The 140,716-nt window shown below is 49.0% G+C and overlaps 5 protein-coding genes, 1 long non-coding RNA gene and 3 other non-coding genes across 33 annotated transcripts; 3 read left to right on the top strand and 6 right to left on the bottom strand.

Annotated features, from left to right (window-relative positions):
- Window positions 1–6,430: 6,430 nt before the first annotated feature.
- Window positions 6,431–16,701, bottom strand: LOC105473933 (nucleolin). The gene is made up of 14 exons (XM_011728143.2): window positions 16,543–16,701; window positions 15,569–15,685; window positions 13,898–14,378; window positions 13,033–13,230; window positions 12,850–12,936; window positions 12,522–12,663; window positions 11,340–11,464; window positions 10,580–10,703; window positions 9,961–10,118; window positions 8,689–8,812; window positions 8,324–8,457; window positions 7,697–7,823; window positions 7,088–7,311; window positions 6,431–6,940 (listed from the first exon to the last, which is right to left on the bottom strand). Exons 1-14 carry the CDS (start codon window positions 16,558–16,560, stop codon window positions 6,864–6,866), a joined length of 2,136 nt encoding a protein of 711 aa, XP_011726445.1. The 5' UTR covers window positions 16,561–16,701; the 3' UTR covers window positions 6,431–6,863.
- Window positions 7,487–7,623, bottom strand: LOC112425247 (small nucleolar RNA SNORA75). Its single transcript, XR_003016314.1, has one exon. It is a non-coding gene; the product is annotated as a small nucleolar RNA SNORA75 (small nucleolar RNA).
- On the bottom strand, window positions 8,133–8,212 carry LOC112425250 (small nucleolar RNA SNORD20). Its single transcript, XR_003016317.1, has one exon. It is a non-coding gene; the product is annotated as a small nucleolar RNA SNORD20 (small nucleolar RNA).
- LOC112425249 (small nucleolar RNA SNORD82) lies at window positions 12,743–12,812 on the bottom strand. The gene has a single exon (XR_003016316.1). It is a non-coding gene; the product is annotated as a small nucleolar RNA SNORD82 (small nucleolar RNA).
- Window positions 16,702–18,866: 2,165 nt separating the features above from the next.
- On the bottom strand, window positions 18,867–62,412 carry LOC139357236 (uncharacterized). 22 transcript variants are annotated; one of them, XR_011610122.1, is made up of 9 exons: window positions 61,445–62,215; window positions 60,100–60,157; window positions 57,039–57,231; window positions 53,707–53,866; window positions 53,043–53,176; window positions 52,762–52,857; window positions 52,582–52,666; window positions 51,947–52,070; window positions 47,533–49,048 (listed from the first exon to the last, which is right to left on the bottom strand). XR_011610122.1 is itself a non-coding variant. In XM_071073534.1 (8 exons), the coding sequence occupies exons 3-8, from the start codon at window positions 60,100–60,102 to the stop codon at window positions 50,769–50,771; spliced, it is 912 nt and encodes a 303-aa protein (XP_070929635.1). In that variant the 5' UTR covers window positions 60,103–60,157; window positions 61,445–61,546; window positions 61,677–62,215; the 3' UTR covers window positions 49,061–50,768. The 22 variants fall into 22 exon arrangements, 9 of the variants coding, with proteins under 9 accessions (XP_070929637.1, XP_070929638.1, XP_070929636.1 ...); XR_011610123.1 differs by lacking the exon at window positions 47,533–49,048 and adding exons at window positions 18,867–20,929; window positions 31,769–38,831 and having other exon boundaries at window positions 52,582–53,176; XR_011610125.1 differs by lacking the exon at window positions 47,533–49,048 and adding exons at window positions 25,669–30,286; window positions 31,769–38,831 and having other exon boundaries at window positions 52,582–53,176.
- On the top strand, window positions 43,120–61,282 carry LOC139357237 (uncharacterized). Its single transcript, XR_011610129.1, has 4 exons — window positions 43,120–43,206; window positions 45,091–45,163; window positions 60,546–60,652; window positions 61,080–61,282. It is a non-coding gene; the product is annotated as an uncharacterized lncRNA (long non-coding RNA).
- Window positions 62,413–62,503: 91 nt separating the features above from the next.
- On the top strand, window positions 62,504–65,400 carry LOC112425214 (small ribosomal subunit protein eS27-like). Of its 3 annotated transcripts, none has more exons than XM_024790298.2 (2): window positions 62,504–62,718; window positions 65,058–65,400. In XM_024790298.2, the coding sequence occupies exon 2, from the start codon at window positions 65,063–65,065 to the stop codon at window positions 65,336–65,338; it is 276 nt and encodes a 91-aa protein (XP_024646066.2). In that variant the 5' UTR covers window positions 62,504–62,718; window positions 65,058–65,062; the 3' UTR covers window positions 65,339–65,400. The 3 variants fall into 3 exon arrangements, with proteins under 3 accessions (XP_024646066.2, XP_070929639.1, XP_024646065.2); XM_071073538.1 differs by lacking the exon at window positions 62,504–62,718 and adding an exon at window positions 62,846–62,984; XM_024790297.2 differs by lacking the exon at window positions 62,504–62,718 and adding an exon at window positions 62,850–62,987.
- A 6,130-nt stretch (window positions 65,401–71,530) lies between these two features.
- LOC105473931 (neuromedin U receptor 1) lies at window positions 71,531–78,794 on the bottom strand. Of its 2 annotated transcripts, none has more exons than XM_011728141.2 (3): window positions 78,709–78,794; window positions 76,460–77,354; window positions 71,531–73,768 (listed from the first exon to the last, which is right to left on the bottom strand). In XM_011728141.2, exons 1-3 carry the CDS (start codon window positions 78,709–78,711, stop codon window positions 73,386–73,388), a joined length of 1,281 nt encoding a protein of 426 aa, XP_011726443.1. In that variant the 5' UTR covers window positions 78,712–78,794; the 3' UTR covers window positions 71,531–73,385. The 2 variants fall into 2 exon arrangements, with proteins under 2 accessions (XP_011726443.1, XP_070929629.1); XM_071073528.1 differs by having other exon boundaries at window positions 76,460–78,097; window positions 78,709–78,782.
- A 55,372-nt stretch (window positions 78,795–134,166) lies between these two features.
- Window positions 134,167–135,585, top strand: TEX44 (testis expressed 44). The gene has a single exon (XM_011728140.3). It carries the CDS (start codon window positions 134,203–134,205, stop codon window positions 135,439–135,441), a length of 1,239 nt encoding a protein of 412 aa, XP_011726442.2. The 5' UTR covers window positions 134,167–134,202; the 3' UTR covers window positions 135,442–135,585.
- The last annotated feature ends 5,131 nt before the right edge of the window (window positions 135,586–140,716 follow it).

The following is a 140,716-nucleotide window of genomic DNA, read 5'->3' on the forward strand; positions in this document are numbered from 1 at the left end:
ACCATCTTCCCTGGGTTGCTCCAGTTTTCTGTCCGGTATTATTGGAAGACAAATCAACTTTAGACATTGATCTTTAAATATTTTGCCCAGGGCCCGGTGCGATAGCTCATGCCTGTAATCCCAGCACTTTGGGAGGCTGAGGCAGGTGAATCACCTGAGGTCAGGAGTTTGAGACAGCCTCACCGACATGATGAAACCCTGTCTCCACTAAAAGTACAAAAAATTAACCGGGCGTGGTGGCACATGCCTGTAGTCCCAGCTACTCAGGAGGCTGAGGCAGGAGAATCACTTGAACCTGGGCGGTAGAGGTTGCAGTGAGCTGAGATTGTGCCACTGCACTTCAGCCTGGGTGACAGAGAGAGACTCCATCTTCAAAAATAAAAATTAAAAAATTAAAAACTAAAAATAAAAAATACATATTTTACCCAGAGTTTTTTTTTGTTTTTTTTTTTTTTTTTTTTTTTTTTTTTTTTTGAGACGGGCCTCCCTCTGTTGCCCAGGCTGGAGTATAGTGGTTCAATCACAGCTCACTGCAGCCTCAACCTCCCCTGGCTCAGGTGATCCTCGCATCTTCGTCTCCCTAGTAGCTGGGACTACAAGTATGCAACACCATGCCTGGCTAATTTTTTTTGAGACAAGGTCTTGCTCTGTTGCCCAGGCTGGAGTGCAGTGGTGCAATCTAGGCTCACTGGAGTTCAAGCGATTCTCCTGCCTCAGCCTCCCAAGTAACTGGGCCTACAAGCATACGCCACCACGCCTGGTTAATTTTTGTGTTTTTAGTAGAGACGAGGTTTCACCATGTTGACCAGGTTCTTGAACTCCTGACCTCAGGTGATCCACCTGCCTGAAGTACTGGGATTACAGGCGTGAGCCACTGCACCCGGCCCACCTGGCTGATTTTTGTATTTTTTGTAGAGACAGAGTTTCACCATGTTACCCAGGCTGGTATCAAACTCAGGGGCTCAAGCAATCCGCAGATCTTGGCCTCCCAAAGTGATAGGATTACAGGTGTGAGCCACCTGCCTGGCCTGACCAGAGTTTATAATTGTCATCAACAGAAGGATTAGTCTGTTACAAGCCACTTTATCACTACCAGAACCAAACTACCTGTGTTTTCAACGTAAATAAATCTTACCTAATCCATTAATGAACATATCTATAATTCTATCACGTAAGTTGTGCTCAAATATTTTAATAACTAATTTCAGTATAATTGGTCTCCCTTGTATTCCCTTTATATTTTAAAGTGATTTAGAAAACATTATTCTGAAAAGGGTTCAAAGGCTTCACCAGACTCCCAAAATAATCGTTGGTACAAAAACATTAATTTAAAGTGGACGCGGTGGTATGTGCCTGTAGTCAGCTACTGGGGAGGCTAAAGTGGGATCACTTGAGCCCAGGAGTTTGAGGCTGTAGTGTGCTATCATAACACCTTTATATTCTAGCCTGGGCAACAAAGTGAGACCTCATCTCATTTTAAAAAATCATAAAATAAAGTAAAAATAACCTTAAAAATACGTTGGCCAGGTGCAGTGGCTCACACCTGTAATCCTAACACTTGGGGAGGCCAAGATGGGAGGACTGCTTGGGCCCAGGAGTTTGAGACCAGCCTAGGCAATGCAGTTAGGCAGTGCAGTGAGGCACTGTCTTTATAAAACCTTTTTTTTTTTTTTTAATTAGACAGGCATGGTGGTGCACACATGTAATCCCCACCACTAAGCTACTCAAGAGACTGAGGTAGGAGGATTGCTTGAGCTCGGGAGGTCAAGGCTGCAGTGAGCCATGACTGCCACTGCACTCCAGCCTGGGCCAGAGTGAGACCTTATATGTAAAAAAAAAAAAAAAATTTTTAAATAACAAAAATATGTTCAGAACTCCTGGCCTAATGATCCTTTCCTGTTGCTACCTGACCTTACGTTAAGTTGGGGGGAAGGTGTTTCCCCTGGGAAACTTGCGGAGCACCTACTGTGTTAGCCTCTCTTCTAGGCTCGGAACAGCACAGTGAACAAAACCAAGTCCCCCCTGTCAGAGGGAGCATGCATTTCTTTTCATGTTTCCACGTACAGGGATCAGAAATAGGGTAACCCTCTTGGCCTCTTACTCCCCCCATTACTGGGTTGGTGACCTGATCAGTGGAGACAGCCATTGGCTCCCATCTGTGAATTGGATGAACCTGGGCTTTTGAATGGCTGCAGTCCTTGAGGATTTGTTCTTTTCCTTCCTAACCACTTCCACCCTTAGTGTGCCTAATTCTTTTTTTTTTTTTTTTTTTTTTTTTTGAGACAGAGTCTCGCTCTGTCACCCAGGCTGGAGTGCAGTGGCCGGATCTCAGCTCACTGCAAGCTCTCCCTCCCGAGTTTACGCCATTCTCCTGCCTCAGCCTCCTGAGTAGCTGGGACTACAGGCGCCCGCCACCTCGCCCGGCTAGTTTTTTGTATTTTTTAGTAGAGACGGGGTTTCACCGTGTTAGCCAGGATGGTCTCGATCTCCTGACCTCGTGATCTGCCCGTCTCAGCCTCCCAAAGTGCTGGGATTACAGGCTTGAGCCACCGCACCTGGCCGGCCTAAGTTCTTTTTTACTTTTTTTTTTTTTGGTAGAGATATGTGTCCCACTATGTTGCTCAGACTGGTCTCTAACTCCTGAGCTCATGCTGTCTTCCCACCTCTGCCTCCCACAGTGCTAGGCCACGACCTACATTCCTTCTTTTTTTTTTTTTTTTGAGACGGAGTTTCACTCTTGTTGCCCAGGCTGGAGTGCAATGGCGCGATCTCTGCTCACTGCAACCTCCACCTCCCAAGTTCAAGTGATTCTCCTGCCTCAGCCTCCTGAGTAGTTGGAATTATAGGCGCCTGCCACCACACCCAGCTAATTTTTGTATTTTTAGTAGAGACGGGGTTTTGCCATGTTGGTCAGGCTCGTCTCGAACTCCTGACTTCAGGTCATCCACCCGCCTTGGCCTCCCAAAGTGCTGGGATTATAGGCGTGAGCCACCGTGCCTGGCCCTACTGCCTAAATTCTTAATGGTGGAGGAGGAGTTTCGGCAGGAAGGAGGGAGAGTCTGTCAGATGCCGCAGGGAAGAAGGTGAACTGAGGGAAGACTGACCCCTGGCTTTGGCACCTTAATGATCACGATGGAGGAAGGGGGACAGAAGCCACACTTCGAGGAGGCTAGAGTATGCTCATCCTGAAAGTTTGGCAATGAAGAGAAGAGGAGACAACTGTGTGAGGTGGCAGGGTCGGGGGACAGTCTTTTGGAGTGAGAAAAGCTTTAGTTTTTTTTTTTAGGCTGAGGGGAGACAGTGAGACACAAAGATAACAGGGTAACTCTCAGAGAAAGGGCACAGGACATGCCTCCAAAAAATCTTAGCTGTAGGATCCAATTGGCAACTCCTTTTGCAGGGGTTGTGCAGCATCACTCGAGGTGGGGGACTCTCTGGGCCTGTCCACTGGTCCGAAATCTGACGGTGAGTTTGGAGTTAGAGATGCACAGGCCTGCAGCCAGGTCATCACCAGGCCTCCCTCCGGCAGGAGTTTCCAGATCCTTGTGGACTTATGCTGCCACCTGCTGGAAGCATGACAAATGTGGTGACAACCATTTGCAGAAGAAAACTATCACTTTTCTAAAATGGCTCCAAACACCACCGAATCAGAAACTAGGGACAGGCCGGGCGCGGTGGCTCAAGCCTGTAATCCCAGCACTTTGGGAGGCCGAGACGGGCGGATCACGAGGTCAGGAGACCATCCTGGCTAACACGGTGAAACCCCGTCTCTATTAAAAAAAATACAAAAAACTAGCCGGGCGAGGTGGCGGGCGCCTGTAGTCCCAGCTACTCGGGAGGCTGAGGCAGGAGAATGGCGCAAACCCAGGAGGCGGAGCTTGCAGTGAGCTGAGATCCGGCCACTGCACTCCAGCCTGGGCGACAGAGCGAGACTCCATCTCAAAAAAAAAAAAAACAAAAAAAAAACTAGAGACAGGCACCAGGGAAGACTGTGAATTTGACTTCAGTCCCTAATCACAAGCCCCAGTGTCTCTTTCTGGCCCTGCAGGGTAATCTACCTTCCATCCTCTTTTTTTTTTTTTTTTTTTTTTTGAGATAGTGTTTCGCTTTTGTCGAGGGCGGAGGCTCACTGCAGCCTCCGCTCTCCGGGTTCAAGCAATTCTCCTGCCTCAGCCTCTCAAGTAGCTGGAATTACAGGTGCCCCCCTTGCCACGCCCAGCTAATTTTTGTATTTTTAGTAGAGACGGGGTTTCATCATGTTGGCCCAGCTGGTCTCAAACTCCTGACCTCAGCTGATCCACCCACCTCAGTCTCCCAAAGTGCTGGGATTACAGGCCTGAGCCACCGCACCCGGCCCTCATCTTCATTCTTATAGGAAATCAGCACATATGATTAGAACAAGCACTGACAAATCACAGGACTGGACCATCTCTACTTGCCTTAAGGAATAGGAAAGAAAAAGAATCAGGAGATAGGAACCTTAGTGTCCTGCCCTTGTCTTGCCTCACAGCAAGTTAGTAGAGGGGCTGAGGAAAACGCCTAGCTGCTGAGTACACAAACAGCAACTTGATAGCAATGCAAGCCCCACCTTGGGAGCCATGAGCTCTTCCTGCAATTCAAGCCCTCCCTTGCACACAGCAAGGGAACCTACCAAAATCCCACTCCCATAGGCTCTCCAAGTGTTGAAAAAGCAGTGGCTGTGCTGCACCAGAGCCACCAGCAATCCCAACAGATGGCCACACAGCATATAGACTATCACTTACTTTAACCCATGAGCCTCCCAAAGATTGCACAAAGAAACCAGCTGCAGCACATTCTCAACTGGGTGAAGGCTGCAGGGAACCAAGGAGAACCCTGGAGGCATTTCATAGATTCCAGAAGACCTAGACACCAACTTCACAAGGTTTTTCAAACTGTTTCTGTCACCCAGACTGGAGGAATGCAGTGTCGGGATCAAGCAATCCTCCCACCTCAGCTTCCCGAGAACTGCAGGCTTATGCCATCATGACCATCTCTTGTAGAGATGGGAGTCTCACTGTTGTCTAGGCTGGTCTGAAACTTCTGGGCTCAAGCCACCTCCACACCCAAGGTTCCCAAGGTGTTGGGGTTACAGGTATGACCCACGGTGTGGTGCCCGGCCTCACAGGATCTTTCTTGAAAACCACTGTAGATTCTTATGTTCATACTATTTCCCTTGCTGCAATTTGAGACTTAATCCACAACACTCCTGATGGGCTTGTTATCTAAAAGCCTTCAATTCCTTATCTAGAATACAGACTGCAAGGCCTTCCTTTTTTTGTCCTTAGGCTTGCCTCATGGGAGACCCTCCCACTGCTTTTTATCATAGCTACAACCCTCACTGGCCGCCTTCCTCTCTAGAGCGTGAGTCTTGTAACTGGATTGTCACCACCCCTGTCCCCTGGACATGGAACAGGGCTGACAAGCAGTAGGTGATAAGCACAAGGATGTTAAGATTTCAGCAGCCCAACTCAACCAGGGTAAACTTAAACCAGCTAAGGTTCTGCATGTTGCCTTCTAAGCTTATCCAAGTATCATAGTTTGATTTCGCTAGTCTGACTAAAACAAGGTTTTGCACTTGGCTACCTATGTTGATTTTGGGCACTGGGTTTCATCTAAATTCATCACGTTGTTGATAGTCCCACCTCTCATGTGGCCTTCGTCTTTTACTAAAAGTGGAGGTTGAGGTAAGTACTTAAGACCAGAAAGAATAAAGAATATACATAGTACAGAACAAATGGCTTTTTAGGGGTTTACTTGATGTGGTTTCCTCCCCAGCTGCATGGTCCCTGAGTGTCCACTGGTCTATCCACCTAGCATGAGTTCTATTCCAGAACTGTTTTGGAGACTCGCTGTTACCCAGCCTGGAGTATAGTGGTGCCTGCTTAGCTCACTGCAACCTCTGCTTCCCGGGTTCACGTGACTTTCCTGCTTCAGCTTCCTGAGTAGCTGGGACTACAGCAGTACATCACCACGCCCCGTTAATTTTTTTTTTTTAGTAGAGATGCGGTTTTACCACATTGGCAACGCTGGTCTTCAACTCCTGACCTCAGGTGATCTGCCCACCTCGGCCTCCCCAAGTGTTGGGATTACAGGTGTGAGCCACTGCTCTTCCCAGATGCCCTTCCTTGTCCTAGGAGACCTAATGTGTTCCTGCGCCTCTTTCCAGAGTCTTCTACAGGACATAATCCTCAGACCTGCTAAAACTGGGAGAAGCTGCAGCAGCCTTCATCAGCATCAGGGCTGCAGGAGCAGGTCCCCTCACCAGCATTTCAACCAAGTTGGGGGCTGGGATACTGGAAACGCACGCACTACGCCATTTCCATTGGGATGGGTGAAGTGAGTGGCAGAGCTGGCTTTGCCATGCTCTCCAGTGACATTCCAGTGGAAACACTCTTTAGGAAGTAACACGTCTGGCACCAGAGTTGACTTTTAATTTGTCCTAAAGCCGCTGAAGCAAAAACCATAAAACATTCTGCTTTCTTTTCTTTTACAACCCCACGAACGCAAAAAAAAAAAAATAATAACAACAAAAGAAACAACAACAAAACCCAAACTATTTGTAGGAAAAAATGGTTTTGTACATGGGATGAAACAATATAAATTCAAAACTTACAGATAAGGGTTAGCTCTATCACTCAACTCTTTAAAAAGTTTATATGAATATCCAGTCAAAACCAACACGGTATTGCCCTTGAAATGTTAACTAGACGGATTTCCAAGGAGACCACAGGACTGTATACTGTCTTGGAATGTCCTCAGAAGGCTCTGTCATTGATCAGGTAACAGTAAAAACCCCAGAGTCCTTTCTTTCAAATGGAAAAGGGAAAGCCGAGGGACAGAAGCTATTCAAACTTCGTCTTCTTTCCTTGTGGCTTGTGGTCACCTCCTCCTCCTCTGCCTCCTCGGAAACCGCCTCGCCCTACAGGGGGAAGGCAAGACACTGTTAAAAGAATACGTACAAAGTTCCTCCTCCCAGTGATTAGGAACCGTGACAAGGCACGGTCTAAAGAGCATATGCTACATGGTGTCCAGTAGACATTGAAGTCATTATCCCTGTGTGCCTTACCTCCAAAGCCTCCCCGGCCTCTGCCACCAAATCCTCCTCGGCCTCCTCTGCCACCACCTCGTCCTCCAAAGCCGCCTCTGCCTCCACCACGACCCCCAAAGCCACCTTCACCCTTAGGTTTGGCCCAGTCCAAGGTAACTTTATTTCCATCAATTTCACCATCTTCCATGGCCTCCTTGGCAGCTTTGGCATCCTCCTCACTGTTGAAGTCTACAAAACCAAACCTAGAACACCAAATGAAATTGCCCATTATAAAAAGCACCTACTGCACATGTCCCAAGTTAACGGCACACGCTGGGGAGCCATCCCACAGAAAGTAGCCTTGTTTAGTTGGGAGAAGATACCAGTGACAGAGTAGCTCTCTATGGAAAACTAACTGGTGTGACAGCTTGAACCCCAGAATGTCTCACAAAACAGCTAAATATACCTCTGTAAAGACAGAAGGTAAAATAATGCTAGTGCTGTGAATTCTCTCTTCTTCTCGTGCGAATCCATAAACTGCCACTGATAGACAGAAAGGAGCTCAATGAGAAGACACCTTAGACTCAAGGTCTCCACCGAACAAAAACCCCTTCAAGTGAAAGCTGCACTCATGCTTTCTTCCCTTACCCTTTGGAGGACCCAGTTTCCCGGTCAGTGACTATCCTTGCCCGAACAGAGCCGTCAAATGACTCCTTTAATGTCTCTTCAGTGGTATCCTCAGACAGGCCTTTGACAAACAGAGTTTTGGATGGCTCTGGGGAAGAAAAAAAATTGTGACTTTATGTGAAGTCACAGTTCGTAGTAACACTGAATTTGCACAATGCCTGGTATGACTACTGGCCAAGAATGCTTGTCTTAGTGGAAAAGCAGTGAAAAGCAACTAAGCCAACTAGTCCTTAATTAAAGTAAGGCTATTCTGAGTTTACATTTTTTAAATTGCCACTGCATAGTTGATATTCTGCCCCACATCTTCTATGGAAAGTGGGAGAAGAACCCAAGCAGGTACTGCCCACTGGATGGGGCAGGAAATCATGGGCAAACTTGCTGCTCTGAGTTGACACAGCTGGATCAGAACTTGACTATCTAGAGGAATCTTCTTGAGATTTCATCAATTATTTCTCAGGTAATCAGTCATCATATCCAGTTATTGTTCACTCAGTAGCAACAGGAAACACAGAATTTGTGCAAAAAATAAACACCAAAAGCACTGAGAGTGCTACCCCCAACCACAGCATCCAATCCAGGTGAACTTACGGCTTCTGGCATTAGGTGATCCCCTGGGTCCTTGCAACTCCAGCCTGATTGCTCTGCCCTCAATTTCCCTTTTATTACAGGAATTTAAAGCTTCTTTAGCATCTTCGAATGAAGCAAACTCTATAAATGCATACCTGAGGATGAACAGTTAATGCTTAGAGTAAGTTACCAAGCACGTGCTCCTTCACTGTCACAAGATGCTGCCAAGCCTTCTCTCAAGTTGGTACCTAAATGACGCTCTTTTACACTCATTTACGTAGCTAAAATTATTTGGCTTTTCTGACAGGATCACATGACCTTACGTTCCTTTAGACCTGTAAGACATATATAGCCTGTAACTGATATAAAGGTATTAATTATCTTACCCTTTAGATTTGCCATTTTGGTTCTGGGGTACTTTGATAAAAGTTGCTTTCTCAAATACTTCCTGAAGAGTTTCTTCTGTTGCACTGTAGGAGAGGTTGCTTAAAACCAGAGTTTTTGATTCACCTGCAAATAGAGATGCCACATTCCTAAGACTCTGAAACAGTGGTTCCCAGCTTCGGTCAGAGCAGTAATATTTTATTCCTAAGCATTTCAGTGCTTGAAAAAGTTAACACACAAATACTGATGATGTAAGTGAAATCCACTTTTGTTACTCAACATATTAAGTACTTACTACTTAGTACATGTTGCAATGTTCTGGTGGTGGTTCTTTTTTTTTTTTTTTGAGACGGAGTCTCGCTCTGTCACCCAGACTGGAGTGCAGTGGCCGGATCTCAGCTCACTTCAAGCTCCGCCTCCCGGGTTTACGCTATTCTCCTGCCTCAGCCTCCCGAGTAGCTGGGACTACAGGCGCCAGCCACCTCGCCCGGCTAGTTTTTTGTATTTTTTAGTAGAGACGGGGTTTCACAGTGTTAGCCAGGATGGTCTCGATCTCCTGACCTCGTGATCCGCCGTCTCGGCCTCCCAAAGTGCTGGGATTACAGGCTTGAGCCACCGCGCCCGGCCGGTGGTTCTTTATGTATAGGCTGACTACTGGCCTGTTTTCCTAGAACAATAATCTGAGTTCAAAACACACATAGTCGGCCGGGCGCGGTGGCTCAAGCCTGTAATCCCAGCACTTTGGGAGGCCGAGATGGGCGGATCATGAGGTCAGGAGATCGAGACCATCCTGGCTAACACGGTGAAACCCCGTCTCTACTAAAAAATACAAAAAACTAGCCGGGTGAGGTGGCGGGCGCCTGTAGTCCCAGCTACTCGGGAGGCTGAGGCAGGAGAATGGCGTAAGCCCAGGAGGCAGAGCTTGCAGTAAGCTAAGATCCGGCCACTGCACTCCAGCCCCGGCCACAGAGCGAGACTGTTTCAAAAAAAAAAAACAACACACACACACAGTCGAAGTCATTTAAAGTATAAAACATACCTACAAAAAGGAAGCTTGATTTGCCTACTGTATTCCAATGCAAAATGATTTTACAGCTCTCATTCAAGATCGGAAATTACTATTCCAAATAAGAGTATAACTTGGGGTATAATGTCCTTGATCTTCACCTACATTTAAGTAACTTTGATTAAAAAGTATAAACTTATGAAGTACAAAGACACAAAGGAGTTCCCTCCATCAATTCTGGAACCCAGTAACAAGCCTAATTTCTTACCACTCCAAGTGCTATTCTTTCCACCTCTATAGTCTTGATTTTGACCTTTCTCTCCGGTATAGTACAGGGAAATAGATCGCCCATCAATCTCTGTTCCCTGCTTTTCCTCAAAGGTTTTCTCTGCATCAGCTTCTGTCTTAAATTCAATATAAGCAATCCTGCAATGGAGGGAGAAGAACTCATGGTTTTTAAAACCACATTAACACAAATGCTTTTATACCTCAGCAACACAGAACTTGCTTCAGATCTGAATACAATAAATGCCCTTAGTTTTATGCTACTTTTCAATCAAACTTGAGCTTCCCTCTTACTTCCCACTACAGTTTTACAAATACTCAAAATTTTTTCACAGTAACCTCACCTCACTGAACTACTACTCACAAAATATTTGTTGTAAGCTAGGCACATTTCTTGCTCCTTTATATGTATTACCTTGTCTTTTAAAATCACCCTATGAGTACGTTATCCCCATGGTACAGATGGGTAATTGAGGCACAAATTTACAGGTTAAACTGCCCAAAATTACACACCTAAGAAAATCAAACCAACATTTCTTTTATAAAGCAGGAATGTGTATTCATGTTAAGAAAACCCTTACATTTCAATAGACAGAACATACCCTTTACTTTTCCCATCCTTGCTGACTAATCTGATCTCCGCAGCATCTTCAAACACTTCTTTCAATTCATCCTGAGTAACTTTGTAAGGGAGATTTTTAGCCAAAAGCGTTCTCGCATCTCGCTCTAGATTAAAAAAACAAAAATGAGCTCCATGGCCTGAAAAACCAAAGGTGGGGGGCAACAACAAAGAGGGGAAAAAAAAAGACATAGCTCTATTCAACAAATAATTTGAGATCCTATAATGTACAAGGCTCTGTGCCTTGGAGATATAGCAGTGTCAACACACAAGTGGTCCCTCCATGTTGTCACAGCTGATGTCAAACTATCCGCTGGGTACACTAGAGTTCAACCTGGAGTAGATGCCTATTATTTTTAGAAACAAAAAAGGTGAACGTACCAATTTAAAACATTACAACATTACAACTGTATATAGAGAAATAAAGTAAAGGATGCAAACAGTAATTAGGGACCTAATCTAGTTTCAGTGAAGACCCCTTTACATTAATTTAGGTGCATCTAATAATTCGTGTTCTGTATAAAAGTGCTCTTGCTTGCCTAACTCAAGAATTTACACTGTAACACTAGCAAGCAGTGCCAAGTACTCTTGTAAACACCAGCTCATTTAATTCCCACATTAAGAGGAAACCAAGGGGAAAAAAAAATTTAAAGAGAGGAAACCAAGGGAAATGGGTTACAAAGCATTTTCCCTAGCAGTCTAGCTCCTGAATTTATTGCATAATCTCCTAAAGCCTTACATACCCTTCTTACTGTCTTTTCCTTTTGGTTTCTCTAGTTTAATTTCATTGCCAAAGACTTTCAAACCAGTGAGTTCCAAGGCTTTCTCCAGGTCTTCAGCAGATTCAAAATCCACATAACCAAATTTCCTTCAAGGTGGAGAGAAGGGCAAAATTACAACAGATGAAAACACAAAATTGAAATCCACAATACGTATTCTAGACAAATGTGATGATGCAAACAAAGATCACATTTTAAAAAGCACCCCTAATATTAGCAAAACAAAGTCAAGGCTCTGCAAATTGTAGCTACAGAATAAGGTCTCAGTACGGAGACATGACGTGCACATTCACGTTTGAGGTCATCATCATTAGCTAAATTGCTTATAACAATTCACAGTAGCAGCTGACAAAAGAACACCTGTAAGCACTAATACAGGAGAATCCTGCCTGGATAAAAGCATTCACTATGATGACTAGTCAGGTCTAATAGTTTCAGGTACTTCCAAGAAAATAAACATCAAATTATTATTATTTTAAACTGAGACAGAGTCTCGATCTGTTGCCCAGGCGGAGTACAGTGGTGCGAACTTGGCTCACTGCAACCTCCGTCACCCAGGTTCAAGCGATTCTCCTGCCTAACACCAACACTGGTGCCTCAAGACCCCAATTTAGGCTGGGCACAGTGGCTCACGCCTGTAATCCCAGCACTTCGAGAGGCCGAGCTGGGTGGATCACTTGAGGTCAGGAGTTCGAAACCAGCCTGGCCAACATGGTGAAACCCTGTCTCAACTAAAAATACAAAGATTCGCCAGGCGTGGTGACGTGCACCTGTAATCCCAGCTACTCAGGGGGCTTAGGAAGGAGAATCACTTGAACCCGGGAGGCAGAGGTTGCAGTGAGCCAAGACTGCGCCACTGTACTGCAGCCTGAGCGAAAGCCAGAGTCCGTCTCAATAAAAAACAAAACAAAACAAAAAAGACAAAAAAACTTACTAAGATTATTCTGTGCTATACCAAGTTACGACTGACTGGAAATTGCAATCCAGGGACTCTATAGTTTAATTCTAACTTAGTTCACTAATGCTAATCCTTGAAAATGTTTACACTATTCATGTTTAGGAGTGGCAGGCTAAAGTAACTGTGCTAATAAGGGAAGGAAAAGTATTAACAGACCCATGTGTATGTAATGTGCATGAAGCACTTACCTAGTCATACCAATTCTGACATCCACAACAGCAAGATCATTTTTAGCAAAAACATCGCTGATACCAGTTTTTAACTCAGGAGCAGATTTGTTAAAGTTTAGGTTTCCAACAAAGAGATTGAAAGCCGTAGTCGGTTCTGTGCCTATACAAAAAAAGCTGAACTCAGTCTACTTGTGAAGTGTGGTAAAAAGTTAGTTTCCAAAGCAAAATTTCTATACACAGCACATCAGCACACTGCAATGTAACATCATGTTTCAGTATTAAGTCCCTTTGTCATTCATCATTTGTGCTGTTTATCTCCCCCACATCCCCTAATTCTGCAAGTTACCTTCCACTTTCTGTTTCTTGGCTTCAGGAGCTGCTTTCTGTTTGGCCATTTCCTTCTTTCGTTTTCCAGGTGCTTCTTTGACAGGCTCTGGACAAGATGTCAATGTATTACCCATCAATAGCCACAAACACTTAAGTGCCTCCTTTAAACAACTCATGTCAATGTATGTCAGAATCTAATTACCTTCCTCCTCCTCTTCTTCCTCCTCATCTTCATCATCATCATCTTCATCCTCATCATCTTCATCGTCGTCATCATCCTCGTCCTCATCATCCTCTTCTTCATCTTCATCCTCAGCCACGTTCTTGGCTTTCACAGGAACAACTTTTGCAGCTTTCTTTCCTTTGGCTGGTGTAGTCTCCATAGCTTCTTCTTCAGAGTCTGAAAGATAAGCCACCTAAAAATTGCAGCAATCTCCCAAAACCAACATCGGTTTTAAAATCTAATGCAATCCTGTCACCATGTTTAGTTAATAGTCATGGCAAGAAGAGATTACTTGGGGCCAGGAACAGTGGCTCACGCCTGTAATCCTAGCACTTTGGGAGGCCAAGGTGGGTGGATCACCTGAGGTCAAGAGTTCGAGACCAGCCTGGCCAACATGGTGAAACCTCGTTTCTACTAAAAATACAAAAATTAGTAGGGCATAGTGGTGGTCGCCGGTAATCACAGCTACTTGGGAGGCTGAGGCAGAACTGCTTGAACCCTGGAGATGGAGGTTGCAGTGAGCTGAGATAGCGCGCCACTGCACTCCAGCCTAGGAAACAGCAAAAACTCCCATGTCAAAAAAATTAAAAAACAAAAACAAAACAAAAAAGATCACTAAGAAACAAAATCCTACATTATGAAAAACACTCACAGAATGTGCTGTTGAAATTTTCTCAGGAGGGACAAAAATCATTCATGGGTAATTAAGTCTAACACACAACAGCCCAGAGAATTCCCACAAGGACTCTACTCTCATCTCCAGGTTGTTGTGGAATATGTTGATCCCAGAATCTCAAGATATCTTGCAATCAGAAGCCCAGTAACTACCAAGACAACTCCTTACCATCTTCCTCATCGTCATCATCCTCATCCTCATCATCTTCATCATCCTCATCATCCTCATCCTCTGAGGCAGGGGCAGCAGCTGCTGCTTTCATCACTGCTGGTTCAATTTCATCTTCATCCTCATCTTCGTCCTCATCATCCTCATCATCTTCCTCACTGTCATCCTCCTCCTCTTCATCACTGTCTTCCTTCTTGGCATTCTTACCATTCTTTGCCCCCTTGGCTGGGATGGCAGCACCCTTCTTACCAGGGGTTGCTACCAATGCTTTGCCTGGTGTGGCTCCCTTCTTGCCAGGTGTGGCAACTGCTTTGGCTGGTGTAACTGTCTTCTTGGCAGGTGTTGCTGCTGCCTTTTTGCCTGGAGTGACAGCTGCTTTCTTGGCTGGTGTGGCAACTGCAACCTTTTTTGTTGGGGAAACTACCACCTTCTTTGCTGAGGTTGCAGCAGCCTTCTTGCCTTTCTTCTGAGGTATGACAACCTTGAGAATAAATGAAAACCAAACCAGTAAGTCCAGCCCCACACCCAAAAAGATAACCATGGTCCCAGTGAGTGTTAGATTCTGGCAATGCTTCTGGTTCAAGACCACATGCGCTAGACACATGTTAGCATGTTAAACTCCAGGCTTCTGTTATGTTGTCTTAGGTCAGAGCCCTTATTATCAGGTGAATACCCAGCCATAAGGAACCCTTTTGAACACTTAAAATACCTCTGAACCAGACCTCTGAATTCTTGCACCTCATATTTTCCCAAACCCCAACTTTCTCATCTGAAAATGGTAATAGTATCATATTACACGTATAACAATAATGAATTGCTATGCGTAAATTATTCAGAACCTTACACCTAGGAGGCTCCAAGCATTAACGTATTAAATCATTTGGGGCTCCTACGGTGGATGGCAGTACTGAGTCCAGTGAAGCTCAATTCTTGGGACCTGAGATAAAATGAAGATCAAATAGGCTAAACATAACTATCCCTTACAAAACTATCACACATCAAAGAGTGAGCATGTTAGTTTGATAAAAGCCATCGTTTAGCTACATGAAAATCCCATAGTTTTATTAGGCAATGTGTGGAAGAATAAAACTTTTATTCAATTCTCAACGAGAAACCTGAGCACAATTCAGTGCTCAGATGTCTTTACAGTGAGCAAAAAAAGGCCAGGACTGCCAAAGAGTAAAGAGGGTCAATGTTAACACAAAGAGGTGGCAGCCCTCAGTCTACACCAAAGATAACTATAACGCAGTGAGTAGAATTACAAAGTTTATATATAATGGAATGGAGACCAATTAATCTTAATTGGAGGCTAGGAAAGGAATCTGGGAAGGTTATCCTCAGATCTGAATACAATGCCCAGCTCTACATGTCGGGGTGAGGCTAACATGTTGAAACTGGAAAAATTTAATGATTTAACACAACAAATCACACTCCTTGCCCTGCAGAGGCACATGGAAAGGAGATCCCCAGACCTCTTGTCTCAAACTCACATTCAAATACTTAGCCAAATGACACCTTGACATGTCACTGAAGAGCTTGTGAAACCACCACTACAATAGGACATACCTGGATGAATAAAATCTTATTTTAGCCACAGACATCCAATTTCATGTCTTAACTCTCCATTGTTGTAGTTTTAACACAATTCTGCATTAAGCTAGATAAAATTACCTCTTCTCCACTGCTATCATCTTCTTCATCTTCTGACATTTCTTCATCTTCACTATCTTCTTCTACCTCCTTTGGAGGAGGAGCCATTTTCTTGGGGTCACCTTGATTTTTACCTGCCTAAAATGGACACGAGTAGGTCATTACACCTCCACCTCAACATTTCAGGCCATTCCTATTTTGCCATTACTGTTCATAGTAAAACGCCATCATCTCTCCTTTCTCAGATCCATTTCTCATAGTGCCAAACAGCACAACATCAAAACGAGTCCTGATGGCAATGCAAGATGGACTACTCTCAACCGCCCACAATTTTCCTCCCGGGCTTCACAAACAGAAAACCCGCCCGAAGGTAAGAAGTAACTACCTTGGTTTTCTCATGAACATTATGCTTTTCCCAGCCAAGACAACCCCGCCCCTTAAAGAGGCGGCGCGGCCACGTGGGGGTACCTGGTAGGCCACCACGTGCCCGAAACACGGCGCAAAAGGCACGCGGCAGAGCCACCTTCCGGGGCCCACCACGTGTCGGCTTGCCAGGCCAGGACTCCGACTAGGGCCGATACCGCCATTTCCTGGCACAAGGCACCGGTGCCTCTGGAGATTCCAGGACCCACGCGGCGCGGCCCACGTGGCAGGCCGCGCTCCCGGGCACGTGCGTCAGGAGTCGGGTCCCGACTCGTATGCGTCGCAGGAGTTTGGTCTCATCTCCCCACCCCGGGGCCCAGCGCCCCCTCCCCGCGCTCAGTGACTCCGTCTTTCCCGCCGCGTTCGCCGCCCCCAGCACCTGCAGAAGCTCTTCACCTCGCCACCAACTAGCCAGAAGCCGCGAGACCTCCCCACTAATCGCGCGAGACTTCCCGCAGCATGGCGCCCTAGAACGCGCCCGGGACTGCGCGCAGGCCCTCCTCCCCGCGCCGCCGCGCTCGCCCCTCGGAGAGCAGGCCTAGACGTCTGCGCTCGCGCTCAAGGCCGTTTACCTTCGCGAGCTTCACCATGATGGCGGCTTATGGCGGCGGAGTGTGGAGCGGAGAAGTGGCGCAGATGAGTCCAGAGGAAGCCAAGCGACGGCGATGGCGGCCGCGGGTGCTGAAGATCCCGGAGCACGTACACTCGAAGGCCAGCGAGAGCTCGAGACTGAGGCGAAAGACTGAGCCTGCCCAGTAATCGCCTGTGGAAAGGCGACGACGGCGCCCTCGTGACTCCGTGCCGACCAACCAGAGCTCGCGGCAGTCCCCCTGAGCCAATCGCGAGCCTCTAACCGAGAACGGCGCGGGGCGGGGAGTGGGCGGGCCGAGGCGACCACGGGAGGGGGAGGGGCTGGCAGCCGTGCCGTGGGGGCGGGGCTCGCTTTGTGCAAGGCCGGCGCTGATTGGGCCGTGGGCGCGCGGGTCCCGGCCTGCGCCGTGGGACTGGCGTTTTTGGCGCCGGCTGTGAGGGGACCTCGGGGGTGGTGGAATCGGGCGGTCTAGGGATCTCCAATGTGGCTGGCTCCCTAGGCTCGGGCAGCCTTGGAGTTCCTCAAAGACCCCGCGCGCGGCCCCGGCACGCACTCACGCCGGGGCTCCCGGTGGCCCTGGAGAAAGAAGCCCGCCAGCCCCGGAAGTTCAGGGACCGCGGAGTTCCCGTTGGCCCTTTCGGAGGCACAGCTCAGCCCTGCTTGCCCGCGAGCATGGGACTGGAGACACCCCCGGCTGCAGGCAGCCTCCTGAGAGCCGTTAATAAAGGCAGTCGCGGGTCTGTGCGAGGTTTTTCTGTGAGAAATGCACGAACCTCCCCTACCCCACAGAACCTCAGGCGGGAGATATTTCTCGTCATGGGGAACGGCCTCGGAGAAGTAACTTTCTGGCCTCACAGGGCAAGGAGAGGGGCCTGGGCGGGCCGACCGCAAAGCCGGGCCTTTGACCGCCCACAGGTTCCCTGGTGGTTATTTGCGTCGAATGCGCCAATTAAGGTGGTGGCTGCTAAGTCAGTGTCACCAGATGGCTCGGGAGCAGGTCGAGAGCCACCGGCAGGGTTCCCCGGCGGCAGGGCGAAGGAGGCCGGAGTGACTTCCACGGTTAGCTTTGAGGGTGGGCCTCCCTCGATGCCGGGCTTAGCAAACCAGAGCATTTCCCTCCGTCCAGGGCCTGCCTGGGATCCATCCAATCCATGGGTCCAGGTATGGATCCATCCATACCTCATTGTTCCTACAGAACCAGGATACCTGCAGCTACGGCTGTACTTGTTAAAAATCACCTCAGGCGGGGCGCGGTGGCTCAGGCCCGCAGTCCCAGCACTTTGGGAGACCGAGGCGCATGAACCGGGGAGTCGGAGATTGCAGTGAGCCGACATCGCGCCACTGCACTCCAGCCTGGGCGACAGAGCGAGACTCCGTCTCAGAAAGAAAGAAAGAAAAGTGTCTGTTAAGGCCAGGCGCGATGGCTCATGCCTGTAATCCCAGTACTTTGGGAGGCTGATGCAGGAGGATCGCTTGAGTCCAGGAACTTGAGACCGGCCTGGGTAATATAATGCGACCCTGTCTCTACAAAAAAATAATAATTAGCAGGTGTAGTGGCACTCGCCTGGAGCCCCCAGCTACTCGGGAGGCTGAGGTGGGAGGATCGCTTGAGCCCAGGAGGCGGAGGTTGCAGTGAACCGAGATGGCGCCATTGCACTCCAGCCTGGGCAACAAGAGCAAAACCCCATCTCAAAAAAAAAAAGAAAGAAATGAAAATTATTTGTTAAATGAGGAAGTATTTAGGTAGAAGCAGCAGCAGGGAGAGCTGGCATGGCTCAAGTGGCGTTGCTTTGGAGTTAGTCTGGGGCAGCAAAATAGCAATATCTAACACTTTATAATGCTGATTCAGTGCCAGGCGCTCTTCATATATTCATTCACTTACTCTTCAAAATAACCTTTCCAAAAAGTTATCACTGTTTTATAGAAACTGGGGCATAGAGGTAAATTAACTTGGCCAGGGTCACATAGCTAGCAGTGGAGGTGTAGGATATAAGTGAAGACACTGCTGTGTCATCCCAGTTTCTTTTTTTTTTTTTTTTTTTGAGACAGAATCTTACTCTGTCACTCAGGCTAGAGGGCAGTGGCAGGATCATGGCTCACTGCAGCCTTGACATCCCCAGTTTTATCAATCCTCCCGCCTCAGCCTCTCAAAGCACTGGGATTATAGATGTGAGCCACGTCTGGCCTGTTTGTTTGTTTGTTTGTTTGTTTTTGAGACGGAGTCTGGCTCTGTCGCCCAGGCTGGAGTGCAGTGGCTGGATCTCAGCTCACTGCAAGCTCCACCTCCCGGGTTTGCGCCATTCTCCTGCCTCAGCCTCCCGAGTAGCTGGGACTACAGGCGCCCGCCACCTCGCCTGGCTAGTTTTTTGTATTTTTTTAGTAGAGACGGGGTTTCTCCGTGTTAGCCAGGATGGTCTCGATCTCCTGACCTCGTGATCCGCCCGTCTCGGCCTCCCAAAGTGCTGGGATTACAGGCTTGAGCCACCGCGCCCGGCCTGGCCTGTTTGTTTCTAAATGCTTTTTTGTTTTGTTTTGTTTTGAAAACACGAGTTATTTATTGAATTGTAAAGTACACACATAGTGCAAAATTCAAAAGATTCAAACAGATGCACAGTAAAAAGTCTCCCTCCCCTCCCTGTCCCCTAGGCCTCCCAGTCTCAAGGCAGTGCCAGTCTCTTGTATGTCCTTCCAGATTCAGTTGTATGTGCAAATAGACAAGTCTATTTATTATATTTAATACAAACGCTATCATATACACTGTTCTGAACTCTCCTTATTTTGTGTTAACTATATGTGTCTTGTAACTCATCCTACATCAGCACATGTAGAGCTGCCTCATTCTTTTTAATAGCTACATGGCGTTCCTTGTGTGGAAGGATCACAATTTATCTAGTCACCATTGCTGGACATTTAGGGTTGTTTGCTATGTTTGGCCATTACAAACTGCTATAGCAAATATTCTCACTTGCTTTATTTTCCACAAATCATATCTGTAGAACAGCTGGGTCAAGGGTATGGTCTTTTACATTTTCATAGATGTTCTCCCAAGTGCTGTCTTTGGTTGGGGTTTTCCATGGCGGTTCCAGCCAAGAGCGATACCACCTCCTCCAGCCAGGTCAGGTTATCTGTTGCCCCTGAGCTCCAAGGCTGGGAGACAGTGCTCCACGTTTTAGCAGAGGAGGAACTAGATGGTGGGGAGAGGTTTGAGCATGGCTGTAATTCTTGTGGGGAGTGTGACTAGTCTCACATACCAACCCAGATGCTCCAGGGGTACCACTGCCTTGAGTGGCTACTGGCTGCTTCTTCAGGCCTGCATGGACCCAGCCCAACTCTGCCTGCTGCTGTGGCCTGGCTGCTCCCCACGATACCTGTGTAGTGAGGCACCCACTTGGGGCACCCATGGGCACTTCTGGCCCCTGAGACCCATTTGGCCATAGTGGGCCTCATACTTGTGCTAGAGTCTGACAGCCCACTGGAGGGGGTCTGCAGGCTTCCAAGGATTACCTCCACTTCCCAGGACTGGGCTTCTAGGAACTAAGTGTCTCGGTTAGGCTCCAGCTAGCCAAGAAGAATCACATTGGGTATTTTAAAAAGGGGGAGCTTAGCGCAGGGACGTGGTGACATGAGGGATAGAAGTGCTGAGAAGTTGAGGGGACTGAGCAAGAAGCGGCTGCCCTCTACTCCAGGCTCTTCCACTGAAGGCTATGATAAGGGCCCGGGCTGATGCCAGGGAAGCTTCAGAAGGTCAGGAGGTGGGGTCATCCTGTGTCTCCCCTGCTTCTCCCCCTGAGTTGCAGGTGAGGCTGGCCTGACCCAGCCAGCATCCAGCTCACAAAGCCTGCAGGGTGAGTCCCTGCCATGGAGGCCGAGCAGGGCAGGGCTGGACACCCCAGCTGGCCGGGAGGGAGTTCACAGCCTCAGCTTCCAGAGCTTCAGGTCTGCCTGAGTGCGGAGGCCTGGGGTGTCTGCTGTGAAGTTCCTTTTACCAGCCCAGCCTCCTTCTGTCTTTTGGGTTCGCTGAGGCCTTTGGATACTGCCCAGAACTTCCCCAGCACTTTCCCCCAGATGTCAAAGGGGGACCCTAAGTTCTTCCTCCCTTGCCAGGCCTTGCTTGGTGTGTTAGCAAGTCTTCCCCTGCAGGAGGTACCTGTGCCTTGGGGTCCCAGGGGCCAGAGCCAGAGAACCCAGTCTTGTCTTCCTGAGGCAGCCCGAGAAGCTTCACCTGTTCACCCACTGGTAGAGTCAGCCCCTCGCCAACAACCGCAGGCCCCTGAGTCCGCTGGAGGAGGCTGTTATGGGCCCCAGATCATCGCCATTCCAACTTCCCTGCTGCACCTACCAGGCCTCTCCATCCAGGAGGTTGGGCCCTGCTGGAGAGAAATCTGTGATGATGCAGATTTGGGGCCTCCAGATGCCCGGCCCTCCCAGCAGCCACCCTGGTAGCAGCCCCAGCTGCTAGCCCAGATCATCTTCCAGGAGCTCCTGACCGCTCTCATTTCCCTCTCCCCAGCCTCTATGCCAAGCCTCTTCCCTCAGGCACTTCATCTCTCCTTCTCTGCCCTCCCTGTCAACAGAGTTACCCTATCTTCTCCTTCACAGGGAAGGACAGACCTCCCAGAGGGATTCCCACCCTCTGATTTACATACATTCGCAGACAGCCTGAGCTCTCCTGGCCACCACAAGGCCCCAAGGAAACCAGAGTCTTTCTCTGTATCACCCTTTCCCATGTGCCAGCAAACCCCTCCTCACCCCCTCCTGGGGGTCCCACTGCAGTGATCTCCTCAACTGCCACCTGCCTTTTTTTTGTTGTTGTGTATTGGGGTGTGTGTGTGTGTGTGTGTGTGTGTGTATGTGTGTGTGTTTAGACTCACTCTGTTGCCCAGGCTGGAGTGCAGTGGTGTTAACACAGGCTCAAGTGATCCTCCCATCTCAGCCACCCAAGTAGCTAAGACTACAGGCATTTGCTGCCACGCCCAGCTACTTTTTGTATTTTTTGTTTATTTGTTTGTTTTTGAGACAGAGTCTCACGCTGTCGCCCAGGCTGGAGTGTAGTGGCATGATCTCGGCTCACTGCAACCTCCATCTCCTGGGTTCAAGCGATTCTCCTGCCTCAGCCTCCCGAGTAGCTGGGACTACAGGTGTGCCACCATGCCTCACTAATTTTTTTTTTTTTTTTTTTGAGACGGAGTCTTGCTCTGTTGCCCAGGCTGGAGTGCAGTGGCCGGATCTCGGCTCACTGCAAGCTCCGCCTCTCCGGTTTACGCCATTCTCCTGCCTCAGCCTCCTGAGTAGCTGGGACTACAGGCGCCCGCCACCTCGCCTGGCTAGTTTTTTGTATTTTTTAGTAGAGACGGGGTTTCACCGTGTTAGCCAGATAGTCTCAATCTCCTGACCTTGTGATCTCCTGTCTCGGCTTCCCAAAGTGCTGGGATTACAGGTGTGAGCCACCACGCCTGGCCTGCCACCTGCCATTCCAATACCTCCTTCCCTTCCATTGCCTTTTGTAGGAACAAGCTCCTGGGAACAGTTGACAACAGTTGCTCCCAGCTCCACCAGGGACCCCCAAGATCCCAGCCCCTGCAGGTGCCCTCCAACCCTGCCTCCTGCAGACACGCTGTTTGTCGCTAGCCAGAAGGATGCCTTGCAGACCTTATCTCTCATCTCTCTTGACCCTTCTGCAGCTTCTGTCTCTTGACCGCATCCTCCCTTGGAGCTTCCCCTCTGCCTCCCTGACGCTTCTCTCTCCTGGCCTCCTTCCTCTTTGCCTACCTTCTTCCTTTCTCAAAGAGTGTTTCCACCTTTCTCTTCCCTCGACATTCTCTCACTGGTAACACCCTTATCCAGTGGCCTCAGCTACCATATGTGTGTACCCCCCCCCCCACTTGGGGCTGCTCCTCCACAGCGGCTCCACCTTCCCATGGACAACGCCATCTGAAGGTGCCCAAATCAGGGTCTCTTCAGGAGCAACTTTCTTCCTCATTAACCCAGTGGCTTGGCAGACATCTCCCTTCGGTGCCCTATAAAACTTCAGACTCCAAGTAGAGTGTCCCACTCTGAATTCAGCCTCTTCCTCCACCCCTGAACTGCTGTCTTTCCTACCTCAAAAAAGGAGAGACAGCTCCCAGCTTGCCTAGCCAAAAGCCAGGACGTTGTCTTAGTCTGCTGGAACTGCTATAACTTTAGACGGGGTCCTTTATAAACAACAGAAATGTGTTACAGTTCTGGAGGCTGGATGTCCAAGATCAAAGCACTGGCAGATCTGGTGACCGTGAGGGCCTCCCTCCTAGACGGTGCCCTTTTTGCTGCTTCTTCGAAGGCAGAAGGAGCCCACAGGCTCCTGTGAGCCCTTTTTATAAGGACATTAATCCCATTCTCAAGGGCGGAGCCCTCAGGAGCTAATCACTTCCCATAGGCACCACCTCTTCATACTCTTGTCTTGGGGATTAGCTTTCAACATATGAATTTGTAGGGGACACCAGCATTCAGATCGTAGCATTGTCTAGACCCTGGCCTCTCCCTCAGCTCCCAGACACCCTGGCCTGGGCTTTGAGTGTCTTCAGAGTGGGTCCACTCTGCTTTCCACCGCCCCTCTCTTACTGCCCCTGCTCAAGTTCCCGCCTGGATTAACCCAGCCGTTCCCAGTCAGCCACCCTGACCTGTCTTGCTCCATATCTTAACCTACCACGTGGCAGTCACATCAGTTTTCCTCAGCAGCAGATACAAACACGTTCTTTTAATGAAGGGATTTCAGTGACTTCTGACAGCCAGCAGGAGAAAATCCAAGTGCCTCAACCCACACTGAAAACCCCTTCCTGAGGCCGGTGGCTCACTCCTGTAATCCCAGCACTTTGGGAGGCTGAGGCAGGTGGATCACGAGGTCAGGAGTTCAGGGTCAGCCTGGTCAACATAGTGAACCTCCGTCTGTACTAAAAATACAAAAATTAGCCAGGTCTGGTGGCGGGTGCCTATAATCCCAGCTACTCGGGAGGCCAAGGCAGGAGAATCGTTTGAACCTGGGAGGCGGAGGTTGCAGTGAGCCGAAATCGCACCACTGCACGCCAGCCCGGATGACAGAACGAGATTCTGTCTCGAAGAAAACCCTTCCTGCTGCAGAGAGGGGTCTGGGGTGAGGTAAGGCACCTGCCTCAGGCGCAACACTTAAGGGACACCACAAAAATCATCAAAAATAATATTTCAGTGCAATATTATTTAATTACTGGGGAAAATCCATGATGAACAAAAAAGTCAAATTGTATTTATTTTATTATTTTTGAGGCAGAATCTCACTGTGTGGCCCAGGCTGGAGTGCAGTGGTGCCACTGTGGCTCACTGCGATCTCTGCCTCCCGAACTCAAGGGATCCTCCAACCTCAGCCCCGCAAGTAGCTGGGACTACAGGTATGTCCCACCATGCCAGGCTAATCGTTTAATTTTTTGTAGAGATGGGGTCTTGCCATGTTGCTCAGGCTGGTTTCAAACTCCTGGGCTCAAGTCATCCTCCCTCCTCAGCCTCCCAAAGTGCTAGGATTACAGGTGTGAGCCTCCGTGCCCCGTCAAAATCGGAATTTTATTTTATATGCTTTTCCCCCCACTCCGAGACAGAGTCTCACTCTGTTGCCCAGGCTGGAGTGCAGTGGCGTGATCTCAGCTCACTGCAACCTCTGCCTTCCTGGCTCAAGCGATTACCCTGCCTCGGCTTCCCAAGTAGCTGGGACTACAGGCGCCCACCACCATGCCCGGCTAATTTTCTTTTTTTGAGACGGAATCTCACTCCGTCACCCAGGTTGGAGTGCAGTGGTGCAATCACGGCTTACTGCAACCTCCGCCTCCCAGGTTGAAGCGATTCTCCTGCCTCAGCTTCCTGAGTAACTGGGATTACAGGCACCCACCACTGCGCCCGCCACCACGCTTGGCTAATTTTTGTATTTTTAAGAGAGACAGGGTTTCACCATGTTGTCCAGGCTGGTCTTGAACTCCCGACCTCAGGTGATCCACCCACCTCGGCCTCCCAAAGTGCTGGGATTACAGGCATGAACCACCGCGCCCAGCCTAAAGTCAGATTTTTAAATGAACACAGATCACTATCACTGACATTTCTTTTGCCTCAGGCTGTGCTGTGGCTTGCACAGCACTGTCACTGATTGTGTCATTTAAAATTTGATATTTTGTTCATCATGGATTTTCTTGCATTAATTTTTATTTTTAAATATTGCACTAAATATTGATCACTGACTTTTGGGACCTTAAACTCTGTATGCAAGACAACTGCCTCACTTGTCTCACCCTAGCCCTGGTCCTGTGCCCAGACTCCAAGCCAACTGGACTATCCGTCTTCTTCCAGGGGGCCCTCTGGCCTCTGTCCCACCTCCACCTCTTCTTGTACTCCTTCCCCTGCCCGATATGACCCCCTCCATCTCTGGCCTCCTGGTTGTCCTTCAGGACTAAACTACCTTCCTGGGGTCCTCCCTGTAATCCCCAGGCTGGGTCAGGTCCTCCTCTTTGTGCTACTGCACCAGCTGCACAACACTCATGGGTAAGCATGCTCATGCGTGTCTCCCCACTCCACTGTGAGCTGCTGCTTTTTTTTTTTTTTTTTTTTCCAAGAGAGGTGGGGCCAGGTGCAGTGGCTCATGCCTGTAATCCCAGCACTTTGGGAGGCTGAGGCGGGTGTATCACCTGAGGTCAGGAGTTCGAAACCAGCCTGACCAACATGGTGAAACCCCGTCTCTACCAAAAATACAAAAATTAGGCGGGTGTTGTGGCATGCACCTGTAATCCCAGCTACTCAGGAAGCTGAGGCAGGAGAATCACTTGAACCCAGAAGGCGGAGGTTGAGGTGAGCCGAGATCGTACCATTGCACTCCAGCCTGGGCAACAAGAGCGACAGTCTGTCTCAAAAAAAAAAAAAAAAAAGAAGAAGGAGAAGGAAGAAAAGAGAAGAGGAGGAAGACGAAGAAGAGGAAGAAAAGAAGATGAAGAATAAGAAGAGGAAGAAGAGGAAGAAGAAGAAGGAGGAGGAGGAGGAGGAGGAGGAGAAGGAGGAGGAAGAGGAGGAGGAGGAGGAGAAGGAGGAGAGGAGGAGGAGGAGGAGGAGGAGGAGGAGGAGAAGGAGGAGGAGGAGGAGGAGGAGACGACGACGACAGAAAATAACAGTTGTTGGTGAAGATGTGGAGAAATTGGAATCCTTATGCATTGCTGGTAGGACTGTAAAATGGTGCAGCTGCCAGAGAAAACAGTAAGGCAGTGCCTCAAAAAATAAAAATAGAAGGCCAGGCGCAGTGGCTTATGCCTGTAATCCCAGCACTTTGGGAGGCCGATGTGGGTGGATCACTTGAGGTCAGGAGTTTGAGACCAGCCTGGCCAACATGGTGAGACCCCATCTGTACTAAAAATGCAAAAATTAGCTGTGGATGGTGGCGATTGCCTGTAGTCCCAGCTACTCTGGAGGCTGAGGCAGGAGAATCGCTTGAACCCGGGAGGTGGAGGTTGCTGTGAACCGAGATTGTGCCACTGCACTCCAGCCTGGGTGATAGAACGAGACTCAGAAAGAAAGAGATAGAGAGAGAAAGAGAGACAAAATAAAGGAAATCCAATCCAACACACACTACAATGTGAATGAACTTTGAAGACATTGTGCTAAGTGAAATAAGATAGTCATACACACACAAAAAATACTGTATGATCTCACTTAAAGAAGATATCTAGAGTAGTGAAACTCAAAGAAACAGAAAGTAGAATAGTAGTTGCCAAGGGCTGGGGAGATGGGAGGTGTTTAATGGGTACACACTTTCAGGGTTTTTTTTTTTTTTTTTTTTTTTTTTTTGAGACAGTGTCTCACTCTGTCACCCAGGCTGGAGTGCAGTGGTGCAGTCCTGGCTCACTACAGCCTTTATCTCCCAGGCTCAAGTGATCTTCCCACCTCAGCCTCCCAAGTAGCTGGGACTACAGGTCTGCACCACTACGCTCATCTAATTTTTTCTTTCTTTCTTTCTTTCTTCTTTTTTTTGGTAGAGACAAGGTCTCTGTATGTTGCCTAGGCTGGTCTTGAACCCCTGGGGACTCAAGAAATACTCCCGGGCTGGGCATAGTAGCTCACGCTTGTAATCCCAACACTTCAGGAGGCCAAGGCGGATGGATCACTTGAGCTCAGAAGTTTGAGACCAGCCTAGGTAACATAGCAAAACCCCTTCTCTACAAAAATTACAAAAATGTTGCCGGGTGCAGTAGCTCACGCCTGTAATCCCAGCACTTTGGGAGGCTGAGGCGGGTGGATCACCTGAGGTCAGGAGTTCGAGACAAGCCTAACATGGTGAAACCCCATCTCTACTAAAAACACAAAACTTAGCCGGGCGTGGTGGCAGGCACCTGTAATCCCAGCTGCCGGGAAGCTGAGGCAGGAGAATCGCTTGAACGTGGGAGGCAGAGATTGCAGTGAGCTGAGATTGCGCCATTGCACTCTAGCCTGGGCAACAAGAGCAAAACTCCACCTCAAAAAACAAACAAATACAAACATTAGCCAGGTATGGTGGCGCATTCCTGTAGTCCCAGCTACTTGGGAGGCTGAGGTGGGAGGATGGCTTGAGCCCAGGAGACAGAGGTTGCAGTGAACTGAGATGGGGCCACTGCACTCCAGCCTGGGCAACAGAAGGAAAAAAAAAAAAAAAGAAAGAAATCCTCTCACCTTGGCATCCCAAAATGCTGAGATTACAGGCATAAGCCACTGTGCCCAGCCCGAGAGTTGCAATTTTGCAAGATGAAAAAGTTCTAGAAACAGGTTATACAACAATGTGACTATACTTAACACTACTGAACTATACGCTTAAAAATGGTTAAGATAGTACATTTTATTTAATTTTATCAAAATATTTATTTCATGGATACATCTAATACCACATATAAAATTTTTTAAAGATAATTTAGTGGTGGCTCGCTCCTGTAATCCCAGGACTTTGAGAGGCCAAGGTGGGCAGATCACTTGAGGTCAGGAGTTCAAGACCAGCCTGACCAACATGGTGAAACCCCATCTCTACTAAAAATACAAAAATTAGCTGTGTGTGGTGGCTGTAATCCTAGCTACTCAGGAGGCTGAGGCAGGAGAATTGCTTCAACCTAGGAGGCAGAGGTTGTAGTGAGCTGAGATGGCACCACTACACTCCCGCCCGGGTGACAGAGCGAGATTCCATCTCAAAAACAAAACAAAACAAAAATAAGAGTAATTTAATTTTTTGCATAATAAATACATTCAAGAAACCAAAAAGTATAAAAGGTGCCAGGTGCTATGGTGTGCCTATAGTCCCAGCTACTCAGGATGCTGAGGCAGGAGACTAGCTTGAGACCAGGATTTCAAGGCTGTAGTGAGCTAGATCATTCTTTTTTTTTTTTTTTTGAGACAGAGTCTTGCTCTGTCATCTAGGCTGGAGTGCACTGGTGTGACCTCGGCTCACTGCAACCTCTGCCTCTCAGGTTCAAGCAATTCTCCTGTCTCAGCCTCCCGAGTAGCTGGGATTACAGGCATGCACCACCACACCTGGCTAATTTTTGTATTTTTAGTAGAGACGAGCTTTCACCATGTTGGCCAGGCTGGTCTCGAACTCCTGAGCTCACGTGATTTGCCTGCCTCAGCCTCCGAAAGTGCTGGGATTACAGGTGTGAGCTACTATGCCCTGTCAAGCTAGATCATGCCTGTGAATAGCCACTGCATATAGAGATAACTCATCTCAAACTAAAATAAAATAAAATTTAAAAAGACAGTTAAAAGTCTCTCTTGCACTTGTCTCTTCGATTTTCCTGGTTCCTACTCCTCTACCCTGTCCAGGTAACTGCTTTTAAAAATGTGTTAATCAGCTGGGCATGCTGGCTCATGCCTGTAATCTCAGCACTTTGGGAGGCCGAGGTGGGCGGATCACTTGAGGTCAGGAGTTCGAGACCAGCCTGGTCAACATGGTGAAACCCCATTTCCATCCAAAATACAAAAATTAGCCAGGCACAGTGGCATGCAACTGTAGTCCCAGCTCTGTAGGAGGCTGAGGCAGGAGACTCACTTGAACCCGGGAGATGGAGGTTGTAGTGAGCTGAGATTGTGCCACTGCACTCCAGCCTGGATGACGGAATAAGACTCTGTGTCAAAATAAATAAATAAATAAAAATGTGTTAACCATAAAGGACAAAAGGCATATAATTATCTCAATAGATGCAGGAAGAGCTCACAAAAACTGACACCCTTTCATGTTTAATAAAAAGCAAAACACTGGGCTGGGTGCGGTGGCTCACGCCTATAATCCCAGCACTTTGGGAGGCCGAGGCGGGCGGATCACAAAGTCGGGAGATCAAGACCACGGTGAAATCCCGTTTCTGCTAAAAATACAAAAAATTAGCCGGGCATGGTGGCGGGTGCCTGTAGTCCCAGCTACTCAGGAGGCTGAGGCAGGAGAATGGCGTGAACCCGGGAGGCGGAGCTTGCAGTGAGCCGAGAATGAGTGAGTGAGCCCGCTGCACTCCAGCCTGGGCAACAAGCGAGACTCTGTCTCAAAAAAAAAAAAAAAAAAGCAAAACACTGAACAAAACAGTAGACAGGTACTTCCTCAATCTGATAAAGGGCATCTACAAAAACGTGGAACCCAGTGTGAAAGACTGAAAGCTTTAAGATCAGAAACAATGCAAAGGTGTCTGCTCTCATCCCTTCTATTCAGATTGTACTGGGGGTACCATCCAGGGCAATTAGGCAAGAAAAAAAACAAAGAAATAAAACTATCTGTATTTGTAGATAACATGATCTTGTGTATAGAAAATCCAACGGGATACACACACCCACACAAAACTATTAGAGCTAATAAAAAGTTCAGCAAGATACAAAAGATACAAAATCAATATGTAAAAATCAAGGATGTTTCCATCAATAGCAATGAACAATCAAAACTTGAATTTAAAAAAACAATTCAATTTACAACTGCATCAAAAAGAAACGTTACTTATAAATAAAGTTAACAAAAGAAGTGCAAGACAAACATTGAAAACTGCAAAACAACATAGAAATAAAGACCTAATAAATGGAAACACTTCCCATGTTCATGGATCAGAAGATTTAATTTTCTTAGGATGGCAATACTCCCCAAATTAATAAACAGATTCTATACAATTCCTGTCAAATTTCAGGAATTGATTTTTGTGGAAATCAACAAGCTGATCCTAAAAATCAACAAGCTGATCCTAAAATTTATATAAAAGTTTAAGAGACCCTAAATAGCCAAAACAATCTTGAAAAGAATAAAATTGGAAGACACACTTTTCAACTGCAAATCTTAACTGTAAGACTGTGTGGTACTGGCATAAGGATAAACATATAGATAAATGGAATAGAATTGAAAATCTAGAAATAAACACATACGTTTATGGACAATTGATTTTGACAAAGGTGCCAAAATAATTCAATGAGGAAAGAACAGTCTCTTCACCGTACAATGCTGGGGCGACGGAATATCCAATGAAAAAGAATAAAATTGAACCCCTACTTCATACCATATAGAAAAATTAACTCAAAATGGATCAGCAATATAAATATGAGAGGTAAAACTATAAAACTCTTAGATGATATTACATGCATAAATATTCCTTACCTTGGATTAGGCAATGATTTCCTAGATATCACACCAAAAGCATAAGCAACAAAAGAAAACATAAGCACCTTGGACTTCAGGAAATTAAAACACATTTGTGTTGCAAAGGACACTATCAACAAAATAGAAAGATTAACTGGAATAAATGGCAAAGAAAAAAAAATGAAAAGATAATCTACAGAATAGGAGAAAATATTTGAAAATCATATATCTGATAAAGAGTTAATATCCAGAATATAAAGACCTACTATCTGATGACAAGAAAACAAGTAAGCCAATTGTAAAATGGGCAAAGGGCATTTTTCCAAATATATACAAATCGTGAATAAGAACATGAAAAGATGCTCAACATTATTAGCCATCAGGGAAATACAAATCAAAACCACAATAAACTACATCTATCCCAGCTACTCTGGAGGCTAAGGCAGGATTGTTTGAGGCTAGGAGTTCAAGACTAGCCTGGGCAACATAGCAAAACCCCTGTCTCAGAAAAAAAAAAAAAAAAAAGCTACATCTTCACACCCAGTATAATGGCTATAATTAAAAAGTCAGCTAAGGCTGGGCACAGTGGCCCACACCTGTAATCCTAGCACTTTGGGAGGCTGAGATGGGAGAATTGCTTGAGCTGAAGAGTTCGAAACCAGCTTGGGCAACATAGTGAGACCCCATCTCTGCAAAAAGAAAAAGAGTCAGTGAAAAGCAGATATTGGTGAGGATGTAGTAAAACTGGAACTTTCTTTTCTTTTCTTTTCTTTTTTTTTTTTTTTTTGAGACGGAGTCTCGCTCTGTCACCCAGGCTGGAGTGCAGTGGCCGGATCTCAGCTCACTGCAAGCTCCACCTCCCGGGTTTACGCCATTCTCCTGCCTCAGCCTCCCGAGTAGCTGGGACTACAGGCGCCCGCCACCTCACCCAGCTAAGTTTTCGTATTTTTTAGTAGAGATGGGGTTTCACCGTGTCAGCCAGGATGGTCTCGATCTCCTGACCTCATGATCCGCCCGTCTCGGCCTCCCAAAGTGCTGGGATTACAGGCTTGAGCCACCGCGCCCGGCCTGGAACTTTCTTTTCTTTCTTTTTTTTGAGACAGAGTCTTGCTCTGTCGCCCAGGCTGGAGTGGAGTGGCACGATCTTGGCTCACTGCAACCTCTGCCTCCTGCGTTCAAGTGATTCTCCTGCCTCAGCCTCCCGCGTAGCTGGCACTACAGGCACGTGCCACCATGCCTGGCTAATTTTTTGTATTTTTAGTAAAGACAGGGTTTCACTGTGTTAGCCAGAATGGTCTTGATCTCCTGGCGTGGTGATCCACCCACCTTGGCCTCTCAAAGTGCTGGGATTACAGGCGTGAGCCACTGAGCCCGGCCGAAATTGGAACTTTCATGTGCTGCTGATGGCAATGTTAAATAGTGCAGCTGCTTTGGAAAACAGTGTGGCAGTTCCTCAAATGGTTAAACACAGAATATCCAATGAAAAAGAATAAAATTGAACCCCTACTTCACACCATATAGAAAAATTAACTCAAAATGGATCAGCAATATAAATGTAAGAGGTAAAACTATAAAACTCTTAGACGATAATACATGCATAAATATTCCTTACCTTGGATTAGACAATGATTTGCATAAGCAACAAAAGAAAACATAAGCACCTTGGACTTCAGGAAATTAAAACACATTTGTGTTGCAAAGGACACTATCAAGAAAATAGAAAGATTAACTGGAATAAATGACAAAGAAAAAAATGAAAAGATAATCTACAGAATAGGAGAAAATATTACAATCCAGCAAATCTCCTCCTAGGTATATAGCCAAGAGAAATGAAAGCACATGTTCATGCAAAACTTGTCCACAAATGTTCACAGCAACTTTTTTTTTTTTTTTTTCATGAGACAGTCTTGCTCTGTTGCCCAGGCTAGAGTGCAGTGGCTTGATCTCAGCTCACTGCAATCTCTGCCTCCTGGGCTCAAGCGATCCTCCCACCTCAGCCTCCTAAGTAGCTGGGAATACAGGCACTTGCCACCACGCTGTGCTAATTTTTTGTAGAATTGAGGTCTCACTGTTTTACCCACACTGGTGTCAAACTCCTGAGCTCCAGCGATCCTCCCACCTCTGCCTCCCAAAGTGTTGGGATTAGCGGCATAAGCCACCACACCCAGCCCTGCAGCATTATTTGTAATACAGAAAAAGTAAAACAACCTAAATGTCTATCAGCTGATGAACGGATAAACAAATGTGATCTATCCATACGTGGAATGTTACTTAGCAATCAAAAAAAAGTACTGATCTGCAACACAGATAAACTTTGAAAACACGCTAAGTGAAAGAAGCCAGATGCAAATACCAAATATTTTATGATTCCATTTATATAACATATCCAGAATCAGCAAATCTGTAGACAGAGGGCAGATTAGTGGTTGCCGGGGCAGAGGGGAATAGGGAGTGGCTGCTAATGGGTATAGGATCTCTTTTTGAGGTAATGAAAACGTTCTAGAATCAGATAGTTGTGATGGTTGTGCAGCTTTGCGAATATACCAAAAAGCCCCACTTAACTGTACCCTTAAGAGGGTGGCTATTATAGTTATGAATTATATTGCGATAAAAATTTTCATATTAAAAATGTATTAACTTCAAGGAGAAATACAGCTCTCACTGGACCAGGACTGGATTATTTACAGACCTACAGCAGAGGCTGAATGAGAAAGTAGCTTGGCAAACATGCAATGCCAGTCGATTCTACCTCCACAGGAGCTCCAGAATTTTAACCGGTCTCACCACCTCCACGCTACCAGGGCAATTCGATCCACTCCCAACTGCCCCGACTCTCTGCCCTCCAGCCTCACTGGCTATCTTTTAAATCTTCCAATTCACCTAGCCACACTCACGCCCAGCGCCAAGTCTCAATTCTCCCTCTAAGGACATGAGGGTGAGCATTTGCCTCCCACCACCTCTCCGCACCCCATTACCAGCATCTACAATGCTCCCCATGGAGGATTCGGGCCTAGTCTGGTGTCTGGCACAAGGCAGGAGCTCGACAAGCATTTCTGGAGTGAACTTGAGAATTGGGGAGAGCCTTGTAGAGGAAATGCCATTTCAGGTGGGCCTGGAAGGGCAGTGGGATCTGTTAGCCAGGTCGGGGAGAGGAAAGCACTGTAGGCAGCCCGAGAGGACTAGGACCTTCGGAGCCTCAAGGGAGACGGAGGGGCTTGGAGACTGAGGATCCCAATCTTACCCAGGGGAGAGGAAGACGTGGCAAATGGGACTGGAGAGGCAGGTAGGGGTTTGAGGGACTGAAGTCCAGTGGGAGCCACTGAACAGTTTCAGGCCAGAGAGTGACACGATCTTCTATAGCATTTTGAGAAGATCCCTCTGGGTGCTTCATGGAGGCTGGATTAGAGGGTGAGCTTCGGAACAATGAAGTGGCTGTGGCCACTGCCCAGGGGACATGGGAAGTCTAGAAAGAAAAAGCTCCCTTCAGACCCTCCTGTTACAGGAGTCAGCAGGTTCCCTCCAGGAAACACCTCCCTCCATTGCACGTTGTTAAATCCACTTCAGTATTCCCTTTTACCTCCTGTGTCAATCACCACCGTGGAAAGACGCTTAAGTAAACTGATGGTAACAACAGATTTGGTTAGATAGTAAGAAGTGAGCTTTAAAAGATAATAGGCCAGGCATGGTTGCTCATGCCTGTAATCCTAGCGCTTTGGGAGGGGGAAGCTGCAGCAAGCAGAGATCGCGCCACTGCACTCCAGCCTGGGTGACAGAGTGAGACACCGTCTCAAAAAAAAAAAAAAGACAAGAAACAGAAATAGTAATAAAATCAATAGAGGTCATGCAATATAATAGAAACTCTTGGCTGTAATGTCGATAACTGGAAAACTTCCCATATAACATGTGACAAAATGTAACTGGAGGCCAGGCGCAGTGGCTCACGCCTGTAATCCCAGCACTTTGGGAGGCCGAGGCGGGTGGATCATGAGGTCAGGAGATCGAGACCATCCTGGCTAACATGGTGAAACCCCGTCTCTACTAAAAATACAAAAAATTAGCCGGGCGTGGTGGCGGGCCCCTGTAGTCCCAGCTACTTGGGAGGCTGAGGCAGGAGAATGGCGTGAACCCAGGAAGCGGAGCTTGCAGTGAGCCGAGATCGCACCACTGCACTCCAGCCTGGGTGACAGAGGGAGACTCCATTTCAAAAAAAAAAAAAAGATGTAACTGGAAATTGATGGGACAGTGAGGAGGCTGGGGAGATGAAACAAACTTTCATTTTCTTCTTAATAGGGTTAGGGTTTGCATTTGTGACTTTCTTTTTTTTCTTTTTTTTTTTTTTTGAGACAGAGTCTCACTCTGGCTGGAGTGCAGTAGTGCTATCTCGGCTCACTGTAACCTCCACCTCCCGGGTTCAAGCAATTCTCCTGCCTCAGACTCCCAAGTAGCTGGGACTACAGATGTGTGCCACCACACCTGGCTAATTTTTGTATTTTTAGTAGAGACGGGGTTTCACTATGTTGGCCAGGCTGGTCCTGAACTTCTGACCTCATGTGATCTGCTGCCTCGGCTTTCTAAAGTGTTAGGATTACAGGCGTGAGCCATAGCACCCGGCCTAACTATTGTGTTTTTAGTGAAGGTGGGGTTTCATCGTGTTGGTCTTCAACTCCTGACCTCAAGTGATCCGCCCGCCTCGGCTTCGCAAAGTGTTGGGATTACAGGCATGAGCCATTGCACTGGGCCTACATTTGTGATTTATGTAATTTAAACATTTTGGATCAAGTGCAGTGGATCATACCTGTAATACCATCACTTTGCGGAGCTGAGGTAGGCAGATCACTTGAGCCCAGGAGTTTAAGACCAGCCTGGCCAACAAAGCAAGATCCAGTCTCTACAAATAAATTTTTTTTTAAAATGAGCTGGATGTGGTGGTGCACGCCTGTAGTCCCAGCTACTCAGGAGCTGAGTGGGGAGGATCTCTTGAGCCTAGGAGCTCAAAGCTGCAGTGAGCTGTGATTGTGCCACTGCACTCCAGCCTGGGCAACAGGGCAAGACCCTATCTTTAAAAAAAAAAAAAGAGAGAGAGATCGAAATGTTAAATTTATTTATTGGGGATTATTATTGTTGTTGGGTTTTTGTGTCAGTGTTGGAATTTGAGTTGAAACAGTCTGACAACGCTGTTCACTACCTCTGGCAGCCCAGAGTTCAGCAGCTGCCTACTCTGCCTCCAGCTTCCCTCTGGCCCCTCCCCAGGGCTGGGGTGGGGTCCCACAGGGGAGCTCCAGCCCAGTGGTCAGTGGAGGTCAGGAAGAAACCAGAGCTCACCAGCGCCAGGGGTCCAGGGCTGAAGAAAAGCTCTTGGGCTGGGTTCCAAGTGGGCAGGGGGCTCAGCATCTGACTGTTGGGCTGTGTCCCTGTACCCATCAGCCCGCTGGGACCACAGTGCTTTTCCTGCAGGGGCCCAAGTTTCACTCACCAACCTTTTTTTTGGGTGGGGGGTGGGAACGGTGTCTCCCTCTGTCACCCAGGCTGGAGTGCAGTGGTGGAATCTTAGCTCACTGCAACCTCCACCTCCTGGGCTCAAGTGATTCTTCTGCCTCAGACTCCCGAGTAGCTGGGATTATAGGCGACTGCCACTACACCTGGCTTTTATATTTTTAGTAGAGACAGAGTTTCACCATGTTGGCCAGGCTGGTCGCAAGCTTCTGAGCTCAACTGATCCGCCCGCCTCAGCCTCCCAAAGCGTTGGGATTACAGGCATAAGCCAACATGCCCTGCTCACTCACCAACCTCTTCAACACCCAGCTTAGCACTGCTGGTCTCATGAAGAAGCTGCCACGAACACATGGCTCGTTCCCTCCCTTAGGTGGAGACAGGATGACACAGAGGCAGGGGAAAAGTTGGAGGGAAAAGTAGGGGAGGTAGGTGCAAGTGGGCAAAGGACCCCAGCATAGGGGTAAGGTGAAGACAAACTGCCTGTGTCACTATTCTGCACGAAGCTGCATCTGAACCCAAGGCAAGTCCCTGCCCTATTCTCCACCTGTTCTCCTGATGTTTTTCTCAGACAGTAATTAATCTTCCAAGCAGCACGTTATCCGTGGGAGAAAACTGTGGCCTCTGATGTCTTTGGTCCTGGGTCTAACTTGGGAGGCTTTGGGCAAAGTGCCAGGACACCTTTCATCCCAAGTGGCTGGTCAGCATGACTTAAACAGTTCAGGGGGTTCACTGCAAAGTTCAGCCCTGCAGGCCCAGCTTGATCCAGCAGCTCACAGCTGTCACCCTGCAGCCATCTCCCTGTCTTTCTTTCCACTTCTGTGCCAGCGTCATCTCAGGTCAGCTTTCGTCATGGTGGCAGAATGTCTCTTGCTGTGGTTCAAGCAATGAACCTCATGCCTACACATCTTAGAGTCCAGAGGGAGCTAGAAAACATCTTTCCCAGAAGCTGTCTCCCACAAAGGAGCTCCCCAGACTGTCCCTGGATTACAGCCTCTCCCTTGTGCCCAGGCAAGGTAGTAGTTATGGTAATGTCAGTGTGTTCCTGAGCCACCTGCCCCACCCCCAGCCCCAGGGAGTCAGCACTGGAGTAGGGGAGGGGAGACGGGTACCCAGAGAATGATCAGGAGAGAGTTGGAGAACAGAGAAGGGTCATGGGAGGCCGCTCCGTTGCCTCTGCAGCCAGAAAACTCCATTTTTTTTTTTTTTTTTTTTAGACGGAGTCTCACTCTCTCACCCAAGCTGTAGTGCAGTGGTGCGATCTTGGCTCACTGCAACCTCCGCCTCCCGAGTTCAAGCGATTCTCCTGCCTCAGGCTCCTGAGTAGCTGGGATTACAGGTGTCCGCCATCACGCCTGCCTAATTTTTGTTTTGTTTTTAGTAGAGTTGGGGTTTCACCATGTTGGCCAGGTCTCGAACTCCTGACCTTAGGTGATCCGCCCTCCTCAGCCTCCCAGAGTGCTGGGATTACTGGCATGAGCCACCACGCCGGCCAGAAAACTCCAATTCTTAATTCATTTCCTTACCTATAGTGGGGGTCATCATCTCTACCTTGCTGACGTAAGGCACAGGACAGTTTAAGAGCGACAGTAACGTGCTGCCACCGTCACTGGGGTGCTGTAGCCGATGTGAACTCCTGCAGAATGCTCCCTCCCCGCCTCTTTTCTCTTCTGCGAAGGTACACGGTCCGGGTCACCAAGCCGCTTGTCCACTCCACACAAGGTCCTTCTCTCCGAGGGGCGCGGCAGGGGCCCGAGTTGGCCAGCAGGTGGCAGCGCCGCGGCAGTCCGGGTTTGGCACAGCTCGGGAGCGGCCTCCGGGGAAGCAAGGGGTCAGGCCTCTCCAGGCGGCCCCCAGAGCCCCGCGCCTCCCTGGGCGCCCGACTCGCAGATACAGCAGGGCGGGTTCGCGGGGGTGCGGCCTGCACCTGGCGGGGCTCCGGGCTTGGCTGTAAGCTCTGCTGTCGCCATCTTGTCTCTGAGTTACTGCTGTGCAGGAGCCCTACATTTTCATTCTGCGCCAGGCCTCTCAAACTGTGGTCCTGGGTGCCAGGACTCCGGCTGCCTCAGGATCCCTCCACTTTACTTCCCAGAAATGTGTTGAGCCCGTCCCTTTCCTGCCGTTGCTCAGCCTTCCCGGGGCTCCCTGACCATGCTTGTCTCCAGCTCACCGGCCTTCCAGAAGTCTGGAGAGGGCTGGGACCCCACATGGGGAGGGCGGCGAACCCACGCAAGGAAAACGGGGACCCTGCACGGGCAGGGGGCAGCCATGGGGAGGAGGGGGACCACGTGGGGATAATGGGGTCATACGTGGAGAGGAGGGGACCCTACAGAAGGCCTGGGCTGGGCAGTGCTGGGCTCTCGTTGGAGGGTCAGGTGGTGCTGGCGGCCGGCAGGAAGCCCTGGGTAGTGGGTGGCGGGCAGCAGGCCCCGGGCGGTAGGCCCCGTGGAGAGCGGAAGGTGTGTGGCGAGGCCCGGGCGGGAGCCCAAGGCTGGAGTCCCGCCCTGAGAGTGCTTCCCGAGCAGCCCCCGGTGGGAACAGAAGAGGCCAAAGCCTAGGAGCTCCGGGACTTCTCCGCGGTGGCAGAGGAGGGCTGCCATTGTCAAGGCGGCACAGAAGCCTCGGGGGGTTCGGGGACCTTTGCTGGAGGAGCTGGGGTAGGGTAGGGCGGGGGCCGCAGAAGCCTCAAAAGCGAACGGGGAGAGGCCGCGGCACCTGCGGAGCACAGTCCAAGCAGTTTGCCCGGGGCACGGCCTCTCGAGTGTGCCCAGGAAACAGACAGGGTGACACGGGTTCCCTGGGCGGTCTGCAGGCCTCCCAGTGTCCGCTGTGCAGACCTGACGCCACCTGCCACCCGCAGGCGCTGAGACCCCGAGCCCCTCTGCCCCTGGGTTGGCAGCCTCTGGGGTGTGGTTTCCCAGGCTGTCTTTTCAGCGGGTGCACAGATTCCCGCCCTCCCAGTGTCCCTTCCTGTGGTCTGGACGTGGGGGCCTGCAGACCCAGCGTGGGGGCGCTGTGGGTGACAGAAGGTGGCGGGACAGAGGCGGCTGCAGTGTGAACTCAAAAGCATGTGGGGGTGGGGGGTGGGGCAAGAGCAGTTGGGTGGTCTGCGTCTGCTCTGTGACTTCTCAGCTATGCGACCCTGGGAAGTTACCTCACTTCTTTGAGGCTCAGGCTTCCCTCATCTGTAAAATGGAAGAATAGGATCGACAACTTTGCAGGATATCTGTGGGGATTCTTGATATACAAACCATATAAAAGACCTTCCATAAGAGAGGGATGCTTTTCTGCCTAGATATTATAGCCTCTATCCTTGTATTAAAATTGATTATCAAAATGTTTACTGTTTCCCCTGCCCTTAGAAATAAAAGAATCATGGCCGGGCACGGTGACTCACGCCTGTAATCCCAGCACTTTGGGAGGCTGAGGCGGGTGGATCACCTGAGGTCAGGAGTTCCAGGCCAGCCTGGCCAACATGGGTGAAACCTCATCTCTACTAAAAATACAAAAAAAAAAAAAAAAAAATTATCCGGGCATGGTGGCACGCACCTGTAATCCCAGCTACTTGGGATTCCCTCTTGTGAAAGGTGGGAGGGGGAGAAGGGACAGGAGAGGTAACACCTCTCTGAGTCCAACTCACCCTTGAACAACATGGGTTTGAACTGTGAGTCCACATGTGTGCCTTGGCCACCCCTGAGGCAACAAGATCAACCCCTCCTCCTCTTCCTCAGCCTACTCAATGTGAAGATGAGGATGAAACCCTTTATAATAATTCACTTACACTTAATGAATAGTAAATTTTCTCTTCCTTATGATTTTTCTTTTTGAGACGGAGTCTGCTCTGTTGCCCAGGCTGGAGTGCAGTGGCATGATCTTGGCTCACTGCAATCTCCACCTCCTGCGTTCAAGCAATTCTCTCTAACTCAGACTCCTGAGTAGCTGGGACTGCAGGCACCCACCACCATGGCTGGCTAATTTTTTTTTTTTTTTGTATTGTTAGTAGAGATGGGGGTTCGTCATGTTGCCCAGGCTGGTCTCGAACTCCTGACCTCAAGTGATCTGCCCGCCTCAGCCTCGCAAAGTGTTAGGATTACAGGTGTTAGCCACTGTGCCCAGCCTTTCTTAATAATGTTTTCTCTATTGTAAGAATACAGTATGTAATACATATAACATACAAAACGTGTTAATCGACTGTTCGTATTATTGGTAAGGTTCCCAGTCAACAGCAGCCTATCAGTACTTATGTTTTGGGGAATCAAAAGTTATATGTAGATTTTCAACTACATGGGGGGTTGGCACCTCTAACTCCTGCATTGTTCAATAGTCAACAGTACATCTTTGTATAATTACAACTTTTAGAACTATTTCTATGTTTCATAGTAAAAAAAAAAAAATTAAATCAACAAGGAATTGAAGAAGGGTGGTAGAGATGACCCAAAATGGAATACGAACAGAAACAAGTGAACCTGCTATTTTACAAATGAATAACACGCACTCAGGCACCCTCGGGGAGCAGTAACCTATGTAGCTTCAGAAACAGTATTTTGACTATATGCTCTACAATTAGAGGTAAAAAAATTGCACAGTATTGTGCCATTGGTAGAGGAGCACACATCTCACATCGAACTCACATCTCTCTTTTTCACAGAGATGTGAGTTAGAAATCCATGAACTACTTGATGTGGATTCTGGCACTGAGCAAGTCTATATACTGCGGCTAGCAAGAGCCAGATTTCTCACCATCAGGAAAATGGGCTAAAAATAAGGAAAGGGGACAGACGCAGTGGCTTATGTCTGTAATCCCAGCACTTTGAGAAGCTGCAACAGAAGAACTGCTTGAGGTCAGGAATCCAAGACCATCTAGGGCAACATAGCAAGACCCCTATATCTACAAAAAAGATAAAAAATTTAGCCAGGTGTGGTGGTGCACCCCTGTAGTCCCAGCTACTTGGGATGCTGAGGCAGAGGATCACTTGAGCCCAGGAATTCAAGGCCACAGTGAGCTATGATCGCACCACTGCAGTCCAGCCTGAACAACATAGTGAGACCATAGCTCTAAAAAATCAATAATGAGAAGAGTAGGCTAGAATAAACATTATGGTATTGGACTGGAATTGGAGACATCACTGTGAACTCCTGGTTTTTAAAATACATACAGATATAGAAAGCGCTTTAGAAATGCACGTGTGGACATGTATTTCCTAACTCTATCCACTGTTAAGGGCCTAAAAGTACTAACACCTGAGACCAGTGAACTCACCCAGCACCCAGATCTTGTTTTTTGTTGTTGTTGTTTTTTGGTTTTGTTTTGAGATGGAATTTAGCTCTTTCACCCAGGCTGGAGTGAAGTGGCCCAATCTTGGCTCACTGCAACCTCCACCCCCGGGTTCAAACAATTCTCCTGCCTCAGCCTCCTGAGTAGCTGAGATTACAGGTGCACACCACCAGGCCCGGCTAATTTTTGTATTTTTAGTAGAGACGGGGTTTTGCCATGTTGGCCAGGCTGGTCTCAAACTCCTGACCTCAGGTGATACACCTGCCTCGGCCTATCAAAGTACTGGGATTACAGGCATGAGCCACTGCACCCGGCCAGATTTTGGTTTTGAATGCTGTTCTCAATAAAAGGCACCAAGACTCTGGAAGAAATGAGTATTTCCAGGGCTATGGCAAGGAAAGTACAAGCTGAGCTTCCAACATCTTGTGGAGCCAAAAGGCAAAGCCTCTGACAAGCTGTGGGGAAAGGCATCAGAACATCAGCATGGAGAGGACAGTAGAGGGAGGGGACAGCCTTCGAAGCCTTCAGAGAGGAGGGAAATGAGAAGGAGACTTCAAGGGCGAGGAAAGGGTGGTGGTGTCAGATGTTGCTGAGAGTACGATCAGATCTAAAAACCATCTTTCTAGAAGCTTTTGCTGCAGATGTCTCTGGTGTCCTTGAGAAAAGAGTTTTCATGGGGGGGTGAGGAGGCACGACAGGTGTCACAGGTGCACAGAGTAGCTGCAGATGAAGAATGGCAGCCAGGGAATTGGGGGACTATTCCAAGACCTTTGGCTGTGAACGGAAGGAGAGGGCAGGATTGGAAGTGGGCACATGCTCAGGGAGAGTCTTGGTTCTGGATTCTCTTGAGAACATGGCAGCCTCAACAGGAGCCAAGGGCAGTAGAGACAGGCTAGCTGCTCAGTCAACCCATTCCCTCTTCTTCCTGGATGTGTAGCTGCAGCGCCTGCCCAGCATCCTTGGGACTAGAGGTGTGGCACAGGACCATGAGTGGTGAAAACGTATCTAAGCCTGGCCTGCACCAAGTGCTCCCACTTGTTCTCTCCTGTCTACTTGCTGGAGTAGTAATTGACTCAGGGTAGAAATTTCTAGGGAGCAGGTGACAGATGGGCTGGGAAGACCAGAGATTTAGGGATAGTGGCAAGAGTGGTAAGGTGGTCCAAGTGGGATAGGATGCATCCTCCTTGTTCTCTCCTTTCTACTTGCTGAATGAAGATCTTTCCAATGACCCAGAACAGGACAGAGGAGCAAAACAGAGGAAGCCTGGGTCCCCAGATGACCACACAGAAGGCTGCCTGCCCAGGAATACCCCACTCTGAATGTAGCATGAGTGAGAAATAAACACTTACTGTGTTGCACTGCTAAGAATTGGGGTCCATCCACTATAGCAGGTAGAGTTAACCTAATAAACTGGCTAAGGACATTCTTGTACATCCATGCAATGGAGCACTACAGCTATAAAAACAAAGGGAGCAGCTGTTCATTACAGATATAAAATGATCTCCAAAATACTTTCAATGACAAAAAGGCAAGGTATAGAAAAATGTGTTATAGCTTGTTGCTTTGTGTCAAAAATCGGTAGGAGGCCGGGCATGGTGGCTTATGCCTGTAATCCTGGCATTTTGGGAGGCCGGGCCAGGCGGACCACGAGGTCAGGAGATCGAGACCATCCTGGCCAGCACGGTGAAACCCCATCTCCACTAAAAATATAAAAAATTAGCCAGGCGTGGTGGCATGCACCTGTAGTCCCAGCTACTTGGGAGGCTGAGGGAGGAGACTTGTGTGAACCCGGGAGTTGGAGGTTGCAGTGAGCAGAGACTGCACCACTGCACTCCAGCCTGGGTGACAGAGCGAGACTCTGTCTCAAAACAAAACAAAACAAAATCAGTAGGAAAACATAATTCCTTGTCTTAAAGAGTGGAAGACAAGAAGAAGCCAATAATATTGGCTCCTTCTATACAAAGGAGCTGGGTAGCTAGATGATGAGTGGGAGACTTCCATTTGTACCCTGAATTTTGAATAGTGTCAATTTTATACATTTTTAAAAATAGAAATGTAAAGGGAGTGTGCCAGAGATGTCGGCATTTTATTACAAGAGCCAGTAGAAACAAAATTTCTAAAAACACAGAGAGAAAGCAGACAGCGGAAGGAGGGAAGTCCTTGAGCCCTTGAGGGCAGGGGATGTAGACTGCAGTGTAGGGAGAGGGAGCTGCCACAGCCAGGAGGAAGGCCACTGAGGACAGGAGGCAGGACGCCGGAGACGTCAGAGCAGGCAAGCGTGTAGGGTGAGTATACGGGAGCAGGAAGATGGTGGGGAGGTTTCTCTCAAATGGCTTTTATCAGGAGATAAAGTTACCTAATAAAAATGAGATGGCGGCTCTGACTCCAGGGAAGAACAGGAGGACAAGGGAAATAGAAGCTTGTAGGGGAGCACTGCTGGCCCAGATGAGACTGGAGCCACAAGCTTAGAATGAAATCAAGCTGCCCCTGAGGTGGGGTTTCTGCCAGCACCCCAAAATAGGGGAGGAGCATGGGACATATATTAATTGACTCAGGGTAGAAATTTCTAGGGAGCAGGTGACAGAGGGGCTGGGAAGATCAGAGATTTAGAGATAGTGGCAAGAGTGGTAAGTTGGTCCATGTGGGATAGGGTGCATCCGAAAGGAGATTTTGAAGGGGACCGATGGATTTGGGAGAAAGTAGAGAAATCAGAGAGCTGGAGATGTTATTGAGGGGAAAAGAACCTAAGAATAGGGCAAGTAACTGAGTGAGGAGTTCCATTCACATTGTCACGGGAGAAGGAACACTTACAGACTTTTTTTTTTTTTTTTTTTTTTGAGAGAGAGTTTTGCTTTTGTTGCCCAGGCTGGAGTGCAATGGCACGATCTCGGCTCACCACAACCTCCACCTCCCAGGTTCAAGTGATTCTCCTGCCTCAGCCTCCCGAGTAGCTGGGATTGCAGGCATGCACCACTATGCCCAGCTAATTTGTATTTTTAGTAAAGACGGGTTTCTCCATGTTGGCCAGGCTGGTCTCGAACTCCTGATCTCAGGTGATCCACCTGCCTTGGCCTCCCAAAGTGCTGGGATTACAGGTGTGAGCCACTGCACTCAGCTCCACCTATGGACTTCTTAAGGCAGGTAAATACCTGGGACCTGAGTATCCAGGACCAGCTGGGAGGTTGAGGTCCCAGGAGTAGGGATGGAGAGAAGCCTATGAGCCAGGGGTCCAGGCTCTTTAACAAATGCCAGATAGGGGGCCAGGTGCAGTGGCTTATGCCTGTAATCCTATCACTTTGTGAGGCCAAGGCAGGAGGATCACTTGAGTCCAGGAGTTCGAGACCAGACTGGGCAACATAGCCGGACCCCATTTCTACAAAAATTTTTAAAAACTAGCTGTGGAGGCACATACTTGTGGTTACAGCTCCTTGGGAGGCTGAGGTGGGAGGACAGCTTGAACCTGGAAGGTCGAGGCTGCAGTGAGCTGTGATCACACCATTGCACTCCAGCCTGGGCAAGAGTGAGATCCTGTCTCGAAAAAACAAAACAGTCAGATAGGGTTCTAGATGACCACAGTTGAGTGGGGAAGGGTAGGGCCAGATGGCATGAGCCTCCAAGGAGCCAGGAGTCAGACGTGTGAGAGTGCAGCTGTGAGACTGACTGCTTCCACTCCTACAGGGGAATGCAGCTGAAAGCAGAGCTCGGGCCTGTACCTCGCTCACCCAGAGCCGAAAGGCTCAACCATAATGACCTGAAGTTCAGAGGCCCCTTGCCTAGCCAATCTCCCCGTCCTTAATCCCAACTTTGATCTCCATGCCTGGACCCTCTTCCCACTGTCCTGCCTTGTCATCGGCTGCACTGTCGTCCTCAAAGTCACTCTGTGACTTTAGTCACTCATCCTTTCCAAAATAGTCCTCAAGTTTCCTCTGCAGAAGAGCCTGGCCCTGCCCTGCCATCTCACTCATCCTCCAGAGGCCTGTTGTGAGAGCCCCCTTAGTCCTCACCACCACACTCTCACCCACATTTATAGTCAAGTCTCTCTTATTAAGGGAGGGAATCTGAATCTGGGTTTGCCATCTAAGTTGGCTTTCTCAGAGGCTATCAGAGCCATAAGACCTCACTGCCCTGCCCTAAAGCCACTCCGTCTTCATCTCTTTGCTCTGCTGCAGCTGTTGGAACTCAGTCTCACTCATTAGCAGTCTCAAGACTTCTGCACTGAGGCTGTCCTGAGGATCTCCAGAGGTAAGATCTGCCTCTCCTTCCCGGAATAGCTAGGGTTTTTTTCCAGCCTTCCATGAGCCTGGCAGAAAGGAAGAGGGACCCTGCATTGAGAAATCAACTCAGCCATGCTCACGTGTTGCTGAGAGAACTCACCAGCTAGCAAAGCCCATCAGTGCACTCCTTGAGGAATCAAATAAACACAACCTGAGCCTGAAGACTAAGAGCTGTTTAGGGCTTACTGTTGAGTGGGGGAGGGAGGGCAGAGAGCAGGATACACTATGGTCCATCCACAATGCGTTCAACAACATAAAACCACACATTGAAAATTGAAAGAAGGCCAGGCAAGGTGGCTCACACCTGTAATCCCAGCACTTTGGGAGGCCGAGGCGGGCGGATTACCTGAAGTCAAGAGTTCAAGACCAGTCTAGCCAACATGGAGAAACCCTGTCTCTACTAAAAATACAAAATTATCCAGGCGTGGTGGCACATGCCTGTAATCCCAGCTACTCGGGAGGCTGAGGCAGGAGAATCGCTTGAACCCGGGAGGTGGAGGTTGTGGTGAGCCGAGATTGCGCCACTGCACTCTAGCTCAGGCAACAAGAGCGAAACTCTGTCTCAAAAAAGAAAAGAAAATGGAAAGAAAGCATGCCTAAATATTTACAGGACTTTCCTCTGCTGAGATTACAAGTAGTTGCCCAAAATTTTGGGGTTTTTTGTTGTTGTTGTTGTTGTTTTGAGACGGAGTCTTGCTCTGTCGCCAGGCTGGAGTGCAGTGGCGTGATCTCGGCTCATTGCAACCTCCACCTCCCGGGTTCAAGCGATTCTCCTGCCTCAGTCTCCTGAGTGGCTGGGAATACAGGCGTCTGCCACCACGCCCGGCTAATTTTTTGTATTTTTAGTAGAGACGGGGTTTCACTGTGTTAGCCAGGATGGTCTCGATCTCCTGACCTTGTGATCCACCTGCCTTGGCCTCCCAAAGTGCTGGGATTACAGGCATGAGCCACCATGCCTGGCCCAAAATTTCTTTAGAAAAATAGCCAAATATTCTACAATAGTATACACTACTTGCATAATTTTTTTTTTTTTTTTTTTTTTTTGAGACGGACTTTCACTCTTGTCACCCAGGCTGGAGTGCAATGGTGTGATCTCAGCTCACTACAACTTCTGCCACTTGGGTTCAAGCAATTCTCCTGCCTCAGTCTCCTGAGTAGCTAGGACCACAGGCGCCTGCCACCATGCCCAGCTGATTTTCGTATTTTTAGTAGAGACCAGATTTCACCATGTTGGCCAAGCTGGTCTCGAACTCCTGACCTCAGGTGATCTGCCTGTCTCAGCCTCCCAAACTGCCGGGATTACAGGTGTGAGCCACCATGCCTGGCTAGACTAATTTTTTAAGATACGGCTTCTACAGCAGTGAGTAGACATGTCACTATGTCAGTGGAAAAACACTGTTCGAGTCACAGACCTAAGACTCTGCTGGCGGCTACAGGCCTTCTCCCTGAAAAAATGCTCATCTGCTCTTTCACACATCGACACCCCATTGTGCACTACCCTGGGTGCCCCAATGTCAAGGGAACAAGCATCCCTGCCTGTAAGAGGCAGAATGTTTCTGGGCCAGCCACACTGATTATAAGCTGACCAACAACGCTGGAACTTCAAAAGAAATGTGTAAATCCAAATAGAAGCACCACAAAAAAGTCCAGAGGCTAGTAATGGCTCTGACACCCAGCCTGTACAGGGAAGGGGGTTAGTTACCCTGGCCTGAACCCCAAGATGACTGTGGCAGGTCTACTGTGCTTAGGGATAGGGTCACACTAGGTGTCCAAATATTCAATTCATCCAGCTGACTCCTTTGTTCACATCCCAGGCTCACAAGTGCCTTTAAGAAAAATGTGGGCCGGGCGCGGTGGCTCAAGCCTGTAATCCCAGCACTTTGGGAGGCCGAGACGGGCGGATCACGAGGTCAGGAGATCGAGACCATCCTGGCTAACACAGTGAAACCCCGTCTCTACTAAAAATACAAAAACTTAGCCGGGCGAGGTGGCAGGCGCCTGTAGTCCCAGCTACTCGGGAGGCTGAGGCAGGAGAATGGCGTGAACCCGGGAGGCGGAGCTTGCAGTGAGCTGAGATCCGGCCAATGCACTCCAGCCTGGGTGACAGAGCGAGACTCCGTCTCAAAAAAAAAAAAAAAAAAAAAAAGAAAAATGTGGCTTCTTTTAAGGCAGAGGTTTATAAACTTGAATAAAGGCCAGAGAGGCAAGGTGTGAAAAACCACCAAAAGTATAATCCAACCTTATTTTATATGATATAAGATTTAACAAACATATATAATGCCATAGATTGTACTCTAAACTTCATATTGAAAAAATGTAATTTGAAAATAGAAATAATTATCTGAAGTTTCATAATTTATTACTTCTCAGATTTGAAATCCAAAATCTAACATTCCTTTCTTATGGCCCAAGGTGTCAATCAACATCAGGTTGTGAATCTTGTATAGCAACGTGCAGCAGAGAATTCATCTTTCCTTTAACTGGGAGCAATATTTAGTTTTACTTAGTTTCATAAGAGAAAATAGCTGCTCATAAACATAGGTACTTCCAAACATGCACAGAATCTCTGCACAATGTGTTTTATATTTAGGGTAACCATTACCTAGGTATCTGTAGCATTCTGGGATTCCCACATCATCATATTTAGTTTTCAGTATAGTGTTGCACTGCAATTCAATAATTTCCATTTGCAGCTCTTCATTCACATGATTAATACTCATTGAGAAAGGTGAACTGAACAATATCATTTCATTTTCATAAAGTTTGAAATCAGAGAATCTTTTTTGGAATTCAGTCTTCAATTCTTTAATTTTTGGAATATAGTTCAGGCCATCGCTTTCTTTTTCAGAAACTAATTTCAGTTTAGGGAAGTGGGCCAGATTGTTCCTTGTCAAATGAGTTTCCCAAAGACATAATTTTGCTAGGAATTAGTAAATTGAATCATACATTTGTGTAACCACTTGTGAACACCTTTGCAGAGAAATATCCAATGTATTTAGATGTGTTGTCATGTCAATCAAAAAGGCTAAGTCTTTGACCCAATTTTTGCTAGTGAGCTGAGGCACAGATTTTCCTTTAGAAGACATGAAAAAGTCAATTTCTTCCAACAGTTCAAAAAACTGCTTTAGCACCATACCACGACTCAGCCACTTCACTTCCATGTCACAGAACAGGCTTCCATATTGTGCATCTAACTCACTGAACAAAGTGTTGAACTTTCTGTGGTTTGAGCCATGGGAATGTATCCAGGTTATGCTGTAAACTACTGTGTCCATGACGGGATCCATTTTTAACTTTTTAGCACAAAGTGACTCCTGGAGAATGAGGCCATGCACACACTTAAGTTCTGTGCTTTTGCAAAGCCCTGCCACCTTAGATTTCAGTTTTGTACCAAGTTGTTTAACACCAACCATTGCAGAATTACCATCTGTGCTAACACTTACTAATTTTGACCAGTCTACATTAAATTTTTTAAGACTTTTCTCAACACATAAAAATATGTCATTTCCTGATGCTGTGCCTGTTATGAGTACCATATCTAAAAGTTCTTCAGTCACATCAAAAGTTTCATCAAGGCCGGGCATGGTGGCTCACGCCTGTAATCCCAACACTGTGGGAGGCCGAGGCAGGCGGATCACGAGGTCAGGAGATCGAGACCATCCTCGCTAACACGGTGAAACCCCGTCTCTACTAAAAAATACAAAAAACTAGCCGGGCGTGGTGGGGGGTGCCTGTAGTCTCAGCTGCTCAGGAGGCTGAGGCAGGAGAATGGCGTGAACCCGGGAGGCGGAGCTTGCAGTGAGCCGAGATCACGCCACTGCACTCCAGCCTGGGCGACAGAGTGAGACTCCATCTCATAAAAAAAAAAAAAAAAAAAAGTTTCGTCAACACCACGAATGAACACAGACAACCAGGGAGCATTATTTATATCAGTGTTCTCATGAGCTGTGATAGAGAAAGCCACAAATGATTTCACTTTTTCTTGAAACCTGCCCTGTAAGTTTTCAGCCATATCATCAACAGGCTGAGCAACAATATTACCAGTCAGTCTTATATTTGCAAATGCTTGTCTCTGTTAAGGGCACATAATTTCTGCTGCACTCAACAAGCATTCTTTTATGAACTCCCCATCTGTAAAAGGCTTTGATTCCCGGGCAATTTTCTCACTTAATATACAGCTACACTTCATAGCAGCGTCACCTATTTTATTCACATTCAAAAGCAAATCATGTTGAAATCTAAGTCTTTTTCTCAGTTGGTTAAGTTTTTTTGTCACGCATCTTTTCTATATATCCATCGTGGTTCTTGCTATGGTTTGTTTCACAATGGTGTCTTAGGGTATGCTCTTTCAACACAGACTTTGTTTGCATATTAAACATGTAGGAACATTCTTTACCTCCACAAAAAAACAGTCTCTCTCCCATTTTTCTTGAAAAGTGTGGTTGTCTTGTTCTATACTTTCTCTTTCCACTTGTGAAAGAGACAAATGCATAAGAAATATCAAAATGCCATCTTTTTTTCTTTTTCCCCCGAGACAGAGTCTCACTCTGTCGCCCAGGCTGGAGTGCAGTGGTGTGATTTTGGCTCACTGCAACCTCTACCACCCGGGTTCAAGGAATTCTCCTGCCTCAGCCTCCCGAGTAGCTGGGATTACAGGTATGCGCCATCATGCCCAGCTAATTTTTGTATTTTTAATAGAGATGGGGTTTCACCATGTTGGCCAGGCTGGTTTCGAACTCCTGACCTCATGATCTGCCCTCCTAAGCCTCCCACAGTGCTGGGATTACAGGCATGAGCCACCATGCCCAGCCATGTCATCTTTACAATATTATTTTTAAAAGGGCCATTTTCTAAGAAAAAACTATTAACGCTATGTTTAAAAGTGTAAGTGTTGTGCTGTTCCCACCACTGTTGGTGTGGAGACCCTCAGGAACTGTGGGGTTTACCAGCAAACAAGAGCAAAGGCCACACCTAAAAGGAAGCAGCTACTTCTCATCACCAGCCAACTGCTGCCATGTGGGAATGCAGCCACGGTGCCACCAGATTTTCTTTCCTTTTTCTTTGAGACAGATAGGGTCTCACTCTGTCGCCTCGGCTGGAGTGCAGTGGCACCATCATGGCTCACTGTAGCCTCGACCTCCCAGGTTCAGGCAATCCTCACACCTCAGCCTCCTGAGTTAGCTGGGACTACAGGTATGCAACACCACGCCCAGCTAATTTTTTTTTTTTTTTTTTTACAGATGGGGTCTCGCCATGTTGCCCAGGCTGGTCTTGAACTCCTAGGCTCAAGCGATCCACCCACCTCAGCCTCCTAAAGTTCTGGGATTACAAGTGTGAACCACTGCACCTGTGCAGACTTTCTGCTGTATCAAAAGAAGCCGGAAATCCAGGGTTTTATGTGAAATTTTTTGATTTTTTGAAATACTCATAACAAATTCAATGGTCTCTTACTGTATAAGCCAACATGTTTGCCGATTAGATAAGGCAAATTAGGGACACTGGTTTGGGGTCACTGGTTTAAACCTGCAAAAACACTACTTGAAGAAAATTAATATCTGAAGATAATTAAATATCTAATTCTGAAACCACAGGTATAAGAGCTTGTTCAAACAAAATCTTAGAGGGTGACCAAAAAAGAAAAAATAAACTGATGAGTTTCCTTTTTTTTTGTTTTGAGACAAGAGGTCTGGCTCTGTCACCCAGGCTGGAGTACAGTGGTGTGATCTTGGCCGGGCGTGGGGGTGGGCGCCTGTAATCCCAGCTACATGGGAGGCTGAGGCAGGAGAATTGCTTGAACCCAGGAGGCAGAGGTTGCAGTGAGCCAAGACTGTGCCACTGCACTCCAGCCTGGGCGACAGAGCGAGACTCCATCTAAAATAATAATCATAATAATTAATAAAATAAAAAATAAAGTGTTGTGTGGCCTTCCCATCTGTAGTTCAGCTACTCGGGAGGCCGAGGTGCGAGGATCACCTGAGCCCAGGATATCAAGACTGCCTCGAGCCATGACTGTGCCACTGTACTCCTGCCTGGGCGAAGGGAGTGAGACCCTGTCTCAAAATAATAGTAAAAGAATAAAGTGCCGAGTGCCCCTAACCTCATACCAGCCCCTTCCTTGGGACCCCCCTGTGACAATCCTGGTAAATCTCAATCCACAGAGCTCTGGGACCCCTCACCTCTCCAGGTACTGTTCTTTCTTTTTTTTTTTTTTTTTTTGAGACGGAGTTTATAAACCCAATATTCAATTTTCGCCTCAATGACAATCCCTTCAAAATATATTATACTCTACCCTCTCTAATATCACCATATTCACTCTCTTACTCTACCAAAGCCTAGATACCTAAGGACAGTGTTTCATTAATTGGTTACAACATAAAGCTAACAATTCAATTCTATGTTCTATTTTGGTACCTGTCCAAGCAAGCTACCACGTACATTATTCTAGCAGAGTCAGCCCTGGAGAGAGAAGAATGAATGTACACAATCTATGAATAAATTCCAATCTTCAATCTTGTACTTGGTAGCAGATTAAGTCTCTATTTCTCTATAGCACCACTACAGTTTTCTAGGAGTTTTGGCTGTCCCTTTATGATGTCTCCTTTGGCTTTGTATGCCTACTGGTAGAAATCTGGATTACTACTCTTTCCTTCTCTACAATCAGGCATAAGAGATTTGAGAGAATGTAAAGAAATTCCATTATTTTGTATCCAGCAGACATACATTCTTATTCAGTACAAGGTGTAAAACATACCTTTTACTCATCCCATCTTTGCTCACTAATCTGATTTGAAAAGCATCCTCAAACACAAGAAGTGTTTCATGTGGAATGACTTTGTCAGGCAGGTTCTTGAGCAAAAGTGTTTTGGCATTTTGATCTACATAAAAACAAAAGAACATTTTTGGTGAGTTTAGATTTAGTAAGCATCTAAAGTCCCCTAAGATAGAAAAAATACCCCTTAGGCCGGGCACAGTGGCCCACACCGGGTGCAGTGGCTCATGCTGGGCGCAGTGGCTCACGCCTCTAATCCCAGCTTTGGGAGGCCAAGGTGGGTGGATCACGAGGTCAGGAGATGGAGACCATTCTGGCTAACACAGTGAAACCCTGTCTCTACTAAAAATACAAAAAATCAGCTGGGCGTGGTGGCATGTGCCTGTAATCCCAGCTACTCGGGAGGCTGAGGCAGGAGAATCGCTTGGACATGGGAGGTGGAGGTTGCGGTGAGCCAAGATCGCACCACTGCACTCCAGTCTGGGCGACAGAGCGAGACTCTGTCTCAAAAAAAAAAAAAAAAAAAGAAAAGAAAAAAGAAAAAACACCCCTCAAAGAGTTGCAAAGCTGAAACAACCACACATCTTCGTTTGTTTAACAAACATTTGAATACATACTCTGGGCTAGGGCCTGTGCTACATGCTCGCTGTGAAAACACGAACTTGGCCTCTGCTCTCAGGCATGCGTTTTTGTTGGAGAGGACTGGTAAATGAAGAGTCACGTAATTATAAACTTTGACAAGTGCCAGGATGGACAAGTAACAGGGGCAATGAGGAAGTCCAGTAGAGAAGACTTACCCTAGTGTGGGTGTAAGGAAAGAGTTTTCGGATCTGAGGAAGTTATATTTAAGCTGAAACTGGATGGATGGGTTTCAAGTAGCCAGGGACTGAGTCCTGGAAAGAATGTTATGACAGAGAAAGGTGAGCCATGCAGCTCGAGCACAGGAGAGAGGGCAAGGTGCCACGGAGGCAGGTGGCCTGTCGGAAACTGAGGACTACTTGCATCAAATTAGGAAGAATGTGATATTCCTGCCTGACCCAGAATCTTCTAGATACATCGATATCTTTGAACAAATTACCTTGTTTGCATACCTTTGTTTCCTTTCTCTTTGGTTTCTTAAATTTAATTTCAAACCCAAGGACTTTTGTATCACTTAGTTCCAGGGCCTTTTCTTGATCATCAGCAGATTTAAAATTCACATAACCAAATCTCCTACAGAGATGTAGAAGGAAAGGGAAAAAGCACACCCAGGTAAGATGAAGCGCCTATGCCTCTGGTTAACTAATCACACTAGCTGTTGGAATAGAAATTAGCACTAAGTCACAAGCAGCTGCCTAATTTACAATTTAAAACCAAGGCTCCACAAACTGGCAGTCAGTACTGTGAAGTAACTATGGAGTAGTAGTTCTCACCCAGGGAGCAAGTTTGACAATGTCTAGAGACATTTTTGGCTGTTACAAATAGGGAAGCATCTAGTATCTAAAGGGTAGAATCCAGGGAGGTTGCTAAACATCCCACAACGAACTGGACAGCCACCACAACATAGATTGCCCAGCCCAGACCCGGCGTGGTGGTTCATGCCTGCAATCCCAGCACTTTGCGAGGCCAAGGTGGGCAGACTGCTTGAGCTTAGGAGTTTGAGACCAGCCGGGTCAACACATATTTCCTGTCTCTACAGAAAATACACACACACACACACACACACACACACACACAAATTAGCCGGGCATAGTGGTACATGCCTGTGGTCCCAGCTACTCGGGAGGCTGATGTGGGAAGATGGCTTGAGCCGGAGGGCAGGGGTTGCAGTAAGCCGAGATCGCACCATTGCACTCCAGCCTGGGTGATAGAGCCAGACCCGTCTCCAAAAAAAGAATTGTCCAGTCCAGAATGTCAGCAGTGCTGAAAGCAAGAAACCACGTTCTAGAGCAAGGATTGAGAATCAGTACAGAGTTTGCCTACTGACATCTCTATTAGTTTTCTGCTTAACAACTGACAAAATTTAACCAAAAGCTATAGAAAGTGTGGCTTGCAATTACCAATTTTGGCTGGGCGCAGTGGTTCACACCTGTAATCCCGGCACTTTGGGAGGCTGAGGTGGCAGGATCACTTGAGCTCAGGAGTTCAAGATCAGCCTGGGCAACATGGCGAAACCCCATGTGTACAAAAAAGGCATGGTGATGTGTGCCTGCAGTCCCAGCTATTCAGGAGGCTGAGGTGGGAGGACTGTGGGAGCCCAGATGGCAGAGGTCGCAGTGAGCCATGATCACACCACTGCACTCCAGCCTGGGCAATGGAGTGAGACCCTGTTTCAAAAAAAGTTATTTATTTATGTATTTATTTTTGGCTGGGTGCAGTGGCTCACACTTGTAATCCCAGCACTCTGGGAGGCTGAGGCAGGCAGATCACTTGAGACCAGGAGTTCAGGACCAGTCTGCCCACCATGGCAAAACCCCGTCTCTACTAAAAATACAAAAATTAGTCAGGTGTGGTGGCAGGCGCCTGTAATCCTAGCTACTTGGGAGGCTGAGGCAGGAGAACTGCTTGAACCTAGAAGGCAGAGACTGCAGTAAGCTGAGATTGTATCACTGCACTCTAGCCTGAGCGACAGAGGGAGCCTGTCTCAAAAAAAAAAATTTTTTTTTTAATTTTTAAGAAACAGGCAGGGCACAGTGGCTCACACCTGTAAGCTCAGGACTTTGGGAAGCTGAGGTGGAAGGATCACTTGAGCCCAGGAGTTTGAGACCAGCCTGGGTAAAATAGCGAGACCCTATCTCTAAGACTTGGAAGATCTTGGGATTATTTTAATATTTTGGTTGGGAAAATGGGGTAGCAAAGTTTAATATAACAGATTTACTAAACATGAGCCACTGAAGGATTTTACAGATTCACTTTGAGCTGCAAGTGACTGAGGTAAAATCCCACCAAAAGGTGAAGAGCAGTAACAAAAGGACCTGAGAAGACAGCAGCCTATGAACCATCATGAAGTAGCATAAAGCTACTGGAACTCCTAAATTCTCCAGGAATAGTAAGTGCTGGGCTGATAAGCTCTTAAAAACCTTCTTAGTTTATTGGTACTTACCTGGACAAGCCAACTCTGACACCAACAACTTCGAGATCATTGTTAGCAAAAAATTAACTGAGACCAGCTTTTGGTTCAGCAGCAGTTTTGTTGAAATTCAGGTTTCCAACAAACAGCTGGAATGCTACACATGGTTCAGTTGCTACTCAAAAAGGTTAAAAAAAAAAAACCAAAAAAAAACTCAGTTCAGATAAAGTAGCATTAAAAGGAAATCCATTGAAGATTGTAACACCAAGCTTCTGTGGCAAATCCCATTGTTGCTTGTTTGGGCTAATGGAGACTAAGTTTTTGCCAACGTGACATTCTCCATGCATCTCCTGCACTTTAAACCACGGCCAATAAGTTACCTTCTAATTTTTGCTTTTTGGCTCCAGGGGAATCTTTCTGATTGGCCATTTCCTTCTTTTGTTTATCAGGTGTTTCTTTGATAGGTTCTGTGGGTGAAAGCTAGAATATCGCATTTGCAGTCATCTGCTTGGGCCACTAATGAGTAAACTGGAAACTTTTATATTCCTAAGCTACACTTAATTGTCACAAGACTCATGAGTTGAGTCTGGTCAGGGTACTTTCAAAAGCATTTCTAAATTAGTAAGAAAGTTATTTAAATTAATCAAAGAAATACAACAGCCCCTTCTGATGGGCTTCACTTACAACTAGCATTCCATGTCAGTCACACTGCTTAACAGGGCTGACCCAGATCATCCGACCTTACCCCCCTCCTCTTCCTCACTGCCTTTGTCACTGCCACTGTCGCCATCCTGTTTATCATCTTCAACCCTCGTGGGAAGGTCTTCTCTAACTTTGGTCCCAGCTTTATTTTTCCCCCCACCCCCAGAATCACAAGGGAAGCCACCTAATCAATTACTATTACACAGACTAGTTAAGAATGACAAATTCTCCTTTCAGAGAACAATTGTTCTTTTATATCCGGCTGTATATAAAAATCTAAGAAAAAAATTCACAGCCACTTTAACTTTTTATTTTGAGATAGGGTCTCACTTATGCTGCACAGGCTGGAGTGCAGTGGTGAGATTATGACTCACTGCAGCCTCAATCTCCCTGGCACAATCCATCCTCTTGCCTCGGCCTACCAAGTAGCTGGGATGACAGGTGTATGCCACCATACCTGGCTAATTTATTAATTTCTTATAGAGATAGGGTCTCGCCCTGTTACCCAGGCTGGTCTTGAACTCCTGGCCTCAAGCAATTCTCCTGCTTCAGCCTCCCAAAGTGCTGGGATTACAGGGTATGAGCCACGATGCCCAGCCTCATTTTAACTTTATTATGAAATAATTTTAAATGTATGGTTCTTGCATTTTAATAACTATAGTAAGAATTACTGCTTTGGTAGCAATACTTTAAATGTTACACAGACTCCATCAAGACAAAAACAAACCACTGAAAGTTAAATCTGAGATGACCTACCTGCGTGGTTCATAAGCACAAAGACAGAACTCATCAATGTATAGTATTTAAAGACAAAATTTCTGGGCTACGCACGGTAGCTCATGCCTGTAATTCCAGCACTTTGGAGGCCAAGGTGGGCGGGTCACTTGAGGTCAGGAGTTCAAGACGGCCTGACCAACATGGCCAAACCCCATCTCTATTAAAAATTTAAAAATTAGCCAGTGTGGTGGCACGTGCCTGTAATCCCAGCTACTCAGGAGGCAGACGTTGCAGTGAGCCAAGACAACACCAGTGCACTCCAGCCTGGATAACAGAGCAAGATTCTGTCTCAAAAAAAAGAAAAAGAAAAAGAAAGAAAGAAAAAGAAAATCTCTGACTAGGGTCAGGCAGACAGCAAAGGTCAAACATCCACTGAAACTCCTCAATGAGGCCAATCATGAAGAATCAGCCAGGGATTGCCAAGGCATTTTTCAGAAGGATGGATTTTTAACAGAATCTCTCCCCGAGTGCTAGAATGGCACACACAGCAGCTTGTCTCTAACTCACAGCCACTCACCAGGAACCCCCTGCAGAAGGGTTCTTTACCTTCCTCATCCTCGTCCAATTCACTGTTCCGGTCGTCATTCTGCTGGTGGCTCTTATGGTCCTTGAGCTTGGCTCCCCTCCTGCTTGGTGATATTAACTTCTCAGAAAACACAGGAGCCAGAGACTTTTCCTCCCCTCCTTTCTTTCCTGGGGCAGTAGTATTCTTCCCACAATTCTTACGAGGGACAAGAACCTGGAGGAGAAACAGCAACAATGAGGATGCCTCTTCATGAAGCTACAGTCACACTGCACAGTCGCTAAGTGCAAGATTCGGGTCAGGCATGTAAATCAACAACTATTTCATCTCTCTAAGATGGATTTCTCCTAGAGAAATGTAGTAAAATGTCTTCCAGCACCAGAATGACCTGGCATGCTTGTCTAAAGAAAAAAAAGAAGGCCAGGCCTGGTGGCTCACGCCTGTAATCCCAACACTTTGGGAGGTGGTGGCGGGCGGATCACCTGAGGTCAGGAGTTCGAGACCAGCCTGACCAACATGGAGAAACCCCATCTCTACTGAAAATACAAAATTAGCTGGGCGTGGTGGTGCATGCCTGTAATCCTACCTACTCAGGAGGCTGAGGCAGGGAAATTGCTTGAACCCGGGAGGCGGAGGTTGCCGTGAGCCGAGATCATGCCATTGCACTCCAACCTGGACAACAAGAGTGAAACTCTGTCTCAAGAAAGAAAATTAAAAAAAACAGAATGCTGGGCATGGTGGCTTATGTCTGTAATTCCAACACTTGGGAGGCCAAGGTGGGCAGATCATCTGAGACCGGGAGTTCAAGACCAGCCTGGCCAACATGGCAAAACCCTGTCTTACTAAAAAAAAAAATTTAAAAACTGGCCAGGTATGGTGGTGCACACCTGTAGTCCCAGCTACCCGGGCAGGTGAGGCATGAGAACTGCTTGAACCCGGGAGGTGGAGTCGCAGTGAGCTGAGATCACACCACTGCACTCCAGCCTGGGCAACAGAGTGAGACTCTTATCTCAAAAAAAAAAAGAAAGAAAAAGAAAGAAAGAAAAAAAGAAAAATTCTCAGACTTCACTTAGTACTAACAAACCAGAATCTCCACAGGGAAGCATCCAGATTTCTATGAGTACGGACACTACCGCCCCAAGAGAATATACATCAATTATTCATGTCATTAGAGCCCCAATTCTGACTTTGTATGATGGGTCAGTGTCAAAATGCAGGTGCAAAACACGGTTTATTCAGTGTACCGGAGGGAAAACTAAAACTACCTTTAGGCTATGTATATAAAGTATATATGAAACATAAATGAATTTTGTGTTTAGACTTGGGTGCCATCAGCAAGATATCTCATTACATATCTGCAAGTATGCCAAAATCCACAAAATCTGAAGTCTAAAACATTTCTGGTCCCAAGCATTTTGGATAAGGGATACTCAACCGATACAGTAAATGCTATCTTATGTTTCTCAACTTAACCAACTGGCTGGATTAAATGACTGTCTCAATTCCAAATAGGTCTTACTATAATAACTTAATGCTTACGAAATGTCAAGCATGAGTGGGCCACTCTGTGGTACCCATACTAATGTGAGTGTCTCTATTCCTGTGAGCTGAACTGTATCTTTAATAAGAACCTGCTATGGTGTTTGCTAACCTATATATGACCATAGTATTTGCAGTTTCAACTGCAGAATTAACTAAACATCATATGGACCAATACAATCAACGCAAAAAGGGCCGGGCGCAGTGGCTCACACCTGTAATCCCAACACTTTGGGAGGCTGATGCAGGCAGATCACATGAGGTCACGAGTTCGAGACCAGCCTGACCAACATGATGAAACCCCATCTCTACTAAAAATAAAAAATTAGCCGGGTGTGGTGGCACATGCCCCTAATCCCAGCTACTTGAGAGGGTGAGGCAAAAGAATTACTTGAACTCAGGAGCTGGAGGTTGCAGTGAGCCAAGATTGTGCCATTGCACTCAAGCCTACGCAACAAGAGTGAGACTCCATCTCAAAAAATAAAAGAAAATAAATGCAAAAAGTTATTGAGTCAATGAAAACAAACTTCAATGCTTTGGAAGTACCTGATAAAGCTTAAAAAACTGCAATCAAATTAACTGTGCGTGAGCAACCATAAAAGAATGGGAAAAGCCATAAAACTGTGGGAATCTGTATTCAAACTGCTTTACTTACTAGGGTGTTAGAATTTTCGTTTGCTTTAAAGAAACAAACTTTAAATTGCAGAAAATGCATTATGTGTATACTTTATGCAGGGAAGATAAGCTACTCCAGCAGCAAACTCGAAGGTAAGGCCTTGGTTCCATATCAAAATATTGCCAAAGGAATACATAATATGTCTTAAATTAAAATCAAAAGGTATGGATGGATAATTTTCATGATTTCCCTACTTTTACTTTTTAAAAAATTGTATATATTTAAAGTGTACAACATGTTTTAATATACTTATGGCAAAATGGTTACTACAGTCAAGTAAATTAACAAATCCATCATCCCTAATAAGTGTGTGTGACAAGGGCACCCAAAACCCACTTTTACTTTTGATTAATTAAAACAACTAGACTGAAGAGGGTTGAAGAAAGTTTCTATCACACAACCAGCTGCTCAAAGTGGACAACAAATAAATGCTATCTGCCTCTCAGATCAAGCTGCTTAGGAGAAGACTGAGAAATGAATGGGAAAGGTATAGGGGGTTTGGATTCAGCAGACCTATGTATAACCCTGGCTGTCACTTATTAGTTCTGGAAACATGAGCAAGCTGGTTCATGGCTAAATCTGCTTTCTTGTCTAATTTTAGTATATGTGCTGCCGAAGCGAGCACGCTTTCTTGTCTAAAAAATAGAGCTAATGATGCTTACCTAACCTGGTCACTGTGAGGATGAAATGAAACAATGTATAAAGCAGTGGTCCCCAACCTTTTTGGCACCAGGGACTGGTTTTGTGGATGACAATTTTTCATGCATCCAGTGGGAGGGAAGAGGGATGATTCAAGTACATTACATTGATTGTGCACTTTATTTCTGTTATTACATTGTAATATATAATGAAATAGTTATACAACTCACCATAATGTAGAATCAGTGGGTGCCTTGAGCTTGTTTTCCTGCAACTAGACAGTCCCATCTAGGGGTGACGGGAGACAGTGACAAATCATCAGGCATTAGATTCTCATAAGGAGTGTAAAACCTAGATTCCTCACATGCACAGTTCCCAAAAGGGTCTGTGCTCCTATGAGACAGTATTGCTGCAGCTGATCTGACAGGAGGCGGAGCTCAGGCAGTAACGCCAGCAATGGGGAGGCAGCTGTAAATACAGATGAAGCTTCCCTCATTTGCCCACCGCTCACCTCCTGCTGTACGGCCTGGTTCATAACAGGCCATAGACCAGTACCACCAGTCTGTGGCCCAGGGCTTGGGGACCCCTGGCATAAAGCCCTTGTACAATGGCTGCACGTATGAAGCATTCCATATTCATTAGCTGTGTACCCACTAACCCACCTTAATTCTTTCAGGACTCAACTTAAACCTATTTTCAACTTTCAAAGGAGAGGCTCTCAGAAGAACATAGTAAAGACTTCAATATTTGTCAAAAGAAAAAATACGAAAACATGTTTGGCAGGTACACAAAGTAATAGACTTCTTTTCTTTTTTTTTCAATTTAAAACAGCCAGGCAGGGCTGAGGGAAAGCACTGCCCTCCTGGGCCATAAATGAATGGATTTTAATGAATCAATTTAAAGAATGAAGAGATTTTCTTTTAAACCAGTATTTCCAGACAACCAATATGACTTTACAAAGAACACCTTGGCATTCCCAAAATAACCCACACTTGGTCACGAGGCATTATGATGTATTACTCTTTGCATAACATTGATAATATTTCTGGAATTTTTTTATCTATGCTCATGAAAGAGAGAGTGGTCTGTGATTTCTCAAAACGACCTGGTCAGGTTTTGGTATCAAGTTTAGTGTGGACTTGTAATACTAGTTGAAAAGTGTTTGCAATATCACTTTTGAGGTTTGTGTGTTGTTTTTTTCTTCTTTCAGACAGACTCTGTCTCCCAGGCTGGAGTGCAGTGGTGCCCTCACTACAACCTCCGCCTCCCAGGTTCAAGCGGTTCTGCTGCCTCAGCCTCCCGAGTGGCTGGGACTGCAGGTGGAAGACACCACGTCCGGCTAATTTCTGTATTTTTAGTAGAGATAGGTTTCTCCATATTGCCCAGGCTGGTCTCAAACTCCTGGGCTTAAGTGACCCACCCTCCTCCGCCTCCCAGAGTGCTGGGATTACAGGCGACAGCCATCCAGCCCAGCCAACTTTTGAGATTAAACAATGCAGTTTAACTGCTTTACTATGGATTTTAATTGTTGACAATAATAAATGCTACTCTGCTCAATTCTGTACATATAATTACCTCATCTCTACTGCTATTGTCCTTAGCTTCTGACATCTCATCTTCCCCATCTTCTGCCTGCTTTGGGAACTTATTTTCTTCAGTTCACCTTGATTTTTTTTCCTGCTCAAAATGGACAGGATTATTATTAGGCACATCACGGGGCCTTCACACATTCCAAGCCATGCACGTTTTGCCTCTAGTATTTCCAACAGTAAACTGGCATGTGGAATAAACTTATGTTAGGCCTCACCTTTTTATTTTCATTTGGTATTTTACTCACACCAGCGAACAGAAAAACAAATAGAAAAGGTGATTTTTCATGTTGTAGGTGAGGTCTCCCATACCTCTTCTTTTGCCACAATCGACAAGTGGAAACTCCTTAAGGTTAAGAAAGGAAAAAAAAAAAAAAAGGCAAATTCCCAGGAATTCCTCCCTACTACTTTCATTCTGCTCCATCATGTGTTTTCAAATAACTGTTTTTTGGGGGAAAAAAAAAAATAGTTCCACTACAGACTACTCAAACGGAAGCACACTGGGCCAAAATAAAGGGGACACAGGGCCAAAAACAGTACCTGCAATTCAAGTACCTTTACCTCCCCAGTCAGATAATTCTGTGAACTGGGGCAGCATCCCTCACTACCCCCACCAGAATTCAGAACACAAATGAGTCTACAATCCTCGCTGCCCACGGCAGCCCTTGTCCCTAACACGTTTTCCTTTAAGGCTGTCGCTGGTGTAGGGCCCCGCCCTCCCAGCGCCCGGCAAGGGCCTGTGCGGTGCGCCCCTGAGAGCCACCACGCGTGACGAATGCGGGCACGACGCCTGCGGAGAGCCCGGAGAAAGCCGCGGGCGCCGACACGCTGCGGACGCCCTCTCAGCCGTTGCCCAACATCCAAGACCCGCCGGGAAGACGGCCACGTAGAGCGACGGCGCCCTGGCGACTCCGCCTCGCCCAATCAGAGCCCGCACCACCCCTGAACCAATCCTGAGCCGCGACCCTGGGAGGGGCGGGCGGTACGGGAGCCTGGGGGCGGAGTCTCGAGGCGGGGTGGAAGGGGATGCACGTGCTGCGCCTGCGCGTGGGGCGGACTGTTTGCTGCGGTCTAACGCAGTTGGTAGTGGTTTGGGTTCGTTGGTCCCGATGCGCGCGGTGTCCATGGTCTTCGCGCCAGGTTGGCGCGGGAGAAGGCCGAGGGACCCCAGAGTTCGAGGAGTTGGTGACGGTCACGCAATCCGTCGCTCCTCTGGCGGTGGGGCAGTCGGAAAGTGAATAGCAGTCTTTCAAGCGACCGGTCCGTGAGGGAGCGTGTGCCGGGATGGGTTCCCAGCGCTCGGGGCCGTTAAACAGTTCAAGCCGCGTCCTGCCCAGTGAGGGCTGTGTTAGCGTCCTCTCCGGTTCCAGCCGGGAAGGAGGCACTGAGACGACAGCTGAGGGTCACTCCGTTAAGGCTGTCGCTGCTGTAGGGGCCCTCGCCCCGCTGCGTGTTCGTGCCACCCAGCGTACTGAGTGCTTTTTCAAAATTTTATCATGGACGTCTCAAAACACGTGTGACAGATGGCAGTAAGTTTCATTTTTCATTTAAAGAAGTTAAGACCCGGTAGTTAAGGTGTAATTCTCAATCACTTAATACTCTCTCCTAGTTTCTTTGAGTTGGACTATCATGAACATGTGCTCTCACAAGGCCCCATGGCCATTAACACCAGTAGCCCCAGTAGGAGGATCAAGCTCCTAGGAGCTAGCCCCACGTTGGAACTTGAACAATGACACTTTGGGGATATTGTGTGTGTTTGGGGGATAGGGAAGGGCGATCTTGAATAAGGGGCCCTGGCCTTATCCTAGCTTCAGAAAAACCCAAATAGGGAAAGAATGAGAATAGAAAAAACAATCTGCCTACCTGTTTTAGATTTGGTACCTCGCTAAACTCTTTTTACCTAGCTTACTTTATGAGATTAGCCCAAATACTTTAAGAAAATATTGTATATATCTGGTCGAGAACAACTGAAGAAAAGGCAAAAGCCCATTTCATTTATGAGCAGAGGCAAGGTTCAAATAAAGTATTAGCAAATTGAGTCACTGCACCCTGCCAGGAAGTATTATTAAAATCAATAACAAGGACAGGATAAGACGCAAGCAAAATCCATAAATGTGCCAAAATATGGCACCTTGGCGGTTGAGAAAACCACAGAAGAAAGGTCTCTGTGATCTGCTCCTGCCTTTCTCCCATAAACCAGGGTCATAAAAGAATTCACTGGCCTACCTCATGTGAAGTAGGTCGTAAGACCCTCATTCCAGAGGAGTCTTGCCGCATACCTGGGGCGGAGAAAGAACCTGAACAAATGGGCCATGCCGCAGTCTCCTCCCACCCCTATGTATGACCATTAGATGATGCTCCTTTTGTCCAATCATGTTTCTGCACAACTATCTACTTCTTTCATCAGACTTAGCATAAAAATACAGTTTTCTTTAGGTCATCGGGTCTTCGTTTCTGAAGGTTCCTATGTCACATAAGACTTTAAATTTGTTATGCCTTTCTCTCAATAATCTTGTTATAGGGGTGTCAGTCATAACCCTTAAGATGGGTGAGGAAAATATTTTTTCCCCTACCAATGAAATGGTGATAAATTTGACCACATTACAGTTTACAACTTGCAGGAGTTTTCTATAGACCAATTTAAAACACAACAAATTAGAAATATTTGTAACATATACAATACAAATTTAATATTGTAATATGAATGAAATATGAATCAAGAAAAAAAATGACTGAAGGATATGAAAAGCCATTTTCAGGAGAAATTTCAGTGGCAAAGATATGAAGACATGCTCAACTATACAACTATTAGGGAAATGCAACTTAATAAGATACTATATTTTATCTGTCAGAGTGACAGAAATTACAAGTGTTTTGGGATTGTGGAGAAACTGGTGAAACGGCAAATTGTTACAAACACTTGGAGAGAAGTTTGGCAGTTTTAGTAAAGGTAAAAATACTCATTCCTTCCTTTAGCAAATCCACTTGCATGTATCTAACCTAGAGAGCGTTCAGACTGCTGGAGAGACATATACATGAATCTTCATTGCAAACTTTGGGGGTTTTTGTTGTTGTTTGAGACAAGATCTTGCTCTCACCCAGGGTGGAGTGCAGTGGTGCTGTCATGGCTCACTGCAGCCTTGACCTCCCAGGCTCAAGCAATCCTCCCGCCTCAGCCTCCCGAGTAGCTGGGACCACAGGCATGCACTGGTCAATTTTGGGGTTTTTTTTTTGGGGGGGGTGGTGTTTCTGTAGATAGAGATGGACTTTTGCCATGTTGCCCAGCCTGGTGTTGAACTTCTGGGGTCAAGCGATCCTCCTGCTTGAAGCGAGATCTCATTTCTACCAAAAAAAAAAAAAAAAAAAAAAAATTAGCTGGGTGTGGTGGTGTGTGCCAGTAGTCCCAGCTACACAGGAGGCTGAGACAGGAGGATCACTTGAGTCCACCAGGAGTTTGAGGCTACAGTGATCCCACGACTGTGCTCCAACCTAGGTGACAAAGTGAGACCCTGTCTCTAAAAAACAAAAATAAAAAGTGTCTTTTAATTGTTGGTTTGTTTTGAATTAGGATTTTAAAATATCTACACATTGCTTTCCAGTGGTGATGAACTACCCACACGAGAACATGCCTCTCGCAAAGGATCTCCTTCATCCCTCCCCAGAAGAGGAGAAGAGGAAACACAAGAAGAAACGCCTGGTGCAGAGTCCCAGTTCCTACTTCATGGATGTGAAATGCCCAGGATGCTGTAAAATCACCACGGTCCTTAGCCGTGCACAAACGATAGTTTTGTATGTTGGCTGCTCCACTGTCCTCTGCCAGCCTACAGGAGGAAAAGCAAGGCTTACAGAAGGATGTTCCTTTAGGAGGAAGCAGCACTAAAAGCACTCTGAATCAAGATGAGTGGGAAACCATCTCAATAAACACATTTTGGATTAAAAAAATATATATATATATATACACACACACACATTACATTTAGTTGATATGTCTCTTTTTAAAAAAAAAAAAAATGAGATGGAGTCTCCCTCTGTCACCAGGCTGTGCAGTAGCACAATCTTGGCTCACTTCGACCTCCTAGACTCAAGTAGTCCTCCCACCTCAGCCTCCCAAGTAGCTGGGGCACCACCACACCTGGCTAATTTATTTTTTATTTTTTGTAGAGAAGAGATTGCCTTCTGTTGCCCAGGCTGGTCTTGAACTCCTGGGCCCAAGTGATGCTCCCACCTTAGCCTCCCAAAGTGCTGGGATTACAGGCATGATCCACCATGCCCGGCCAATAAATCTTTTAAAAATCTGTAAGAGAGAACCTCGCCTTTAAAATTGCCTTTTATTTGTTGAAGAAACTGTTAGTTGTCCTATAGAATTGTCTCTAATCCGGACTTGGTTGACACCTTGTGGTTTTTTCCCATATTCCTTCATCAGTGTTTTTGTAAACTAGAAGCTTGGTTAGATTCAAGTTCAGCTGTTCTGCAAGAATTCTTTTTGGTGCTGTGTACTTCTATAATGTCCCTCTAGGGGGCACTTAACCGCTGCAGATCTGGTTCCACAGTCAGTGGTGTGAAAATTGATCAGACCATTTGAGTGTTGCCAGCTTGATCCATCCAGGAGAACCATCAGCCTTCCAATGGATGGTTTTAGGCAGTGTTTTTGTTTTTGTTTTTGTTTTTGTTTTTGTTTTTATATTTTTGAGATGGAGTTTCCCTCTTGTTGCCCAGGCTGGAGTGCAATGGCACTATCTCGGCCCACTGTAACCTCCGCCTCCCAGGTTCAAGCGGTTCTCCTGCTTCAGCCTCCTGAGTAACTGGAATTACAGGCACCTGCCACCACGCCCAGCTAATTTTTTGTATTTTTAGTAGAGATGGGATTTCACCATGTTGGCCAGGCTGGTCTTGAACTCCTGACCCCAGGTGATCCACCTGCCTTGGCCTCCCAAAGTGCTGGGATTACAGGCATGAGCCACCATGCCCGGCCAGCAATGTTGTTTTACAAAGCAAATAATTGGGGATAATCTGTTACTCATTAATTTTTTTTTTTTTCTTTTTTGAGACCGAGTCTTGCTCTGTCACCCAGGCTGGAGTGCAGTGGCACAATCTCAGCTTACTGCAACCTCTGCCTCCTGGATTCCAGTGATTCACCTGTCTCAGCCTCCCAACTAGTTGGGATTACAGGCGCGTGCCACCACACCCAGCTAATTTTTGTATTTTTAGTAGAGACAGGGTTTGCAATGTCAGCCAGGCTGGTCTCGAACTCCTGACCTCAGGCAATCCACCTGCCTTGGCCTCCCAAAGTGCTGGGATTATAGGCATAAGCCACCGCGCCCAGCCTACTCATTAAATTGAAGGGGGGTAATATGCAGGAAAATGATGGAATCAAATTGCCAGAATGTTAACAGCAGTTAATTTGGGTGTTGAGAATAGAAGCAATTTTTGTTTTTGGTTGTTTTATTGTACTTTTTTCAAATTTCTTAAAATGCAAATAAAAGAAATCCTGCCCAAACACATCTAAAGGAGATGAGATAAACAGGGAGAAAGACTCGAGGGAAGGTTCCAAATCCAAGTTCCAGGAAGGGTAGCCAGGGAAGTCCACACGCCACAGTGATGACAGTGGACCTCAGTTGCTTTGCTTTTGTGTGTGCCTGTCCAATGTTCATTCTGCCTCCTGACATCCCTCATGCCCTTTAGGCTCTCCCCCTCCTCCCCGGGATTCCATTTTGGTGGAACTGCTCCCCTGGCCAAAGCTCAGGGGCCAGTCAGACCTTTCTCCCCAGGACTTTATGAGCCTTGGGCGCATCACCTCCTCCTGGAAGCCTTCCCTCGACTGGGGCAGGTGCCTCTCTTCGATGCCTGAGTTCCAGCTGTCAAAACACTTATATGCCAGCACGTTTATCTGCCCTCTCCTTCACCCCGCCTCAGCCTTGAACAGTGCCTGGCACATGGCTGGTGCTCAATAAATGTTGGATGAATGATGCCCATATTGCTTAGAGCTGAAGAAGGGGCTTGAATATTAGATTCAAAGATTGCAGAAACTCTTGTAGATGTTCCATAGGATGTGGCTGCAGCTTCCAGGTTCTCCAGTCTAATTCCAGCCCATGGCCTCCTCTTATTGACCAGGGCACATTACTTACCCAAGTTCCGCCTTCCCTGAGTCCCCATCATCCCGCACCTCGGCATCAGGCCTTTGATCCTGCCCAGTCCCCAGTTTTCCTGCCCTGCCTTATGCAGAAACTTGAATGTTAGGTTGGGGTATTGCCTTGAAGAGGCCACAGAAAGAACATTTACTTTAGAGAGTCACCACCATCCTCAGACTACACCTTGTAGACTTAGAAACCTGGACACCATTTGGAATGATGTTGCAGACTGTCAGTGTTTGCCTCTGAGTCTCTTATTTGTGTGCAGGCAGATTGTACATTCTTTCTTTAGTAATGTCAGTACCTCTCAGTCCAGTCTGACTTTGGCCTAAGGTCATTCTGACATGTAAGGATGATTAGCAGCAGAACCAGGAGTCACAGCTGGGCATCCCGACCCCAGAGTCCTTGCTCACCACCTCCACACTCCACTTTACTCACTCAGTGTGTTAGTGGAAGCACACTGGGGTTCTTTTTGTGCTGAAGAAGTTTAGACCGTTAGAAAAATGTAAGTATGAGCCAGGCACAGTGGCTCTTGCCTGTAATCCCAGCACTTTGGGAGGCCAAGGCAGGAGGATCATTTGAGCCCAGGAGTTCAAGACCAGCCTGGGCAACATAGTGAGACCCTGTCTCTGTAAAATAAGATAAAATAAAAGTGTACGTATGTTTCTAGGGTCAAATTCTGAAATCTGTCCTCATTTTTCCTGCCAGGAGGAGGAGGGGGATGAGAATAATTATGGAATATTACAGACCGTAGTTTGCAGTTTAAAAGAAATCAATAATATTTGCTAATCTTAGAGACTGTAAAGATAACTGCTAGTAGAACAAACAGAACGTGTAACCTTCAAGCCAGTGGATAGATCTGTTAAGGTTCTTGGTTGCAAATGACTCCAGCCAACTTCAGCAGAAAAAGAATTTATTCAAAGGCTCTCAGTAGCTCAAATATCAACAGGAAGGCAGGAAAACCTGGCTGGGAAAAAGGGCAGAAACCAAGACAGACTGGGCAGGATACTGCTGTCAGTGCTGCTGCCCCTGGACACGCCTGCCCCTCTTGTTGTGCGTCTTAGTGTCACTTGCTCCAGATAAAGGTCCCATGCTGGGTCACCCAGCTGGCTTGGTCCATCATGTACCAATAGATGTCAGCAGTGGAGAGTGTCCAGAACTCTTTCACCCCTGTAAGTGGGAGACTGGGCTTGGTCTTCCATCGAGTCACACAGTGAGAGATTCCCCCCAGTAAGAAAGGAGTTCAAATGCTAGGGTGTGCCCCCTCTCCCCTACAAGGCAACTCCTCTCTACAAGGAAATTTGGTATATGTGCTGCTGAAGCGAGCACGCTACAAGGAAATTTGGAACAAGAACCTGATGGATCCATTGGAAGACAAAAATAGGGGAAAGGGGAGACTTGGAGAAGCGTACAAAAATGAGATAGGCTCCCAGATGCCAGGAATGATCTGGAAATGCCATCTGGTAATGAAGAGAACAGACATGCAGCGCTGCACACTTTACCTTTGCTGAGTAGATACCTAACAGAAGGAAGGGTAGGCATATGTGGCTTTATTTGTTGATGAGACTAATCTTGGACTTTCCATTTTCAAGGAAATTAAGCCTTTTTCTGAGAAGGGAAGAATTATTCCAGTATACTCACCCTCAGGATCGCTGGCAGAGTAGGGTAGATATAACTGATGGTGGGGTCAGAAAAGAGGTGAAGCTCAGGAGGCTGATGGATTGGGAGAAAGCAGTGTAGGACCTGGAAGTCTAGATGAGGTTAAAGAATACATATGGCCGGATGCAGGCTCATGCCTGTAATCCCAGTACTTTAAGAGGCCAAGGGTGGGTGGATTGCTTGAGCCCAGGAGTTTCAAACCAGCCTGGGCAACACGGCGAGACGATGTCTCTACAACACAAGAGAAAACAATCAGTCAGGCATGGTGATGTGTATCTGCGGTCCTACTTGAGAGGCTGAGGTAGGAGGATTGCTTGAGGCCAGGAGGTTGACGCTGCAGTGAGTCATGTTTGTGCCACTGCACTCCTGTCTGGGTGACAAAGCAAGACCCTATCTCAAACAAAAATGAAAGAATAAATATGTCACAGGAACAGAGAGCAAGATGGAGGCAGTAGCGGTCAAGAGCTCACACTTTCTGAAATGGGAAAGCTCCTGGAGGCGCTAGGAGTGAGGATGTGACCAAGGGGCTAGGAGACTGGGGTGGGGCCTCCAGAGCTGCAGGAGCCACCAGCTGGCACCCAGGGCGGCAGTGGGGTCACCCATGGACTCTGACATCCCCTGGGAAAGCAGCGGGGCTGGAGAAGAGGAGAAGTAGAAAGGGCCTAAACGCCGCAGGAGGAGGAGGGATGTGACCGCAGTCCGAAGGGGAGGTGACTCGAGCCCCAGATGAGCTAGACACTTTGAGAAGCATGGAGGCCTCCTGGCCTGGGAGTAGCACTGGGGTCCCAGGAGAAGGCAGCTGCAGCGTGACCGGTGGGGAAGAGCAAGCAGCACATCCTAAGAGGGCTGCAGGGGGTGCCGCTTCCGGCTGTCACTGTTGCCAGGTACTTGACAGGCAGGGACCAGTGCCTTCACCAAGTCTTGCTTCTGCCTGTTCCGTTGCCACCCCTGTTTCTCAAGGGCTGAGTTCAGAGCTGCGCTTCCCGTTTTCCATGGGAACCAGCGACTGACAAACAGGACTTGTTGCTGATGTGCTGCGGAGACATACACGGTGTTCACAAAGAGGCACCCCTCTTTTTTTTTTTTTTTTTTGAGACAGGGCCTCACTCCAATTTGCCCAGGCTGGAGTACAGTGGCACAGTTTTGGCTTACTGCAGCTTCGACCTCCTGGGCTCAGGTGATTTTCCCACCTCAGCCTCGCAAGTAGCTGGGACCACAGGTGTGTGCCACCACACCTGGCTACTTTTTTTTTTTTGGTATTGTAGAGACGGGGGTTTCACCATGTTGCCTAGACTGGTCTCGAACTCCTGAGCTCAAGTGATCCACCTGCCTCACCTTCCCAAAGAGCTGGGATTACAGGCGTGAGCCACCACGCCCAGCCCAGAGGGGCACCCTTCTAACAACCCCACTGCCCAACCGCCCTGCTGCCTGCACGTGGAGGCCCTTCATAGTGCTGTCCAGGGGGCCTCGAGCATGAGGTGCCTCTGACTGTAGCTGAAGCAGGCCTCTGGGAATCCAGAACTGGTCTTGGGAAACAACTTGAGGGTCCAGCCTGCAGTTTGGGATCCAGCATCTCCCCTCCCACCCCAAGGCTACTTCCCTGGAGCTCAAGGGCACCACTTAGGTGCTCACGGCTCTGCACAGCTTTTCACAGGCTCCTTTCTCCGCAGAATCCCCCTGTCCCTGCAGTCACTCCCCTCCCCTGTCCCCCACCCTCCCCCAAGGCCCACTTCTTAGGAGCTGTCCCCACTCAGGGCTTGACTGTGTGCATTCAGTTAGGGCAGGCTCAGGGCCCGCTGAGGAAACCACCTCCTTCAACCAGCCTCCCCTCAGCTCCCTCATCTACTCTCTGGCCTCCACGAAGTCCCCACTTCTCCCATTGTCTCCCATTGTCCTCAGTGTCCCCCACTCCCCACCCCCAGCTTGTGTTGCTCTCTGGGAGCCCCTGTGCTTCTCCCAGAACTTGTCCACTGGGCAGGACTGGCAGGCAGGATGGCTCTTCCTCCCCCAAGCCAGGGATTTAGTAGGCAGGGGGCATCCAGGCCTTCCTGGCCAGCATCTGGGAATTCACCCAGATGGTTTGTGCGAGTCCCACTCCCCTGGGGCTGGCCAAGGCCTATCAGAGTAGAGCCCACCAGTCAAATGAGTGCAAGCGTGAGCTTGGATAGAACATCCACTGGACAAAAGGCCAGATACAAAATTGTGTATGTGTACTGTGTATATAAAATAAAACAACCACATGAAACATCATTAGGAGGAAACATGCCACTGTTACCGCTTCAGAGTAAAGTTATGGGTGGCTTTAATTTTTTCTTTCCTTTAGATTTAATCCTCTTTTTACAAAAATTGTGGCAAAATACACATAACGTAAAATGTACCATCTTAACCATTTCAGTGTAGAGTTCAGTATTGATAAGTATTTTCACATTGTTGCACAACTGATCTCCGTAACTTTTTCATTTTGCAAAACTGAAACTCTGCACCCATTAAACAACTCATCACTTCCCCTTCCCCCCAGCCCCTGGCAAGGGAGGTTTTACATTTTTAAAAATGTTTTCATGTTTGCTTATTTGCACTTTCCAAATTTTCTATGATGAGCATTTATTATTTTTATAAATGAATTTTTAAAACTAAACATTATCTGCAACCCTGTACCACGTCTTCCACTTTCTCGGCAGGGAGCACGAGCAAGGGGCATGAGCTAGGAAGCTGTCTGCAGGGAGAACCCAGACAGATAGACCCCAGGTCATCCTCCAGCTCCCAGCCATGGAAGCCAGGGCTTCTCTCAGGAGAACAAGACTCAGGGACTGCAGCAGGACAAGCTTCCTCCATGAACTGAGTCCTGGCTGAGCACTGACTTGGCCTGCAGGGATTCAGGATGGGTCTCAGTTTCAAGGATTACTTGTCTCTGTCCCTCCCCTGTCCCTCTTCTCACTGCATTGAATTCGGCAGAACCCTCCACAGGGTCGCTCCTTGCCCTTGGTTGGCCATGTCTCTTGCTCTCAGAGACCCACTGGCCAGCCAAGTCCAATACTCTGCTCACTGGACCCCCAAGCCAGTCTGCACGTACGTGAGGACGGAGGTGGGCTGTGGTGGTGGGGTCAGCATCCATTCCGGCTCTGCCCTACTTGTGCTGGGAGAGGTAGGGGAGGGCATGTGGAGGTCAGGGAGGGAGTAGGGCTTGGGGTTGATAAAGATGCAGATAATAATTTCCGCCCTGTCAATCTGAGGGTATTGTTGGTTTCATTACAAGCGGTGCCTTACACACACAGAGAAAGAAAACCACAGCTAAAGTGCCAAAGCACGACACTGTGGAAAGTCAGCGCCTCTTTCATTTTTCTGGCAAGGAACTGAGGCCTAGAAAGGTGGACTGATTGGCCAGGTGCAGTGGCTCATGCCTGTAATCCCAGGACTTTGGGAGGCCGAGGTGGGCGGATCACCTGAAGTCAAGAGTTTGAGACCAGCCTGGCCAACATGGTAAAACCCTGTCTCTACTAAAAATTAAAAAAAAATTAGCTGGGAGTGCTGGGGCTTGCCTATAGTCCCAGCTACTTGGGAGGCTGAGGCAGGAGAATCGCTTGAACCCGGGAGGCGGAGGTTGCAGTGAGCCAAAATCGCACCACTGCACTCTAGCCTGGGCGACAGAGTGAGACTCCATCTCAAAAAAAAAGAAAGGTAGGCTGATATGCTTGATGGCACATGACAAGGTGGCGACAGCAGGGCTGAGACTGGAACCAGGTCCCCTGGATCCCTGGGCCCCTGCCAGAACCTGAACAGGAACTGGGAAGGACAGCAAGGACCCCGTGGGACCGTTTCAGAAACTGGCAGGGAGTCCCCAGAGAGAGGACTGCTGAGCTCCAACTAACTGTGATATTTCTGCAGGGGAAGGACTTGAACTGGGGGAGTGGCAGTGGAGGGATAAGAAGCGCACGGTGTGGCATCTGGTCAGTGTGAGTCCTCAGCAATCAGGGACCCTTCCTCCTGCTATTTCCCTTGGAGGGAAACTGAGGTGCTGGTCAGAGTTTCTAGGCTGAACTAGGGACAGTACGTGAAGGCATCCCTGCAGAGGAAGGCAGATATGTCTCCCCAGCTCCAGGTGACCCTCTGGCCCCTCCAGGTGAAGCCACTTTGAGGCTCCACTCAGGATAAATCAGTCTCTTGCTGCCCCTCTGGGCCATCGTCCCCAGCCAGGGGGTGGACCCTGCTGCCTGGGGAGCCTACGTCACACAGGGTGCTGCCTGTGGTCACCCTGCTGAGGCTGTGGGAGCTGTGGCGGGGTCTGAGGCGGTGGCAGTGGGCCCTGAGGCACAGGGCCTCCTGGAAGGTCTCTCGGAAGCGGCTGGACATGAGGCTGTAGAGCACGGGGTTGGCCGCCGAGCCGAGGTAGAAGAAGATGCCGGAGATGACATGCACATGCTGAAAGGCCAGGTGCAGGCCGTCTGTCCACTGTGACACGATGCTCCACATGACGCGGTCGGTGTGGAACGGGGCCCAGCAGATGCCAAACACCACAACCAGGACAACTGCAGGGACAGACAAGGGAGGCAGAGTGTCCACCGGAGCCCCTCAGCTGCCTTCCCGGGCTTCAGTTTGGGTCACCCATTCTCACATCCTCTCCTATCCCACAGGCCACCCTCACCTATCACCCAGGTGGAAGTTTCTGGAAATTTGCCTGTTCTGGCCATGCCTCTCAGAGAGGCTGCCTTCACCACAGTCACTGACTATAGGCAGTGGGGCATGTCCCTGCCTCTGGCCACAGCCGACTGGACCAGGCATGGACACCTGAGCCCAGCCGGCCCAATCAGATTCTCACCCTGGAGTATGAAATTGGGTGAGCTACTGGGGTGCTACAGGCTGTGGGGCTAGGGCCACTCTGGATGCCCACTTGGGGACCGTGCTTGCTGATGCATAAGTACAGAAAAGAAGAAGAATGGGTGCTCAGAGAGCAGCAGACCGGAGGTCATGGGACCAGGGAGAGTGAGACACATGAGACACACACATGCATGCACACACAGACACACACGCATGCATGCACACACATATGCACACACAGACACACACATGCACACACATACACACTGCCTGCCTTGGCCCCTGGCCTTTTCAACTCCAGCCCCCAGCTCCCCAAGGCCCATCTGAATGTCTCGCCCTGCACTAACCTGCCCCTCTCTTACTTGCCAGGCCCTTGCCCACCCCCTCCCTAACAAAAGGTAGGACCGTTTGGCCAAACCTTCACTCTTTCTCCCCAAATCCCTGCTGCCTGTTCTTACCCAACTATTCCCTTCCTTGGGTTTCTGCCACAGGGCCAGCTATGATTTTTGTTTCTTGTTTCTTGGGTTTGCTGCTGCAACTCACTAGCTTTCCTGGGCAGTGTCTTCCCCATCATACCCTAGCATGGTTTTCCTCATAATTCCAGATTTCAAAAAGGACGTTGCTCACAACCTCCCTGGCACCTGGCCTGGCGCACAGAGGGCCACTGGACAGTGGACAAGGGAGGGAGGGAAGGAAGAGAGAAGGCCAGCAAGCAGGAAGCCCACCTTCCAGGGGTGAGCCATCCAAGCTGAGCACCTACTGCAGACTCTGCCCACCCATGTTTTCAGGGAGGGGACGGGGTAGCAGGCAGGAGGCAGGGCGGCAGCGGGCAGCCGGTCCTGAGCACGGTTCCACAGTGCAGAGCTGGGAGGCATGCACACAGCTCTGGGGTCAGCCCCACCTCAGGAGCTGCACAAAGGCTGGGCTCTGGGACGGTGCCTGAGGGGCGAGAGGAGCGAGTCACTCTGGGGATGGGGCGGCCCCCAGTTAGCTGGCTCTGTCCAAAGTCTCCGTGGCCCTCTGCTGACCTGGCTCACCCCACTGGCCTGATTCAGGCTCTGCTGAGGTGGGGCTGAGCTGGGATGCAGGTAGGTGGATGGGGCGGGTCTTTGATCGGCTTAGCATCGGTCTGCCTTGCTTCCCCAGGGCCACAGCTTTTGAAAAAGAGCCAGGTCCAGGCCACAGAGATCCAGAGCCTCATCCCAGTACATTGGCCTCCCCTAATCTGCACATCTCCAGCCTGATCCCCTGTGCCTTGAGCCTGGCCTTTACAGACTCGCCTCGGGCTGGGGCTCCTTAGATAAATGGTCACTCCTGTGGTTCCCAGGGAACGGCAGACATGGCATGGGGGAAATTCGACACCTGGCCTCTCCAACACCCTCGTCCCCTTCTTTGGGGGACTTTGCTCCCCCAGATCCCACTATGTAGTTCCACTGGGGGCTGTGCACCTTGGCATCCTGCCACTCTGGAGCAGGAGGTGGGGCATGACCTAGGCCCCACCCATCAGAATCCTTCTTCGGACTTTTCACTCATCTCTAAGGGAAGAGGGCAGTTCCTCAGGAAAGACGACGACGTGCCGGTGGCCATGCCTCGCAGGCTGCTGCCGAGAAGAACAAGGCCAAGACACGTTAATAACCAAGAAGAGCCGGGCGCAATGGCTTATGCCTGTAATCCCAGCACTTTGGGAGGCTGAGGTGGGAGGATCACTTGAGCCCAGGAGTTCAAGACCCACTTTGGCAACATAGCGAGACCCTGTCTCTACAAAAATGAAAAAATTAGCTGGGCATGGTGGCACATGCCTGTAGCCCCAGCTACTTAGGCTGAGTGAGGTAGGAGGATCGCTTGAGCCTGGGAGGTTGAGGCTACAGTGAGCCGTGGTCACACCACTGTACTGCCTGGGTGACAGAGCAAGACCCTGTCTCAAAAAAAAAAAAAAAAAAGAAGATGACGATGAGAGACCTGAGACCTGGAGGGTCCAGATCCCATTTTCTGTCATCCTGGAGCCCAATCACATGCCCTGCCCTTTCTATGTTTTGGTTCCAGAGTCAGGGCCCCAAGCTTAGCAGGGTCCTGGGCTTGGTTTAATGCTGTATTGTTGCTGTCTTACTCATTTTTGAAAAAGGGACCTTGAATTTTCATTTTGCACTGGACTCCATAAATTACACAGTCAGTCTTACATTTAGCCATTAATAGGTATTTTTGGTGTAAGATTCTAGTGGGGTAATCTAAAAGAGTACACAAGAGTGCAACTCAGACACATGCACACATGTACACACGCACACGCACACACACACGAGACTAGAGTTCCTCGCCCCCTGTAAACCCAGACACTCAGCCCCTTCTCCCAGACCCCAGGAGCCCCAGTACCTGGCTCAGCCCCTCTTCCCAGCCGTGACACTTACACAGCATCTTGGTCACTTGTCTCCGGCCCCGATCGCGCCGCTGGAGCCTGCAGGTGTCTCTGGACATGGCTGCTGCAGAGCCCCTGCCCTTAGCCTCCTGCATGAGCAGTAGCCTCTCCCGCCGCAGTCGCAGCCCAATGAGCAGGTAGAGCACGCTGATGACAGCCATGGGCAGGCAGAAGAAGAGCAGCGCAGTGATCTGCACCGCCAGGTTGTAGAGGGCCCGTGGGCGGACCAGCGTGCAAAGATCTGAGTCTGGCACTGGGCCCCGGCAGGGCACATACAGCTGCTGGATGCCGTGCAGGCTGGTGTTGGGCAGGGAGCAGAGGATGGCAAGACCCCAGACAGTCCCAAGCACTCGGCGCACGTGGGCCTGTGTCACCATGGACCTGGCCTGGAGCGGGTGCACCACGGCCACATAGCGTTCCACGCTCAGGGCAGTGACGTTGAGCACTGAGGCCAGGCAGACCATCTCGAACAGCAGTGTGCGGAAATAGCAGCCACCAGCGCCCAGCAGGAAGGGGTAGTTGTGCCACATCTCATAGAGCTCCAGGGGCAGGCCCACCAGCAGCACCAGCAGGTCTGACACGGCCAGGCTGAAGAGGTAGTAGTTGGTGGGCGTGCGCATGGCCTTGTGGCGCAGGATGACCAGACAGGTCAGCCCATTGCCCACAGCGCCCACCGTGAAGATCAGCAGGTACGTGACACAGATGGGCATGAACAGCTGTGTCTGCCGGGGCCCCAGGTACTTGAATCTCAGTGCCTCATCGGTCAGGTTCAAGTCCTCAGGATCAAAGTGCCCCCTGGCCGCACTGCCATTGCAAGCCATGGGGCTCCTTGCATCCCCTGGGTACAGGTCTCCAGGGAGGACAGAGCAACTGAGGCAAGGAGGAGTCTGTGGAACAGAGGGGAGAAATGCCCAGAAAGGTCATTCAGGGAATGCTGGCTCTGTCTTAACTCATCAAGCCAAAGGTGACATTAGCACTAAGATGACCATTATTTTAGGCACCACTGAGAGAAAAAACTCTTCCATCCACAAGTCAGAGATGTGAAAATAAGCTTGGTGCGGTGGCTCACACCTGTAATCCCAATACTTTGGGAGGTCAAGACAGGTGGATCACTTGAGGTCAGGAGTTCAAGACCAGCCTGGCCAATATGGTGAAACCCCACCTCTACTAACAATACAAAAATTAGCCGGGTGTGGTAGCACACGCCTGTAATTCTACTTGGGAGGCTGAGGTGGGAGAATCGTTTGAACCCAGGAGACAGAGGTTGCAGTGAGCCGAGATCGTGCCACTGGACTCCAGCCTGGGCAACAGAGAAATACCCTGTCTCAAAACTAACAAACAAACAAAAAGTAAAAATCTACATTAAAAAAAAAAACACGTGGGGTTTTGATTTTAAATTTCAGGATCTATTGGAACTTTTCAATAAATGACAGATCTTGGGTGTCTCCCCTTTCAAGCAATGATGCTAGATGAGGCACTCGTTTGGGCATCTGTAAAATGGGCACAATGCCTGGTATTGCAGGGTCTTCAAGAGCAAGCGCTCTAGAAGCAACTGCCTGGATTCGAATCCAGCATCCCCAGTTCCAGGCTGTGTGACGTTCAGCGAGGTAACCTCTCTGAGGCTGTTTCTCTATTAGGAGGATCCAGGGAGTTTAATCCATGAAAGATATTAATACAGGGCCCGCCTGGCATACGGAAGGGCACGGGGATAACCCCCTTGCTCCGGGGACCCAGTCACTATGAGGGTCAAGTGAGGGAGTGTCAAGGCTAAACACTACAAATTAAACTTGATCCACAAGTTGATTCTTTTTTCTGTTTTCTGTCACCTGAACTGTTCAGTCTCCATATTTGACGCCCTTGGCACTGCCAGTTCTGGGGTTCCCTCTCCTCTATTGAGCCCCACACCGTTCCTCCCGCCCGTCCTCACCCCTGCCGCACAGTAGCGCGAGAGCCTCGGGGACCAGTTGAGAACGCGCAGGCGCCAGCCTGGGTTCAAGGGAGGCACCCTGGTCCTCGAGGGAGGCGCCCCGGTCCTCGAGGAAGGGTCGCAAGCCCGCAGCCCCGTGGCGCCCCTGGCCGGAAGACACAAATGACCCGAGAAGTTGCGAGGCTCCCCAGTGGCGGGGGTGGGGGTCGCCCCGACGGAGTCCTCGGACTCTTCCCGCTCTAGGACGACCCTGCCCGCACCGAGCCCCGGCCCAGCCGCCGCGCCCTAGCCCACGCCGGCGCCTGCGCACCTACCATCGGCCTGCGGCCCGCGAGACCCCGGCGTCCACCCTCTGAGCGACTGACACAGACGCGGCGCGGGAGCGGGTGGACTGACTGACGGCTGTCCCAGCCCCACTACGCCCCGCCTGTCCGACCGGGAACGCCGCCAGGGGGCAGTGCAGTCCCTGCAGCCCGGGGGGCGCCCCCTCCCGCACCGGGAAGTAAGCTGCTGTCGCAGGCGACGTCTTCACAAGCAGCGTTATCTCGCGAACCCATTTTACAGATGAGAAAACCGAGCCTTAGAGAGCTGCAGAGGAGGAGCCCGAGAGACCTGGGGCTCACATGCGGTTCCCGCTCTCTAGCGTGCTGAGTTTAGCATAACCCTGTGTCACAGTGTCCCTGCAGCCTCCAGCTCCTCCTGCCCCACATTCAGACCCACCTCCAAGGACAGGGACGGCCCACTAGCCCCTTGAAGTCGACATGCGCCGGTGGGGTTCATCCAGGCTCCAGCCCTCTTCTTCCGTCCCAGGGCCCACGATTGCGGCCTCCGCAGCCCCTCCCACCCGCCGCTCCCTTCGGGGCCTCCAGGCCCTAAGTCCAGGGGCTCGGCCCTGCGGGACTGGGCAGGAGCCCCCATTCTCCTCCCAGTCCATCCTCCCACAGCCACCAATGACCATCACGCCTCAAAACCCTTACTTGGGGCCCCCCGCTGCCTTCTGAAAAAGAGCACACCCAAGTCTAGCCTGGTGGTGGACCCCCCACTCCTCACCTGCCTCCCTGGGCCACCCTCTCCTCACCATGGTCCTCAGCCCCAAATACTGTCCCCCTTATCCGTTCAAATGTTCTTCTGCCCCCATCACTGTACAAAGGGTGGGGGTATATATAACAAGGATGGAGGGAATTTAGGGAAGGCTAAGGATGCCCAGCCACAGCCTCCTGCTCCCCCACACTGCCCACATGCAAATCCCAGTGCCTCACCTGCCCCCACTCCCTAGTCCTGCAGTCAGCTCCTTAGCTGGAAGCTGTTTCATCAGGAACTTCTAGGGACCCTAGAAACGACTGATCACGCAGACTAAAATGCTAGTTCCGGGGCCTTTGCCCAGAGTTTGGTCTCCTTAGTCTGGGCAAGGCCCAGAAATCCTCATGTCTGACCAACGCTCTCTGGAGAGCCCATACCCAGGAATCACACTTTGAGGAGCGCCAGGAGAGGCTACAAAGCCGCAGGACCCCGAGAGCCACTGTGAGCTCCCAAGCTCTGTGCCTCAGTTCCCCTTCCTGTAGAATGCGCTAACCACCATCGCCACTATTGTGAGGATGACATGAGACACTGAGCGTCAAGATTCAGCACAGAGGCTGGCACATGGCCAGCAATCAAGAAATGTGGGGTAGGATTGTCATCATTTAGTGGTGGGAGGCTCCTTCTTCCCCCAGCTTTCCTGCACCCTTCTCCTCCCCACTGCCGCCCAATTCCATAAGTCACTGTCTGGGCTTGGGGATGGGAGTTAGGCCCTCAAGGCGCCAGCACCAGGCCGGCCTTCCCACGAACTCCACATGTAAACAGAGTCCCAGGCAGGGGACGGTTGTGGGAAGTGCAGGGGCACATGGTCCCCAGGGCCTTGGGAGAAAGGATTCTGTGGTGCCCTGAGAATTAACTATTCAGCCCCGGATGAGCTAGTCCAGGAGAAATTCTCAATAACGGGTCTGCCAACACAAGAGACGGGCAAGGAGGGATGACATCACTCAGCAACAGAGCCCACTGTGGCATCACAGGCTGCTCATAGCAAGTGATGAGCATTTGGACCCCAGCCTTTCACTACACACACATGCACACACATGCACACCCACGCACATGCATGTACACACACATGCATGCACACATCACTCTGCACATACCACTGCACACACACATACACACATACCATTCTGCACACACTCTGAGCAGTCCAAAAGTCCCTGTGGACCCTTTGGTGCACACGGCCCTGGAGGGGATGGGGAAGGACCCACCCAGCCTTGCAGAGGCAGAGTGACTCTTGCCAGTCAGAAATTTCCTACAGCAGGCTGCATCATTCGCACAGCACTAGCAGCCATCAAACGCTAAAGAGCAGCCCCCAAAAAGGAGAGGCTCAGTGGCCACAATGGCTGTGGCCCTCACTTCTGCCACTGTGCAGAGGGCCCTAGGGGTCCTGGCCTCTGGGCCTGAGCTCAAGGCCACCACGGTAGTGTCCCATCAGAAATGTATGACATCCTGCTGCTCCTGCTCCGTCCTGAGGTGGCGTCCCCCGGTTTTCTGGGTGTACACATCCATCTTCTAAGCTTGGCTGGTGGGCGTCTGCCCAGATGAGGGGGTCAAGGACCCAACTCTACACAACAGCAAATGCACTTGGGGGGGCCACCAGGACCTCCAGGAGCTGCTGAGATACCACCCAAGTCCCAGGCATGTGCAGGACTCATGGGGCCAGAGGCATGTGAGTAGCTCCGTATCCCCTCCTTACCCTGCTGATTCCCTGAGAGCCAAGAGGGGCTGCTTAAACCCAGGGCAGGTTTAAACCAGAACCTTCTCAGCCTTGGGGTGACCAGCAGCTCCTGGCAAGCCCATGGTTCCCCTAGAAACTCCCCACACCCATCCCACTTTACTGTCTACAGAGGGGAGGCAGGGAGGATGAGATGAGCTTGGGGACACTATAGCTCTGGATGCAAGGGAGGCACTGTTCTGCAGCCTGGGCAGTGGGGACCACCCAGGACCCCCCATCACTGGGCGTCATCGGGCAAACATGGAGAACCAGAACAGTAAATATCCGAAGCAAGGGGGAGTCACTGTACCCGTCTGGGCACCTCCCAAGGTCAGAGAGCTCCCCACCCAGCTCTGCTCTGTGGGGTCAGCCTGGCCATGGCCAGGAGAGAGAGGAGGAAGGTCTGGGCCCCTCAGGTGATGGGGTTCCCAACTTGGGGGCTGGGATTGCACCTCAGGGAGCCACATGGCTTGTGGCTCCACCCATGCTCCCTGTGTGTGATCATCCACCCATGTGTGATCATCCACCCATGCTCCCTGAGCCACCAGCCCTAGTCTGCTCATAGAAACTGGTGGGAGAGATGGTCAAGCCAGGCAGAGAACACAGTGAGTACAGGCTTTGGAGGCTGTGAGGCCAGAGTGAGAATCCATGTTCTGCCAGTGTGGCCTCAGATAAGCCACTTTGCACTTCAGGCCTCAGCTTCCTTGCCTGTAAAACACAAAAATAGCCCCTGTCCTTCAGGGATACCATGAAGATTAAGAGGAATAATGTGGGTTTAAGCACTCAGTGCAGGGTTGAAGAGCCTGGAATTCTCTGGAAGACACTAGAAAGCTGCTGGGAGGCAGGGCTGGGGTGGGAGCTGTCCTTAGCAGGGTTTGGAAGAGCGAGGTCCCCAGCACCCCGGGCAGGAGAGCTGAGTCCCAGTGGAAAGGAACATACAGGCTTGCAGGGAGTCCGGCCACAGTGCAGGCAGCCAGGGCCCTGCAGCCAGGTGGGGACCAGCAGTGGAGGGGACCTCAGGGGAGTGTCGCCCCTGCCTCTCTTGCTCCTCGAGGGGACCACTGGGGATTGTCTAGTCCCTTGCCCCCTGAGGGCTGTGAGACCTGTTCCTGAGCTCTCCCAGAGACAGCCAGCCCGCAGGCTTCAGGAAGGGTGCTGGGCACAGGGCACCAGCCACCTCCTCCCAGGGGCTCAGCCTGTGTACCAGGCCCCAACGTCCGCTTGTGGCCAAAGGGAGGACATGTTCAAGTCACACAGTGAGAAGGCCAGAAAAAGCCTGGGTCTCTCATGTCTAGGGCCTGTGTGTCCCTCATGCCATCCTGGACTGGGGCCAGATCTTACTGTGAGCCCACAGGGTGCTCGTGGCACCTTCTCCTCCAAGCAATAAAGGCCACCCTCAAGTCCACCAGCCTTCCCAGCTAACAAACCACACTTGGGTGTGTTACAGAAGCTCCTCTTGGGTCTTCCCATTTATAAATGCTCATATCATAGTCATGATCAGAGGGAGGTTTAAGAACAAAAGTTTCTCCCCCAGCAACAGCTGACCGGCATCAGGACTCAGGAACTTGTTAGTCTGCAGCAGTTTGCGCTAATTTAGTAGTTTTGTCTTCTTTTCCCTTTTAACTTTTTTTTTTTTTTTTTTCTCAGACGGAATTTCACTCTTGTTGCCCAGGCTGGAGTGCAATGGTGCAATCTCAGCTCACTGCAACCTCCACCTCTCCAGTTTAAGCAATTCTCCTGCCTCAACCTCGCAAGTAGTTGAGATTACAGGTGCATGCCACCACACCCGGCTAATTTTGTATTTTTGGTAGAGATGTGGTTTCACTATGTTGGTCAGGTTGGTTTTGAACTCCTGACCTCAGGTCATGCATCCACCTTGGCCTCCCAAAGTGCTGGGATTACAGGTGTGAACCACCGCGCCCGGTCCTGACCTTTTTAACCTTTTATATTAGCATTATTTCAGACCTACAGGAAAGTTGAAAGAATAGTACAAAGGATTCCTATATTTTGGGGGGGACTATGAGAGTCAGTTGCAGACATAATGCGCCTTTACCACTAAATGTTTCTGTTTTGGTTGAGTTTCGAAGTGTTCTATGAATACCATTAGTTCCTCCTGTCCACTAGGCAGTGGCCTACCAGGCAGTGGGTGTTAAGGCGGCAGTCCGCCTGGCGGGAGTAATAGTTTATCACCGACAATGATTAGAATCACCGGCACATCGTGATACTAAAAAGCAGGCCACTTTTAGTCAATTCAATTACTCTTTTCCAAACCTTCTCCATTATCGCCTGTTCCCAAGGCAGGCTGCTGCCACAGCCAATAGATACTAAAGCAGTAAATATTCAGAGTGCGAGGAAGGTCAGCATTACAAAGGGAATAACACTAAATTGGGGGAAATAATATCAAAGAACTGGAAAGTGGAAATGAAATGACAGTGGTGCATGCATACGGAATGTGTCTTTCTAGGGTTGGGGTGTTCTTAGGAATAAAGACTGAATCAGGAGGTAAGTAAACAGTGCTGGGCGTATCAACAGCAACTGTTGGACACAGGGAAAGGGGACCAAAGGCAGGTGCACTGAGGGTGTGTGATGGAGGAGCGGGCACCAGCACGGGCACGGTTGGCCTAAAGCTAAGAGAAGGCCAGGTATGTGAAGACTGAAAGACAGGGTGCCAGAAGATGTTCCTGTTGAATGGTTTTTTGTTGTTGTTGTTGTTTTGTTTTTTGAGAGAGGGTCTCGGTCTGTCACCCAGGCTGGAGTGCAGTGGTGCGATCTCGGCTCACTGCAGCCTCAACCTGCCTGGCTCAATCAATCCTCCCACCTCAGCTTCTCAAGTAGTTGTAACTGCAGGCACGTGCCATCATGCCTGGCTAATTTTTGTATTTCTTTTTTTTTTTCTGAGACGGAGTCTCACTAGCTCAGGCTGGAGTGCAGTGGCTCGATCTTGGCTCACTACAAGTTCCGCCTCCCGGGTTCACGCCATTCTCCTGCCTCAGCTTCCAGAGTAGCTGGAACTACAGGCGCCTGCCACCACGCCCGGCTACTTTTTTGTATTTTTAGTAGAGACAGGGTTTCACTGTGTTAGGATGGTCTCGATCTCCTGACCTCGTGATCCACCTGCTTCTTCCTCCCAAAGTGCTGGGATTACAGGCGTGAGCCACCGTGCCTAGCCTAATTTTTGTATTTCTTGTAGAGATGGGGTTTCACTATGTTGTCCAGGCTGGTCTCGAACTCCTGGCCTTAAGTGATCCACCCATCTTGGCCTCCCAAAGTGCTGGGATTACAGGTGTGAGCTACTGCAACAGGTAAGGATCTTGGTTTTCAAAAATCAGAGCTGGCTCTGGCTGATTTAGGCCGGATTTCCTGAAGAACATCCGGCAGCTCACAGAATTAACAAGGCTAGAGGGGCAGGGAGACGGTGGGGCTGCAGCTAGAAGGGTTGGCAGTGTGACCCTGCGGCCCGTGGACACTAGCCCCAGGCTGGGACCATGTCCCCGCCTTTTGAAGCACTTGCCCTGGACCCCCTGCCCTGGGGTGAGAGACAGGATGCCACAAAATCAGGTTCTGCTGCTGCACTCTTGCTGCATGGGTGGGGTGAGCATGGGTCTTGTAGCCTTCTGGAGGGGAGGAGGGCAGATTACCCACCCAGTGGGTCATCCACAGCCCCTGGCAGACAGCCCAGGTGCCAAGCAGCCCGAACAAACCACAGATGACCCTGCCACTCAGGGATTCAAGCCCTCGTCAAAGGCACCCTCGTCAAAGGCACAGCTAGCGTGGGCACAATGCAGTCACAAGGCATTGTGAGACCCAGGGTTGGGGGACAGCTTGTCCCAGCAGGCTCACAAGGTTAGCAAAACCATTTTGCAAAAAGATGCCCGGGAGAATATGTGTCTGCGAAGAAGATAAGAAAATCCAGATTTTAAAACTCTGAAGGGCCGATTCACATGCCTATTTGGGGAACCATATCTGGGAACTGGAAGTTCAAACACTTCTTTCTCTATTTTGACTCACAAAACTCACAACGGCAGATTCTACACAGCCTGTTCTGAAGTAGGAAATTTCAGCTACCCCTCCCAGCTACCCTGAGACAGAGTTTATGTCAAATTGGCTTTAAACACAAAGAAGTAACAAGTCTTTAATGTTAAGTAACACACCCAAGTTCTCACAGCTCACAAGTGTTGGAGCTGGGAATTTTTTTTTTTTTTTTTTAACTGAGATGGAGTCTCACTCTGTCACCCAGGCTGGAGCACAGTGGTGTGGTCTCAGCTCACTGCAGCCTCTGCCTCCCAGGCTCAAGCAATCCTCTCACTTCAGCCTCCCAAGTAGCTGGGACCACAGGCCCACGCCACCATACCCGGCTAATTTTTTGTATTTTTGGTGGAGATGGGGTGTCGCCATGTTGCCCAGGCTGGTCTCTGGGATTTGCATTGAAATGTATCTGGGTACAAAGCTTTCTGCCTTTTACCTACAGCTCTGACTCTGGTGCATGTGCATATTTATCACTCTCAGAAAGCAGGATTTTTGTAGACTTGTCTGGCCTCATTCCCCTTTGAAGTTCATGTCCCCTTTCTCTCACTGGGTTATGTTTGCTCCAAAAACTGCTCTGCCTGGATGCTATTCTTTTTTTTTTTTTTTTTTTTTTTTTTTTTTTTTTTTGTGACGGAGTCTCACTCTGTCGCCCAGGCTGGAGTTCAGTGGCACCATCTCGGCTCACTGCAAGCTCTGCCTCCCGGGTTCACGCCATTCTCCTGCCTCAGCCTCCCGAGTAGCTGGGACTACAGGCGCCCGCCACCTCGCCCGGCTAGTTTTTTGTATTTTTTAGTAGAGATGGGGTTTCACCGTGTTAGCCAGGATGGTCTCGATCTCCTGACCTCGTGATCCGCCCGTCTCGGCCTCCCAAAGTGCTGGGATTACAGGCTTGAGGCACCGCGCCCGGCCTGGATGCTGTTCTTAACTGCTCCTGAACGGCTTGTGGGCAGCACTTTCCATGGACCAGCCTGGGACCTCCCATGGCCAGCCTGGCGCCTCCCATGGGCTAGCCTGGCACCTTCCATGAACTAGTCTGGCACCTCCCATGGCCAGCCTGGCACCTCCCATGGGCCAGCCTGGTACCTCCCATGGGTCAGCCTGGCACCTTCCATGGACTAGCCTGGCACCTCCCATGAGCCAGCCTGGGACCTCCCATGAGCTAGCCTGGGACCTCCCATGGGCTAGCCTGGCACCTTCTGGCCCAGGGGCAGCTACTCTGGGGAGACCAGTCAATCCCCTTGAGTACCTTTCCCAAGGGATCTAGTGTTTGTAGTAAACTGGCTCTGCAACTTTTGGTAAAAATTCAAGTTCCCTGGTTAGAGCTTAGTGCCTTCCAAGAGGCTTCAATGTGTGGTTGCAGCTCGGAGAGGCTGTGAGATGCTCTCCAGGAACAGCAGTTGATGTTGTTGTTATTTTCTCCTTTTTTCTGGTTTTAGAGAACTAATTTTGTTTTAAAGCGACAGCAGTTTTACTCCCCTTCATCCTTTAGGGGAGCATGCTGTTGGGGGAATGCTGCTTAGATTTTCTATGCCTCAGTTTCTCCATCTGAAAAGTGGGAGTGACAACAGTACCAACTTCATAAGGTTATTATGAAGATTAAATGAGTGCCCAGATGGCACTTAGTGGGCATTCGTAACAATTTTTCAAATAAATGGGAATAGGTCTCAGAGATTGCTACAAGGAAGTAATTCTCAATACGTTTCTTCCAAGGCAGCAAGTGAAAATACCCTCGAGGTTTCTCTCTTTAGCCCCTGGGAAGGGTGGGTAGAGAGAGTGAGGCTGCAGGACAAGGAGGCCACAGACCGAGCCCAGGCTCCGTCAGCCACAGAGCCTGGGCTGTCCTTGTCTTCCCTTGGCAGGGGTCTTCCTAGGATCCTGCCTTCCGGCAACTCATAATTCCCAAGAAATGCTCAAGTGTGTTTGTGTAGAGGCGCCATAAACAAGGAGGGAAGAGTGGGCTCCATTAACAGGCCTTTATTAGGGCTGACCAGCTCTCGGCAGGCCTGCACGGAGCCCCAGCTGCAGGAAAGGGTCCCAAATTGTTTCAGGGCCCTGAAGGACCCCAGGAAGATTCTGTCCCCTCCACCCTGCTCCAGGCCCTGCTCTTTCCCTGAGCAGACATCACTTCCGAGCAGGGAAGGGCTCTGCTTTCAGGCAAAGCCTCCTTGCAGTGAGGGAGGGCTGCTGGGGCAAGAGTCAGCACTGGGACAGGGCAGGCCTGTGACCTGGGGGTGCATTCTTTCCACTGCACCCCAAGAAGAAGCATGCAGTGTCCACCCATACTATACTGAAGACATTTTCTCCTCTGAAGAGTTACTACTTTCCCTTTGGAAATTAATAGGTGGGTTGTGGGGAGGGAGGTACTTGAAGGTTATGTCAATATCCCATTTTTCTTTTCCTTTTTTTTTTTTTTTTTTTTAGACTGAGTTTCACTCTTGTTGCCCAAGCTGGAGTGGAATGGCGCGATCTCGGCTCACTGCAACCTCTGCCTCCCGGGTTCAAGTGACTCTCCTGACTCAGCCTCACAAGTAGCTGGGATTATAGGCATGCACCACCAAGCCTAGATAATTTTTTGTATTTTTAGTACAAACAGGGTTTCACCAAGTTAGCCAGGCCAGTCTTGAACTCCTGACCTCAAGTGATCCGTCCGCCTCAGCTTCCCAAAGTGCTGGGATTACAGGCGTGAGCCACCGCACCCGGCCTATATCCCATTTTTCTTTAAAGTTTAGCATCTGTTTATGTTTTGTTTGTTTGTTTGTTTGTTTTAGACAGGGTCTTGCTTTGTCACCCAGGTGCTGGAGTGCAGTGGTGCAATCATGGCTCACTGCAGCCCTGACTTCCCGAGCTCAGCTGATCCTCCCACCTCAGCCTCCTGGGTAGCTGAGACTATAGGCACACACCACCATGCCCACTAATTTTTCTATTTTTTCGTAGAGATGAGGTTTCACCATATTGCCCAGACTGGTCTCGAACTTCTGTGCCCAAGGGATCTACCCACCTTGGCCTCCCAGAATGCTGGGATTACATTCAGGAACCATCATGCTTGGCCTGTGTATGATTCTTGTATGCATAAATTATTACTATGATGGGCCGGGCACAGTGGCTCACACCTGTAATCCCAGCACTTTGGGAGGCTGAGGTGGGCGGATCACGAGGTCAGGAGATCGAGTCCATTCTGGTGAACACGGTGAAACCCCACCTCTACTAAAAAAACACAAAAAAAATTAGCCAGGCATGGTGTCGGGCACTTGTAGTCCCAGCTACTTGGGAGGGTGAGGCAGGAAAATGGTGTGAACCCGGGAGGCAGAGCTTGCAGTGAGCTGAGATCGCACCACTGCACTCCAGCCTGGGGGACAGAGAGAGACTCCATCTCAAAAAAAAAAAAAAATTATTACTATGTTGGCTGCCAAATAGTGATTCTAAACCCCATCATCCCTTCGTTTATGAGCTGACTTTGACTAGAAGGAGAAAATTCCTCTTATCACTTTTATTTATATCCATGTGGACCCATGATTTCTTATTCTATTCAAAGGATAAAAATTCATTGTCATTGTTTGTGTTGATGTTCAAATTTGTCCCAGATTTGACCAGTGGGAGCCCCTTCAAGTTGGATCCTGTATCCTTTCGACGTGTCATTATGAATATTTTGTATTTTCTGGCACAAGACAATGTTCTAGGCTCATCTCCTATTTCTCTGGGCTATCCTGGAATAAGCCATTTTTCCAAGGAGTTCTGGTTCCTTTTAGTGGAGAATGATGGAAACCAAGATCGACCGGGCACGGTGACTCACGCCTGTAATCCCAGCACTTTGGGAGGCCAAGGTGAGCAGATTGCTTGAGCCCAGAAGTTCGAGACCAGCCTGGGCAACATGGCGAAACCCATCTCTACCCAAAATATGGAAACTAGCCAGGTGTGATCGTGCTTGCCTGTAGTCCAAGCTACCTGGGAATCTAACACGGAAGTATCACCTAAGCCCAGGAGGTCAAGGCTGTAGTGAGCTATGATTGTACCACTGCACACAAGTGTGGGGACAGAGCAAGACCCTGTCTCAATAAATAGATAGATAGATAGATAGATAGATAGATAGATAGATAGATAGATAGATAGATAGATAGATAGATAGATAGATAAAGGCCAGGTGTGGTGGCTCACACCTGTAATCCCAGCACTTTGGGAGGCTGAGGCAGGTGGATCACCTGAGATCAGGAGTTCAAGATCAGCCTGACCAACATGGTGAAACCCCGACTCTACTAAAAATACAAAATTAGCAGGGTGTGGTAGTGTTTGCCTGTAATCCCAGCTACTCAGGAGGCTGAGGCAGGAGAATCACTTGAACCCTGGGAGGCAGAGGTTGCAGTGAGCTGAGATCACGCCACTGCACTCCAGCCTGGGCAACAAGAGTGAAACTCTGCCTCAAAAAATATGTATATATAATAATAGTCATGAGATCTGGGTCAGATCTGGTGGTAATGAAATCAGTGCTCAAGATCTGTGTGCTGAGTGTGCTCATTACTGTTGGGGTGTTGCTGCTCCCAGGCCCTCTCAGTGGGCTGAGCTAGGGAATATATGTATGTATAAATATATAGATATATACACACATACTGTATGTACACACACATATATATTGATGCTTTTTTTTTTTTTTTTTTTTGAGACGGAGTTTTGCTCTGTCACCCAGGCTGGAGTACAGTGGCGTGATCTCAGCTCACTGCCAACCTCACCTCCTGGGTTCAAACAATTCTCCTGCTTCAGTCTCCCAAGTAGCTAGGATCACAGGCACCTACCACCACGCCCAGCTAATTTTTGTATTTTTAGTAGAGACAGGGTTTCACCGTGTTGGCCAGGCTGGTCTCAAACTCCTGACCTCAGGCTATCTGCCTGCCTTGGCCTCCCAAAGTGCTGGGATTACAGGTGTGAGCCACCGCACCTGGCCTGATACTTATTTTTATATCTATCTATAAACGTTGAAAAGCATGCACTGACATCAGTGCCTCTAATTCCAATTTGATACCACAGCATTCATCCCTAGACACCTCCCTGAGAGGAAGAAACTCGTCTTCTGTTATTTTTGGCATATTTCCTCTTCGGGCCAACCTCCTCAGTGTGTAATTCACCTTCCATTGCTACCATCACTGCCCCTACCAGACCCCTCCTAACCCACTCTGCATCCTCACTCCGAGCTGTCGCCCACTCACTGCACAGACACCCTCCTCACAGCACCCAGGCTCCCAGGTAGAAGGAAACACGCTCCATCACTGTAGATGGGAATGACAACATTTCTAGAGGACAAGTTTAGCAACAGGTACCAATATATAAAAGTCTATCCTTTTGGCTCTGAAACTTTTCCTCTAGAAATTTATAGAAAAAAATAGTAGCTTGGCTGGGCGCGGTGGCTCAAGCCTGTAATCCCAGCACTTTGGGAGGCCGAGACGGGCGGATCACTAGGTCAGGAGATCGAGACCATCCTGGCTAACACGGCGAAACCCCGTCTCTACTAAAAACACAAAAAATTAGCCGGGCGAGGTGGCGGCGCCTGTAGTCCCAGCTACTCGGGAGGCTGAGGCAGGAGAATGGCGGGAACCCGGGAGGCGGAGCTTGCAGTGAGCTGAGATCTGGCCACTGCACTCCAGCCTGGGTGACAGAGCGAGACTCCGTCTCAAAAAAAAAAAAAAAAAAAAAAAGAAAAAAATAGTAGCTCAAGCCAGGCTCAATGGCTCACACCTGTAATACCAGTACTTTGGGAGGCTAAGGCCGGTGGATCACTTGAGGTCAGGAGTTCGAGAAAAGCCTGACCAACGTGGTAAAACCCCAACTCTACTAAAAAAAAGTACAAAAATTAGCCGGGCATGGTGGTGCGTGCCTGTAGTCCCAGCTACTGAGGAGGCTGAGACAGGAGGATTGCTTGAACCGGGGGGATGGAGGCTGCAGTGAGCTGAGATCATGCCACTGCACTCCAGCCTGGGTGACACAGCAAGACTCCCATCTCAAAAATAAATAAATGGTAGCTCAAATATAGAGAGATAAGTGGTACTAGTTATAACCTTGTCGTGATAAGGAAAAATTAGAGACCAGATAAATTTTCCTTGTCTTTGGTCCCTAGAGACTTGTCTTTGTGTTAGCTTCTGAAAGCAGAGTGTCCTGCACGCCTCCTAGGACCATCTCCCTGAAAGATCAGATAATTTGTGGATAATTGACTTCCTCCAGAGATGTTAACTTTGCAGCCCTTTCTGACTGTGTTTGTACAAGGGTCCGGAGGGCTCCTGTGTGTCAGAGAATTGGTCCTGGGGCAGAAAGCAGGAGATGCAAGGCACCAAGCTAAGTTGGGACTCCTCCTCCGTAGATGCAGCTGGAATCAAAGTCCCGCCAAGGGGAGGAGACAGGGACCCCAAAGGCCCCTGCTAACTTTATCAATAGAGAACAGACAATAATGGGACACCAGTGCTGTGGAATGGTGTGCAGGCATTTGAAGGAGGGAGGTCAGGCCACACAGGCTGTCCTGGAAAGGCATCCAGGCAAGGTATGTTGCCAAGAGAAACCTGTAAAGAATATAATGACATGGAGGGTTGGATTTCAGATATGTCAATTACAGGGTGGGCTTTTTCTTGTTGTTTTTTTGTTTGTTTGTTTTTTGTTTTTTGTTTTTGAGACAGAGTCTCGCTCTGTTGTACAGGCTGGAGTGCAGTGGTGCGATCTCAGTTCACTGCAACCTCTGCCTCTCAGGTTCAAGTGATTCTCCTGCCTCAGCCTCCTGAGTAGCTTGGATTCTAGGCATGTGCCACCATGCCCAGATAGTTTTTGTATTTTTAGTAGTGATGGGGTTTTGCCATGTTGGCCAGGCTGCTTTTTTTTTTTTCTTTTTTCTTTTTTTGTTAAGAGACAAAGTCTAACTCTGTCACCCAGGCTGGAGTGCAGTGGAATGATCATGGCTCGCTGTAGCCTTGAACTCCCAGGCTCAAGCCATCCTCCTCCCTCTGCCTCCTAAGTAGCTGAGACTACAGGTGCACCACCACACCCAGCTAATTTTTTATTTTTCACAGAGATGGGGTCTCGCTATATTGCCCAAGCTGGTCTCGAATTCCTGGGCTCAAGTAATCCTCCTACCTCGGCCTCCCAGAGTGCTGGGATTACAGGCATGCACCTGGCCCTTAGTGACATTTTCTTTTCTCTAGCTAGTTTTATTGTAAAAATACCGTACATAATACACATAACATACAAAATTCATTAATTTTGATAATCTACTGTATATGTTATCTATAAGGCTTCCAGTCAACAGTAGGCTATTAGTAGTTAAGTTTCAGGGGAGTCAAAAGTTATACATGGATATTCAAATGCACACGGGGTCATCATCCCTAACCCCCACTTTGTTCAAAAGTCAACTGTAGCTAAAGACATCCTGGAGAGAGTCTGAGGCAGGAGAATGGCGTGAACCTGGGAGGCAGAGCTTGCAGTGAGCCAAGATCATGCCACGGCACTCCAGCCTGGGCGACAGAGCGAGACTCCGTCTCAAAAAAAGAAGTCCTGGGGCATCTGCAGAAATAGCTGTGGACCAACTACAGGAGGAGCAGATAAGAATTAGTTTCAGCCACAGGATTGGGAACAGATCAAGGGCATGGCATATTCACGCAGAGGAGGGGATGGATATTGGCATCAGAGCAAGTGTTGAGTTGTGGTGGTCTCTCAGTGAGGACAGAGGACACAGGAGACCCACTCTGGGACTTCATGTGATCACTGGCCCCCCTTAGACATTTGCAGACATGGCTTGAACGTACTGACAGCTACTCTCTCTGCCTGGGGGAGCTCTGTATCACAGTGGAGCGTCTTCTGTGTGTGCTGATTTAGGCCAGAGTGCCAGGGAGTTAACACCCAGGAACAATGCTCCTTCTAGGGGTGGCACTAGTAGAGAAATATCCCATGAACAGCCAGCATCCACGATGGCCCCAGCAATCCCTGCGTCCTGATATGCACACCCTGGTGTAGTTGCCTCCCACACTGAACAGAGCTGAACCCTTCTACAGGATATTGAGGAAACGACAGCATATACCATCCAAGGCTAGATCATAAAAGCATTGTGAAAACTAAATTGAGCAAAGGACTTGAATAGACATTCCTCCGAAGAAGTTATACAAACGACCAGTAAATATGCAAGTGGGTGCTCATTATCACTCATCATTAAGGAAATGCAAATCAAAACCACAATGAACAATGAAATACCACCTCGCATTCATTAGGTTGACTACTATTTTGTAAAAATCAGAAAACAACAAGAGTTGCTGAGGATGTGGAGCAATTGGAACCCTGATGCACTTGTGCGCTGTCATCGGGAATGCAAAATGGCATCACTAGAATGGAAAACAGCACAGCAGTCCTCCAAAAATTAAAAATAGAATTATCATATGATCCAGCAATTCCACTTCTGGGCATATACCCAAAAGATTTGAAAGCAGGAACTTGAAGAGATATTTATACACCCACGTTCATAGCAGCATCATTAGCAAAAGCCAAAAGGTGGAAAAAACCCATTCATCTGTCCATTGGCAGATGAATGGATAAACAAAATGTGGTATATATATATATAATGGAATATTAGTCTGCCTTAAAAAGGAAGGAGATTATGACATATGCTACAATGCGAATGAAGCCTGAGGATATTATGGTAAGTGAAATAAGTCACAAAAGGACAAATACTGTATGAGACACCTAGAGTATCTCTGTCGCCCAGGCTGGAGTGTAGTGGCGTGATCTCGGCTCACTGCAGCTCCGCCTCCCAGGTTCACACCATTCTCCTGCATCAGCCTCCCAAGTAGCTGGGACCACAGGTGCCCGCCACCATGCCCGGCTATTTTGTGTGTGTGTGTGTATTTTTAGTAGAGATGGGGTTTCACCATGTTAGCCAGGGTGGTCTCGATCTCCTGACCTCGTGATCTGCCCACCTCGGCCTCCCAAAGTGCTGGAATTCCAGGTGTGAGCCACCACGCCCAGCCAGAACACACTTCATTTTCTCTCTTCTCTTCATTGTCTCTCTTCCTCCACCCCCTCACCATGCTTTCTGGGCTTACGTATCAAATAAACAACTTCATCCAGTTCATGCCTCCAGGTCTTCATTTTGAAGAAACCCAAGCCACAGCTGTCCCCCTTGTTGGGCTGGAAGTCAAGGCACCCCTTGGGGTAGAGCTGAGCCTGAGCCCTGTCTGTAGGGAACCTATGGATGACTGCCCAAGGCGTGGAGTGAAGTCAAGAGCAGCACAGAGCTGTCCTCAGCCTGCCTGGCATCCACCTGACGTGATCTGCACACAGGCTGACACACATTTTCAGGCCTGGGAACAGTGGCAGGAACAGTTAAACAGTCAGGCCCTGTCACTGCCCCTTACCCCAGAAGCAAGCTGTGTGGGACGTGTTCACTTCCCCTGAAGCTTATTTTGCCTCTTCCTGTGGCTGGCCTGTATCTGACCACACAAACCACCAACACTGAGAAAGAGGAGGTTATGGAAGGGTGTGGGGCAGAGTTCAGCAGGGTCTGTGGGAAGGGTCAGACTCCTTGACTGTGATCTTCAATTCTCCGATCAAGAGAAGGCAAAGATTGCACAGCCAAGACTCGAAATTAGGGAACCAGGAACACCCTTCTGGCCCCTCAGAGAAGAGGTGTATTCATTTGCCGGGGCTGCCACAACAAAATACCACAGGCTGGGTGGATAAACAACATATCGTCTCCTAGTTCTATAGGCTGAAGTCCAAGATCAAGATGTCAGCAGATTTGGTTTCTCCAGAGGCCTCTCTCCTTGGCTTGCAGGTGACCATCTTCTCTCTCCCTGGGTCTTCTTAGGGTCTTTCTGTGCACACACATATCTGTGTCCTAATCTCTTCTCATAAGGACATGAGCCATATTGTACTAAGGCCCACCCTTGTAGACTTATTTTAGCGTAATTACCTCTTTACAGGCCCTAGTTCCAAATAATAGTCATATCCCAGGGTACTGAGGGTTAGGACTTCAACACAGGAATTTGGGGGTGATGTAGCTCAGCCCATAACAAGGGGAAAGGAGGCACAGGGACCAATGCAGTTAGGCGTCCTCTGCCCAGCGAGGCCCCTGTCATTTTGGCTGTGAACTCACTGACCACCACTCTAAATCAAGTGATCGGCCTGCCTTGGCCTCCCAAAGTGCTGGGACTAGAGGCATGAGCCACTATGGCTGGCCAGCACCCAGTTATTAATTCAAACACTAATCTAGGTGCTGCTGTGAAGGTATTTTGTTGATGTAGTTACCATCTACCGTGAGTTGACTTTCTTTTTGCATTTAATTATTACTTTATTTATTTATTTAAGACAGGCTCTCACTCTGTCACTCAGGATGGAGTGCAGCAGCGCAATCCTGGCTCACTGCAAACTCGACCCCCTGGGCTCAAGCAATCCTCCCACCTTAGCCACCCAAGGAGCTGGGACTACAGGCACATCCCAAAATGCCCAGTTAAGTTTTGCATTTTCTTTGGTAGAGACAGGGGCTTACCATGTTACCCAGGTTGGTCTCAAACTCCTGAGCTCAAGCAATCTGCCCACCTTGGCCTCTCAAAGTGCTTGGATTACAGGTGCAAGCCACCATACCTGGCCTATTTATTAATTTTTAAATTTTGTGGGTAGAGAGTAGGTGTTACAATGAGTTGGCTTTAAGTAAAACAGATGACTCGCAAAAATGTGGGTGGGCCTCATCCAGTCAGTTGAAGGTTTGAAGAGCAAAACCTGAGGCTCTTCCCAGAGAAAAAACTCTGCCTCGAGACTGCAACACTGGCCGGGCACAGTGGCTCGCGCCTGTAATCCCAGTACTTTGGGAGGCGGAGGTGGACAGATCACTTGAGCTCAGGAGTTTGAGACCAGCCTGGGCAACATAGTGGGAACCTGTCTCTACTAAAAATACAAAAATTAGCTGGGCGTGGTGGTGCGTGCCTGTAATCCCAGCTGCTCAGGAGGCTGAGGTGTGAGAATTGCTTGAACCTGGAAGGCAGAGGTTGCAGTGAGCTGAGATCACACCTCTGCACTTCAGCCTGGACAACAGAGTGAGACTCTATCTCAAAAAAAAAAAAGAGAAGAAAGGCTGCAGCATCAACTCCTGCCTGAGACTCCAGCCCTCCAGCCTGCTGGCCCTCACAATCACATAAGCCGACACCTTGAAATAAATAATATATGTAGATATACACATGTATACATACACATGCATGTGTGTGTGTCCTGTTGGTTCTGTCTCTCTGCAAAGCCCACAGGGATACATCTACCCTTCATGGAAGGCAGGCATGTGAGGTGCTGGGTGTCAGTGTGCCAAGGGCATGGAGTCCACCATTCAGAGGGTATGAGTGTCTCCAGGGGAGATAGCCCTCGAGGTCATGGAGAAGCAGGTGGGGCGTTTGCTGAAACTTGCCCTGCTGCTCCATGCTTGGAAAATGCATTCTGCTGTTGGTTTGACCAAAATGGCCAGAGAACCAAAAATAACCCCCACAAGCTATCCCAAGTCCACACTATAAATGGAAAATTACAGAAATCACTTAAAGGATTTGCGAAGTCCAACTCTCCCATAAATCAGACCAGATCACGCCACTGTCTACTGAAAAGCCTCCTGAGGACCCTCAGAATTAACCCAATGTCCAACGCAGCCTGTGGCCTAGCCCTGCCCACCTCTGCTCCTCTTCTCCTTTCTTGTGCCCCTGCCAGGCCATTCTCTGACACCTCGGGGCCTTTGCATGTGCTGTTTGCCCTGCTGAGATTCCCTTTCCCTGGCTCTTTGCCCAGCACCTTCTCATCCATTAGGGCTCTGACCACATATCCTGACATCTTGCCCCCAAACCTTCTATAACATCTCCTGCATATGTCCTTTTGGAACAATGAACACAAGAGAATGAGATGAGCCTGTTCTCCTACAACAGTAGGAGAGATGAGCATCCATCTCCTACTTCCTTTCTGGAATACAGACGTGATGGCTGGAGGTCCGGCAGTTATCACAGACCCTAAAGTGATCTTGAGGCTAGACATCACACCCTAAGAATGGCAGAACTGAAAGGCAGAGGAATGACAGTGTAAAACAATCTTTTTCTGTTTGCTTATTTTCCTATTTATTGTCTGTCTACCCCCTGTGGTCTGTAAGTTCCAGGAGAACAGGCCCACCTTACTCTCTTGTGTCTCCCCAGTACCAGGCTCCCAGGAGGTAGCACCTGATGTATGTCAAATGAATGAATGGCTCCTCAGCTCCTAAGCTCACGTGCATCTGGGTCACGGTCCCTCCCCATTTACCCATGGTGCCCTAGGCTGGCCCCATTGTGTCCCTTAGTGGTTGATGGCATTGGCATGCAGCTGTCTGAGGGTTTTAGGCTCCTGACTGGAGGGAGGCAGACTCGGACACATAGAGGTTGGGGCCCAAGGAGAAACCTCGTCACTGAACAAGGTGAAACTGAAGTGAATCAGTTAGAACTGCAGTTCTGCTGAGCTCTGAAGAACTGAGGGAGAGTGTTCCAGGAAAAGAGGACAGCAGGGAACAGGCCACTAGGCAGCATTGCAAGGAACCCCCTGAAAGCCACGAACCCATCACGAGGAACCAGGGGGACAGCAGCATGAGCCAAAGGCAGAGGGGAAGGCAGGACCCAGGACTCAGAGAGTCATGGAAGCAATGTGGTCTCATCCTCACGTGGAAAATTTAAGAGATTGTTTCTAGATTGAACAAGACCCCGTTACTATAAAAAAAATAAAAAATAAAGAGAGGTTGGGGACAGACAGCTGATGAATGCTATTTTTACCTTCTCCTTAGCCTCCATCTCCTACTTCCTTTCTGGAATACAGATGTGATGGCTGGAGGTCCAGCAGCTATCATGGACCTTGAAGTGATCTGGAGGCTAGACATCACACCCTAAGAATGGCAGAGCTGAAAGGCAGGGGAAACATGAGTCTCTGGTGATACTATGAAGCTTCTAGACCAGCCCTGAACACAAGAAAAGTTTCTTTCTTTCTCAGGGTCTCTGCAGAGAGACAAAAGGGGTATTATTCTTACCTATGTCACTGATGGGCTGATGCTGATGGAGTCACCACCATGTTGAACATCCGTCTATTAGAGCCCTGGAGGGTACTGGAAACTAAGTATTTAGCGTGGATGTCAAATCACTTCTGCTCATTGGCCAGAACTAGCCCCATGGCCCCATCAAATCAATAGTAAGACATCCAGGAAATGTCATCCTGCCAAGTACCCAGAAGGCAGGGAGCAGAAGGAGGTGCAGTGATCATCATTAAGAAATCAAGTTGGGGCCAGGTGTGGTGGCTCACGCCTGTAATCCCACCACTTTGAGAGGCCAAGGCAGGTGTATCACCTGAGGTCAGGAGTTCCAAACCAGCCTGACCAACATGGAGAAACCCCCCATCTACTAAAAATAAAAAATTAGCCAGGCATGATGTTGTATGCCTGTAATCCAAGCTACTCAGGAGACTGAGGCAGAAGAATCGCTTGAACTCGGGAGCTAGAAGTTGCAGGGAGCTGAGATCACACCATTGCACTCCAGCCTGGGCAACAAGAGCGAAACTCCGTCTAAAAAATTTAAAAAAAAAAAAAGAGAGAAGAAAGAAATCAATTTGGCCAGGAGCGGTGGCTCACACCTGTAATCCCAGCACTTTGGGAGGCCAAGGCAGGTGGATCACCTGAGGTCAGGAGTTCGAGACCAGCCTGGCTGACATGGTGAAACCGCATATCCACTAAAAATACAAAATTACCCGGGTGTGGTGGCTCATGCCTGTGATCCCAGCTACTGGGGAGGCTGAGGCAGGAGAATCACTTGAACCTGGAAGGCGGAGGTTGCAGTGAGCCAAGATCACACCACTGCACTCCAGCCTGGGCAACAAGAATGAAACTTCATCTCAAAAAAAAAAAAAGAAAAGAAAAGAAAAGAAAAGAAATCAAGTTGAGTTCAGTATTTATTCCTCTTGTTACGGAAGGAACCCATATTTAAATATATTAAAATCTCCATATTTTTCTCAAATAATATAATGAACTTAAAATATTTTAATGCCAATTTCCTCTCATCTTTTGTGGTATTACCTAGTTTTTTTTTTATTTTAAAAAACTTTTAGAGACAGGGTTTTGCTTTCTGTCAACCAGGCTAGAGTGCAGTGGCATGATCATAACTCACTGCAGCCTCAAGCTCCTGGGCTCCCACCTCAGCCTCCGAGTGGCTAGGACTACAGGCAAGCACTACCATGCCTGGCTAATTAAAAATAAATAAATAAATAAAAATTGTAGAGACAGGGTCTCACTATGTTGCCCAGGCTGATCTCAAACTCCTGGTCTCAAGCAATCTTCCTGCCTCAGACTCCCAAAGCCCTGGGATTACAGGTGTGAGCTACTATGCCCAGTCCTGAGGTATTATTTTCTAGAAAATAAGTTAATACATGTAAAGTGCTAAAAACAATGCCTGGCATGTAGCAAGCACTATATGGGTCTTCTATTATAAGTGGTTGCATTAAAGTGAAATTGGTCTTTTTATTTTCTTGTTTTAATTACGTAACACTTATTTATATTATTTAGCACAGGTTTGGCCATTTCTAGCTCCTCAAATATGAACTCTCTCTCATTCTGTTATTTTTTTCCTCTGGAACTCTTGTTTAATGGCTACTGCATCATTTCATTCTCCCCTCCCAACTCCATTGCTTTACCTCATTGTGCTGCATTCTGGAAAATGTCTTCAGCTTTGTTTTCTAATTCACTAATTCTTTCTTTGGCTGTGTCTAAAATGCTGTTTAACTCATCCAATGATGTTTTATCCTGTTCCGTAATTGTATTTTTATAGCTATAACTTTTGTTTATTTTTCAAATCTGTCTATCCTTTTTCCATTTTATTCAGTCCTTACCTTATGGTTTACAGCTTTTTTTTTTTTTTCTGTGAACACTTTAAACACTTTGCATTAGAGTACATATTAGATTTTTCTATTAATTCTATTCCTTGGGCGGCTATTCTTCCTATTTCCTTCTGACTGTTGCTTTTCTAATTTTTGACCCCTTGTGAGCTCAACTCAGTGGGGGATGCTTTCCGTGGGAGTCTCTCATTCCTAAATTGTAGAAACAATCGTACAGAGAGGTTTTGCATTTGCCTCTCTCAAGCTTCCAAGATGTGCCAGTTATGCTAATTTCTTGGCCCCCTTTGTCATTTCAAAACCCCTGAAGGCCAATATCTGGCTCCAAAACTCCATGAACCATTTCAACTTCTCCTCCCACTAACTCTCTCATTTTATGTTCTCTTTTTATTCCCAACACCTGGGGATTTTCTGCTGTTATTTAAAGCTGGCTGAATGTTCAAAACATATTTTCTTCAGTGTCTCCATGCGTAGTCATTTCTTATATACTTATTTCTTATATACTTATTTTTTCATTTGTTTATAGCACACAGTTTAGCAAATAACTGTACACTATCTTGTCCATTACTTAAGTGTGTATATTTTGTTGCCCTGACAATATGTAGATGCTCCTCGTTATGGGCAGAATTGTCCTTCCAAAATTCATAAGCTGAAGTCCTAACCCTCAATTATTATGACTATATTTGGACATAGGATCTTTGAAGAGGTAGAGTTAGATGAGGTCATGGGAGCAGGCTCTATCCAATATGACTGGTGTTCTTATAAGAAGACAAGATCAGGACCAGGCATGGTAGCTCATACCTGTAGCCCCAGCACTTTGGGAGGTGCGCGGATCACCCAAGATCAGGAGTTTGAGACCAGCCTGGTCAACAAGGTGAAACCTCATCTCTACTAAAAATACAAAAATTAGCTGGGCGTGGTGGCGTGCACTTGTAGTCCCAGCTACTCAAGAGGCTGAGGCAGGAGGATTGCTTGAGACCAGGAGGTAGAGGTTGCAGTGAGTAGAGATCGCATCATTGCACTCCAGCCTGGGCGACAAGAGCAAGATTCTGTCTCAAAAAAAAAAAAAAAAAAAAAAAAAAAAGATCAGGACACACATAGAGGAAAATCCAAGTGAAGAAGCAGAGAAGGTGGCCATCTGCAAGCCAGAGAGAGTCTTCCAAAGAAGCCAATCCTGCTGACACATTGATCTTGGACTTCAAGCCTCTAGAACTGTGAGAAAATTCACTGCTATGTTTTGAGCCCCCCAATCTGTGGCACTTTGTTACAGCAGCCTGACCAGACTCACACATTTCCTTCCTTCCTCTGTGTACTCAGCCAGCACATACTCAGCCCTCATACCGAGCCGACACACCCATACTCAGCACTGACTGCTCACAGGGCTCACTGGAGATGCACTGATACCTTGACTCCTTTTCCCACCCACTGCCCCTGTGGGGCTGTAGGCCAAGCTGGTCTCTGTCCGCTATTTGTAAGCTTTCCCAGCCCTTTCTCCTGCTCCTCTGCCTCCATCCCCTAAATAAAGCAGTCTTCATGCTGAGGCCTGGCCCTCTGCCCTCCCTCTGCAGACTCCGCTCTCATTCCCCAGGGTGGTCCTTACCGAGGCTGCCCCCGCCCTCCCTCCGGGCCCAGCACAGGCTCAGCTCTTCCCCTGGCCCTGCTTCTTCCCACCCCTGTTCTTTCCATGGTCCTCTGGACACGCCCATGGGCAAGGCCGTGACTTTCACTTTCCCCATGAAGAGGACAGCTTCTTCATGTCTCCAGTTTGGACCTCCTGGCCTCCCTGGCTCGGCTTTGACGTCTTTCTCTTCTCACCATCCACAGACAGCAGGTCCTGTTGATTCAGTCTCCCTGCTGTCTCTGCCTCTGCCCTCTCACGCCACCCCAGGCCACCCGCTCTGCAGGGCCTCTTCCTCCCTGAAGGTCCTTCTGGCTTTTGTTTTCTTAAAGCTGAAGGTCTCAGGAGAACTTGGAGGGGTTACTGAGCAAGTAGAAGGAAAGATGGGCAGAGTGTCTGACTGGAAGCAGGGGACAAGGTCCTCTCCCCCAATTAGAGGACAGGAGGGAGAGATGGGGGGACAGGCAAGGGGGAGAAAGAGTTGGAGGGCAGGGGGCCTGTTTCCTGGGTCCTGCTCCTGGACATGAAGCGAGACCAAGAGACGGATGCCCTGAGACATCCAGGAAGAGGACCCAGGGCTGCGTCAAAGGAGTCCTGAGGCCGCAGGGCAGCCCCAAGCTGTGGGGAGCAGCCTTCCAAAATCTGGCACAAAGACAAAGAGAGGCCCCGCGCAGTGGCTCATGCCTCCAATCCCAACACTTTGGGAGGATGAGGTAGGCAGCTCACTTGAGGTCAGAAGTTCGAGACCAGCCTGGGCAACATGGCAAAACTTACAAAAAGTACAAAAAATAGCTAAGCATGGTGTTGTGCACTTGTAGTCCCGGCTACTTGGGAGGCTAAGGTGGGAGAATTGCTTGAGCCTGGGAGGTCGAGGCTTCTGTGAGCAGAGCTCTGTCACTGCACTCCAGCCTGCCAGCCTGGGTAACAGAGTGCGACACTGTCTGAAAATAAATAAATAAATAAAAGGCTGGGTGTGGTGGCTCACGCCTGTAATCCCAACACGTTGGGAGGCTAAGGTAGGCGGACCACAAGGTCAGGAGTTTGAGACCAGCCTGGCCAACATGGTGAAACCCCGTCTCTACTAAAAATACAAAAATTAGCCAGGTGTGGTGGTGGGTGCCTATAATCCCAGCTACTCGGGAGGCTGAGACAAGAGAATTGCTTGAACCCGGGAGGCAGAGGTTGCAGTGAGCCAAGATCACCCCACTGCACTCTAGACTGGGCAACAAAGAACGAAACTCCATCTCAAAAAATAATAATAATACGGCCGGGCGCGGTGGCTCAAGCCTGTAATCCCAGCACTTTGGGAGGCCGAGGTGGGCGGATCACAAGGTCAGGAGATCGAGACCACAGTGAAACCCCGTCTCTACTAAAAATACAAAAAATTAGCCGGGCGCGGTGGCGGGCGCCTGTAGTCCCAGCTACTCAGGAGGCTGAGGCAGGAGAATGGCGTGAACCCAGGAGGCGGAGCTTGCAGTGAGCCGAGATCGCGCCACTGCACTCCAGCCTGGGCAACAGCGTGAGACTCCGTCTCAAAAATAAATAAATAAATAATAATAATAATAATACAAAAATTAGGCAGGTGAGGTGGCACGTGCCTGTAGTCCCAGCTTCCTGGGAGGCCGAGGCAGAAGAATCACCTGAACCCAGGAGGCAGAGGTTGCAGTGAGCCGATATCACAACATTGCACTCCAGCCTAGGCGACAAGAGTGAAACTCTGTCTCAAAAAAAGAAAAAAGCCAAAGAATCTTGCAGCCATGGTGTGGATTATTGACTGGGGACCTGCTGCCCGCCCACCCTGGCCTTGGCACTGGAATGGCCTGGAGGGAGAGAGCCCTCAAGGACTGAGATTAAACCTACCAGAGTAGAAATTGGGGGCCAAAAGTAAGCCCTCTAAAGCTCAGCGATGAACTTAATTTGGAAATTTCTAACATTCATAGGCTTGGTATTTATTCCACTTGTTTCCTGGATGGAGACTATAAATACCCAGCTTAGCTGTAGGTGGAGGTGGGAGACACACGTAGGGGCACTGCCTGGTCAGGCCAGGGGGTCATGGAAGGTCAAGGGGCCAGAAGTCTGGCTCAAAAGTGATGTTGTTTTTCTGTTTTTGTTTTTGCTTTTTGAGACGGAGTCTCGCTCTGTCTTCCAGGCTGTAGTGCAGCGGCGCGATCTCGGCTCACTGCAATCTCTGCCTCCTGGGTTCAAGCAATTGTCCTGCCTCAGCCTCCTGAGTAGCTGGGATTACAGGTACATGCCACCATGCCCAGCTAATTTTTTGTATTTTAGTAGAGATGGAGTTTCACCATGTTGCCCAGGCTGGTCTCAAACTCCTGACCTCAAGTGATTCGCCCACCTCAACCTCCCAAAGCGCTGGGATTACAGGCGTGCGCCACCGCAACTGGCTGAAAGTGATGTTTTAAATGAACGCCCACGAGAGAACCAAATAAAATGGGTACAGTTACCAAATGAAGTGACGCGACATGAAACAGCTGATATCTAGACCGGATGAATTCAACCATCAGCCCAGGCTCTGGTGTCCTGGTTTTGCTCCTCCTTGGCAAGCCCCTGAAGGGCCTGGCTGTAAACGCAGTTGCTGGGTGGATTCCCCAGGCCCTGGGCCTGTGTCTCACCGGGTCTTAGACCACCCAGCTGGCCAGGTCCTTCATGGTCTCTCGGGAACACAGACCCAAGAGGGCCCAGCCAACTTCAAAGTCCAGAGCAAGTGTCCCAGGGCAGAGGGGCCACCGGGCTTCCAGCGGGGGGGAAGGAAGGTGGGCACCTCGCCTGCTGTTTCTAAGACACTCCACTGAGGCACACGCAGTCTGCTCAGAAAAACCCCTCGGGAGGACAGTCCCCGGGGGTTTCCCACCTGACCTTAGGTGCTCCTTCCTCTCCTGACCTGGGAACCCTTTCCTAACTCTCCCACCCTAGGCTCTCCCCATTCTAGTCCAGAAACGCCTGTGACGTGAGGCCTTCCCCTCGGAATCACATTCCACCCCCTCCCGACTCCAGATTCTCCAGTACTCACGCAGCCCCCAACTCACACTGTGAGGGAGGGGCTCGGCCCTCACACAAGCACCCTGAAGCCACGCTGCAGACAGGTGCTGGGGCAGTTGGAGTGGTCCCTGAAGCTGGGAGGGGCAGGGCAGCATCTCCAGCGGCTCTCATCTGCGTCCAGCAGGCAGATGGGGCTGTCACTGAAGTCAGGGAAAGGGGGAAAGGGAAGGGGCCCAGGGTGCCTTCCTGGGCAGGAAGGAAAGCTGGCTGTCAAGGAGAGCCCACTAGTCAATCGTTGGTGTCTCTTAGAGTCTCCTGACTGCTGATTGCAACTCAGACAGCTGGGCCCAGCCGGAGTTCCCAAGTCAGCCAGGCAACGGCAGGCCCAGGAACATGCATGCCTAGGAAGTCTCTAGCGATGCCGTCCTGCGTTAGGACCATGCTTTGAGAACTGCTGAGGCTCAAGTTTTGCTCTCTGCGTCTGGAGTCAGTGTCCTGGGTTTCTGTCCCAAGTCTGCCCCCTGATGGTAAGAAGTCACTTCTTCAGTCAAACTTCATAATCCGTGGAGACAGAATATATTTACCTCCTGGGGTAGGTGTATAGATTAAGTGACATACTTGGGAAAATGACTTAGCACAATTCCTGGCACACAGTAAGACTGAAATAAAGTTCTTTATCAATTGGTTGAGGTGTGGTAATTTGGGTGGAGGAAGCTGATTTTTGTTTGTTTGTTTGTTTGTTTAATAAGTCCTATAGAATTATTTGGCTTTAAAAAACATTACCTGGGCCAGGCCCGGTGGCTCATGCCTGTATTCCCAGCACTTTGGGAGGCCGAGGTGAGTGGATCATGAGGTCAGGAGATCGAGATCATCCTGGCTAACACGGTGAAACCCCATCTCTACTAAAAATACGAAAAAAAATTAGCCAGGCGTGGTGGCAGGCGCCTGTAGTCCCAGCTACTCAGGAGGCTGAGGCAGGAGAATGGCGTGAACCCGGGAGGTGCAGCTTGCAGTGAACCGAGATCGTGCCCCTGCACTTCAGCCTGGGCGACAAAGTGAGACTCCATCTCAAAAAAAAAAAAAAAAAGAAAAGAAAAAAAACATTACCCTTAAGGCCAGGCGTGGTGGCTCATGCCTGTAGTCCCAACACTTTGGGATTCTGAGGCAGTCGGATCACCTGAGGTCAGGCGTTAAAGACCAGCCTGACCAATACGAGGAAACCGCGTGTCTACTAAAAATACAAAACTTAGCCGGGTGTGGTGGTGGGTGCCTGTAGTCCCAGCTACTCAGGAGGCTGAGATGGGAGAATTGCTTGGACCTGGGAGGCAGTGGTTGTAGTGAGCCGAGATTGCGCCACTGCACTCCAGCCTGGGCGACAGAGCGAGACTCCGTTTAAAAAAAAAAAAAAATTACCTGTACAACTGTGATAAAAAAAAATAAAAATTAGTTTAAAAATTATATTGGCCAGGTGAGGTGGTTCACACCTGTAATCTCAGCTCTTTTGGAGGCCAAGGTGGGCGAATTGCTTGAGCTCAGGAGTTTGCAACCAGCCTGGGAAATATGGCAAAACCCTGTCTCTACAAAAACTACAAAAATCAGCTGGGTGTGGTGGCGCAAGCCTGTTGTCCCAGCTGCTTGGGAGGCTAGGGCTCGAGAATTGCTTGAACCTGAGAGGTGGAGGTTGCACTGAGCTGAGATCCTGCCACTGCACTCCAGCCTGGGGGACAGAGTGAGACTCTGTCTCAAAAAAAAAAAAAAAAAAGATAAATAAATACATAATAAATAAATACATATAATTATATAAGATGTGGCTGGCGACAGCGGCTCACGCCTATAATCCCAACACTTTGAGAGGCTGAGGCAGGCAGATCTCTTAAGCCCAGGAGTTTGAGACCAGCCTAGTCAACATGGTGAAACCCTAACTTTACTGAAAAAAAAAAAAAATACAAAAATTAGCTGGGCATGGTGGTGCACGCCTGTAGTCTCAGCTGCTTGGGAGGCTGAGGTCGAAGGATCACTTAAGCCTGGGAGGCAGAAGTTGCAGTGAGCTGAGATCGTATACCATCTATCCTGGCAACAGAGGGAGACCCTGTCTCAAATTAAAAAAAAAAAAAAAAAAAAAAGTACATATATGCTCTAATGACATTGAAAATGAGAAATCAACAGCTCTTCCCTGATCGTTTAAACATGGAAATATCTGTGGAAGGTTGTATTATTGTTCCCATTCACTCCCTCTTCCTGAAAGCTGAGTCCACCTTCTGTCTTCCGGGGAAGGAGTATTCATCCAGCCCCACTCATCCCATGATGGCCTTTGCCAAGGGCACGTGTGTGGACATGATCAGTGCCCCTTCAGGGCAGAAACTGAGCACCATTGCTCACTTGCTCTTGTCCTTGGCCACAAGACTGTATCGCACGTGAGGGCTGTTGCTTTCGCTTGCATTCTAGAAGGAAGAAGAATTACAACCACACCTGACACACAGCCAAGAAGAGCCCAGCCACAACTAGCCTACAAAAGAAATGAAAAACAGGCAAGGAGCAGGGGGTCACGTCTGTAATCCAGCACTTTGGGAGGCTGAAGCGGGCCTCCCAAGGCCCTGAGGTTGGGAGTTCGAGACCAATCTGACCAATATGAAGAAACCCCGTCTCCACTAAAAATATAAAAATTAGCCAGGCATGGTGGCACATGCCTGTAATCCCAGCTACTCAGGAGGCTGAAGCAGGAGAATCACTTGAACCCGGGAGGTGAAGGTTGTGATGAGCCAAGATGGTGCCATTGCACTCTGGCCTAAGCAATAACAGCGAAACTCCATCTCAAAAAAAAAAAAAGGGAAAACAGGCGTGACGTGGTGGCTCACGCCTGTAATCCCAGCACTTTGGGAGGCCAAGGCAGGCAGATCACCTGAGGCCAGGAGTTCGAGACCAGCCTGGCCAACATGGTGAAACACCGTCTTGAGTAAAATACAAAAATTAGCTGGGCGTGGTGGCACACACCTGTAATCCCAGCTACTTGGGAGGCTGAGGTAGGAGAATTGCTTGAACCTGGAAGGCGGAGATTGCATTGAGCCGAGTTTGTGCCTCTGCACTCCAGCCTGAGTGACAGAGTGAGACTCCATCTCCAATAAATAAATAAATAAATTCAATTAAATAAAAATACAAAAATGAGCCAGGCATGGCAGCGGGCACCTGTAATCCCAGCTACTTGGGAAGCTGAGGCAGGAGGATTACTTGAACCCAGGAGGCAGTGGTTCCAGTGAGCCGAAATCTCTGTCTCAAAGAAATAAATAAAATAAAATAAATGAAAAACAGGCAAGAAACAAGCCTTTATCATTGTGAGCCACTGAGATGTTGGGATGGTTTGTTATCACAGCTTAACCCTGTGAAAACTGACTAAAAAGCATCCTGTGATAAATTGGTTAAATAAAGTATGGTATGCCTATATGATGAGAATGCAGCTATTAATATTTTTATATTTATTTATTTATTTATTTGAGATGGAGTCTCTCTCTGTCACCCAGGCTGGAGTGTAATGGCTGCAGTTCACTGCAGCCTCCACCTCCCGGGTTCCAGGGATTCTCCTGCCTCAGCCTCCGGAGTAGCTGGGACTACAGGCGCCCGCCACCACGCCCGGCTAATTTTTTGCATTTTTAGTAGAGACGGGGTTTCTACTAGTGTTAGCCAGGATGGTCTCGATCTTCTGACCTCATGATCCACCCATCTTGGCCTCCCAAAGTGCTGGGATTACATATTTTTATTTTTTTGAGACAGTGTCTCACTCTGTCACCCAGGCTGGAATGCAGTGGCGTGATCTTGGGTCACTGCAACCTCTGCCTCCTGGGTTCAAGTGATTCTCCTGCCTTAGCCTCCTGAGTAGCTGGGATTACAGGCACCCGCCACCACGCCTGGTTAATTTTTGTATTTTCAGTAGAGACAGGGTTTCACCATGTTGGTCAGGCTGGTCTCGAACTCCTGACCTCAGGTGATTCACCTGCCTTGGCCTCCCAAAGTGTTGACATTACAGGCATGAGCCACTGCGCGCAGCCTACAGCTAATTTAAAGTTGTATCTTAAACTGTATTAAATTGAGGCCGGGCGCGGTGGCTCACGCCTGTAATCCCAGCACTTTGGGAGGCCGAGACGGGCGGATCACGAGGTCAGGAGATCGAGACCATCCTGGCTAACACGGTGAAACCCCGTCTCTACTAAAAAAATACAAAAAACTAGCCGGGCGAGGTGGCGGGCGCCTGTAGTCCCAGCTACTCGGGAGGCTGAGGCAGGAGAATGGCGTGAACCCGGGAGGCGGAGCTTTCAGTGAGCTGAGATCCGGCCACCGCACTCCAGCCTGGGTGACAGAGCGAGACTCCGTCTCAAAAAAAAAAAAAAAAAAAAACTGTATTAAATTTATATTTAAGTTTAAATGTATACAGCTATTAAAGTTATGTTTAAATATAAAAATTGCACAAAGTATCATTTTCATAAGTGAACAAAATCAAAGTTTAAAAGTGAAAGTACATCAGGATCTCAATTTTGTAAATGCAAATATAACTTGTATATATATTTGCTGAAGTATGGTCATTTGAAAGGTTACTTCTGGTTTTTTTTTTGAGATGGAGTCTCACTCTGTTGCCCATTTCTCCTGCCTCAGCCTCCGGAGTGGCTGAGATTACAGGCAAGCACCACCACACCCAGCTAATTTTTGTATTTTTAGTAGCAATGGGGTTTCACCATGTTGGCCAGGCTGGTCTCGAACTCCTAACCTCAGATGATCTGCCCACCTCAGCCTGCAAAAGTGTTGGGATTACAGGCATGAGCTACCGTGCCTGACACCTGGGCACTTTTTAAAAAATAAAATGCAGAAAGCCCAGAATTGAGTGGTAATTTTCCCTAGAAAAAGGGATTGAAGGAAAAGTATGCCCACATGTTAACAGTGGTTCTATCAAGGGGGTAGCATTGGGGAGGGTGACTATTCCCCTTTATACGTATCTACACGTTCCAGCTTATCTATAATAGCCATGTAATGCTTTTATATTTTGGAAAAATCATTATACTGTATGGGGATACTGAGAAGAATCACTGGCCAATGGCAGTGTGATGTGGAGAGGCAGGGGTACTGCGGGGAAGACAGTAGGGCCCAAGTCCCAGAAGTCCGTGGTGGGATGGATAGGTGGGAGTAGACAGGGGCTCTTCTGGCTTCCTTCCACCAAGACCCTCCAGGCACAGACCTCAGCCTACAGCTTTGAAGGTCCTGTGAGAACGGATGTGACTTTTAAAAAATTAATTGACTCTTGGCCGGGCGCGGTGGCTCACACCTGTAATCCCAGCTCTTTGGGAGGCCAAGGCAGGTGGATCACCTGAGGTCAGGAGTTCGAGACCAGCCTGGCCAACACTAAAAATACAAAAATTAGCCGGATGTGGTGGCATGTGCCTGTAATCTCAGCTACTCGGGAGGCTGAGGCAGGAGAATCACTTGAACCCGGGAGGCGGAGGTTGCAATGAGCTGAGATCGAACCACTGCACTCCAGCCTGGGCAACAAAAGTGAATCTCCATCTAAAAAAAAAACATGAATTGACTCCAAATATAAAAATTAAAATGCCATTTCAAAGTGAATAGATGTTTAAATGTCTAGGAATTGTAACCTTATGTCAAAAGTCAAACACAGTGGCTACTTAATGGGTATGGGTTGCCATCCAGTGATGAAAAAGCTCTGGGACTAAGTAGTGGTGATGGTCACACAATATTGTGAATGGTCTTAATGCCACTGAATTCTGCACTTTAAAATGGTACATTTTGTGTATATTTGACCACCAAAACAAAACAAAAAACAAAATGTTCAATTTCAGTGCAATTCAACTCTTATATAATTACTGCGGATGGAACTCACACTTAGTGAGGGGTTTGGATGACCTGCTGTGTATTGAATACGATGCTAACAGGACCCCAAAATTAAACTGCTCCAGAAGAGGCAGTGGTTGCTAATAATTCCTGATCTCCTGTCACTGGACACCTTGTGGCGTGATAGTGAATGGGCAGCTTTTGGGGTAAGGGTGGAAGTGAGGTACAGAGCACAAACCTCCTATTCACCTTGCCACTTGGGGTCTGGGGCTCAGACTCAAGTCTAAGGGATCAGCCAACTCACAGAATCACAGGCTGCGCTCTCCTGAGATGCCATCGAACCAGCACTTGGAGGCAGCAGAGAGCTGGGTCTGGCTGGGGAGGATATCTGGGTTTCTCTCCATATCCAGGGCTCCTCCCACCCACCCCTATTCTCTTGCCCCTGCCCAACCCTACCAAGACAGTCTCATCAGTTTGATTTTCAGAAGATGATGCCATTTCTTTCAGGAAACATTTTTGCAAGTAAAACCTGAGTGTTCCACCAGCTCCTTCCAGTGGGATATTCAAGAGTATTCAAGCAAGGCCAGTTTTTACATATTAAACACATTCCATAATTTAAAACATGTTTTCAATTTCCTCTGAGACAGTCTATATGGGTAATTTCAGGAGCTGGCCTAATAAAGCTCACATCCTATTTTTGTGGGGTATTAATTTTAAGACTTTTCACCTGATACTCATTATGCTGATGTCTTTAAAATGCTAGGAAACTTTAATAGCGAGACTGGTGGCAACGAATCTCTTTCTTTCTTCTTTCTTTCTTTCTTTCTTTCTTCCTTTCTTTCTTTCTTTCTTTCTTTCCTTCTTTCTTTCTTTCTTTCTTTCCTTCTTTTCTTTCTTTCTTTTTTTTTTTTTCTTTGGAGACGGAGTTTTGCTCTTGTTTCCTAGGCTGGAGTGCAATGACACAATCTCAGCTCACTGCAACCTCCGCCTCCCCAGTTCAAGCGATTTCTCCTGCCTCAGCCTCCCGAGTAGCTGGGATTACAAGTGCACGCCACCATGCCCGGCTAATTTTTGTATTTTCAGTAGAGATGGGGTTTCACCATGTTGTCCAGGCTGGTCTCGAACTCCTGATGTCGGGTGATCTGCCTGCCTCAGCCCCCCAAAGTGCTGGGATTACGGGTGTGAGCCACCATGCCCATCCAAGAATGTTTTTTTATAATACTGAAAAGGTTAACTTGATGCAGATAGGAGCAGCCGGAGAAAACCATTCATAGAAAGCAGTGACAGTCGGCTGGGCACGGTGGCTCACACCTTTAATCCCAGCACTTTGGGAGGCCTAGGTGGGAGGATCACCTGAGGTCAGAAGTTCGAAACCAGCCTGGCCAATATGATGAAATCCCCGTCTGTACTAAAAATACAAAAATTAGCCAGGCATGGCAGCAAGCACCTGTAATCCCAGCTACTCAGGGAGGCTGAGGCACAAGAATCACTTGAACCTGGGAGGTGGAGGTTGCAGTGAGCCGAGATCGTACCACTGCACTCCAGCCTGCCTGGGTGACAGAGCAAGACTCCATCTCAAAAATAAATAAATAAATAAATAAATAAATAAAAGAAAAGAAAAAAGAAAGCAGTGATAGTCACAGGTCTCTTCTAAGATGCTTGTTATCAGTTGGCCCTTACTATGTAACCATAGTACTTGGTGGTTAATATGTAACCAAACCACCTCACAACTGAGTAACAAAGCAATGGTTAGGCTGTGGCTCACGCCTGTAATCCCTGCACCTTGGCAGGCCAAGGCCAGCAGATCACTTGAAGTCAGGAGTTCAAGACCAGCCTGGCTAAGAGGGTGAAAACCTGTCTCCTCTAAAAATACAAAAATTAGACAATTAGACAAGTGTGGTGGTGCATGCCTGTAATCCCAGCTACTGGGGAGGCTGAGGCAGGAGAATCGTTTGAACCCAGGAAGCGGATGTTGCCGTGAGCTGAGATCGTGCCACTGCACTCCAGCCTGGGTGACAGTGAGACTCTGTCTCAAAAAAAAAAGCAATTATTATTGTTGTTGTTGTTGTTGTTGTTGTTGTTATGTTTGTGTTGGGCTCAGCTGAGTGTTTCTGATGCAGGATAGGCAAGCCCCAAAACTGGGGCTTAGCCTGAGAGGGTTCTCGGCTTTGCCCAGGAAACAATTCAAAGGTAAGCCAGTGGTGTTAAACAGCAACTTCTATTGACATAGCCGTGCACAGCAGCAGCAGAGGCACTGGTCCTGGTGGAGCAGGCTGCCCCAGAGACAGGATGCCCAGAATAACAGCCCAGAGGTTGTTCTGCACTCATATTTATACCCAGTTTTAATTATATGCGAATCAAAAAACAGTTGGCTGGGCGTGGTGGCTCACACCTGTAATCCCAGCACTTTGGGAGGCCGAGGCAGGCAGATCACGAGGTCAATAGAGCAACACCATCCTGTCCAACATGGTAAAAACCAGCACAAAAATTAGCCGGGCGTGGTGATGTGCACCTGTAATCCCAGCTACTTGGGAAGCTGAGGCAGGAGAATCACTTGAACCCAGGAGGCAGAGGTTGCAGTGAGCCAAGATCGTGCCATTGCACTCCCGCCTGGCGATAGAGCAAGACTCCATCTCAAAACAAACAAACAAACAAACAAACAAACAGTTTATGCAGAAATTTCTAGGATGAGGGTTGTAACTTCTGGGTTGTTGGCTTGTTGCCATGGAAAGGGATAGTAAATTCCAGATGTTGCCATAGCAATGGTAAACTAACATGGGCACGCTAGGGGGAGGGTCTTATGGAAAGCTGCTTCCACCCCCAACCTGTTTTAGCTAGTCCTCAATTTGGTCAGGTGTTTGAGCCCTGCTTCCAGAGTCAACTCCCACCTCCTACCTCTGTTTTTCTGCTGGTCTCACCTGGTTCACTATGTGGCCATAGTCTGCTGGCAGGTGGGCTGGAGCTGGTTGGTCTGGTTCCCAGATGGCCTCACTCACTCACATGTCTGCATTTGGCTGGGGTGATGGGGGCAACCTGAGCCAGGTTAATCTCCTCATCAAGCAGACCAGACTTCACATGGCAGCCGGGCTCCAAAAGAAGCAAGAGAGGCCAAGCCCCAGCACACAAATGCTTTTCCTATTATTTTTATTTTCAGACCTCTTAGGGATGAACACAAATGCTTTCTATGCCTCTGCTTGTGTCATGCTCCTTACTGTCCCCTTGACCAAAGCAAGTCATAAAGCCAAGCCCTGATTCAGGTAGTGGAGAAAATAGACTCTATCTTTTAACAGAAGGAGCTGCAAAATGTCGTGGACTTTAAAAAAGTATCTGGCCGGGTTGCGGTGGCTCACACTTGTAATCCCAGCACGTTGGGAGGCCAAGGTGGGAGGATCACTTGGAGTCTGAGCTTGGAGTCTGAGACCAGCCTGGACAATGTAGTGAGATCTCATCTCTACAGAAAATTTTAAAAATTAGCCAGGTACAGTGGTTTATGACTGTCGTCCCAGCTACTCGGGAGGCTGAGATGGGAGGATCACTTCAGCCTGGGAGGTGGAGTTTGCAGTGAGACAAGATGGTGCCTACTACCTTCCAGCCTGGGCAACAGAGCAAGACCCTATCTCAAAAAAAAATAGATGATAAAAGTATGTCTTCCACAAGCTGTCTCCTCTGTTGCCACCGCCAAGGATATGCACTTGCCAAATAACAGTAATCCCATACTCCTGGGATCGAGTTCAAGGTGATTAAATGTGCATTTTCCCAGATGTATCTGGGGACACCAGTCCCATGAAGTAAGATGTTATGGGCTGCAATTTGTCCCCATCTCCAAATTTATAGATTGAAGCCTTAACCCTTAATGTGACTGTATTTAGAGATAGGACCTTTGAGGAGGTAATTAAGGTTAAATGAGGTTATAAGGGTGAGACCTTAATTCAGTAGGACTGGTGTCCTCATAAGAAGAGACATCAGGAGTGCACGTGCTCAGAAAAAAAGGCCATATGTGAGGCCACAGAGAGAAGGAAGCCATCTGCAAGCCAGGAGGAGAGGCCTCACCAGAACCAACCCTGCTGGCACCAGGATCTTGGACTTCCAGCTTCCAGAACTGTGAGAATATAAATTTGTGTTGTTTAAGCCACCCAGTCTGTGGGTTTTGTTATGGTAGCCCAAGCTGAATAATACATAAGGGTTCCTGGGTTAAATAAGTCTGGGAAACACTGCGTGCAATACTGGCCTTCCCCCCCTCCCCTGGAGATTCACAAAGCTCTTTAGCCTCTTAAAGACTCAGAGAAGTTCCTCAGCAAATAAATTTCTAGTTTCACACAGCGTTTCTCAAATGTATTTCAACATTAGATCGTTTCTCTTTTTTTTTTTTTTTTTTTTTTTTTTGAGATAGAGTCTTGCTCTGTTGCCCAGGCTGGAGTGCAGCGGTGCGATCTTGGCTCACTACAAGCTTCGCCTCCCGAGTTCGCGCCATTTTCCTGCCTCAGCCTCCTACTCCCTGAGAGTAGCTGGGACTACAAGCACAGCGCTCACCACAATACCCAGCTAATTTTTAAATTTTTTGTAGGAATGGGGTCTCACTTTGTTGCCCAGGCTGATCTTGAACTCCTGGACTCAAGTGATCCGCCCTCCTTGGCCTCCCAAAGTGCTGGGATTACAGGCGCAAGCCCCCGTGCCCAGCCTGGATCTCATTCTCAATCCCCTTTCTCTCATCAGGAGTCCAGTCATTGGGTTTAGGGCCCACCCTAAATCCAAGATGATCTCATCTCAAGATCCTTATTATTACATCTGTGAAGACCCTTATTCCAAATAAGGTCACATTCACAGGATCCAGGCACACATGTCAATTGAGGGGCACAGTTCAATCCACTGCAGAAGCTAAAGAACAACCAAGGTGGCCGCTGAGTGTGGACACAGCGCTGGGGGTGAGGGCCCCACCCCCAGGCTGGTATCTGCAAGCTGAGGGTCCATCTCCTCCAGGGGACTTGCTGGGGAGAACACCCTCTCCCTCGACAGCGCTGGCTCCCAAGTCCTCACTTCCTAAACTCTGCTGACCAGCCCCCACCAACATTTCAGTTTGCGCCAGCTGGGGCTTATTGCTCTATTCTTTCTAAATGTGACTGGACTTCCTGACCCTGCCCTTCCTGTTTTGTCCTGGAAGACAAGGCCTGTCTTTCTGGGAAACATTTGCGAAAAAGCAATGCTCACTCACCTGGTGGCAGCATGGCAGGCAGGCTCCCACAGGGCCATCCTGGAGACCTCCTCCCACGGCCCCCGCCCCCGCATGCTGCTGTCCTGCCCAGAACCCTTCACTGCTCCCAGGGCCTCCAGGAGGAAGTAAGACCTCCTGCTCCTCCTTCCAGAGTTAACCTTCCAGGATTTAGGGAGTGTGTTCCTGCACCTTCCCCCCAGGGGCCCCCCTCTGTCTGTCTTGGTGCTGATCCGCCCAGCTGGCACCCCAGTCCATCCTCCCCACACCTGTCCATAGCCCTGTTTGCCTACAAGCCACACAGCGGGTGGGCTCCAGGGTTCTGCAGGTTCCTGCAATGCAAATAAACACAGATCATCCAATTTTTTTTTTTTTTTTTAAGAGGGAGTCTGGCTCTGTCTCCCAGGCTGGAGTGCAGTGGCCAGATCTCAGCTCACTGCAAGCTCCGCCCCCTGGGTTCAGGCCATTCTCCTGCCTCAGCCTCCCGAGTAGCTGGGACTACAGGTGCCCGCCACCTCGCCCGGCTAGTTTTTTGTATTTTTTAGTAGAGATGGGGTTTCACCGTGTTAGCCAGGATGGTCTCGATCTCCTGACCTCGTGATCCACCCGTCTTGGCCTCCCAAAGTGCTGGGATTACAGGCTTGAGCCACTGTGCCCGGCCAGATCATCCAGTTCTTAGAGGTGAGCTCAGAGAGTCCGTGCTAGCACATTTTTCCATGGAGGGGGCTTCAGCAAAGAATTCCCTCCTGACTCAAAGAGGCTAAAAACCACAGGTTTAGGGCTGAGGCTCACAGTAACTTTCCCTTAGAGTAGTAGCCCCAAGGAAAGCTGGCTAAGGCGGAAGAACCCCTCTCTCCACCCGCTCTGTGTCGTGGGGGCCAGGGCCCTGGTGAGGGAAGGTGCAGGGAGGACTGAAGGAAGCAGCAGTGAGGTGTGTCCTGAGAGCCATGGACCATCCGCAGGCTCCGGCCTGGAGGCAGGGCCCTTGGGTGCCCCAGGGGAGGAGAGCTGGCTCCCTGCAGAGGACTGAGAGCTGCAAGAAGGAGGGGTAAGGATGGCCTGGGCTCTGCTCCCAGGATGCAGATGACTAGCCAATCTCTCCTGGGCCTGGGAGAGAGCCGGGGAGCCTCAGGACAGAGCCTGGCACCCTCGACACGACCCCATGGTTTGGCCTCTGCTGGTCTTGCCCGTAGGTCTTGACAACATCCCAGGTCCTGGGGATCCACACACTTCTGGGAACATCCATTTGACCATGGGCTGTGTTGTGACCACAGGAGAGCGACTTGTCTCTCAAATAGAATGATACAGGTTTTTGCAGGCACACCCCGTTTTAATCTCTGTGATTCTATCCGGGGTTTAAAGGATTCACAGGAGTAATAAGGGAATGAGGAATGGAGGGACGCTCCATCATGTGGACACATCATAGTTTGACTTCCAGCCTCTCCAGGCTGGTCTGCACCTGGGCCCCCTTAGGCCAATGCATGGCCACCCTCCAGGACTCTGGGGGCCCTGGGATGACCCACCTCTCTGGGCTCTCAGGCAGGCTAACCTGCGATTGTCAATGAAAAAAGAAGTCAAACTCCATAAAATATTTAAAGATGTTTATTCTGAGCCTGAGTTACAGTATCAAGAGGTCCTGAGAACATGTGCCCAAGATGGTTGGATTACGGCTTGATTTTATACATTTTAGGAGGACAGAAGTTACAGGCAGATATCAATCAATACATGTGAGGTGTACATCAGTTTGGTCCAGAAAGGCAGAACAACTCAAAGCTGGGGGGCTTCCAGGTCACAGGTCGATCCATAGATTTTGTGATTGACAATTGTCTGAAAGAGTCGTCATTTTGTTTAGTTTTGTTTTGTTTTGTTTTGGTTTGGTTTTGAGACGGAGTCTCGCTCTGTCGCCAGTCTGGAATGCAGTGGCACAATCTCAGCTCACTGCAACCTCTAACTCCCCGGTTCAAGCGATTCTCCTGCCTCAGCCTCCCAAGTAACTGGGATTACAGACACCCACCAACAAGCCTGGCTAATTTTTGTATTTTTAGCAGAGACGGGGTTTCGTCATGTTGGCCAGGCTGGTCCCAAACTCCTGACCTCAGGTGATCTGCTCGCCTCGGCCTCCCAAAGTGCTGGGATTATAGGCATGAGCCACCGCACCCGGACCCTGCTATTCAGACTTTAAAAGGAGCTGGACTCTCAGCTAATCACTTCAGGATAAGAAAAAGATCTGGAAAGGGACAAGGCTTCTCTATAGAACATAAATTTCCCCCACAAGAGGAAGCTTTGCAGGGCCATTTAAAAATATGTCAAAGAAATATATTTGGGGGTCAAATACTTTCATTTCTTTCAGGGCCTACTGTCATGTGATGCTGTACTAGAGTCAGTTTGGAATTTGGTATTTATTGCTACAAAGAGTCTGTTTGATCACTCTTAAGATCTCTGTTTTAATGTTAATGCTGACAGTTGTGCCTGAACTGTGAAGGGAGAAGGGTATCGTGAGGATGGCTGACACCCCCGCTTCCCATCATGGCCTGAACTAGTTTTTCAGGTTTACTTTGGAATCCCCTTGGCTGAGAGGAGGGGTCCATTCAGTCAGTTGGGGAGTCTCAGAATTTTATTTTTGGTTTACAGGGCTGGAGACTAGAAAAGTTGACCGGAGGGCTGGGGCATTGAGAGAGGGTGTGTATGTGGTATGGAGAGGGCTGAAGCACCCTTTGTTTTAGAGATGGGTGGGAGGGATGGTCTCTCAGTTCAACTTGCTTTCCCGCTCTGTGGGTGTTTGGGTGGCCCCAGGAATCCTATTTGCATAAGGGGCCAAAGGCTCCTGGGGACTTGGGAAGAAGGAATTTATTTTAACTTGCAAATGTGTTCTAATAATTAAAGTAATACTGAAAGGGCAAATGAATTGTATGAATTTAAACATATTGAAAAGCTCAAAAGAAAAACCTTGCCCACAATTCTACGATGACTAGAATTCTGTCTCTGACACTGGCTGCCCATTTGTTGCTATTTGTCTCGCATTGTACGCTTTTCACTTTCAGGACAGTCTCTTAAAGCGAGAGACCTTTACCGTAGAGAAACTAGAAAATGCAGTTAGCCCAAGGAAAACAATTGTATTAAGTCACTTGTTATCCTATTACCTAAAGGGATCTTGTTTTTGTGTCTTATATTTATTTGACTACTGATACATTTAAACATCTTTACAGGTTTATTAGCTATCTGGATTTCTTTGGGGAATAGCCTGTTTTCATCTTTTGCATATTCTGTTATTGGTTATCTAATGGTGCCTTATTAACCTGTTTGGGGTCTTTATATTGTGTTGATGTCAACCCTTTGTGGTATTTGTACAAATATTTTTTTCCAGTTTGTGGTTTGTTCTTAAAATTTTTAGAGTGTTTTTTTAACCTATATCTGTTTTCCTCTTTGAAATTACTTTACTGGCTAGGCACAGTGGCTCACACCTATAATCTCAGCACTTTGGGAGGCCAAGGCGAGAGGATCACTTGAGGTCAGGAGTTCAAGACCACCCTGGCCAATATGGTGAAACTTCATCTCTACTAAAAATACAAAAATTAGTCACCGTGGTGGTGCATGCCTGTAATCCCAGCTGCTCAGGAGGCTGAGGCAGGAGAATCGCTTGAACACGGGAGATGGAGGTTGCCATGAGCCAAGATCGTACCACTGCACTCCAGCCTGACTTCGTCTCAAAGAAAAAAAAAAGAAAGAAAAAGAAGAAAATAAATTATTTTAGGATCACCTCAGCATGGGCTACATGCTCCTCCGCTTGCGATGGGGTTGGGTCCCAATAAACTCATTGTAAGTTGGAAACGTCATAAGAGGAAAATGCACTAAATATACCCAGAACATCATCGTTTAGCCTCACCTACCCTACGCATGCTCAGAGCAGTGCAATCAGCCTGCAGCTGGGCAAAATCACAGGCAGCACAGCCCACAGTAGAGCAGGATGCTCACCCTCTGATTGCGTGGCTGGCCCAGAGCCTCAGCTCCTGTCACCCAGCATTACAGAGAGGATCGCACCATGTATTCCCAGCCCAGGAAAAGATCAAAATTTGAAGTATGGTTTCTACTGAATGCAGATCACTTTCACACTATCAGAAAGTCGAAAATCATAAATCAAGTCATCAGGTGTGGTGGCTCACACCTGTAATCCCAGCACTTTGGGAGGCTGAGGTGGGCGGATCACCTGAGGTCAGGAGTTTGAGACCAGCCTGACCAACATGGAGAAACCTTGTCTCTACTAAAAATACAAAATTAGCCGGGTGTGGTGGCGCATGCCTGTAATCTCAGCTACTTGGGAGGCTGAGGCAGGAGAATCGCTTGAACCTGGGAGGCGGAAGTTGCGGTGAGCAGAGATGGTGCCATTGCACTGCAGCCTGGGCAACAAGAGTGCAACTCCGTCTCAAATAAATAAATAAATAAATAAATAAATAAATAAATAAATATAGTCATCTTAAGTTGGGGGACCATCTGTACTGACTTTTATGTTTAGAAAGTACTTCTTCTGGCCAGGCATGGTGGCTCACACCTGTAATTCCAGCACTTTGGGAGGCCAAAGTGGGCTGATCGCCTGAGCTCAGGCATTCAAGACCACCCTGGGCAACATGGTGAAACCCTGTCTCTACTAAAATACAAAAAATTAGCCAGGCATGGTGGCACACGCCTGTAGTCCCAGCTACTCGGAAGGCTGAGGCAGGAGAATCACTTGAGCCTGGGAGGCGGAACTTGCAGTGAGCCGAGATCGCACCACTGTACTCCAGCCTGGGCTGCAGAGTGAGACTCCGTCTCAAAAAAAAAAGAAAGTACTTTTTCTTCCCCAGATAGTGTATTTTATTTTTTAATTTGCTTGTCTCTCTCTCTTTCCTTGCATTTATGTCTCTGAGCCATCCGGCAGTGAGAGTGAAGGGCTTACCCAGTGTTTTCCAAATACTTAGCAATCGTCCCAGCACCATTTTGTAACTCAGCCCTCCCCTGTCCCTGCTCTCTGGGTCCTCGAGGGCAGTCTCTGCCTGCTCCAAGCCAACATGTAGGGGAAAACAGCACCCAGGTCCTGCAGTCGCCCCCAAGCCAGCGCTCACGTGAAAGCCTGAGCAAACAAGGTGGGATTTTTGATGGAGGAGGCGGTGAGGCATTTACCTTGGAGACCTCAACACAAACAACTTGAAAATCCCCTTGGTGTTTCTGTTCTCCCCAAGTCCCAGTTGCTCCACCTGGGGAGGCCTGACCTTCCCCCTTCCCAGCACTGCTGGCCTCACTGCTCGCCTCCAACATCCCCATTTCCCAGGAACTTCCAACTCCTCGCCCCTCACTCCTGCAGAACAATTGGGCTCTACCGCAGCCCCTGCCCAAACCCAACCTCTTCCAGACAGAGGCCCTGTAACACATCCACACTCCCTAGAAGGCAGGCTGGCAGCGTCCTTTGTAACTTGAGAATGTGTTTGGGTCCCCAGCCCCTACCCCATGGGGCTTATTAACCTGTTTCTTCCAAACAAATCCAGTGTGTGTTCTAAGGGGAACTCCCACACCAGCTGCAAGTGCTTCTCCAGCTCCTGGGTTTCTTGCACATTCGGGAAGTGGGAGTTCTGGGGACACATGGAATCTGGAGGTCCCCTAGAGGGCTGGTGATCAGAGGGGCTGCCCTGAGAGCTGAGAGCTGGGACAGAGCACCCCTTGGGACGGCCGGCCCGATGACCCAGGTTCCCAAGGACCTTCCCAGGTACTCCCCCGCCCCCCCAGCCCCCGCCCCCCCAAGGAGGCCTTGGTGGCAGGCAGGAGCCATGCGCACTGCCCTCCTCAAAGTGGGCGTGGCCATGGGGCATGCAGACAGGGAGAGCAGAGCCCTGGAAGGGTCCAGGCCCACACACCCAGAAGCAGCCATAGGAGGCCCAGTGGGGCCAGATCCCTGTGGCCACCCGGAGGTGGCAGCAGCTAGAGCAGGGACCACAGTAAGCAGTGCCCATCACAGTAGGTGGAGAGAGAGAGTGGCTGAAGCAGGGACACAGGGTTGGGGAGGGGTGTGCCTAACTGTAATAAACAAAGTTCCGAGCTTCCCTAAAGGGCATGCTGGTTCTGCCCTTTCATTCCCTAAAGGGCATGTCGGCCTGCACGATCTTGCAGTGGTCAGGAGCATGGGCTAAACACGAGGCTCAAAGCCCTGCTGTTGTCTTTGCTGAGCCATAGTTTCCTCACCTGTAAAATGGGGATAATAACAGTACCTACCAGCCAGGCACGGTGGTTTACGCCTATAATCCCAGCACTTTGGGAGGCCGAGGCCGGTAGATCACCTGAGTCAGGAGTTTGAGACCAGCCTGGCTAATGTGGTGAAACCCTGTCTCTACAAAAAATACAAAAATTATCCAGGCATGGTGGTACACACCTGTAGTTCCAGCTGCTCAGGAGGCTGAGGCAGGAGGATCGCTTGAGTCTGGGAGATGGAGGTTGCAATGAGCCAAGATTGCGCTATTGCATTCCAGCCTGGGCAACAAAGCAAGACTTGGTCTCAAAAAAAAACAAAAACAAAAAACAAACAGAAAAACAGTACCTACCACAGAGGGCTCTTGGGAGGATTAAGCAGTGCTGCGTCTGACAGTGTCCAGAGTCAAGACTCAATAGTGGGTCACATCCTTAGAGGTTCTGTTAGCTTCCTGGGCTGTTGTAACAAATGACCACAGACCAGGCACCTTACAACAGCACAAATGTATTATTCCGCAGTTCTGGAGGCCAAGAAGTCCACAGTGAAGGTGTTGGCAGGGCTGCACACCCCTTTGACTCTTCTAGCTTTTGGTGGCTCCAGGAGCTCTTGGCTGTCACTCCACTCCACCTCTGGCCTCACAGGTCCACCTTCCCTGTGTTGTGTCTTCTCCTTTCTCCTCTTTTCTTTCTTTCTTTTTTTTTTTTTTTTGAGATGAAGTTTCACTCTTGTTGCCTAGGCTGGAGTGCAATGGCACGATCTTGGCTCACTGCAACCTCCGCCTCCCGGGTTCAAGCGATTCTCCTGCCTCAGCCTCCTAAGTAGCTGGGATTACAGGTGCACACCACCACAACCAGCTAATGTTTGTATTTTTAGTAGAGACAGGGTTTCACTATGTTGGTCAGGCTGGTCTCGAACTCCAGACCTCATGATCCTCCTGCCTCGGCCTCCCAAAGTGCTTTGATTACAGGCATAAGCCACCATGCCCAGGGGTATCCTCAACTTAATTATATCTACAAAGACCTTTTTGTCCAAATAAAGTCACATTCACAGGTGCCAGGAGTTAGGATATGGATCTATCTTTTAGGGACCTCAATTCATCCCACTACAGATGCCAACTTACTGAATCGGTCCTTCAATTCTCTGTTCGCTAGTGTAGACTGGGGATAGGGGATGGCAGCTTTTGCTTTTTTGAATGGTGAGTCTTTCCATACTGAATTTAAGTGAGGAATCTGGTCATAGGTGAGGGGCAGTGCCAAGGAAGGCTCCGCAGACGGGTGTGAGAGGGGTCTGTGGGAGTGATTTATAGACCAGTGTAGGCAAGGGTCTAGGGATGGAGGGTTCCAACACCCAGAGCAGGAGGGAGGTGACCCAAGAGCTGCAGCCATGGCAGCCGGAGGAGCCAGGATGCTCCCAGAGAGGCGTGTGGTGGGACCCTGCCACTCAGGTTCCCTGGGTGACTTTCAGGCTAGGGCTGCTATTTCTCAGGGTCCCCTTGGTGGTTAGTCACAAGAAGCCCTGGTTCAACTAGCTGAAGCAACACGGAAACAAATCACCTCCCATCATAGGAAATCTATGATGAGTGGCTGCAGGTGCAGTTTGATCAAGGCTTTGCCCTACTTTTCTGCAATCTCCCTGGTTAGGCCATTCTCTATGTAGGGCTTTTCTCAGACCAGATGCCCTTGTGGTCACAAGAGGCCTAATGGATGTGATCATTTATAGGGGGAGAGGAAGACCATGACTTCCTGGGCCTCCCAATGAGTGAGGAAATCCCTGATGGGCTCCAGGGAGCCTCCCCTTGCTCTCATGACTCCACAGCCGGGATTGCATGAAGTCCCGGAGCAGGGGCCTGAGCCAGTGATGCCCAGGGAAATGGCTGAGACCACAGGAACCCACCCCCAGAGCTAGACTGGGGCCAGGCCCCCTGAAATATCTGAAAATCAGTGTTCTTTGTTGGAAGAGGATGGCTAGTACATGGCACCCAGGTCACCGTGTGAAATGGTGGAGCAGCAGCCCGTTGGCACAACCCCAGCAGGGCCAGCCCCAAAATGAGGGGCCACAAGCTAAGAGCACGTTCCCAGAAAGAAAGGGCTCCTGCACAGGCCATGGTGGTTTGCTGGGAGAGGGACCCTGAGACCTCACTTTCTGGATGTTGGGACTGGGGCACTTGGGGTGAGCACTGGAGGGCAGGGACAGATAGGGAGATAGCAATATCCACAGCCCCTCCTCCTCCCCTGTTTCCCCATGCAGGCCACCGTCTGGCTTGGAGGATCCTTTGAAGGGGAGGGGTGGGGTGAGGCTGTGGGAAAGTGGGCTGAGGCTGGGAGTACCTCCTCTGCTTCCTTGGGTGAAGAGCCTGGACAGATGGGGCTCTGCTTCTGCCCTGATCACCCCCACCCTGGGTCTCCGATTCCTTGTTTGAAGATGGGGGGCAAGGGTGTCAGCTCTCTCAGTCCGCTCCTAGCTATGGATATCACCATAGGCAGCCGTTCACTATGAGAGAATCTTGAGCTCATTTGATGAGATCCCCACCACTTTTTTTTAAATGTAAAAGCTGCTTTGTATTAAAGACATATAATCCCAGCACTTTGTGAGGCCAAGGCGGGAAGCTCTCTTGAGGCCAGGAGCTCGAGACAAGCCTGGGCAACATGTGAGACCCTGCTGCCGCCACTGTAGGACTCTGCACAGGCCTCCTTAACTCTCCGGGCCTCCAAAAGACTAATTTGAGTAACAATAAAGCTCCGATCTCCAGCACAGCCGGCTCTGTGTGAATTACTCTTTCTCTATTGCAATTCCCCTGTCTTGAAATTGGCTCCTTCTAGGCAGCAGGCAAGGTGAACCCGTTGCGGGGGTTACTGGAAGATCACTTAAGGCCAGGGGTTCAAAGGCACAGTGCACTATGATCACACCTGTGAATAGTCACTACAATCCATCCTGGGTGACATCAGGGACTCGTCTCTATTTAAAAAAAAAAAAAAAAGACACTCCTATTTATCACTCAAGAAATATCAGGCCGGGCCAGGCATGGTTGCTCACACCTGTAATCCCAGCACTTTGGGAGGCCGAGGTATGTAGATCACCTGAGGTCAGGAGTTTGAGACCAGCCTGACCAACATGGTGAAACCCCATCTCTACTAAAAATACAAAAATTAGCTGGGCATAGTGGCGCACACCTGTAGTCCCAGCTACTCGGGAGGCTGAGGCAGGAGAATCGCTTGAACCCAGGAGGCGGAGGTTGCAGTGAGCCGAGATGAGAGGTTGCAGTGAGCCGAGATGCACTCCAGCCTGGGCGACAAAACAAGACTCCGTCTAAAAAGAAAGAAATGTCAGGTCAGGCACGTCGGCCTGTAATCTCAGCACTTTGGGAGGCCGAGATGGGCAGATTACTGGAGGCCTGGAGTTCAAGACCAGCCTGGGCCGGGGAGGCGGAGGCTGCAGTAAGCCAAGATTGCACCACTGCACTGCAGTCTGGGCAGCAGAGCGAGACTCCGTCTCAAAAAATAAAAAGAGAAATTTCAAAGGTTTTTGGAGTTCTGTGCCAGGAACCTAAGACAAAGACCAAATATATACTTTGTATTACACCACAGGTAAGGACTATTATTATATCCATTTTATGTTTAGGGGAACTGAGGCACAGAAATATTAAGTAACTTGCCTTACATTACACAGCTAGCTATAGCAAAGGCAGGATTCGAACCCAGACAGCCAGCTCCAAAGGCTACATGTTAGCCACAAAACTAGAATGCCTTGCTCTCTGGGACTCTGGGGAGTCATAGGGCATGGTCTTCCTCCACAGGGAACCCTCAGGGTTGCCCCCTCCAGAGGGCAAGGCAAACAGCCACACCATTGGGAGAAACAGCATAATCAGTGCTATTCGAGGAAACCACGATTCGTTGTGGGGGGAGTAGCTCTGATTTGTAGCCACTTTCAGTGGTGAAAATAATTCCACCAAAGCTGATGACACTGAACTCCAAGTTGGGCACAGAGGTGCACCATCGCCGGCTGCCAGCTGACTGCAACGCACACCACGCGCAGCTCTGTGGGGCTGGGGACTTTACTGGGTGTCCCCAGTAGGTCTGTGGTTCTGAGAGGGCAGCTGCTTCCACCGGCGTCCACGCGACAGGCAGAAGCTTCCTTCCACTGTCTTAGGCTTTCAGCCCTGCTCAGGGCCTGGACTGAGGACACAGCCTTGCCCCTCTCCCGTTTGGTGGGCAGCACTTCGCCGGATTCTCGAAGTGGCCTGTCCCCTCTCAGTCAGCCCAGCCAGGGCCCTGCTAAATGCTCCACACACGGCAATCTGGATGGCACCCTGAGGCCACGGCTCCGTCTTCACAAGACACCCCTGTCTAAGTCCACCCTTCTGGAACATGGGGGTCTCCCATTCTTTTTAGCTCAGCTAGGTATTTAACCTACCTACTGTGGACCACATTTTATCCAGCATTTCTGTGTTTGAAGAGAGTGAGAGTGTGTGTGAGTGTGTGTGAGTGTGTGTGTGTGTGTGCATTGAGATAGCAGGCTTCCCACTCAGTCCACCATATTTCTTGGGGTGATTTAAATGTTTTATTTATATGTAGTAACTTTTTGCTTCTATGTGTCTTCTGATTTTTTTGTTTGTTTGTTTGTTTGTTTGAAACAGAGTCTCACTCTGTTGCCCACGCTGGAGTGCAGTGGTGCGATCTTGGCTCACTGCAAACTTTGCCTCCCGGGTTCAAGGCATTCTCCTGCCTCAGCCTCCAGAGTTGCTGGGATTACAGGCGCACGTCACCACACCAGCTAATTTTTATATTTTTAGTAGAGATGGGGTTTCGCCAGGTTGGCCAGGCTGGTTTTGAACTCCTGACCTCAAGTGATCCACCCGCCTCGGCCTCCCAAAGTGCTGGGATTACAGACGTGAGCCACCACACCCGGCCCTGTTTTGTGATTTTGTTAACAATAAACAATAGGCCGGGCGCGGTGGCTCAAGCCTGTAATCCCAGCACTTTGGGAGGCCGAGACGGGTGGATCACGAGGTCAGGAGATCGAGACTATCCTGGCTAACACGGTGAAACCCTGTCTCTACTAAAAAATACAAAAAACTAGCAGGGCGAGGTGGCGGGCGTCTGTAGTCCCAGCTACTCGGGAGGCTGAGGCAGGAGAATGGCGTGAACCCGGGAGGCGGAGCTTGCAGTGAGCTGAGATCCGGCCACTGCACTCCAGCCTGGGCGACAGAGCGAGACTCCGTCTCAAAAAAAAAAAAAAACAAAAAAAACAATAAACCATAATCAGAACCTCTTCTGGACCTTTTGCTCTATCTCCTGCCAGACTTTCCCTCAATGAACAGCCTTTCTTGCACATGTCTGTCATTATCATTTAGTGGAGTTTATGTTTCCAGCCCAGCATCCAGTTCACTGTTCACCTTCTTTTGGTAACAGCACCCCAGTTTTCCTCCTGGGAACAATTCCACTACCTTCCACAGGCCTTATGTTAGGGTGGGGCCACACCCCCCCCAACAACCATGCCAGGAGTGGTCGCGTGACTCAGGCCTGAGCAACCAGGATGCTGTAGAAATTGCTTCTGAGACACACCAGGAGCCCACAAGCCTGTCCTGAGATTTGCCGAAACCACAGGAGACCAGCATCTCTTTGAACTGGCCTGAGCTTTTAGGAAGGATGCCTGGAGCGCTAGAAGCCTCTGCATGGAAGAAATCTCCTGAAAATCTAGCCATCAATGACAAAGGGAGCCAAGAGAAGAGAAAGAACTGAATCCCTGACAGCATCATGAGCATCTGCTGCGTAGACCCTTTCCTCCAGGCTTTACAGGTTCCTGCGAGCCAAGAAATTTCTTGATTTTTGTTATTTTTAAAGAAGCCAATTTGATTTGGGTTTCTATAGCTTCCAGCTGAAAGAGTATGGGCAAATACACACAGTGTGCATAAAATATTGCATCCCACTTTTTAAAAGATCTTATTTTTTGAGACAAGTTCTCACCCTGTTTCCCAGGCTAGAGTGCATTGGTGCTATCCTAGCTCTCTGCAGCCTCAACCTCCCAGGTCAAGTGATCCTCCCGCCTCAGCCTCCTAAGTAGCTGGGACTATGGGTGCATGGCACCACACCTGGTCCTAATTTTTTTATTTTCATATTTTAATTTTATTTATGTATCTATTTATTTATCGACGCAGGATCCCACTCCGTTACCCAGGCTGGAGCGCATTGGCACAATCTCAGTTCACTGCAACCTCTACCTCCCAGGCTCAAGTGATCCTCCCTCCCACCTCAGCCTCCAGAGTAGCTGGGACCACAGGTGCACACCACCATGTCCGGATAATTTTGTTGTTGTTGTTGTTGGAGAGATGAGGTTTCTTCATGTTACCCAGGTTGGTCTCCTTCCACCCACCTTGGCCTCCCAAAGTGCTGGGACTGCAGGCATGAACCACCATATCTGGCCTTATTTTTTGAGATGGGGTCACACTCTGTTGCCTAGGCTGGAGTGCAGTGGTGCAATTACAGCTCAGTGTAGCCTCGAACACCTGGACTCAAATAATCCTCCCGCCTTGGCCTCCCAAAGTGCTGGGACTACAAGTGTGAGCCACCATGCCCAACCTCCTGCTTTTTAAAGTAATATAACAATCTTTCTCCATGTTTCTGTGGAGGCTTTATACAGCCGCATAATATTCCATAAACTGAGTTTACCCTAAAATAAGAGTATTTAATTATTTAATTGGAGAGTCATTCTCCCCAAGAGAAAGGAGTTGAGTGCCAGGCACGGTGGCTCATGCTTGTAATCCCAGCCCTTTGGGAGGCTGACGCAGGTGGATCACTTGAGGTTAGGAGTTCAAGATCAGCCAACATGGCAAAACCCCGTCTCAACTAAAAATACAAAAATTAGCTGGGCGTGGTAGCAGGCACCTGTAATCCCAGCTACTTGGGGGGCTGAGGCAGGAGAATTGCTTGAACCTGGGAGGCGGAGGTTGCAGTGAGCTGAGATCCCGCCACCGCACTCCAGGCTGCAGCCTGGGGGACAAGAGCAAGACTTTGTCTCAAAAAAAAAAAAAAAAAAAAATTAGCCAGGCATGCTGGCAAGTGTCTGTAGTCCCAGCTACTTGGGAGGCTGAAGCATGAACCTGGGAGGCGGAGGTTGCAGTGAGCCGAGATCATCCTACTGCACTCCAACCTGGATGACAGAGTGAGACTCTGTCTTAAAAGAAAAAAAATGGGACAGAGAGAGAGAGAGAGAGAAAGGAATTGAAAAGAAAGCAAAGACAAATTATTTGAGATGAATTTCCTCTTACGAGAACTACATGATAAAGGTAGAGAACTCTTTTTACAAGATGATGCCAAAGGCAAAGAAGGAAGCTCTTGCCCCTCCTAAAACTGAAGCCAAAGCAAAGGCTTTGAAAGCCAAGAAGGCAGAACTGAAAGGTGTCCACAGCCACAAAAAAAAAAGATCTGCACATCACCCACCTTCCAGCGGCCCAAGACACTGCGACTCTGGAGGCGGCCCAAATATTCCCGGAAGAGCGTCCCCGGGAGAAACAAGCTTGACCACCGCATTATCCTCAAGTTTCTGCTGACCACTGAGTTGGCCACAAAGAAGACAGAGGACAACAACACACTGTGTTCATTGTGGATGTCAAAGGCAGCAAGCACCAGATCAAACAGGCTGTGAAGAAGCTCTATGACATTGATGTGGCCACGGCCAGCACCCTGAATAGGCCTGATGGAGAGAAGGCTTATGTTCAACTGGCTGCTGATTATGATGCTTTGGATGTTGCCAACAAAAATGAGATCATGTGGCTGGGTGCGGTGGCTCACACCTATAATCCCAGCACTTCGGGAGGCCAAGGAGAGTGGATCACCTGAGGTCAGGAGTTGGAGACCAGCCTGGCCAACATGGCGAACCCCTGTCTCCACTAAAAATACAAAAAAATTAGCCAGGTGTGGTGCTGTGCTCCTGTAGTTCCAGCTACGCGGGAGGCTAAAACAGAAGAATCGCTTGAACCCGGGAGGCACAGGTCGCCATGAGCTGAGATCGCACCACTGCTCTCCAGCATGGGCCATAGAGCGAAACTCTGTCTCAAAAAAAAAAAAAAAAAAAAGGCCAGGCGCAGTGGCTCATGCCTGAAATCCCAACACTTTGGGAGGCCAAGGTGGGCGGATCGCCTGAAGTCAGGGGTTCGAGACCAACCTGACCAACATGGAGAAACCCCATCTCTACTAAAAATACAAAATTAGCTGGGCATGGTGGCACATGCCTTGTAATCCCAGCTACTCAGGAGGCTGAGGCAGGAGAATCACTTGAACTCGGGAGGAGGAGGTTGCGGTGAGCCAAGATTTCGCCATTGCACTCCAGTCTGGGTGACAAGAGTCCATGAAACTCCATCTCAAAAAAAAACAAAAACGGGATCATCTAAACTGAGTCTGGCTGGCTAATTCTAAATATATATATATCTTTTCACCAGAAAAGAAAAAAAACTAAAAGTAGGAAAGTTTTGAACTAAGTTAAGATGGAAAAAACTTTCATATATATTTTATTTTGTATTTTATTTATGTACAGAATATATCTGAAATATATATTGTCCACATACCAGAATAAATATCTTTTGTTCTATACTAATCTCATTTAATATTTCTTTACAAATAAATAATCCTTTATATTTTGTTTCCCAATTTTAATAAATCTCTCTGCCTTTGCCATCAGTGCCTCTTCATTCCACTGGAGTCTTCCTTGGCACAGATTTTCAAGCATATGGAAACTTTTTTTTTTTTTTTGAGATGAAGTTTCACTCTGGCTAATTTTGTATTTTTAGTAAAGATGGGGTTTCTCCACTTTGGTCAGGCTGGTCTCAAACTCCCGACCTCAGGTGATCCACCCGCCTCGGCCTCCCAAAGTGCTAGGATTACAGGCATAAGCCACCACGCCCGGCCCAAGCATATGAAATGTAACAAGGGTCAACATAAAGTGCAACATGTAGAATCAAAAACTGAATTCCAAATACAGAGTTTGTCCTCGGTGCCTATAAAATGCATGATGGTTTTAGTGGGCCACATGAGGGGACATCAAAAACTTTCTAACTATTCTCAACACACACACACACAAACACACACACAAAGAAAGAAAGAAAGAAAATGGCCAGGCGTGGTGGCTCATGCTTGTAATCCCAGCATTTTGGGAGGCCAAGGCAGGCAGATTGCTTGAGCCCAGAAGTTCAAGACCAGCCTGGGCAACATAGTGAGACTTCATCTCTACAAAATATTTAAAAATTAGCCAGCCATGATGCACACACCTGTAGTCCCAACTACTCAGGAGGCTGAGGTGGGAGGATCCCTTGAGACCAGGAGGTCAAGGCTGAAGTGAGCTATGATTGTACCACTGCACTCCAGCCTGGGCAACAGAGTAAGACCCTGTTGAAAGAAAAAAAAGAAAAAAGAGAGAAGGGGAAGAGGAAAGAAACAGAAAGAAAAGAAGAGAAGTGAAGGGAAGGGAAAGGAAGGGAAAGAAAAAAGAAAAGAAAGAGGGAGGGAGGCAGGGAGGAAGGAAGGAGGAAGGAAAGAAGGAAGGGAGGGAGGGAGGAAGGAAGGAAGGAAGGAAGAGGGGAAGGAGGGAGGGAGATGGAAATGATGTGAGGTGATGGATATGTTAATTAGCTTGATTGTAGTGATTATTTCACAGTCTAACGTACATCAAAACATTAAGTCAGCCAGGCACAGTGGCTCACGTCTGTAACCCTAGCACTTTGGGAGGCCGAGGCAGGTCACCACTTTGGGAGGCTGAGGAGGGCAGATTCCTTGAGCCCAGGAATTCAGGACCAGCCTGGGCAACATGGTGAAATTCCATCTTTACAAAAAGTAAAAACAAAATTAACCAGGTGTGCTAGAGTGTGCCTGTATTCCCAGCTAGTTGGGAGGCTGAAGTAAGAGAATTGTTTCAGCTCAGAGTTGCCATCACACACTGAACTCCAGCCAAGGCCACAGAGCAAGATGCTGTCTCAAAAAAATACCCAGCGAGATGGCTCACATCTGTAATCCCAGCACTTTGGGAGGCTGAGATGGGTGGATCACCTGAGGCCAGGAGTTCGAGACCAGCCTGAGCTGAGGCATGAGAATAGCTTGAACCCGGGAGGCAGAGGTTGCAGTGAGCCGAGATTACGCCACTGCACTCCAACCTAGGCAACAGAGCAAGACTCTATCTCAAAAAAAGAAACTGGCCCATTTGGGAAACTGGCAATCATCTCTGTCTCCCGGTGATTTGGAACCTCAGTGTGAGTGACCCCATCTTGACGTTTAGTCCAGTCTGCTGGGGCCTGGTGCAGGAGCCTCATCCGAAGCAGTAGCCTCCTATAATTTCTATTTAGCAATTGTCTGACACTAAGGAAGAAGGTCATCTGGGATGGGCAGCCATCATTCTCTCTAGGACTCCTTCACAAGCTACAGGCTGTACTCATTGGCCCCTCACACTCCAACAAGCCTGGGTTTGCCCTGTGACCTCTGAGGTGGCGGCAGGGTATCTGCGGTGAAAATAAACACTCAGTGAGCGAGAAGCCTGGTGTCAGAAGTGCAGCCAGCCTCAGAGGGTTAAGGTGGAGGCCGGCTGGGCTGAGTCAGTAAAAGGAGTCTGAAGGGAAGGCCTGATCCCAGAGCAGTGGAGGACGGAGGGAGCCAGCCAGGAGAGGCAGCAGGAGAGAGGACAAGGGCAGAGAGTTTCAGGGAGGGGAATTTTCCATACACATATGACCATGCTGCTGATGGTACAGCTCAGCGCTGACAGCAGCTGTCACCTGCTGGTGTGGTGGAACCGGTTCTAATGGGAGGCCCCTGTCTGCATCAGCCAGCATCATTACCATGCCAGTCATTAGATATGTCTTTTTTCTTTTTTAAGGCACAGGATCTCGCTCCGTCACCTGGGCTGGGATGCAATGATGTGATCATAGCCCACTGTAGCCTTGAACTCTTGAGCTCAAGAAATCCTCCTCCTGGGTCTCAGCCTTCCTGGTAGCTGGGACTACAGGTATGCACCACCATGCCCAGCTAATTTTTGTTTTATTTTTTGTACAGACAGGGTCATACTACTTTGCCCAGGCTGGTCTTGAACTCCGGGGCTCAAGCAATCCTCCCACCTTGGCCTTCCAAAGTTCTGGGTTACAGGTATGAGCCACCATGCCCAGCCCCTCATTGAACATTTTTAATATGCCTCCTGGGTAAGAGAGAGTGCTGGAAAGCTTAGTATTGAAGCCAGACAGGGTTCAAATCCCAGATTCAGCTCTTATTAGTAGTGTGGCTTTGAGTAAGTCACTTATTCTCTGTGAGGCTCAGCGTGCCTGTGTGTAAACTGGTATACTAGTAGAACGGTACCTACCCAGAGTTGACGGATGATGGGAAGGATGCTACGCGCCTTTTCCTGCCCATAAGCTGTCACTAAATGTTAACCGATAACCCCTGGAGAAGCACACACACAACAGACTGAGTCTTCCTCTCCAACCATCTTCTTAATATAGGTTTTTTTTTTTTTTTTTTGAGATGGAGTTTCGCCCTTGTTGCCCAGGCTGGAGTGCAATGGTGCGACCTCGGCTCACCACAACCTCTGCTTCCCGGGTTCAAGCGATTCTCCTGCCTCAGCCTCCCAAGTAGCTGGGATTACAGGCACACACCACCACGCCCGGCTAATTTTGTATTGTTAGTAGAGACGGGGTTTCTCCATGTGGTCAGGCTAGTCTGGAACTCCTGACCTCAGATGATCCGCCCGCCTCAGACTCCCAAAGTGCTGTTATTACAGCGTGAGCCACCGTGCCTAGCTAAGCACAAGTAGGTGTATCGAACTCCTGACCTCAGGTGATTCCCCGACCTCAGCCTCCCAGAGTGCTGTGATTACAGGAGTGAGCCACCATGCCCAGCCTAAATTGGGGTCTTGAGACACCAGTATAGACAGAGAGGTGCCAGGAGGGGTCCCTTATAAACACTGTTCTAAATCAACATCTGCATCCCTTCTCATTTGTCAAAGTCACAACTCTCACTCCTGTGGCCCTGTGGCTGTACTTGCCCCTGTACACAAGCCTCCAGCCCTTTCCAGAACATTTGTCATTTTTTCCCTATGTACCGGCAAAGTTGGCAACAAACTGTCCCGTAGACTTAGCCCACCTGGAAGGCTGCTCCAGAAGCTCAAGACCCTTGCTCTACGGGTACCTGTGACATCACCAGTGGCCACAGTCCCTTGTGACCTCACCACTTGGACAACTCAGCCCAGCTGGGTTGCAGCCACTCCCTCCAACTGCCACAAATAGCAAAGGGCATAGATGACCCCAGGAGAGCCCTCGGGAGAGGCCGGCTCCACCAGCAGCCCCATACATGGCACTCCCGGGTCCCCCCTGGGCAGCGTGGCTGACAGCGTGTCTAAGGACAGCCCAGCAGGAGGGCCCCAAGGTCAGGTCCCACTCACAACAGATGTCTTGGCGGTGAGCAGCTCTGCCGCATCCACCAACCAGCAGGATATAGATCAGGCCTCACTCAAGACGGCCACCCCCGAGGCCATGTCAACATCTGGAGACAAAGACAAGGGTGCAGTTGTTCCAGAACATGGCCAGAAGACACCTGGAAAAATCACACCTCTGCTTCCCAGCCAAAACCCAAGTCCCCTGCAAACATCTATGAGCCTTGAGAATCCAACGTGGGACAGGCAGGTTCAAGACACAAGGACAAGTCAGAGTCTAGTGGTTTTCCCAAGTCACCTCCTGGGTAAGGACAAGACGTCACAAATGGCGAGTGTTCCTGAGAGAGAGCCGGAGTCAGCCCCCTTGGCCCCCAGTGCTGAGCCACAGTTCACCCAGCACACGGAGGCTCAGCCCGTCGGGAGTGATGCTGACCACGTCACCGCAGGTGTCAATGGCCAGCATGGCCCTCAGGCTGCCAGCACCACCAAGGCTGCTGAGGAGAAAGCTGAGCATCCAAAGGCCCCATACCCTGAAACTGAAGCTTTGCCATCTGATGAGTCCCCAGTGGCAATGGGGGCAAATGTGGTGGATGGCTTAGGAGACCTGCAGGCTTGGTTCTTCCCTCCACCTCCAGTAGGCAGTGTGTCCCCGTCACCTGGCCCCCACGAGGTGGCCCTGGGGAGGAGGCCCCTGGACCCCAGCCTGTACATGGCCAGTGAGGAGAATGGCTACATGTGCTCCATGACCAGTCTGCTGGGCAGGGGCGAGGGCTCCATCAGCTCCCTGGCAGACATCCTGGTGTGGTCCGAGACCACCATGGGCATGGCCATAGCCACAGGCTTCCTGGACTCCGGCCACAGCACCGTGGCAGATCTGCTGCACAGCTCGGGGCCCAGATTGCGCTCGGTCCCCAGCCTGCTGGGAAGCGTCAGCTCAGCCTTCTCCTCCGGGCTGATGTCAGGGACTGGCTCAGCCCTGCGCACCCTCACCCATGTGCTGGAGACAGTGGAGCAGAGGACGGTGGAGGGCATCCGCTCGGCCGTGCGCTACCTGACCAGCCACCTCACCCCACGCCGGTTCCAGGCTGACCCCAACTATGATTAGATCCCTGCACAGGGACCCCCGAAGCCCTGGCTCAGTGACCTCCAGAGATCCCTGGGACCCTCACACCCTGCTCCCTTGCCCATTCTTGCTCTGGACGGTTCCCCCAGCCCATGCAATAAATCACCAGCGAGCGTTTATTTCTAAGCACCAGCCTCCTCCCTTGGGATGCAGTGAGCAACAAAACAGTGACAGGACAGGAGGGCTCAGGGTGTGGTGGAAACAATGTCTCCTGAGGGTTTCTCAGGCTGTCCCATTCAGGGGCTGGGGGCAAATGTGCAGACACAGAAGAGCCTGGGCAGAGCTGGGGGCAGTGTGGTAGGGGGTATCTCAGACCTGCAAAAACCCATCCCCACTGAACCTCCACCCAGGTAAGCTCTGAGGAGCCTTCCCTGGGGCCTAGGCTGGCCCAGCAGGCTCAGGCTGAGAGGCACAAGAGGCTGTACCATTGACAGTGCTGAGTCAAGCCATGTGGGTTCAAACTCCAGCGCCAGCACTTGCCCTGGGCGAATCACGTCACTCTCAGCCTACTTAGCTGTAGAAAGGAGAGAATAAATCCATACCGTGACGCTGTTATAAGACAGAAGGGAAGCGATGCAGGCCATAATGCATGGTGTCTGGCACTTGATAAGCCCACACATGGTGGCTGCCATTATCATTATCCTCCGATGAGCTGGGGGTGCAGGGGGAGCAGGAGTCTAAGCAAACCGACTGTCCCGGTTTGCCTCGGACTAAGGGGGTTTCTGGGTTGTAGGACTTTCATATTTAAAACTGGAAAACCCCAGGAAAACTAGGATGAGTTGCTCACCTTAGATCCAGGTCTCTTTACATGGTGGTTACTCTTGTCTGTGAAGATATGCATCTGGGAAAGCATTAGCAAGGCCCAGCCTTGAGTGCAGCGATGGTGCAGCCATCTGCTTCGGAAGCCGTTAGCCCACCCTCTGGCTAGACCCTGTGCAGCACCCGGTGGTGTGACCTGGTGAGTGATGCCCCAGCTGGATGTCCGCTCCGGCCCCACCCTTAGCCGAGTGCCCTCAGCAGCTCTCACCCGCACGCTTTCATGTGCGGCCCTGGCCACGGATGGTTCACTCGTCCTTCCTGGTTCCCAGCAGAGTCTCCAAATGGGAGCCCTGGGGCCGCAGCCAGCCAACTGATGGGTTGTTTGACCTACATAGTGCTTCTCCAATTGTAAACTAATCGCTAGCATTTAAAAAATAGATCTTACAGCCGGGTGGAGTGGCTCATATCTGCACTTTGAGAGGCCGAAGTGGGTGGATCACTTGAGCTCAGGAGTTCGAGACCAGCCTGGCCAACGTGGTGAAACCTGGTCTCTACTAAAAATACAAAAAAATTAAGTGGACATAGTGGTGCAGGCCTGTAATCCCAACTACTCAGGAGGCTGAGGCAGGAAAATTGCTTGAACCTGGGAGGCAGAGGTTGCAGTGAACCAAGATCACACCACTGCACTCCAGCCTGGGTGACAAGAGCAAGACTCCATCTCAAAAAAAAAAAGATTTTGCGTTAAAATCTGGATTTCTGCTTCTCTGGGAAAATCTAGGGCCCTCATTTCTTCAGGACCCCAGGCAGCAAAACTGCCTGCTTTAGGGTGTATGTGCTCACTGTCCACCACAGCACACCTGGCATGCATCAGGGACCCATGTCACCAGCCCCACCCCGCGCTGAAGAAGGCTCACATGAGGAAGGGTGATGCCAGGCCCCAAGGTAGATACAAAGATGAGCCCGGTGTGCATACCTGCTTCCTCCAGGAGCTGCCACTTTCTTTTTTTCTTTTTTTGGATGCAGTCTCGCTCTGTCACCCAGGCTGGAGTGCAGTGGGACACCATCTCGGCTCACTGCAGCCTACATCTCCCAGGTTCAAGCAATTCTTCTGCTTCAGCCTCCTGAGTAGCTGGGATTACAGGTGCCCAGTACCATGCCCAGCTAAGGTTTTGTATTTTTTAGCAGAGATGGGGTTTCCCCATATTGGCCAGGCTGGTCTTGAACTCTTAACCTCAGGTGATCCGCCCACCTTGGTCTCTCAAAGTGCTGGGATTATGGGCATGAGCCACCTTGCCCGGCCCAGGAGCTGCCACTTTCTGTAGGTGCAACGGGAACTGTCCCCACGTCATGAAAGCAACTAATTCAGAGGAGTGAGATTGTAGATTTAGATCCCAGTAATCAGGGGATTCTCAAAGAACCAATTAAACCAGTCCCTAAAAGAGAGAAGGAGGATGCCTCCTAGACAGACGTAATAAGAACAAAAGCCGAGGTAGGCATGGTGGGGGTGCTGGGGGGTGGTTGTGAGCAACTAGGGCCCACTGCAGAGGGCAATCTAGTTGCCAGGGTGACCTCAAAATGTGCTCATTCATGCTTTCTTTCTTTCTTTTTTTTTTTTTTTTTGAGATGTATTCTCACTCTGTCACCCAGGCTGGAGTGCAATCTCGGCTCACTGCAATCTCTGCCTCCTGGTTCAAGTGATTCTCCTGCCTCAGCCTCCCAAGTAGCTGGGATTACAGGCATGCACCACCATGCCCGGCTAATTTTTGTATTTTAGGAGAGACGGGGTTTTGCCATGTTGGCAAGGCTGGTCTCATACCCCTGACCTCAGGTGATCTGCCCGCCTCAGACTCCCAAAGTGCTGGGATTACAGGCATGAGCCACCATGCCCGGTCTCACTCATGCTTTCAATAAAAAAATTTTTTTTTTAGATGGAGTCTTGCTGTCACCCAGGCTGGAATGCAGTGGCGCAATCTCGACTCGCTGCAACCTCCGCCTCCTGGGTTCAAGCAATTCTCCTGTCTCAGCCTCCTGAGTAGCTGGGATACAGGCACGCACCACCATGCGCAGCTAATTTTTGTATTTTTAGTACAGTTGGGGTTTCACCACGTTGGCCACACTGGTCTCGAACTCCTGACCTCAGGCAATCCACCCTCCTTAGTCTCCCAAAATGCTGGGATTACAGGCGTGAGCCACCGTGCCCGGCCTCAACAAACATTTTTTGAACATCCACTATGTACCAAGCACTGCTAGACCCGAGACCACAAGGGTGAACCAGCCATCAGACGGAACAGAAACCTAACTCAAACCAGATTAAGCAAAGAGATGAGTCAACCAGCACAACGGCCGGGTGTGGGCTGGGCCGGGCCAGGGCCAGGGCTCACCCTGGTCCTCAGGGCTCTGCCGTTCCGACTTGGCTCCCCGGGGCTGGCCCCCTTCGTGGTCAGGAGGCTCAGTCACCTTCCGAGAAAAGAGAAGCTTGTTCCCACTGGCTCTGGCAGGAGAATTGGGGGAGGATGCTGCCGGGCCTGGCTTGGTGCCTGTGCCCTCCCCTGAACCAATCACTGAGGCCACAGGAATGAAATCTCTCATCACCTGGCCTGGGGCCAGGGTCAGACCAGAATTGGGGCCTTCCCAGGGGAAAGGATGCTGGGCCCACAGCCAGCAGAGTGGTAGCAAGTATGTCCTTTGGGTCCAGCTGTCTTGAATCCTGACTCTCCTTCCCACAAACTGTGTCACCTTCAACTTCCCGTGCTCAGTTTTCTCACCTACAAAGCGATAATAGTACCTTCCCACAGGACTGTTGTGAGGATTAAATGAGTTAATGTGTCAAGTGCCTAGAACAGTGCCTGGCACGTAGTCGAGTGCTATGTGGTCACAGTCGTCCTGATGATTACTGCAGACCTGGGCCTGCGCAGACCTGGGCCTGCGCAGCTGTGTGCCAGGGCATTCATGACTTCATTACAAGGGGAGTGAACATGGGGATGCGGCAGCTGCACACTGGCAGTTACCTGAGCTGGCAGTTACCTGAGCTGGCAGTTACCTGAGCTGAGTCTTTGCTGTTAGAGAGAGAAGGGCAAAGGCCTGGCAGCATGGCGATGGTGCCACCCTTGTGCAGAAGGGTGATGGGGGTGGGGGCTGCTCTATGAAGAGATAGTCCAGACCTGTGGCACTCAGGCTGGCAGGTAGGGGTGGCAAAGCAAAGGGAAAGGAGACATCGCAGGTGACCAGCTGGATTGAGGGGCCAGGAAAATAACCATCATGATTCCTGGGTGGCTTGAGCCTGGGCAGTTAGGAGACTTGAGGTGTCCCTGACAGATGGTGGGACATGAGGAAAGGGTTAGTGGAGGCTGGTGGGAAAGGACTAGATCATGTGTTTGTTTTTTTGTTTGCTTTTGTTGTTTTTTTGTTTGTTTTTTGTTTTTTTTTATTTTTTTATTTTTTGAGACGGAGTCTCGCTCTGTCGCCCAGGCTGGAGTGCAGTGGCGCGATCTTGGCTCACTGCAAGCTCCGCCTCCTGGGTTCACGCCATTCTCCTGCCTCAGCCTCCTGGGTAGCTGGGACTACAGACGCCCGCCACCGCGCCCAGCTAATTTTTTGTATTTTTAGTAGAGACGGGGTTTCACCGTGGTCTTGATCTCCTGACCTTGTGATCCGCCCACCTCGGCCTCCCAAAGTGCTGGGATTACAGGCGTGAGCCACCGCTCCCGGCCTTGTTTTTGTTTTTACAATTTTTTCTCGCTACGTTGCCCAGGCTGGTCTCAAACTCCTGGGCTCAAGCAATCCTCCTGCCTTGGCCTCCCAAAGTGCTGGATTACAGGCATGAGCCACTGTCCCAGCCATGTTTGCTTTTAGAAATGTTGAGTTTCAGCCAGGCACGGTGCTGTAATCCCAGCACTTTGGGAGGCTGAGGACAGTGGATCACCTGAGATCAGGAGTTTGAGACCACCCTGGCCAACATGGTGAAACCCTGTCTCTATCAAAAATACAAAAAAATTAGCCAGGTGTGGTGGTGGGAACCTGTAATCCCAGCTACTCGGGAGGCTGAGGCAGGAGAATCGCTTGAACCCGGGAAGCGGATGTTGCAGTGAGCCAAGATCGCGCCATTGCACTCCAGCCTGGACAACAACAGTGAAACTCCATCTCAAAAGAAAAAGTGGCAAGTGGCCGGGCACGGTGGCTCAAGCCTGTAATCCCAGCACTTTGGGAGGCCGAGACGGGCGGATCACGAGGTCAGGAGATCGAGACCATCCTGGCTAACACGGTGAAACTCCGTCTCTACTAAAAAAAAATACAAAAAAAAAACTAGCCGGGCGAAGTGGCGGGCGCCTGTGGTCCCAGCTACTCGGGAGGCTGAGGCAGGAGAATGGCGTGAACCCGGGAGGCGGAGCTTGCAGTGAGCTGAGATCCGGCCACCGCACTCCAGCCTGGGCGACAGAGCCAGACTCAGTCTCAAAAAAAAAAAAAAAAGAAAAAAAAAAAAAAGAAAAAGTGGCAAGCT

This window comes from Macaca nemestrina, chromosome 11 (genome assembly GCF_043159975.1).
Source record: "Macaca nemestrina isolate mMacNem1 chromosome 11, mMacNem.hap1, whole genome shotgun sequence".
In the NCBI taxonomy this organism is placed as follows: Eukaryota; Metazoa; Chordata; class Mammalia; order Primates; family Cercopithecidae; genus Macaca; species Macaca nemestrina.

What these genes read in the sequence shown, in the direction of transcription:
- LOC105473933 (XM_011728143.2), bottom strand. An exon ending in TGATGACGATGAGGAAGATG is followed by an intron (nt 13,231 to 13,897) that starts GTAAGGAGTTGT and finishes CTTATCTTTCAG; the next exon opens with ACTCTGAAGAAGAAGCTATG. An exon ending in CAAAATGGCAAATCTAAAGG is followed by an intron (nt 8,458 to 8,688) that starts GTAAGATAATTA and finishes GTTCATCCTCAG; the next exon opens with GTATGCATTTATAGAGTTTG.
- LOC105473931 (XM_011728141.2), bottom strand. An exon ending in ACAAGTGACCAAGATGCTGT is followed by an intron (nt 73,769 to 76,459) that starts GTAAGTGTCACG and finishes CTGTCCCTGCAG; the next exon opens with TTGTCCTGGTTGTGGTGTTT.
- TEX44 (XM_011728140.3), top strand. Translation starts at nt 134,203, where the DNA reads ATGACCCCAGGAGAGCCCTCGGGAGAGGCCGGCTCCACCAGCAGCCCC.
- LOC139357236 (XM_071073532.1), bottom strand. Translation starts at nt 61,480, where the DNA reads ATGTCAGAAGCTAAGGACAATAGCAGTAGAGATGAG. An exon ending in ACAATAGCAGTAGAGATGAG is followed by an intron (nt 57,232 to 61,444) that starts GTAATTATATGT and finishes TTTCTCCTCCAG; the next exon opens with GTTCTTGTCCCTCGTAAGAA. An exon ending in AAAGATGGGATGAGTAAAAG is followed by an intron (nt 51,067 to 51,946) that starts GTATGTTTTACA and finishes TTATTATTTTAG; the next exon opens with ATGGAGTCTCGCTCTGTCGC.